General features: G+C 47.3%; 10 protein-coding genes across 10 annotated transcripts; 4 read left to right on the top strand and 6 right to left on the bottom strand.

Moving 5' to 3' along the window:
* Positions 1-1,765: 1,765 nt before the first annotated feature.
* PtA15_15A174 (uncharacterized protein) lies at positions 1,766-2,142 on the top strand (the record flags this gene model as incomplete). The annotated part of the gene is made up of 2 exons (XM_053163353.1): positions 1,766-2,016; positions 2,133-2,142. The coding sequence occupies 2 exons, from the start codon at positions 1,766-1,768 to the stop codon at positions 2,140-2,142; spliced, it is 261 nt and encodes an 86-aa protein (XP_053027337.1).
* A 211-nt stretch (positions 2,143-2,353) lies between these two features.
* On the bottom strand, positions 2,354-2,994 carry PtA15_15A173 (uncharacterized protein; the record flags this gene model as incomplete). The annotated part of the gene is made up of 3 exons (XM_053163352.1): positions 2,354-2,446; positions 2,546-2,797; positions 2,881-2,994. 3 exons carry the CDS (start codon positions 2,992-2,994, stop codon positions 2,354-2,356), a joined length of 459 nt encoding a protein of 152 aa, XP_053027336.1.
* A 5,898-nt stretch (positions 2,995-8,892) lies between these two features.
* PtA15_15A172 (actin) lies at positions 8,893-10,874 on the bottom strand (the record flags this gene model as incomplete). The annotated part of the gene is made up of 8 exons (XM_053163351.1): positions 8,893-8,928; positions 9,013-9,094; positions 9,165-9,413; positions 9,493-9,898; positions 9,968-10,172; positions 10,247-10,334; positions 10,412-10,466; positions 10,868-10,874. The coding sequence occupies 8 exons, from the start codon at positions 10,872-10,874 to the stop codon at positions 8,893-8,895; spliced, it is 1,128 nt and encodes a 375-aa protein (XP_053027335.1).
* Positions 10,875-12,774: 1,900 nt separating this feature from the next.
* Positions 12,775-13,395, top strand: PtA15_15A171 (uncharacterized protein; the record flags this gene model as incomplete). Its single annotated transcript, XM_053163350.1, has 2 exons — positions 12,775-12,872; positions 12,942-13,395. The coding sequence occupies 2 exons, from the start codon at positions 12,775-12,777 to the stop codon at positions 13,393-13,395; spliced, it is 552 nt and encodes a 183-aa protein (XP_053027334.1).
* Positions 13,396-14,391: 996 nt separating this feature from the next.
* Positions 14,392-17,635, bottom strand: PtA15_15A170 (uncharacterized protein; the record flags this gene model as incomplete). The annotated part of the gene is made up of 20 exons (XM_053163349.1): positions 14,392-14,425; positions 14,499-14,604; positions 14,671-14,711; positions 14,776-14,818; positions 14,889-14,959; positions 15,020-15,091; positions 15,154-15,173; positions 15,266-15,439; positions 15,519-15,627; positions 15,710-15,729; positions 15,803-16,112; positions 16,179-16,249; positions 16,339-16,344; positions 16,415-16,467; positions 16,536-16,560; positions 16,631-16,801; positions 16,872-16,988; positions 17,078-17,132; positions 17,221-17,353; positions 17,440-17,635. 20 exons carry the CDS (start codon positions 17,633-17,635, stop codon positions 14,392-14,394), a joined length of 1,827 nt encoding a protein of 608 aa, XP_053027333.1.
* An 18,498-nt stretch (positions 17,636-36,133) lies between these two features.
* Positions 36,134-40,043, top strand: PtA15_15A169 (uncharacterized protein; the record flags this gene model as incomplete). Its single annotated transcript, XM_053163347.1, has 9 exons — positions 36,134-36,141; positions 38,171-38,294; positions 38,414-38,545; positions 38,637-38,687; positions 38,771-38,902; positions 39,023-39,151; positions 39,235-39,507; positions 39,592-39,869; positions 39,989-40,043. 9 exons carry the CDS (start codon positions 36,134-36,136, stop codon positions 40,041-40,043), a joined length of 1,182 nt encoding a protein of 393 aa, XP_053027332.1.
* A 1,987-nt stretch (positions 40,044-42,030) lies between these two features.
* Positions 42,031-43,812, bottom strand: PtA15_15A168 (uncharacterized protein; the record flags this gene model as incomplete). Its single annotated transcript, XM_053163346.1, has 4 exons — positions 42,031-42,940; positions 43,043-43,414; positions 43,483-43,660; positions 43,737-43,812. 4 exons carry the CDS (start codon positions 43,810-43,812, stop codon positions 42,031-42,033), a joined length of 1,536 nt encoding a protein of 511 aa, XP_053027331.1.
* Positions 43,813-45,046: 1,234 nt separating this feature from the next.
* PtA15_15A167 (uncharacterized protein) lies at positions 45,047-48,429 on the bottom strand (the record flags this gene model as incomplete). Its single annotated transcript, XM_053163345.1, has 17 exons — positions 45,047-45,077; positions 45,160-45,265; positions 45,365-45,405; positions 45,485-45,527; positions 45,596-45,666; positions 45,742-45,833; positions 46,157-46,265; positions 46,341-46,360; positions 46,436-46,745; positions 46,822-46,892; positions 46,958-46,963; positions 47,056-47,108; positions 47,174-47,198; positions 47,523-47,636; positions 47,724-47,778; positions 47,851-47,983; positions 48,204-48,429. 17 exons carry the CDS (start codon positions 48,427-48,429, stop codon positions 45,047-45,049), a joined length of 1,506 nt encoding a protein of 501 aa, XP_053027330.1.
* A 16,294-nt stretch (positions 48,430-64,723) lies between these two features.
* PtA15_15A166 (uncharacterized protein) lies at positions 64,724-105,691 on the bottom strand (the record flags this gene model as incomplete). Its single annotated transcript, XM_053163344.1, has 20 exons — positions 64,724-64,759; positions 64,837-64,925; positions 102,469-102,646; positions 102,744-102,829; positions 102,906-102,946; positions 103,011-103,053; positions 103,114-103,184; positions 103,251-103,342; positions 103,410-103,583; positions 103,653-103,761; positions 103,851-103,870; positions 103,938-104,247; positions 104,316-104,386; positions 104,444-104,449; positions 104,530-104,582; positions 104,658-104,682; positions 104,996-105,109; positions 105,175-105,229; positions 105,302-105,434; positions 105,493-105,691. The coding sequence occupies 20 exons, from the start codon at positions 105,689-105,691 to the stop codon at positions 64,724-64,726; spliced, it is 1,905 nt and encodes a 634-aa protein (XP_053027329.1).
* A 152-nt stretch (positions 105,692-105,843) lies between these two features.
* Positions 105,844-106,434, top strand: PtA15_15A165 (uncharacterized protein; the record flags this gene model as incomplete). The annotated part of the gene is made up of 2 exons (XM_053163343.1): positions 105,844-105,992; positions 106,026-106,434. 2 exons carry the CDS (start codon positions 105,844-105,846, stop codon positions 106,432-106,434), a joined length of 558 nt encoding a protein of 185 aa, XP_053027328.1.
* Positions 106,435-121,014: the final 14,580 nt, after the last annotated feature.

Here is a 121,014-nt window from a genome sequence, read left to right as displayed (position 1 = left end):
TAAACAAGGATATCACCTTCAAGACCATCGAAAATGTTTTGTATGTATGCGGTTGGAATTTTGATGAAGCTCAACTTCCAGAGCGGGCCAGATGTTGCTGCGGTTACTGCGTCGGCGTGAAGATGCGGAAGGCTGATGCCGGCCCGATGATGATGTCAGGCCATCCCGTGATCGGCGATGGCCTCTGAGGGTTTTCTCCCAGACCAACTTCTTGGATCGCCAGCTGACCGCTGGTCGTGTTCCTGGCTTTGATCCCTTCAGAGCTCAACGGGGACAACTTCTATCCGCCTATCAAAAGCAGCGATCGACTCGACGAACCAACGCAAACGAACTGGACTGACTTTGCTCACATCCTTATCCGGGTTCCGGGCCAAACACTGTACGCTATACGCCTCTCTCTTTTCTCCCTCCCTGCCTCAAGGAAAAATATATTCTTGTGCTTGATTCCAGTGAGGCTGATAGTCTGATCGGATCTTTTATCTTGGGAATCCAGAACCAACGAAGAATCCAGAACGAACTGACGAATAATGAGATAGACCAGTTCCTCTCATCTCGACCATGGAGGTCAGTCCCTCTTTACCAGTGCTACTCTTTTGATGTCAGTTACTGCCTAACCATAGATCCTATTGGTCATAGATCGGGAACCTACGTAGGATGGATCCCGGCATTGGGTCGACGTTCAATTTGATCATCTCTAGACCCTCGACGGCGTCTGAAGTGGCCGCTATCATCGATCTTTCGAGCCAGCAATCATCACCAACCCAACGAAGCTCTGCTCCTATCCTATATGTGCGACTTCAACGCACTGAGATCTTTTACCGATCGGCTCGCGCAACACGGCATTCGACCTCCCTCGGTCCTCAACGGTGCCACTCGATCTTTGTGGACAAGTTCTTGAAAGATATTCTGACGGAGGTCAGCTTGCATAACGTTCTGTTTTAATCAGAACGAGAATTTGAATGGCGATCAACGAGGGACCGACTCGCTCTCGGAAAATCTTTGCTCCGACTGGTTGATGAGCTTCTTCAACTGCTCTCTCCGACACCCTCATTCTTTCTGAATTCAACCTCAATCACCCTCAATCTTTCTAGTCATTCTCATCCCAGCCGTGAGACCTGATCCGATTGCCTTTGCATTCTTTCGATTGCAATGAGTAGTCAGATTATTATTCCGTCCCCGTTGCTTCCGTAGCCTGCGTGATGTGTATTTCTCTTTTCTTTTGTACTTGGGCTGGTATGAAGTTTGTATTGATTATGCCTGTGTCGCCAAACTTAGCGGTGACATGTAAGATTTGTATGTGCAACACCTCACCACAAATGACATTCTGTCAACGACAACATATCAGATGAAGGGCTTTTGAGAGATGTGAAAAACCTACAGCTAAAATATCAGGCAGGCTATAAAGAGAGAAAAAGAGAATGTTCAGCAGCCTAACTTCCCTCGACCTAGATTTTGGTGGCTGCAAGAATTTTTGGGGCCCTAGGTAAACGTTTCATGTGCTTATGGAAATATCAGGAATAAGCTCAAGTCACGACAGAGAATGTCTATTAGCCGCAGAACTCCGGACACCCCAAGTCCGATATCCCTAACACTGAGTCAACATCTCAACCCAAATCCGACTTCAACTTTCCCCCTCGGCTGGCCAGCACCATCGCTAGTAGAGAATCTGGATTGAAAGAAGATTTGGATAGTCTCAGAAGGGGACCCAGCACGAAACACTCTCGCGCGAGAGGAAGGATTGTCTGGCCTTTCTTCAGACCTGGGGATGACCGGCCCTGGAGAAACCGAGAAACAAAGAGGAAGCGTGGTGATGAGTCAAAACAACCGGTCGGGTAATATGCAGTACAGTAATGATACCGAAGAGCCATTGCTGGGCCAAGACCGTGCGAAGACGGGCGCATCATTGCTCGAAGATACGGGTGATTGCAACCACCTCCTGGATTCGGGCGCGGGAATGATGGCCGTGGTTGTGGACATACCCAACAGCATCCTAGGCGCCAGGATCATCGGGCTGTGGTACGCACTGATCAGAAACGCGGGTTTCTTAGGGACCAGGGTGCACTCCTGCATCCTCGAACAAGGCATTGCAATTTGTTATTTCTCTCAAGCGGTACATTTATTTTGACTCTCAGGGGGCCTTAACTCGCTCCAGGAAAACAGAGAATCATCTGAAGGAGTAATATATAACTTTCGTGCGTTGAAACCATTCTACAACTTTTTAATTCCAGGCTAATCATGAGAAACATCAATAAATAGATAGAGGACTTTGCGGTACATCTTGGATAACTGTACATAAGAGTCGTGACTGTTTTGGGGACCTATGGGAGTGAAAAGAGACAAATTCTAGAGGCAACTAGTTACCAGCTGTGCTGCCGGCGTTACCAGATGTAGCGTCGGGTTTGTCACCGCAGGCGAGCTGATTAACGGCATGGGGTGCTTTGTCAACCTGCAAATGGGTCATTCTGGTCAGTCTCGGCTTGGACAAGGGACATCGCGACATGCACGGCGATGCCTCGCCTGCTATTGGGGGATTAAGGAAGCTTACATTTGCACCCTCATCTGTACTTCGCTTGGTGGGCTGGGTCGGCGCCGGTGTACCATCGCAGGCGAGCTGAGTAACGGCACTTCGCTTGGTGGGCTGGGTCGGCGCCGGTGTACCATCGCAGGCGAGCTGAGTAACGGCACTTCGCTTGGTGGGCTGGGTCGGCGCCGGTGTACCATCGCAGGCGAGCTGATTCACGGCACTTCGCCTCCTGTGTTCCGCAGCTCCATGGTTGTTATCAGACGGAGCGGTGGTCTGCAGTGGCAGTCAGGAATCAGTGTATGTACCGCCCACTTCTTCAAGCCAGATGGTCGGGGACCGAGAAAAGAAAAGCTCACCGAGTCGGCGGCGCTGGCGCTCGCAAGAGCTAGGGAAGATGGGGCGGCCGCCGCATGTCCTGCAAGCGCTGAGACAACCAAGACGAAAGTAAACAAGGTCTTGCGGGCAGGCATGTCGATTTCGTTTGAGTTGGGTGATAGTAGGTGGGCACGTCGCAAAACTGGAGAGGCTGGCTGATTGTTCGTTGGATGTGATGCTGATGGTTGAGTGGATGAGGAATCGCCAATCGGCCACCGACGGCCTTGCTTTTATACCTTTTCGACTGCTCTGTTCGACACGGGTGCATGGCATTGGACGGTGAGCTCTTCTCCTGTTCTCAGAGGTCCTCAGCTAACGCTAGCGTGGTGATGGGTTGTTGATCGACATCTTCTGTTGATTTGGTACGGGAGAATGCTCACAAAACACTCGAAAGCCTCGACGACGGGCACTCACTACACAGATCCATGGCGTCATGATCACCAATGATATCATCGATCTACATATCGACCAGTAAAGATCAGTAAACACATCTGTTTCCCAACATCACAGTGCTCCTTCGAGCTCCCTCGAGTAGAAACTTGACTGAAATGATGCATATGGACTCTGAGGCCGGCTTGCCCGCAAGCGGTGATCTCGAGGGTTGTGATCGGCGACGATCGGCGGCACCTTTTTACATACAATGTGCACGCCTGAGCAGCCATGAAACCACAGCGCCTTTGGCTGGCGGCACCCGGCCTGTTTTTATGGATCTTTTTTCAGCTGACTTGAACTGAACTCTTCACAAGTGGGTGACTTTCCCGTTGAGATCTGCGGGCCCCCCAGAAGCTAACTTAACTAAGTCCCTCTCTATGTGGAGGGGGGACGCCCAAGGCACAGGGGTCTTGCAACCTCTTGGGACAAAATAACCTGTAGGGCTCCAAGTCATCCCCAGGGGGAGGTACCCATGTAACTTAGGCACATTTTGCAGTTTGAAGTTGTTTTTCCAAAAAAAAAAAAGGTGGGGGGGGGGGGGGGGGTGGAATGACCTTGTAAATGTTTTTGAAACCTTGTAAATTCAACTTGGGTAACCACTTTTATTGATTTTTACAAGTTGCTTTTGCAAGTTGTTTTACTATTTCAAGATTTCCCTTGTAAAATTCAAGATTTTGCTAAAAATGTGCAATTTTGAAAGGTCATTTTCTTACAAGGTCACCCCTTGCAAAAATATACCTTGTGAAATTACACATGGAAAATCTGAGGTGGAAGTTTACAAGGTCTTTTTTGCAAGGACTTCCATTACAAGGTCAAGATTTGGGCATCTCCTTGTAAAATTACACATCACGCCCCCCAATGTGTAATTTTACAAGGCCTTGTACCTTGTAAAACACACCTTGTAAAATTCAATACCCCCCTTCAAAACTTTGGTGGGGTTTGGGCGCCGCAGTGGGGAGATATGAATTTTTCTGAATTACAGGTGTTTTTTGTGAAATTAGGATTTCAATTCCCATTCTGGATAGTGGAATTAATTTTCCAACTCCCAAAATCTCCCCGGACCAATTTTGGGTCCTGGTGAACCAGTGTGGATGTTGAAATCTGGTATTCTGGATGTCCACAACATTTAGGAGTCAGAAAATTCTGCACAAACGCAGGACATCTATAACAGGCACCTTCCTTGGACCAAAGGATAGCACAGTGGTATTTGTCATTTTTTTGGGACCCTCAAATACTTATTTTTTGAATATTCAAGTATTTGGAGAAACCTGACAGAAAAACTTCCAAAATAAACTAAAACCACCAAAAAATGCATTTTTTGTGTTTTTGACTAGTTTTGGCCCATTTCTGGGCCATATATTGTTGATGGAATCATCTGTCAAAACTAAATTGGTGCCCAAGGGGGTTATAATATTGCCGGAGGCACTTCTCATAATGGTGGATGCACTATTCAATGTGCCAGAGTCACTTATCATGGTGGCAGACACACTATTCAGAGTGCCAGAGGCGATTTTCATATTGGTGCAAACACTCTTCATAGTGGCGGACACAATTTTCATAGTGGTGAATGCATTTTTCACAGTGGCCAACACACTTTTCATAGTGGCAGACGCACTTTTCATAGTGGCAAACTCACTTTTCAGAGTGCCAGAGGCACAGTTTTTTTTCTGCTGCGCCAAAGGGGCCAGTAGGCCTCTTTGAGCCATTATTCAAATTTATTTGAATATTGAAGCTTAAATTTGCGCAGGCATTATTCAACTCAAATCAAATACAAATAGGAATACTTGAATTGGTTTAATTTGATGTGCTATCCTTTGCCTTGGACCTTCACCCAGAAGAGTCTAAATGTCTGAATTGGTGCATTATTTCAGGACCCAGGAAAGCCCCTATGGAACACAGTAACGTAAATTCCAAGATTTTCAAAAAATTCATACATTTTCAGAGCTCATTCATACACGTTTTGTGCGTAGGTTCAGAGCTTGACCAAAAAATTCATACAAATTTTGTGTGTACGTTTTTTATTGCCGCGGGTGTGAAGAAATACTCCCAGAAATAATTTTTTGAGTAGCCATTTCTGCTACATACCTAGAGGAGCAGTGAAAAAGGTAAAAAAAAGGAAGAAGAACATATTTTAAATTTCATATTCAAGTAGAAAACTGCATTGACTATCATCATTACTCTTCATCTACATCTTTTTTGCTTTTTTTGAGAGCTTTCATCTTCAAAAATTGGTTCTGCCAGTGTTCTAGAAAAGCGGTTTGAGACATTTTAAGAAGAAGAGGATGTAATCTCTGGGGGATGGATACACAATTCCCACCAGCATCCGTAATATTTAAGCCTTCAGTGACTGGGAATAAATGGTGCAAATGTGCTACTTCAAGATGCACAAAGATCCCGGGACTCGGTGAGAAAGTGTAGAAACCGGCAGCAATTGTGATATGTGGTTGATACAGGAAGAGTTGGACCAATATATATGACAGTTTGTCCTGACTCGTAGCGCTAGCAATCCAACGGTGCTTTCCTGACACATGCTTGTAAGCCGCCAGAATCTTACCAATGTACATTTTCTGAATTAGAACAATTTGATTAGGAAGCGGGTAGAAGGCATGAGATGATCCGTCCAAAAACTCACCATATCCTTTATAATTACTGCGTACTTACCATATTTTAAATCATTTGTTTTTGAGATTTGACCACCTTCTATAAGCAATTGCGCAATGGGGGGAAACCATCTGGACACTGGACTGCTGCCGAGGGGGTGTGCAAAAAAAAAAAAGTCCTCAACACCGGACTGCTGCCGAGGGGGGAACCCTGGCATCATCCCCTCATTCTCATACATTTTTGGTTACTACCCCCCTTGCCCCCAAGAAAACTTCATACATTTGGGGTGAGTACCTTATTCGCCAAATTTCCCATTCATACATCTGGGGTGCGTACGTTTTTTGGTTTTTGACCAAAAATTCATACATTTTTGTTACTGTGTTCCATGGGGGCTTTCCAGGGTCCTATTATTTCATGATGTATGTTATTACCACAATTGATGTAAACCCCTTGCATCATGGTTTGGCAGCAAGTGTCTTGAACCTCTGATCAATAGCGCTTTGCCACACCCAGTTACAAAATGTGAATGTCTTGAGTTCACAATTTTCAAAAAAAAAACAAAAAAACATTGAACATTAATCATTGAGATGTTTGCTGACAAGTTAATTTCAATTCCTCCTTTGGTATTAATGTTCACTCATACAAATGAGAGCATATTTATTTAGTTACTTGTCTATCATTACTATGTTATACCCTTTTCCATCAGGAGGGAAATAGGTTACAAGTCTCTGGGAAGTGATCTCACCTGCCTGGAATATATCAGGGGAGTTTCTTTCCTCTATGGGAGACCTTTCCCCTATATTTGTGTCATACAATCCCATCAACCTTACTAGTATTGTGCTTCCATAAAATGGGGGGTTTCAAAGTTGGCCAGGTCCAACTTGAAGTTGCATGCACTTTTGCAAGTCATCCATGGTCAATTTTGAATCCCCCTAATAATTGCTGAGCTAGGAGCACTTGACATGCACAATACAATTGAAGCTATTAAATAAACCATGTTGCAAATCTATCTTATTCTCACTTCACAATTTCTGCAGTGATGTGTAATGTGCACATAAATTGTCCATTTATTAAAGCTAGGCTGAAATAAATTATGAGTAAATAAGTTTCATTCTATTTGGTGGATTTCAGCTGTAGTCTGGACTCTGCACCCAGTTGAGAATTTTTTTCAAAGTGTTACCTCCACTGCCAGAAACTTATGTAGTCAGTGGGTTTTTTTTTTGTATATAATCCAGACCTCTCAATACTATGTATTGCTACTCCTCTGGACTGTAATAATACTATGTATTTCTACTCCACTTGACTGTCATTACTGGAGGACTTCCTGTCAATCTGGAAATCCAGATCTGAGCTGACAGATTTCAGACTTTGCAGTGAAATCTTGGTCCCCAAAGCTCCCTGAAGTGATCCAGAGTTCCAGATTCCAGATTCCCCTGCGGAATCTGGTTTTCCAGATTTATTCAAAGTCAATGGGAAGTCCTCCACTAGTCTGAGGTTACTTTGATAAAACATTTAGATATCCCACTTAAACTGGTATACACTCCACCAATTTAAAATTGGGACATCTCAACCAATTGAAATATGTCCAGATACCCCCCTCCCCCCTTGGACTCATATTTTGTTTTTTGAGTGCATCCTAATTTAATTGGGATATTGGAGAACTTCCCGTTGATCTGGAAAGTCATATCTGAGCCAACAGATTTCAGATTTTGCAAGGAAATCTAGGTCCCTGAAGATCCCTAAAGTGATCCAGAGTTCCAAATTTCAGATTTCCCTGCAAAATCTGAAATTCCAGATTTATTCAGATTTGACAGGAAGTCCTCCATTGCAGGCTTGTTGTTGGTCTGGAACCCCAAATATTCTCAGATTATGCAAGGAAGTCTGGGCAGATCTAGGCTTCAGGATGATGAAGCACAGATTTGAAATTGGAGGACTTCCCGTCGCAATCTGGGAGCAATCTGAGAGCCTCCCAGAGTCTCAAAGCCTAAATTTCCCTGCAAAATTGGGCTCAGATCTGGGTCTGGAAGGGGTTCCCAGATTGACGGGAAGTCCTCCATTTCCCTGCAAAATCTGGAAAAATCTCAGTTCCCAGATTGACAGGAAGTCCTCCATTCTCAACCAAGCCAATCATGATGGCAGTGCATGGATAAATCTGTGAGGTGCATCTGGGTGATGATTCCAAGCTTTTGCAAGTCAATGACAAAATCAATCATCATCTCACTTCAAGTTCCTTGCCTGATGAATGGAATTTACTCCTTGCCAAATCATTCACTGCCAGCCACTCCCAGAATATCTGTAACCAAATTCAGCCACATCCCTTCCTGATCCTCTACAATTGATGACAGGATCTCCATATAACAATCAGAGCCTGAGAACAGACAGCCACTTGCACATCAACATGATGCAAGAAGAACTTGAGCACAAATCCTGGTAACAGTAATTATATAATCAAACAGACCCACAGTCATGATACACCAGCAAGCAGCATTTGTATGTGAGTATACATAAGGGGCGGCAGAGAACATTAGAAGTTCATCGCACATCATCCACTCTTTCATTCATCAAGTTTAAAAAATAAAACATAGAAAATTTTGTATAACGATAGAGAGAGGAAGGGAGATGAAGAAAGAGCATGAGATGATGGTTGATGATGATGGTTGATGAGACGATGTATGAAGTGATTGGGAGATAAAAGTTTCATTCACTTTTTCTCTCGTAATCTTCATCGGAGTCGGTCAAAAGGAAATGGACACACATAAGGAGTAGGGACGCGGTTTCTCACAAACAGGACAGGGAAAAGATAAATGGAACTTCATGCTCTAAGATTCACTTTTTTAAGGAAGAAGGAACATGGAATGACAGTAACAAACGTGAAGCGTCTTGAGAGAAGGGGGTCGTTCCGGTCTCATTGAAGTCTAATTGAAGCGCAGCGTGCCCAATAAATGATACGTTGAAGCACCTCAGAAACATTTACGATGAACGATTGAGGGACCGCTCTGTGTGACGGCAGAAAGGCAAGCATAATTCAAGTTTAGTCAAATGAAAATATCCACTCCGTTGAGTGTGCAAAATTAACTTACCTCATCGTACTCTTGCTTCGAGATCCACATCTGTTGGAAGGTGGATAAAGAAGCCAAGATAGAACCACCAATCCATACGGAGCTGAGAGTTCAAAGGATATTGATTAGATCTTGTTCAACCGCTAACGAGGAAAGATGTGAGATGGACTTACTATTTCCTCTCTGGTGGGGCGACAATCTTAACCTTCATGCTGCTAGGAGCAAGGGCGGTGATTTCCTTTTGCATTCGGTCGGAAATACCAGAGTACATAGTCGTACCACCGGACATGACGACGTTACCGTAGAGGTCCTTTCTGATATCAAGATCACACTTCATGATCGAGTTGTAGGTGGTCTCGTGGATACCGGAGGCTTCCAAACCAAGTAAGGAAGGTTGGAACAGAGCCTCGGGGCAACGGAAACTATTGAACGATACAACAAAATTGTTCTGTCAACCTGCCAAGAGGGAACTTGATTAGCGTGAAGACAAGAGTTGCTAACCGCTCATTTCCAATGGTGATGACCTGTCCATCAGGTAATTCGTAGCTCTTCTCAAGAGCGGAAGATTGACTGGCGGTTTGCATCTCTTGTTCAAAGTCCAAACCAACGTAACAAAGTTTTTCTTTGATGTCGCGAACGATTTCCCTTTCGGCCGTGGTGGTGAAGCTGTAACCTCGCTCCATCAAAATCTTGATCAAGTAGTCTGTCAAGTCCCGACCGGCAAGATCGAGCCTCAAAATCGCGTGGGGTAAGGCGTAACCCTCGTAGATGGGGACAGTGTGTGTCACACCGTCTCCAGAATCCAATACGATACCAGTGGTACGACCGGAGGCGTACAACGAAAGCACGGCCTGGATGGCGACGTAAAAGGCCGGAGCATTGAAAGTCTCAAACATGATTTGAGTCACTGGAAAACGTCATACAGTCAATGATTGATTGGCTTCGAGCCAGTCTTGATACACAATAGAAAACTTACTCTTTTCTCGGTTAACTTTAGGATTGAGAGGGGCTTCGGTCAACAGGACGGGGTGTTCTTCAGGAGCCACTCGAAGCTCGTTGTAGAAGGTGTGATGCCAGATCTTTTCCATGTCGTCCCAGTTCGTAACGATCCCGTGTTCAATAGGGTACTTCAAAGTCAAGATACCTCTCTTGGATTGAGCTTCGTCGCCCACGTAAGAATCCTGTAATATGGCAAGAGTGAATCAATCAGATCGTCCACGTGCTCGGGGTCACGAAGCTTAGCAAGATTGCTTACTTTTTGGCCCATTCCAACCATCACACCCTGGTGACGAGGACGACCGCAGATCGAAGGGAAAACAGCACGGGGTGCGTCATCACCGGCACTTGGATTCGGAATGAGGGGACGCGAATGATCAGCTCAAGAAAACACATCTGGTCTGATCAAGTTGATTGGACTTACAAACCGGCTTTGCACATACCCGAACCATTGTCGAGAACCAAGGCGGCAACTTCCTCTAAAATCAATCCGAAAAGACAAAATAATCAGGGCTATCAGTTCCGAAGCCGATCGACTTATATAAGAGGACGAATGTAGGATGATGTGAAGGTGCGATGGTTATGGCAGGGCAGAGACAGTGCGGAAAGTTCTACGGTCTCAGTCATTCTCGCTTCCGGAAGTCAAAAGACCGATCAAGGTAACCAAGAGCAACTGGGAGCATTAAATGTGGACATGTCACCAAAATGGGCTCAATCGATCGGCTCAACGGCTACAACACCGACGGGTCAAGAGCACAATGGAGCAGCTGCGATCGAGACTCCAGGTGGGTAGAGGGGACGAGGATGGTACGGGAGGGAGATAAGGCAAATAGAGCTCGGGATGTGGGGAAGAAGGAGATAGATGACGGCGGTGACGTACCTTCCATGACGATTGGTGATTAGGATTGAGTGATAAGGTACGAAGAGAAACAACGGGTTGTGTGAGATGGTTAGCAGCAGCTGGAGGTGCAGGCGACTGGAGACCGGTGACGGCTGGGTGGCTGTACAGGGAAGGAAGGGGCCTCGCAGTGCGATGATGACATCAGCATCGAAGCGTCGAGGGGCTTAGCCCAGAGTGAAAGCAGGTTTCGCTGCAGTCAGAAATCGGGCAGAAACATCAACAACAGATTAAACCGACTCGATCAAATCAAGCTTTTGGGTTTTTCAACCTGTTTCAATAACAAACAATAATGGATGGCTAACCTCCAAGCTGAACCCAACACCTCAACTCAATTCTTTATGAAGTTTCAGTGCCAGCAACTTGAAACTCAATCTTCATCCCTCATATTAACAATTGGATAAATGAATCAAATTTAATATCCCCAGCAATGGAAAAAAAATCTTCTCCACATTGACATACATAGTCATAAGTCCCATTTTCTACTCAAGTTAAATTTATACTTGGAAACTCAAAACTATATTAAAATCCTGCTTATTAGTGCTATGATAAAGCTGCCCTATTCTCTACTTTGGCAGTAATACATTGTGCTTGCAATAAAAAACTTTGAGTGATTTGCTTTTGTGATTCTATGGATTGTTTTTATTTTTTTCAATACGCTTCTGTCTCGGCTGGTCGTGTCCCCTCCTTTGTGGCGGAGGGGGGCTTCCAACTACCTCTGGAATTTGATGGCAGGGTCAACATTTATCTGCTCTGATTGCAAAAACGAACTTTGTTCTTGTTCTTTCCGAGTCATCCAATCAGACTGAGAATGTATATCTCATGATTCTTTTTGTTCTTGGTTTTTATGTGTTTGCCAGCTGTCAAGATAAATCTCACAGAAAAAATCAAAAACATTTGATTTGCCAAAATAAAGGAAAGCAAAAGCACTCCAAGCTTTTACTCATACACAACATTATCAGGCTCAATGATATACTGATTTGCCACAAAGTAACGCGAAATATTTTTTGCCATTTGTGTCAATGATTTTTGTATATTGTGCTGCTTGAATGGATTGAATTTTAGCCATCAGCCTGCACAGGAAAGGATCCCCCGTCCCCACGGGACGCTCTCCGCAAGAGAAGAGGGTGCCGGCGCTACCCAGGCGCTCGCCTAGCCCGAGCCGGTTAATACATACTTCTGAAACGATGGGGTTTCTGAATCAGACCGCTCGGGGTGTAGGACAGATGGCCGACCTAGAGGGCGGAAGAGGGTTCAAGGGCGAGCAGAGTAACCGAGGGCCCGAGACTGCAGGGACGAGCATCCTCTTCAACTTGGCAGAGCCTCCCCGACGCTATGTACGCTGCTTGACGATGACCGGGTCGGCTTCGCCGCGCGGGCTGGGCAGATGTTGACCGGCACTAGCGTGTTCGCGGGTGCCACGGCGGTGCTACATGGGCAGGTTGACATCCGTATCTCAGTTTGTTGACAGAATAAACGCTGGAAGTGCGGGTGGCGTTTCCTTGTCCAGCTTCAGAAGATACCTTGGCACTTTCAATTACTGGTTCCTTACCTTGTCCATGATTTTTGGGCTTGGCCTTGGTGCTCACTCCTCTCAGCATCAGAAAAGTCGACGCATCGAGGGTCTGGTCAGTACTTATTTAAAGTGCTAATTCCCCCTTCTATCTTCAAACGCATCAAACTTCCACCTATCCATCCTCGAGTATACTAGTATCGGTGTCTTCAACTCGAGCCTTCAATTTCTTTATTATATACTCCATCTGTTTTTTCTGAAGAAGTATAACAAAGCTGTGCTTTGATTTCATCGCTTCCACATTCGCCAGTGTTACTCGGACTCATCTTTCCAGGCATATTTCCATAGAAAATCTCCCAGATCACCCTCCGAAAAGATGGTTTCTAGCCGATTTATTTCACACGTCTGCCTCTTATCCGTATTGGTGCTTATCGCGATCGTCAACGGTGCAGCCATCCCATCCAACGAAATCAGGTTGGTCTTGATCTTTGATGATTCCATGGTCATTTGGAATTTCACTGATTTTCTTTCTTCACCTTCAAGTAGATCCGATGGTCCTGTCGGATGGGCCGACTGTTCTGAAGATATTTCGGACGATGATCAGGAAAGTGACTACGACGAGCCACAAGAGGACGCATCCGTCGTGGCAATTTCTGTCACCCGTATCGTCCATGTTGACGCTCTTCCGGCATCATTCCAACCCAATAACCCGGAGCAAGAACCCGCCCAGGGAAGCACTACAACAATTGTTCAGGTGTCAGTTATAGGATTGGCCGGGTCAGAAGAACAGGACGATTCAGAACCACTCGACTTCGAATCCGATGCAGATGCCGAGGTGGACGATGAAACCCGCCCCTTCTCTCGGTCAGTCGAAGTCGAAGTCGGTGCAGGGATCGACTGCGAGCACGACTACCAGCCACGCGAGTTCAACACGGCGTCGGATATTTTTCAAACACAGGAGGCTAGTCCTGACTCCATGTATCGAGTGGTAAATTGATAGACTTGCAGCGCCCAACTGGAGATAACCTTTATTTCCCGTCCCGAAAATAGTAATATTTATTCAACGATATATTTATTTAGATGGGTTGGCATCATAAGATTATATTATCCATATACCTTTGAAAACACTATGTGGTCTGTCTGTGCTGCGAATTTTCATGTAAATATTCATCTATTTCAATATGTAAACCCAAAGAAGTGAAGGAAAGACCAAAAAGCAAAACTGTAAACGATGAAGACGTGCCAGAGTAATTGTTTTTCAGAACCATGTTGTTTGCAAAGCACCATTTCCATGACGGTGTTTGTATGATTTGGAACATTTGTAACGCTGGCCTGCATGGTCTTGGTCTCAAATTTAGGATTCATCACGTAGGAGCGAAGAAGGTGACATCGAATGACCTTAGTTTTTTACAGCGCGAGAACAAGCCTGCGGATATATATTTAATACATCATCGGGGTAGATGAACTTGGGCGGTTGGAAACTGAGGTTCGTATGATTGGGTTCTGGCTCCGGTAGATAGCTCTAAGTGTCTGTGTCTGATAGCTGGATCAGAAATAGGAATCCTTTTAAGGAAAAACATTTACAGGCAATGTCATGGGATTTGGGACGTCAAAACTATCGTCTAGCTTCAACCGCAAATGCGGTATTGATTAAGAAGTGAAACTTAAGAGCAAATAACGAAATAGCTATACAACCAAAATTAGATGAACAACTGCTGTAGTGCTTACAGATTATTAGAGTGAGGTCGATGAGTGAGCAAGTCATATGTAGATAAGGCATTAAAGTTGCAAGCAGTCTGTAACTTCGGTAAGATCTTGCAAAAATCTAGCGAATTGTCAATATCAACGTTGAAGTTTTACTGTATTCTAGAACCGATTCAAGAAATTTGGAGACACTTTGCGAAGCTTGATCGTTGCCAGGGAAGTCTCACAAAGCGTGCCCCAACACGTTCACTTCCCAGTGGAAATGATTCGTCTAGTGATAAATTTTGTACTAGGAGGCAGAGAAGAGTTTATTCGTCTCGAAGCTGTAGAGTTAAAATGTCTCAATACGCAGAAGGGTCCCTCGAGGTTATTTTTCGGAATAATGATAGAACGTACATCGAAGGTAATGGCTCCACGTGTTGTCTCAAAATAAGTTTTCTCACATGGTAGATGAGGTTCTTGGCTTGGTAGGATGCATGCTTGGAAGTAGATACCGAGAACACTAGAATGTAAGGGATTGGTGATTTAGTAATAAGTCCGTTCGAAACCTTGGAATACAAAGACCAACCTGCATCCAGCTCTTCTAGAGTCAGAGCTTTGGTTTCAGGCCTACCACAATAAAAAAGTCAGCTACGCCATCTGTGGTCAGAGAGAATGTCAATTCCAAGCTTACAAGAAAAAGAAAACAAGCACAGTTCCAACGATGCACCATGCAGCTTTACAATTCGGTATAAATGGTTAGTATTTGAAACGGGACCATACACGATTTTTCTTTTCTTGGCTCACCATACCAGCTGAAAGCTCCCTGGGCTTTAAACGCGGTCAATAACAAGGGGAAGGTAATTGCCAAAATAAAGCTGGGAACATTTCGCAATGAGAACCAATCGAGTGCCACATGTTGGTAGAATTGAACTCACTTGAAAAACCAGCATACTGCCGTAGCAAAAGACATCCCGAAGTCACGAATGTAAAGAGGAAAAGCCTCCGCACTGAGGGAAAAACCTGTTTTAGCTCTATCGAAAAAGGTGCAGCTGCATCAAGTTCATCATACCTGTATGTGAATGGAACCGGCTGTCAAAATGCAAGTTCTGTTAGTCTTGGTTGACGCAAATCCCAGATATTTGTAAGTATGTTGCAGGACTGATCAGGAAATAGTAGCTCACACCCTCGCCAGGACTGTAAAATGCCATGAACAGATATATGGCACTAGCAACAACAGCAATTCTTCGAGTATCATTTTCGTCTCCTTGAGGTATGTAAAACGCCATTCCAGTGACGAGCAAACATACGGCCATGCATGGTAAGGTGACTAGTAAGAGATTACGTCTGCCAAATGTCTGTTGGTATATAATTGTAAACGGATGTCAGCTCTGACGGAAGGCCAAATCACTCAAGTTGTCATGAAACATAACTGACGTCGATAGTGTACATAGCGGGGATGGCAAACACCCAGTTGACCAGACCAGTTCCCATGGTGGTGAGTAGAGCAGCTTTCCGGCCGAAACCAGCATCGATGAAAATTTGGCTGTGTACAACGGAGTGGTATCAATCAAAAAGGTAATCTTCAGAGGCGAGGTAGATTTTTTTGATCGAGATTCGGGACTTACGAACTGTAATATGCAATGACCTGTGGTTGAAAGTGTAAGACATCCCTTTCAGACTAGAGGTTGACGCAAGACGACTGGAAGGGCTTGACGTACGTTTACTCCACAGAATTGTTGCATGAACATCACCAGCGCTGATGATTGGGCTGCTCGTCGAACCCGGGGTACACGCCAGAGGTCTGTGAAAAGGTTGCGGCCAGCCGTAGTTTCCTGCTCGACTGAGAGTAGTTTTGCCATGTAGAAAATATCTCGGCTGGCCTGGAGATCACAAAATCGTAGGCGACACATCGATTTATAAGCATCTGCGATTCGACCACGGGACATGTACCATCTCGGAGATTCTGGAGCAGGAAATATCATCAAGCAAACGAGGATTGGAGCGACAGCAGTTGAGCCAAGCATCAAGCTGTCCATGTTTGACAAGTTGTGAGTAAGTTGCCAAAGTTGATAGCCAAGCCAATTTGAAACTTACCGCCAAGCTAGATCTGGGGACGTATCAACAAATATGACAGAGACAATATCTCCCAAAGCAATTCCGAAGGCCTATAATGAGCGGAGTTGTGATGAATAAGGGACAACTGAATGCAAATAGGTCACATAAAAATGTGAATGAGCGATATAAAAATACTGACCGTCCACTGGGAAAGGAATCATAAATTAGCTCTGAAGCCAGTCTAGTCATGAGGGATTAAGTGAACGAGTGCTTACAACTTGCCACTGCATCACGAGGGCACCCCGTATAGAAGCTGGCGCACATTCAGCTGCGATAGGAAAATTAAGGTAAGCCTCAAGTTCGACTGGCTGGTGTTTTACACAAATTCATACACACCAGTGTAGATTGGAGCTGTGGCAGACTACGAAGGGGGTGGAAAAACTCAATAAAATTTGTTCAAGCAGACTGGGTTAGCAATTCGGACAGCTTACCATAGGTCCAATGCCGAAGCCAAGGAATAACCGAGCAGCGAATAGTTGAGGCCATGAATAGGTGAATGCTTGCCAGAAGGAGGCGAGAACAGTCACTACACAACAAAGAAAAATGACTCCACGCCGACCCAGTCGACGATTCAATGGATCTGTCAACCAGCAAGAAAAGGTCTTTGGGATGATCGACTATCAGCACAAATATTTGAGCGCCTGTTTCATGCGTTAAGTGGGCCGTACTTACACAGCACAAGTAGGGAGCACTGTTAACAAGCCCTTGAATTACGGCTCTTTGGTTTGTGCCGTTGCTCGGTATTCCAAAACGTTCATAGTAGAAGATTTGGGCACCATTCACCACAGCCTAGAACGAAATATGAGGATGTGTTAGACTTTTGTATCAGGTTTCGAATGCGTCTGCATGCTCTTGGAAAAGGAAAGCGATAATCTTACCTCATCCATGCCCTGGACTATTGCAGCCATGGAAGATATGACAGCAATATAAAACCTAGCGGTTATAGCCCAAAATCACAAAATAGATAGAGGAGAATTCACGATCAGTTTAAATCTCTACCTTGAGTCTGCATTTAACGAACATTGTCATGGGTTGCTTCCATTTTCGAGTAGTCTCAAACGAAATCCATTGTTTTTCGTCATCTGTGATCTCCGGTAACCTATCGAGGTGTGAAGGGCCGGCCGCTAAAATTGCACCTCGACGAAAAGTATGGACTGGAAAGGCCCATCAAGAAAATTGTTTGCAACTTTTGCGTTAGTTTGTCTTCAAGAGCTAAGGCGGTCACAAAAGAGGTACTTACCATGATCAAGTAAAGAATATTTGAGACAGAACTCTTCAGCTTCATCGATCAATTCTTGAGTTGTAAGTCCAGCCAAAGGATTTTCAAGTTTAGAAGAAATGCGAGCTATTTCTTCAACTTCTGGTGGAAGCACTGGGCGCTCAGACGGTTGCTCTTTCAAAGAGACAATGTTTTTCTCATCTGAATCTGAAGACATTTTGTGCTTGGGTTTGACTGGATTGTGTGGAGAAAGGTAGAACTGGAAGTAATGGGCGATTGAAGATGGCTGAGTTCTGAACGACAGAGCCGAGAGGGCTATTAAAGTACAGTTTCATCCTCAGAGCAGAACACCCACCTCATGCGAAAGCACCTGAGTATGGTGGCTGTGGGGTGCTCCGCGGGAATGAGGTTCGGGAGGATCTTGAACAGAACCGACAACATGGGCGCTAACATGTCGCCTGGAAATGAGGGGATCGAAAGGGTAAATCTTTCGAGGCTTCACCCACTTCAAAGATGGTTGGATTTCCCGCGCGGAATATCCAGTAGCGGTCACGTGATATCCGGTAAATACCCGGAATATCTGGTCGGATTCTCGGATTGGGCTCCCCACTCTCACGCCCATCGGGCCCTGTCTCGCACACATCTCAGATTGATGGCACGCGAGCAAGCTGGAACGCAGGAGGGTGCCAAAGTCCATGCGCAGGATTGGACGGGCGTGTTTTGTAGACCAATGATCCGCCCGGAGTAGAATAGACAGGGCTGAGCGTTGGTCAAGAAGATAGTCTTGAGTCGATAAAGAGTATCCTCCTCAGAGACCTCTTCCCCTCGCTCACCGCTCCCCGACCGTCCATCCTAGCTATTTCGTTTTAGACCCTTTTTTCACAACAACGTATCTAGGGGAAAAAGGTTTCAAACTCAATTTTTTTTTAACCACCCACCCACCCCATTTTGAGGGCAGGCAGGGTTTTTGCCCTCAAACTCTCTCTTGAAAAATTCTACAATCAACAAAAATATCTTTTCTAGTCTGATTGAGTACTAACCCTTTGATACGCCGGATGGCTAGGAAATCAAGGGTTTTTCTACTCTCAATCTTTTCCCACACTTGGGCTAGCTGAGGACTCAACATCCCTACTAGCCCTAGAGGATGGAAAATTTACACCTTTAAGGCGCATGGCTTCGACCGCGGCGCAGTAAACACAGGCATATGTTTTTACACTATCCTTGACAAGAGTACTAGAAATAAACGGCAGTGAATGCTAAATGGATCATAGATGCAAAGCTGCCAACTCTCTTGCATCCATCAGGCCCTGTCTTGCCCGCATCTCAGATTGTGAAACTACCATAAAACCCCCAGTTGTACGTGTGACTTGCACCCAGACAATGAAAATAAATGAAATAACAACAGGCCATGAACGGGTTAAGGGGCTTCTTTTTTTTTCTTTTTTTTTAAGTGCAGATTTGACTTAACATTGTGCACTATGCATATTCAACTAGCTTACAAATTTAACTACGTAGCAGAACCACACAGCCTTACAATTGAAAATAGAGGGGAGAACTTTCACGGGCTTTCTGGGAGTTTGCTTTTGAGAGTTTTTTTTTGCTATTTATTTATTTAGAAGAGAAGAAAGAAAAAGGAGGAAAAAGATGGGTGAAAAAGGGAAGAACCCGTGGGGAGAAGTTGGGTCCAAAGAGCTGGAAGGGGGATCTCAAAGGGTATCCCCGAATTCCCTTTCCCGTTGGAATTGAGGGAGTCTGGCCAAGAGTTTGATGAAGGATTTTTGTGGCCAGGAAGGCCAAGGGGTTGTGGAGGAGAGTTCTGGTTGTGACCGTGGTGATCCTCTTGTTGCAAAGGATTGTCCTGGCTACTGCCCTAGCCCCGGGGTACCTGGAACAAGAGACAAGGTAGTGATCCACTGTTTTGGGGACCCCAAACTCCAAGCAAATTGGGTATGGAGCTCGACTCAACGCTGTAAGTGATGCGATACGATGCAGTATCGCCTATTTATTGGCATCACATCGTTGAGCTGATGCATAACATTGCCCCTAATACATATCGTATAGCCAAATAGATGCATGGTGTCGGTGATACATAGTATCGTCAATACAGTCATGCAGTCACTCAAGCATTGCATCGTAGAATCAATGTGATGCCGATAAATATCGGGCGCATCGCCTATTTTGAGCAATGAGAAGATACAATGCGATACTGACCAATGACAATGTATATTGTATGCATCATGTGCATCACAGCTGTCTGTATTGCTTATTTTGCCGTATATATGTATGTGAGGCAGCTATCTAATCGTGTATTTATAGAGACAAAAATATGAGGAGCAGCTATCTAATAATCTCGTGTATGTGTATGAAGCAGGGGAAGGGAGGAGGGGGCATAGGTTATGAGGGGATATCAAAATGGGGAAATCTTAGGTCGCAACAACCTCAGAGTCATTACAATCCTCATCTGCGCCTGACGCTGAGGCATGCTTCTTTTTCTGTGCCTTATCAGCAATTGTTTTGTTGATGATCTCTTGAGCCGTCCTGAATTTGCCGTCGAGCTGGACTCCTTGGAGCAGCCATTGGTGAGAACTGACAGACCTCTTGATGGTGCGTGCTAACAAGCTACCACGATCGCGCCCGCATATGTCTGCCGCAGCGGAGAAACATCGCTCGACATTGGCAGAGGTGGCACAGCTGGCTAGATAGTCTCTGGCAAGCAGAGATAAAACTGGAAATTCGGCCGAGTGTTCCTGATAGGCATGGAACTAGGAATCAATATTGCAATGGTGAGTTCGATGGAAATAACCAAGAAAACTACGTACCTTCCACCATAATAAAGACTGGGAGGCTTGGCCACTTGGCCACTTATACTTACCTCCGAGGTAAATGGTTAACTCGTCCTCAGCTGTTGTATTGAGTGTTTCGGGAAAAAAATCGACCTCTTCAATGTCCTTGTCCCTGTGGGATTGCTTATTGCTACCGGTGGATGGCTTCTCTTTTGCTGGATGGATGGCATCGTATTCCGCCTTTCGCCTGTTGAATTGGTGTTGAATGAGATCGAGAGCATGGGTGTAGTGCTCAGGGAACCACACTTGGAAGATTGAGAGTTGGTAGCTGGGGTTTAAGATCGTCGCAAGCAAAATAACGTCGCATCGAAGGGCTTCAGTGAGATACTTCTGAGTTTTTTCGATCATCTTGTCAAACATGCTGTCGTACTCGACCTCGTTTGTCAAGTTCTTCTTCTTGGCCAGATAAGCCTTGATACATCTGTATTCGGCAATCATCATGCTACCCGAGGAAAAGTCGCCTTCCATATTCTTGGTGACGAAATGAAATTCACTAATAATCTCGTTGAGACGTCTGACTATCTCCCAGTCGTTGCAAGTGAGTTCAATGTCTTTGAAAAGGTTAGTCCGACTCCCACCCCCTTGTTCTTGACGGTCCCGTTCGTTTACGATCAACTTTTGGATGATTTTGCGAGCCTGGTAGCCCCAATCTCTGCTCTGGAATTTGATATTCCAGCGTATGCCGTGGCCCGCAATAAGCAAAGGTCCGGAGTATTCAAGCTTCTTTGCCCACGTGTCGAACTCTGATTGTTTGGCGGCCGACGAGGTGATTTTCTGAATCACAAAATCAACCCTCTTCAAAACGGTTGCAATCTTTGATCCACGTGGAGTCGCTGGTGCAGTCAACGTAAGTTCTTCACTGTCACTATCTTTGCCATCAACCATGGGAGTGATGAGATCCGGTTCAATCTGGCTACCTTCATAATCCTCGGGTACAGTATCAAGCCCAGGAATGAAGCCGAGTGTTGCCGCTTTGGTTTTAGTCAGCCCATTGGGGTCGACCGAGATTGCCGCGAGACCACTGTTGAGGATAAGTGCCAGTTTGTGGCAGAAACACTTTATGTGGTTCTTGGATAGGTTCAGATCAATCCCAGTATCTTCTTGGATCAATCGATCAACCTCAGCTGCCATGGTGCCATTGTTTGAACCCGAGTCGGTTGTCTGGGCCAAGATGTGTGATAGAAAAGAAATAAAATTAGAATTTGGCATACATGAGGGGAAAGAACAAGATAAATCGGATAGGATACTTATCTTGGAGTGAAGAGAAGACTTCGTAAGAATCTTAGCAAATGGAACTGCTTAGTACTTGCCTTTATGCGTCCACGCGATGTACTTCAAGCCAAGGTGAGTAATCTTGAACTCCCAATCGTTGGTCACATATGCAGCTGAGATCCCCATGAATGCTTGTCGGTTGCCTTTAGTTGTCCAGACATCGTGAATGAGGGTAATCTTTGACGGAAGATCCTGAAAAAAATGAGAACAAAAGATATCAGTTGCAATCTCAATTATTGAGATTGCTGTGGAAGCTTACCTTTAATGTCGATATAATCTTGGACTGCAAGTTGCAGTAAAGCTTGTGGGCTTCAGTGGAAGCCCACACCCAAGAATTGATCTTGATCCCCGTCCGAGCGTAGTTGAAAGCGACGTGGAGGATAGCATCTTCGATGCGAGACCAAGGCAAAGAGTGTCTCACAAGCCAGATGACAAGTAACTGGTTGAGAGTCCTTTGGTCGTACTTCACAGTTTGAACAAAGGCCATCATCTGACCTTTTTGTTGATCTTCCTTGTTCCTTGCGATTTCTTGAGCGGTCTGAGGAAGTTTAGCGCCCGCTTTGATTGCAGCGCGGCGTGCGGCACAAGGTTGTCGGGTGGAGTTGCCGTCACGGTGCAATACGAGGTTCCCACGGGTGCCTTCTCCTTTCTTGTAAGTGTTTCCGCACCATTTACACTTGTAATGCATGGGAGTTCCGGTTGTCTAAAATTTCATCAAACGCAGTAGCTCATGGATCAGAAAAACAGAAAAATAGAGAAAGCAAAAAATAAATAATCACTCACCGTTTCTCCCTCTCCAAAAACGGGAGCATGGAAGTATAACTCAACATCATCAAATTCGTTTTCATCTTTTGGTTGGCGGGACCGGGTCTTGCGCTTTTTTTGACCTTGGCATTTTCTTCATCCAAGTTCTGGCTTAGGTCCATCATAGGTTGACTTCCTGCATCCAAGTTAGGTTGCGAAGATCCAAAGGTTTCTGATGCTATTTCATCTCGGCGTCTTTTGTTGATTTTACGGTTTGCTGGGCCAGCTGCTGAGGTTCGAGATCCAGAAGGTTGAGAAGGTTTTTTCCGGACGGGATTGACTGCTGCCACGGAGCTTTCTGAGCCATCTTGATCTTGGTTTGATTCAACCTCGGCAGGTTCCGTGGTTCTGAGTGATTTGCGCAAGTCTTTATTTGGTCGAATGAAATTAGGATCGGTCCGAGTTGGAGTGATGATACGCAAGGATTGCCGCGATGCTGGCCGGGAAGGAGTACCATGAGTGGATGTAGGAACAGAGGACCGCGATTGGGTCATGTTGCTGGGAATCAAGAAGAATCCGAGTACAATTCTGGGGGATATCAGTGAGGCTGGGGATATTGGCGATGCTGGTGGATGTAGTGTTGCCGTATTACCGGGATGGTGATACAGCCAAATAAGAAGTATGTACCGTTACATGGTGGCTGCGGCAAAGTATTAGGTGCAGGCCGCGGCCACCTGTGCCAACATGCCGATGCACATCGATACATACCAATATGCATCGGTATCTATTGATTTTGTATTGGCAAACCCGATGCATACCCATCCTGGATGCTGTATTGCATTGAATAAGCGATGCACCTTAACCGATGCATGCCGCATTGACCGGCTCATCCGATTCGATGCGATGCAAAATATTGGGGTGTATCACCGATGCGATACATCCCTATACCAATGCATGCATCGCATCACTTACAGCGTTGCTCGACTGCACTTGAATTGGAAAGCATCAAATGGATGTGCCCTGAGCAAATTTGATGGAATGCCGCCTGAACAGGAAAGGTCATTTGCAGGGACCCTTTCCATAGTTTCTCCTTCCAGAGCAAATTGGTCTTCTTGGCTGACACGCTGCCCCTGATTGAGTCGTCGAGGAGGGAAGCTCCTCTGGCCTCTGCTGCTTTTCTGTTGGCCAGCTCGTTGCCCGGGCACCATTGGACCATAATCTGTGTTGAGATTGGGATAGAGTCAGCTGTATCCTGGATTTGAGAAAGAATGTATTGGCCTGATTTTGGAGCCCTTGGGTTCCTCAACCTGTCAATGGCCGCTTGGCTGTCCGTCAAGATGATTATTTGGGCCCTGGTTACCGGGAGCTTTGCCGTGATGCCTATCTCCAGTCCAAGCCAGATGCCTACCAATTCACACTCGAAGTTGGAGGTCGTGCCTGGCGGACCTAAGAATGCAAGTTCAGACAGACTTCCATCTATTGAGACCACCGCTGCTCCTAGCCCTTCCTCTGGGTGAGCAGAGCCGTCAGTGAAGATAACCAGGTCAGAAGCGGGGTTTATTGTTTCAAGGAACAATACCACTGATTGTTTTGCCTCCTGCTTGCTGGCCCTGTCAACGACAAGCTCCATATGTCTTTTGGGTCACCATGGGGGCCTGCTAACGTTGACAAAATTCACCACCTTGAGCCTTTTCTCCGCAAGGCCAGCCATGAGTACCTCCCGGTTGAGGGAGGCGTGGACCGGGCTAGGGAAAGTCCTGGGCATCCACAACAGTTCAGTTCAAATCTGCTGCTCTATTGCCGTAGCCTTGTGAGTCACCCTAGTCAGCTTAGTCAGGTAAAAGTTTGTAATCCGGTTTATAGCGGTTGTTTTGATGCATCTGAAGGGCCAATACTTGTTGAGGTATTTGACCGGCGTGGACTTCAGAGCCCCTAACGCGAAACGCGCCGCCAAGCGTTCTATGAGATCATGTTTGAAACTTGCTGCCTGTTCAGGGAGGTGAACCAGACCTGCGCCCCGTAAAGAACCCTGGGCACAATAACGGCCGAGATCAGAAGCCCGCGCTCCTGCTCCCGTATTCCCCACGCCAAGCTGCCAATCCTAAGGAGCTGGCCTAGAGTGTCATTGGCTTTTTTCCTAACCTGTGCGTGTTGCTTCCTGAATGTCTGTTTCTCATCAAGCCAAAGGCCCAGACATTTGACGTTGTGAGAATGAAAGCTGGTAAGTTGGTGGAAATGTCCGCTAACCGCCTCCTTCAAGAATATTAGTGTCCAGGCTGTGTGGTTGTCGGTAACTTGGCTCCGCACTGCTACTATCCGCTAGCCTTCAGCGCTCCTCTCTGAGCCTGATCTATAGCGTAATAATCCGCAGGTGAATAAAGCTCCGCACTCTGTAAGCACAGAATCCGCAAGTAATCCTGAAAGTAAAGATAAGGTCACAAATAATCTCCTAATAACTCCAGTACGTCCGTTTTTTGTGTAAGTACAATAATGAGTAATCCCCCGTAAAAATGATCTAGGATAATAGGATGATTCCCCCAGAAATCCCTCCGCCCCCTTTTCCCGTCCTTCCCTCCTCACACATCGCCGTTCCCACCTGATCCCGCACGTTTGACACTTTCCCGCACTAGTTCCCCCAGCTCCGCCCGCTATTCCGCACGTCACTTTCCCAGACTCCGCTCCTCTCCGACGCTTGATCTCTCACCGTCCTCTGTCTAGCCCCCGCCAGTTGGTCTCTTGTCACCGCCTCCACCCCGGTTCCACCCGCTGGTGGAACTCGCTTTGGCTGTTGTGGCTCACCCGCTGACACACCGCTGCTACCAGTCCACGTGTGTAATCCGCCGCAGTCCAGCCCTGTCTTTTCTGCTCCAATCCAAAATCCGTGCATTCTGGTCCGCGCATGACTTTCCGTAAGCTTTTCTTAGCGCGCTTTCCTGACATCATCCTCAGTGCTTATGTCACCGGAATGCACTCCGCCTGAGCCGCTCTGTGCATTCCCGCCCACGCTATCCCCGAGTGAACATTCTACCACGCTCGCCTATATAAATCACCACAACGTCCCGCTGCGGGGCCAATTCCTGGTCATTAAAGAGGAAAGGGGACTTAGCCGCTTTTGAATGTGGGAAGATCATGAATTGTGCCTTCCGGCTATCAAAGATAGCCCCATGGCTCCTGCCCCACAAGAGCGACTCCTCCCCTATCTGATTCAATCGCGCCCTGGCCTCTTCTACGGTCCTTCCCGCGGAGAGGTCAACCATATCATTGATCAAGCCTAAAGACACCTCATTCCTATCAAAGTCAAATTGCCTTAGCAACGGATCGGAGTTGTAGATGATTTACAGGATTACTGATAAGGGTGAGCCCTGCGGGAGCCCCTTTTCAACTTCAAACTCAGCTGATTTGTAATCCGCAAGGCAAAGTCTTGTGCGTCGACCTTCCAGGAAACAGCCTATGATCTTCCACAAATAGATGGGGCATCCCTTCCGACGGAGGGAATGAACCAGGCAGCAGGGGTTGACCAACGGGTAGGCCAACTTCCCATCTAAGAACAGAGCCGTGACTGTCATGCCTTCCCTCCATTTCTGCTTTACCCACATAGTTAGCGCCAGCAGAGCATCTTCGCACCCTTTACCTTGGTGTCCTCCTGAGTGTCCGTTGGGGATGATGTTCTGCGATTCTGCCCAGAAAGTAAGTCGGTCAGCAATGGTTGACTCAAAGACTTTGCTGATTGTGTTGAGCAGGGCTATTGGCTGGTAAACCCCTGGGTTTGTGTAATCTGGTTTTGCAAACTTCCTGATAATGACTGTGGTGGTGATGCGCCAGGCAGCGGGAAACCGGTCCTCGCGTTTGCATCTGTTGAAAAGGGTAGCAAGAGCGTCAGCCAGCTCTGCCGGGCATATGGAGAGGATTTCATTGGGAATGCAATCAGGCCCTGAGGCCTTCTTCTTTGCCAGTCTACTTAGCACTTCAGTTACCTACTCGCAGGTGACAAAGGGGTATACCACAAAAGAAGAGGCCTCCACCAGGGGGACATCCGACAAGTCGCAGCCACTCAATACCACTGATGTGCCTGCAAAAGGAGCTCAGCCTTGTTGGTACATGTAGATGACATGTACAGTGACCTTGACTACGTGGCCTGTCACATACTCTTGTAGATACTATTTAGAGTCATTCCATATGTATGTAATGAAATCATTGATTCCTTGAGCTCTACCTCCAACAGTTATGAGCCTCTTGCTAGAGCAGCTCGAATCATTCTAAAAATCTTTATCATACACCCGTAGCCGGCCTTGACGAGTATTCTGTTCCAACACCGTTAACCCCAGTAGTCAACCGGCAAGCCAATAACATCTCCACATTCCCCAGATATCAGTAGCCGGCATTCAGAAGAGTAACCTTTGACAAATAATACCAAACCATTGAACATAGTAGTCAGCCGGCAAGCTCTTCTCAGACTTACATACTCCTTTCCTTTTCCCGTAAACCCTGAAAGCCGTACACAACTGATCAACAAATGGAATTTCTTGTTATAGCTCCACTGAACCTCCAACATAAAGAAACAAAATCAAAATATAAATCATCAATCAACTAAATATAACAAAAGAAAAAAAAATCAAAAAAAAACTTTCCTTTTAACACCAGGAAAAAAAAATAGTCACTTGATGGCAAGTGACATGATGCAGCTTTGGTTTCTGCTCCAGAGCTACTCCAGCGCTGCTTCAAGTCTGCTCCACCAGCACTTGTAGAGCTTGCAGGACTGCACCAGAGCACTAAATGTGGCACAGTCAGCTGATCCTAATTTTTTCCCAGGAACACCTGATGCTCATCATAAGCTGAGCAGTAGGCATTGACTGAGCCTGGGCCAAAGCTGAGCATTGGCTGAGCCTGGGCCACAGCTGAGCATTGGATATTCCAAGCCTGATACGAATTCAAGTGTCAGCTGGACCAAGAATATTCCAAATCTGAGCATCAGCTTAGCCAACAATGGTCCAAAGCTGAGCATCATTTTGGGAAGGCTTGTGCAGAGCTTAGGATCAGCTGGGACAATACTGTTCCAAAGATTAACACCAGCTGTGCCAAAAATTTTCAAAAGCTGAGCATCAGCTGAGCCAATGCTGGTACAAAGCTGAGCATTGGCTGAGCCAAGGCTGTTCCAAAGCAGATTTTTTGAGACTATTCAAAAGATTAATATCACCTGAGCCAAGGCTGTTCCACAGCTGAGCATCAGCTGAGCCAAGGCTGGTCCACAGCTGAGCATCAGCTGAGCCAAGGCTGGTCCACAGCTGAGCATCAGCTGAGACAAGGCTGGTCCACAGCTGAGCATTGTCTTAGCCAAGGTTGGTCCACAGCTGAGCATCAGCTGAGCCAAGGCTGGTCCACAGATGAGCATAAGCTGTTACAGGAGTGGTCAGACTCAGAATCTGAGCATTGGCTGGGCCGAGATTTATCCAAAGCTGAAAATCAGCTGAGCCAATACTGGTCCAAAGCTGAGCATTGGCTGGGCCAATGATAGTCCTAGTTGTTGGAATATATGCTTCAAGCTCCATTTGAGGGGCCAAGCTATATGATCTAGTATCCAAAAATCACCAGTAAGACCAACTGTGTGTTTAGCTCAGTGTTATAAGAGCAGCTCTCATGAATGTTTTCAGCCTTAGAGTCATCACAGTTGACCTAAAAGCTGCCTGTTCTACCTTTGTTACATATAAATTACTTTATATCTTTTTCATCTTAAGAGATAACCTTGTTTTGACTTCATATTCTGTTTCCTCATGCAATTTTAACCCTAGTTACAACTTATCAATTCATTGTAACTATACTCCTTCCCTGAGTTATTGAGTTGTGGCGCGCTTGTGCAGTTGTGACGTGTCAGCGCTACCAGGCGCGCCAAACCACATGTACATATGTAAATTACATAAGCAAACTGTGAAAATTTTCGTAGTCAGGATTCCCGTTGCCTGAGGCGGATCTACAGACTCCAACACACCAGAACCACCACCCAGATAACTCCAGGATCACCACCAAAGAGCCTACTATACTCCCAGTATACCTACCGTCACAGGCGCCTAGGATATTGACAGTAAGTAACCTCTTTCACTGAACCTTGTTTATCCCAGAGGTACAACTCTGTGTCTTGCTTGATCTGCTCTTTCTTCTGGTTTTGCCTCCTTCTTGATCACAGGGCTGTCCCTCCAAATCCACAGGCCTTTGCCTCTATCTTGATCTCAGGGCTGTCCCTTATTATCAATTGGCCTTTGCCTCAAATCTAGGTTACAGGGCTGTCCCTCAGGTTTCCCTTTAAGAACCTTGACTATCCAGAAGGAAGCTAAAAAATTGTGGCTGGATTAAACTTATCTAATCCAGATACCCTCCTGAGAGGAAGCTGTAGCACTTCTAGCACAGATTAGCAGCACTCTTCTGAAGAGTAGCATTGCCAGTGGACGTGCATTCCCACTAGAATAACCTAGTACTTCTCTTTTTCCTTATCCTGCTTGGTTTCTCTCTCTCTTTCTCTTTTTCTCTTATAGTTGTAGTTTCTTTATCCCAAGAAATCCAACTATTGCCCCCCCATTTCTTGTGTCCTGTTGTCACTATAGAGACTCAGGCTCACAAATGTAGAAGGTCGTGGGTTCAAATCCCACAACACACAATTCTTTTCACCTGAGCAATTTCAACACTAGTATGAGTCTAAGATGAGCCATGAGTGGAATAAAGCTGAAACGCAGGTGGGCCAGGACTGGTTCTGATCTGGGCAACAAAGCTGAGCATGAGCTGGGCAACAAAGCTGAGCATAAGCTTGGAGCTAAAGCTGAGTATCAGCTGACCAGAAATGGGGATCAGTGGTGCCCAGTGAAAACTGAGGATCTCCTGTGGAAATTCTGAAAGTGGTTAGATGGTGGGTAGATGATGGGTAGATGGTGGGTAGCCCATTGGAGCTGGCATGATGTCACTTGTCATCAAGTGACTATTTTTTTTCCTGGTGTTTATCTTCCCAATTATCCAACCGAACTCAACCTATGGAAGAACAGTTCCAATATAAATCCTAGCCTTGTTCACTATCCCCACGGTTTAATTCTGAAAGTGTCACTCTCTAAGCAAGCTCGTGGTGAATATCCTGCAGATATTTGTGTTGGACTTATCACCCATAGCTGTGACGCCGCTGAAAGATAACATTCTAAGTTGAAAATTAGTGGGAGCGTCAACAAGACGAGACGGCTGAGTCTGCTAGCAACCCAAACACAATGCCCAGCCTCCGGATCAGGCTCTAACTTCTTTCCAACTGCCTTTTATCATCAACCCGCACCAATTGAGGGGATTGATTCTGAAATCAGTTGCTACTTGAAGGAGTATCCCAAACCGCAAGGCACTAAGATCCTCGCCTATTGGCCGGTAAAAACAAGACTTATCCTATCCTGTTGAAAATGGCTTGTAAATACCTGTTGATCCCGGCAACAAGCGCGGCTTCCAAGCGTGTATTCTCCAAAGGCCAAAAAATTGTCTCCTGGCAGCAATCTGCCCTCAAACCAAGGAACATTGAGCCCTGTTGTGTCTTGAGGGATGGTACCAGGCTTTCAATGGCCCCTTGTAACATCCTTTCATCTTTTATCAGTGCCTACACCCATTTCCTTGGGGTTATTGCTTGTGCTTATCAACTTGTTTCATTAAAATAAACCTGTACATACTACATATGGCCATTGTAATGTCAAAAAAAAAAAATCCAAAAAAAAAGACACCACCCCCAAAGAAATCCTCCTTCTGCAAAATAACACTATATGCCCCGGGGTTTGGGGCATTTTTAAAGCCCATCCCGATGCCTAGGGATGGTAATCGGGCGGGCTCGGGCCGCCCGCGGGCTGGCCCGACGCAGCCCGGGAACTTGATGGACGGGCCGGGCCGGGCCAGCCTCATTCAAATGATGTCCAAACCCGAACCCGTTTATGACTCGGGCTGCCCATGGACAGCCCGCGGGCCGCCGGCGGGCCCCGCCCAAAAACCATAAGGAGCCAGAAAAATAAAAATAAAAATAAGAATTTAGGATAAATAGCCTTCAAAATTGTTTCTACTTGATTCCCAGGGAGGAGCAGTGAAAAAACATTGGTGAAAAAATAATTTGCGTGTATAAATTTAGTAATGACGAGGGAAATAACATGAAAAATCACTGCAAGGCTGCCCGCTTGGCAGCCTTGATCCAGTCTTGAGAGCAGATCAATGCCTCGACAGAATCTTCATTCAGGCGCATTCGATCATCATCAAGAACTCGCCCGCCTGTAGAGAAAGCCGACTCAGAGGCTACTGATGTTGTTGGGACCATGAGCACTGTCCTGGCAATCTTCGATAGTGATGGGAATCAAGGTGAATTCATTTTCCACCAGCCAAGCAGGTCGAACTCGGAATCAGAATCGTCGGAGAGGATCACATTTCGTTCTTCGAGGTAAAGATCCAACTCAGCCGCAGGTGCATTCGGCGAAGCTTCAACGGTTCCAGCCATGTACTGATGGAAGGCAGTCAAGTCCTTGTTGATTGCCTTCGTTGGCCTCGTTTGATTTTGATTGGCGGTTGGCTCAGCGGCAGATGATGAAGCTGGAGCATACAGGTTCCATAGTTGAAAGACGGTCGATCGCACATTTCCGACAAATTCATTGATGTCCTGGTTGGGCGCGGTGTGCTGCTCGAGATGAAAGCGGAGGTATTGCATCTTAAAACGGGGGTCAAGAATAAGACCAACGGCCAGGAGTTCCTTTGATGGTTCCCAATACTTTTCAAATTTGGCCTTCATCGGCTTGATCATGTCTTTGAGGTTCACGAGATCGCTTGGATGGGCCGCATAATGGTTTAGTTGATGTTCAACGGCCGACATCGCTCGATATCCATAATTGATGGTTGGATATTGGGTGCCACTCAACAAAACCGTTGCTAAAACAAGACCGATATAAGTGACTCGGTCCAAAATGGTCCAATAAACAAAATTGAGAAGAAAAATAAACACCAACCTTGATAAAATGGCTCAAGGAAGTTTTCCATTGAAGCCAGTTCCTCCCATTGAGCCTCGGTCGGGCAGTAGTCATACTTATCGTCTTGGATCGCTAGTTCCTCAAAGGCTAGCTTGTAGGGTAAGGAAGACTCAATCATTAGGTAAGTGGAGTTCCACCGCGTCGGAACGTCCTTACAAGGTCGTTTCTTGTCGAGTTTGATGTCAACTGCAGTGAGCGCCTTTTCAAAGGAATCCATGCGGCTTGGTGATCCGTGGATGTAATGAACACTGTTGCGTAGTTGATCAACAGCTGAACCGGAGAATTTGAGCCCATCCTTGACGATGAGGTTGATGATGTGGGCTAAGCAGCGCACATGGAAATAACACAAGGTTGCACCGCCCGGAGTAGCAGAGCGATCATCCACATATCGTTGAAGTCTAACGAGGGCTGCTGTGTTTGAGGCTGCGTTGTCAACTGTGACAAAAGCTAGCTTGTTGATAAGCTTCCAATCACGTAGTACTTGACTGAGTCGGTCGGAAATAGCAGGGCCGGAGTGCGGAGGCGGAAGTGGTCGGAAACTGATGATTAACTTCTCAAGGCTCCATTGTGCGCTGATATAGTGGGCCGTGATCACCATATATCCAGTGAGATCGGAGGCCGTCCATAGATCGGTTGTGAGTGCAACATGGTCGGCGTCCTTTGCGATGAGAGCGATAAAGGTCGCTTTTTGTTCGTTGAACAATTTGATGCAATCGTTTCGCAGAGTCTGGCGTCCGGGCATCTTGAATTGAGGCTGAGTTTCTTTCATGAAATTGACAAAGCCTTCGTGCTCAGCCATTGCAAAGGGGTATTCATGTTGAATTACCATTTCTGCCATTCGTTTGCGAGATCGATCTTGATTGTATATCCAGACGGTGTGGCCGGCAGATTTGATCGACGAGCTAAAGTTCAAAAGACCTTGTTTCACCATGACACCGCCTTTCTCAACGAGACATTTCTTTGAGTGTCGATGGAGATGGTTGGTTCCAGCGGACGAGGCGCCTACAAGCTTCACTTCGCAGTAATTGCACTTGGCCTTCTCCTTGCCATCTGTGTCTAGAAAATGATGCCCATACCAAAGAAATTAAGAATGTTAGTATAATATTGGAATGGCTAGAGCAGGAAATATGGGAAGATTCAGGAAAGCAGAAAGATAATAACTCACCTATGAACTTGGAGAAGTGCTCCCACACACCACTCGTGAGTTTTCGCCTCTTCGATTGGCTGCCGCTGATCTCTTCTTGTGATTCTCTCTGGGTATCTGCTGGCAGTGGAGTCGGAGGCGGGTCATCACCAGATCGATTTGGTTGCATATTTGGTCCAGTGGAAGAGACTGGAATGTTGCTTTCCTCGCCAGTCGATTCAGCCATGTAGTCAAGGGTTGACGCCAAAAGTTGATAGCCGAGAGTCAATAGGTGTTCCGGTTTGTAGTTGGCAAGCGGATATCTGATAGATTTGGGGGTGGTGGTTGAACGGGTGGATTCGACGGCGGTGGTGGATGCGACGGCGGTGGGGGGAGTGGTGGGGTGTGTATTTTTTTGGTTCAGTCGTGCACTGTTGCAGTCGTGCACTGCTCTTTGGCTATGGGGGGCGGTGGGGAGGGGTGTGGGGCTGAGGAGGATGGCGGTGGGGGGGATTCGACGGTGGTGGATTCGACGGCGGTGGTGGCTGGATGGTAGTGGGTGGCAGGGGATCGGTGGCGCTAGCTGTATCATGTGAGACTCACAGTGCACACAATATCCGCTTGGGTCCCCGCCCCCGGCCTATTTGGGGGTGGCCCGGCGGGACCCGACGGGCCGCCCGCCCCGGCCCGGATACAGTGGCGGGTCTGCCGGGTCGGGCCGACATTGATTTTTTCTCGCAAGGCATCGCCCGAACCCGACCCGAACCCGGGGCGGGTTCGGGCCGCCCGCCCGATTATCATCCCTACCAATGCCCCGGACCCTGGGGCATGAGCCAAACCCTGCTTTTGGGGAAAAGCCTTATTGCTTGAGTCCCAAGGAGGTCGTCTTTGTGATTAGTGAAGGAAGAAAATATTGAAATGGGTAGCGTGAAGACTTTTGTTGATGAAGTCGGGCTCAAGGGGGGAAAACAAATCCCAATCTCCTACGGGGCTCGGGGGTCACAGTCATGCTCTGTTACCGGAAGTGTAGGTCTGTGCACATGAGGACATTGTAAAGTGGGTCTTGTAGCCTAGCCCCTGCGCACATGTGAGCTAGGCTAGAGGCCTCCCCCCGGCCTAGAATTGTGGATTGGTTATGGGGTCAAACTGGGCTTAACCAAGTTGAACTCCATAGCATGGTATGGAGTGGGCCAAACCAAAACTTTGGATTTTGTAACCAGGACGTGAGGTCTTCCAAGGACTATAATTTTCCTTGCCTCAAGGTCTATGCGAATGACCGCTAAAGGCAATCTGGCCATCAAATAAAGAGGTGGAACAGGCTAGGTAATTTAGCAATACTAGGTTGACCAATTGGGCAAAGAACTTCTGTGAATTGTATATCTAAAGAAGCTTAGAATCGGTTGTTCAAAGTCCCTCACCATATCAGAGTTTTAGCCCTGGGAACCTCCACGGTCAATAGCTGACCAGCTGGATCACAGGAGGACTTGGGATAACACTTTGATTACCTCTGGCGATGCTGACATGTATAATATTTCCTGGACCCCTTTGGGCCTAACTTAACTAAGTCCCCCCTCTGATGAGGGGATTAGTCAAGTTAGCCTTTGGGCCCCTCTGTGAATTCATGATTACCAGCGCGAAACGCTCAGTGCCATCAATCAAATCTACAAGAATGAATCTCTGACCTGATATAACAAATTTACAAGAATGAAGCTCTGAACATCATTTCTCCCAATCTGTCAAGTTGACATCCGTAATGACCCCAAGGAGTGGATGAATTCCCGTCGAGATCTGCGGGCCTCCCAGAAGTGATCTAGCTCTCAAAATGCTAGATTTCCCCGTGAAGATCTAGATTTTTTTGGGTCTAAACCAACATCTGCGGGTCCCAGATTGCATGGGAAGTCATCCACTGAGTTATCCAGTGGATGACTTACTGTTGACATCTGCGGGCCTCCCAGGAGTGATCTAGAGCCCAAAAAGCTAGATTTCCCTGCAAAAATCTAAACTTTTTGGGTCTAATCCAACATCTGTGGGGGTCCCAGAATGCACGGGAAGTCACGGGAAGTCCTCCTATGCTTGTTGATCTAGGTCCTGTTTGTTAGTGTGATACATATAGTGCAATATCAAAAACACAGCAAGTTATACATATTGGGGGGGGGGGGGGTTCACAATAGAATTTTAAAACAACTTTTGAGCCAATTTTAAGGCCTTCATGAACAACTTTAGAAAATTTTTAAGCCTTCCCCATTTGGGTGTTCCTTGGAAATCAGAAAAATTTCTAAATTCTGTACAAAGCTTTTCAAAGGCCTTTAAACGGGCCCTGAAGTTTTTTTAAAATTCCATTGTGAAATCCCCTATTGTGAAATCCCCTATTGTGCAATCCCCTATTGTGAAACATCTTTTTTAGGCAAAAACTTTTACTTGACAGCTTACTAGGCCTGGAATTTGTACCATGGGTTTCAATTTTGCAAAATTGCTACTTTTCTACAAGAGGTTCAACTGTTGAAATTCTTCACTTTTGGGCTCAAGGCTGCCTTTTGGTGATGTTAAATTTTTTGTTTTAAGAAATACTGAGAGATATAAATTTGGAAAAATTGATTTTTCATGCCCTATGATACAGGCCCTTACAAAAGATTAGCTTTTTTTTAAGTTTACACATTGCTGAGTGTCACAATCCAAGTCAATAGCCCTAAAATTTGGGGTTTCAGGGGGTGTGAAATAATGAATCTGTTGAGTCTGCTCAAAAGGACTCAGGGACAGAGCCATTGAAGGATTGAAGGTTCTGCTTGTGTGTAGTAAGATACTGTGAAGAGCATCTCCACCGCGGGTGCTAAACCGGGTTGCTAAACCAGGTTGCTAAACCAGATATAGCACCCCAAACACGCTTTAGCAACGCCACTGCGGGTGCCAAACACATATCAAATCTGTGAACTTGCCTCTTGGGAGCTATCCTGTTTAAAATTTGATACATTAGGGGGGTTCACAATATGATAAAAATAAAACTTTAGAGCTAATTTCAAGGCCTTTATAAACAATTTTTTCAAAAAATGAAGAACTTGCTCTCATTCTTGGGGACACCCAGTCCTGTACATCTTGCCAGATTTTCAAAAATTTGTTGATAAAGGCCTTGAAATTGACTCTAAAGTTTTTTTTTATCCTATTGTGAACCCCCCTATTAGGGGGATTCCCAATTGAATTTTGTAAAACTTTGGAGGCCAATTTAAGGCCTTTATGAACATAATTTCAAAATTTTTGGCAAGATGTCCAGAAAAAAGTGTGACTGATCAATCAGTGCAATTTATCAACTTTTTGAAAATATGTTCATAAACAGGTTAAAATGGGTCCTAAAGTTGTACAAATTTCAATTTTGAACCCCCCTATTGGACAAAGTGATTGGTATGGCCTGCTGCTGTACATTTTACCAAAATTTCAAAATTGTGTTTGTAAAGGCCTTAAATTTAGCTCAAAAGTTTAGTAAAATTCAATTGTGAACCCCCCCATTACAATCCATATTTTGGGTCAAAGGAAAACAGCCTTGAATTACATTACAGGGGCAGGAAATAGTTGACCATTACTGGTAGTGATCACATGGCCAGGTAGCAACTGACACTGTTAAATTACTGAGATAAGCTGCAATTCATAATGCAGGGCAATCTAATAATTACCCAGTTTTAGTTGAAAGGGGAAAAATACACAGTAATGGTCCAAACTTTTGTGTTTTTTTCTGGATGCCTTTGTCTGTAGAGCTGGGGTGTAAGCACCCTGCCGGCTGCGCGCCTCCTCGGGGTTGTCGGCGCCATGGGGCGAGGCGCGCCAAAGTGTGCGCTCCGCCCCTCCCCGTTGCGCACACCCAGGAACCCCAAATCTTGAAAATGGGGGTCGGCGCGCACCTGACCAAGAATCTCCAGCAGTGCCGCTATTACACAACCTGATTCCAACTTTGGTAGCCCGGACGGAATTTCTGGTCTCCAGTGGAGCCTCCAAAAGGGCTGGTGGATCAAAGCCGCCCTTGGCTGCTCCCTTTGGCAGCTTGAAATCCACCCCCACCCTCATCAACTGTCTGTAATATCAACTACTGTGACACATCATTGACAGCTTGAGATATCCGCTTTCAGACTACTCAAGGCAAGTCAATCCATCCCTGGACCATTGGAGATGCTACCCTATTTTTTGAGAGAAAATCAAATCTCAAAATTGAAGGATGATGACTCAACCTAAGCTTAAGTTCAACTCCCTGATGGTGATCATTTACTAGCATCCTGAAAAAAAGAAAATAAAAGAACCCCCAAGTCTACACTAGATTTTGTATCTGAAAAACTGAAGGTCACCATGCATTTCTCACTCCAACAAAATTGGAAATTTGCTGAAAGGAAGAAAACTTTTGCGGGTACTGTTATTGATTTTAATAAAACAGAAGATCCACTGCAACCATCTGATGAATTTATCAACCTTGCATCCAAGAAAAACATGCTGGTTCCCAGTGGGACCCAATAGATATTTGAGTTGGACCTCAATCTATTCCCCTTATTTTTTCTTGATTTTAATCAATTTTTGTCCGCGTAACATAGTGAACTCTGACGTGAATGACAATTATATACATACTGTGAGACTTAGCTTATCAAAGCCGCTCAAAGCTAAGCCAGGAGGGTCCGAGGAAAGGCCTGCGTGCAGCGCTCTCTGCTGTGGGAGGGAAGGCTTTGATGCCAGCAAGCCCCCCACCCCTGTGAAGTTAGCTTAAGTTCAACTTGCAAGTCAGCTGTGACACTGAAAAAACATAAAAACAGGCGGCGCCAAGCTCGCCGGGGCGCCGCCAGCCAAAGGCACCTTGCTTTGGCTACTCGGCAGGCGCCCTCAGGCGCCCCCAGACGCGCAGGCCCAGCTTGGCCCACCGCGGCGCCCCAAAGGGCCTAGCTTAACTAAGCCTCTCAAACGGAGGGTCCGGGGGACCCCGCCCGGAGGGCTCTCCGCAGGAGAGGCTTACGCCTAATGTCTGAAGTCTGGCAGGGAAAGGAAGGATATTCAACCCCAAGACCACTAAATATTTATTTAAAAATCAGCAAAATATGTACTAAAAAACTGAATAGACAGTTTCATTGGCAGTGCTGATGCGCACCCTCACCCAAAATTTTGAGCAAAAAGCTCCAAAACTGATTGAAGGAATTTGTTTTGAAGGTCAAAGGAACCCTGAAGGATATTACATTGCTCTGAAGATCCATTTTTGGATTTTCTGATAATATGCACAATTGAGTTTCCTATATGCAACAAAATGCAACACTACATGTGTAGGATCTGCGGGTTTGCGGATCCAGGATCCACCAGGCATGATGGTTGCGCATCCTTAGTTTACATTTCTTCATGTTTTTTTATTTTTAAACCATTAGTACAGTGCAAGTGGTTTGGATTGAGGAGATGAGACCTGTGCCAAATGAAAGCTGAGGTCCAGAAGTATCTTTTGGCTCTGGGGCAGGTCCACAGGACCTGAGGGGGAGGCTGGCTGAGGCTTAATATTTTCCCTCCAGCCATTTGTGATTTCTTTCCCAGCCAAAATTTTGACATTACGCGCAAGTCCCTCCCTGCGGGAGGGGCCGCTTCGCGGCCAGCCACAGCGAGCCTCCCACCAGGGGGGACTTGTGTCAAGTTAGCCAAAGGGCCGTACTTGAGCCCCCTTCGAGTCCGAGGCACCCGACGACCCACCCGTAGTGCACGTCGGGTTCCCCGCTCCCCATTGACTTGAACCAACTCATCGTTTCGCAGCCTTGAACCAGTACACCGAAAATCGAAAAGGACGCTGGAAGACTTCAAGAGTGGAACTTCCACCATCGACGATCAGGTTCGATGGATTCTTCAAAAATCGCGCAAAAAACTTTCGAGCTTGAAAACCATATTCAGGTACATACGACGTGTCTAGAACAAAGCGATGAACATGCACCCAGTCCAGTATGAGTAACCTCAAACAACGAAACAAACTGATTGATTCGTGGGTCACGCGTCCATTTTTGGGAACCCAGCCTTTGGAACAGGATAAGATATTCAAATACAACGCGGAGGAACAAAAGACGATCCAGAAAGAAGCGAAATGGAGGAAAGATCCTCACTACTTTAAGAAAGTGAAAGTCTCTGGTGTCGCTTTGATCAAGATGGTAAGGAGCTGAAATCAACTATAATAAGAACAAGAAGGGATTCTTGATAGAAATATCAGTCTCATCAATTTGCAACTCTTTTATCATTTAGGTTATGCATGCTCGATCAGGAGGGCAATACGAAATCATGGGGCTCATGCAGGTAAATGATCCTTTGACTTATCCTTTTCAATCGGGGTTTTCTTGAAGCAACTGTTAATTTATGTTGATTTCTGATGTTAACAGGGCAAGATCGATGGAGACACTTTCGTCGTAATGGACTCATTTGCTTTGCCTGTTCAAGGGACAGAGACTCGAGTCAATGCGGCTAGTGAAGCCAACGAGTACATGGTCGATTTCCTCGAAAGTTCAAAAAATGTGCGCTTGTTTGTAAAATTCTTGATTGACCTGTTTCAGTCGGCTAAAGAATCCATTTTCCAAATTGAACTCCTTAGGGAAACTAATCCGTCGTTTCATTGATTCATGTTGGTTCATTAGGTTGGCCGACTGGAGAATGTCGTGGGATGGTATCACTCTCACCCGGGTTATGGTTGTTGGCTATCGGGAATCGATGTCAGCACTCAGCTGACAAACCAAACTTACACAGACCCATTTGTCGCGATCGTCGTCAGTATAGCCCTCCTAAGCCTTTCACATTCACCCCAAGTTTGAGCCGCCGAGAAGTTAAGCTATCAGCAAACCTCCTGCAGATCGACCCCAATCGCACAATTTCAGCCGGGAGAGTCGACATTGGCGCCTTCCGCACCTTCCCTGAAGGATATACCCCTCCATCACTGGGAAAGAGCAAGGACGACGAATACCAATCGATTCCATTGTCGAAGATTGAAGACTTCGGCGCCCATGCCAACTCTTATTACGCCTTGGAAATCGAACACTTCAAATCTAGTTCAGACTCGAAAATATTGGACCTCTTGTGGGAGAAGTATTGGGTCATGACTCTGAGTCAAAACACATGGCTTTCAGTTAAGCATTTATTTATTTCAGGTTATTTCTAGTGGTTACCAGTGACACTCATATTTCTCTCCTTCTCTCTCTCCAAACATTAGAATCGAGTATACACGACAAGCCAAATTCAAGAAATGACCGACAAACTCACCAAATCAAGTAGCTCGCTAACAAACAGCAAGCGAAACACGCTAAAAACGTTGATACCCACTCACTTGCGAACTGCGATCGAGAATGAGAACGGTCATATCGGCAGTAACAACCATCCGGAAAACTCGACTCAAAATAACAATAACAATCAGCTGTTCCATGACGTCTTGAAAGATGTCGAGAAGTTAGAATGCGAGAACCTATGCGGCATGTTTGGTCAGATTATCAAGTTGAGTTTTCTATCTAAAACCACGTGCACCTGCCTCTCTCTCATCGTCTTTTAGCTAACTACTTTCTCTTCTACTTTCAACACTTGAACTACTTCCAAAACAAATTGCACCCATCAAGAAATGTCTTGTTTAATAACAATTCTCATAACTGCCAACTTGAGTTCCCCATGTAATCAAAATATCTGTTACCATTTGTTTTTCATGTAGTGAACAAAAAGAGTGAGAGGAACCCCCAACACTGTGTTCGAATCCTTGGCCAAGAGCTCTACCCAGCTCTTAAGACCATGGAGTGTTTCACCTGACTTTGTTGTCGCAGTATCTTGAGCAAAAGGTGTCAAAGCTGAAGCGGTTTTTAAATAATTTCTCCCGGCTTATTTTCAAGCCAATTTCAAAATTGTAAATTGATTTCTTACACTTTCAAGGGCTTAGAATTCAATTTGTAACAGCTATTTTCAATAAAAGCTTCCCATTTAAACTTGAGTTTTGAGCTCACCTGGTTTTTATATTGAATCATTGTGGCCTGTTCCCAGTGGTTACTGGGACTTTTGAAGATGGTTTCCTACATAAAAAAAGGGCTTAGAATTCTATGTTAATCATTTGTTTTATTTCAACAACCAGTTCTTTATTTTGGCCTGAGCTGCAGTTTATAAGGATGTTCTCAAGGTCATCATACATAAATCAAATTAAGGAGTGTGATTCCAAAAATTTTCAAAATGCACAGTTTCATGACCCATGTAACATCTGGGCACACCATGTGAGATTTGCACACACCCTGTAACATGTGCGCACATCATGCATCATGTACCCACACCATGTAGCATGTGAGTGCACCACAAAACTTGTGTGCAAACCCTGTACATAACATGTGCGTGTATCATTTATCATGTTCCCATAGCATGTAACATGTGCATGCAACATCATACAACATGTGCACACATGTACACGCACCATATTGTAACATGTAGGCACAATTGGTAACATGTGCGTACATCATGGATCATTTACTGGCACCAAATTGTGACATGTGTGTGCAACATCATGCAACATGTGCACACCCTGTAACATGTGTGCGCATCATGGTTCATGTACCCACACCACATAACATGTGCGTGCAACATCATGTAACAAGGGTGTGCATCCTGATGGTGGCGCTGAAGATGAGGGAAACCAAATAGTTTTGATGTGATTTTTGGTTGAGAAAAGGCTGAGGTATGGTCGCTTGAAGTTTGGATAAAAACACTTTTTTCTAGTAAGCCCCTTGAAGAAAGAATGAAGAATGAAGTTTATTTTTTTGTGCAGGTGCATTGGCATTGTGAAGATTTCACTGTGTCTGATTTTGGGAAAAAGGAAAAAGTTAAGAAACATTGTATTTTCTGACATAAAGATAAGGGTGTCAAATTTCAGGTGTATGTTGTAGCGGAGAATATCGGTGCCAGAAGCCTCCAAAGTTTGGGAAAAAATCCAAAGGACTATGTCAAGTTTGAGCTTTTCCAAGCTGTGGGGTGTTTGAGGGCAATCAGAATTCATGCCTTACCATGAGTTCTGAAATAGAATTTCTCCCACTTGATTTTACAACCCGGCTGTAGAAATTTTCAACACTCAGGCTGATACGTTTGTAAATGGTTTCGACATTCAAGATAATCTTATTTTTCCATGGAATGAAAACAAAATGCTTGATGGTGAAATATATCGTCTTGGCTATATTTCCTCTTTCAAGCATTTGAATTCCTCATTGTCCTAACGTACCACATACATAGAATACCAATAATGAAGGTTCATAATTCCAAATGCTGGTAGGAGGAAAGAGAAAAGGGTGAGCATTTAATAACGAACGAATATTTCTAAACGAAGTACAATAACAGCTACTTGAGGAGAGAGGAAGGGAGAGATGAAAATATTAATTTGGTATCTCAGTTACACTAGCCTTCATGTGTGCGCATCGGATGAGGAAAAAATCAAAGGGGAGATTAAATACTGGGTCAAAACAGCAAGAAAGTGCATCCAGTTCGCAAGTGAGTAAAAGTTGAAAGTAAAGTATCTACGTTTTCTTTTTTCTCAAAAAAAAGATTTCCGCCGTTCGAAGGGGCGAATCAGTCCGAGATGTTCAAAGCGAGATATAAATCAAACACGTTTCCAATCATTTTTATCAATTTAGAATCTTCAAAATTCCGAAGCTGGACACGTTGAGTTGAAGTTGAAAGGATATATTAGACCGGAGGCTTCACTGGCGATTGGGCTTGAAGCGGATGAGTAGGGAGACGAAGTGCTGGGACTGTAGCGACTTAATTTCGCGCACTTTATTCTAGCACCTGCTAAACTGATATCCTTGGAGTTGATCATTTCGATTGCTTGGTGATACTCCTTCATGGAGTCGAACGTTAAAGTACCATGACCTAGGCTCATCCCGCTGTGGCTGCTTACATTCAAGTGCGCGGATTTCAAGCTTTTCAATCCCTGTCGAACAAAGAATCTGAATAGATCATCAGAGTCGATGCAAGCCACTGGTGAGACATTGGAAACGAGGAGGGTCCATTGTGAATAGGCCTTTCCGGAAACCAAAGGTGCGCTAAAGCACAAATGTTTGGGCAGTGATGTCTCGAAAAGGACCGAGGGACTGATTTCTGGGGATTCTGCGCCAGAATCGTAGGAGGACGATGGAGTGAAAGGGAAGACACTCTCCATATCGCTTTCAGGAGACCTGGACGAATCCAACGGCGAAACCACCTGGACTGGCGGATTGAGCTCCAGGAGGGTGTTCGGATTGATCTTGGAGACTTTGACGGTTTTGCCACTGCGCGAGGCCGGGAAAACTGGTGACTTCTTGGCAGGATAATATTTGTCTCGCTCTTCCGATTTACGGCAAACCGATGGCCTAGTGCTCGCATCATGGTGCAATGGGCGTGCTGCTTTTGCTGCCGAGTTGCCATCAAAAGGCACAGTAGGCCCACCACTTCGTTGGATGAACGCGTAGCTGATGTGTAGCTCATATCCCTCAACGCGTTTTCCATGGAAGTTTTCGACGACGCGACATGCCTCGTCTGGCGTGGCCATATCGACGAATGCCCGACGTCTTGAAAAGCAATGGCACAACTTTTTGTCAGACTTCTTCAAACAGGTTTGTATAGGGTTAGGTTATTTTAAAATGAACCAAAATAAAAACGGAAATACAAACCTGCCGGCATTATCCAAGGTAGCAAGGACACAGACATGCTTCACCTCACCACTTCCCTGGATGATTGCTTTCAAGCTTTCGTTGGTCATGTCTAAGCTGAGATTGAGGACATAAAGATTGCAGTTCTTGCGGGAGCTGGCTGCCGCCAATTCCGCCTTCGAGATTTCACGAGTTTTATCTTGAGACGAGTTAGGGGCTACTTGCTTGTGAGAGTGACATCCATTGCTTCCGTCGGGTCTACTTGCGGAACGACCACTGAAAAATTTCTCGTTCTCATCACGTTGGGTCCCAACCCCGAGAGGGCGCCAGTTGAACGAATGCGGCGGCGACGTGAAGTTGTTGTTCGTACTTGAGACTGATGGTTGCAGCTTACTGAAAATTCGCAACAAAGTCTCACATAAGTTTCCAGAAGCATGATAACGCTGTTAAGAGTTACACACATCTTGCATCCGCCAAGCGATAGACCATCCATTGATGTCAAAGCACAGCGTGCCGTCTCAGCTTGTTGGAAAGAGATCATAAATTGCTGGTGCTCGCCTGGACAGCCAGGCTTCAGCTGTTGAACTTCTGTTACCTCCCCAGCCGCAGAGAAAAACGTGTACAGCGCCTCTCGAGAAACTGCAACCAGAGAACAAAAGGAAGTCGTTAATAAGCTGCTTCTGAGGATAGAAGGGATATGAGATCGGGTGCTAACCACTATTAGGTACATTGTTCACTTTGATACGGGTTCCACATCCATCAGACTGAAACTGCTGAATTTTGTCCAGCATTGTCGAAACAGTTTTGCTCTTTGTGACGCGGGTCGATTGAGAGTTTACCGAACAGATGGTAACTAGATCAAGGACAATTTTTGACGAAGTAGATAACGGTTTATCCTAAGGATACTGTTCTCGAGTAGAAAATGCAGTGTATAGAAATATTGAGAGTAAAGTGTGTATGTAGTAAAGTGGGGGAAGTATCGATCGACAAGATTCCAGGGGGATCGAGTAACGAGTTCCCCATGGTCCATGGAGGTGGCTAAGTGGGACAGGCACCTGAGTGAGCCGACATGGGACCGAGCGTAAACTCATGCATCATGCCCAAGTTGCCCAACGCAAGCACGGCTCAGCCTCACGGATTCATATGTACAAGAATCGAAGTCAGAGTGAGAGTCTCAAGCTCATCGGTGCAGACTTCCTCCTCTGTGATCACCAGAGTCCTGCCCACACGGGAGGGTCGCTTCGCAATGGGGGTCAAACCAGCCAACGGTGTTGGATTGCTTGCTCAGGCAAGCCTTTGTCAGCTGTGACTGGGGCTTGACAGAGTCAATCCGGCAAACCCAATTATACTGTTGGGCCGCTCACCAGGGCTGAATGGGGTTGGCTGGGGAAGCCATGACATTTGATTGAACCAAGTGTCATGCTAAGATATTGTGTTACGGTGGCGCTGGCTTGAAATTTGGGTTGGATGGGTAAGACCAATGTACTTCTAACCCATCAGGAGGGTGTTCTAGATGTAGATACATACCTGCCCGTAATTTGCAGGTCATTGTGGAATTTGTTTGCTCGTTAGAAGCCGAGCTACAGAAGGGAGGGACAAAGAGAGCGATTCCGATCATTGGTTCTTTGACAGAGAAACCTATCGCCGATTGCCGCGGCAGAGCCACCACAAACAAAATGTCGCAAAGGGACGCAAAACCTTGCACACCGATCGGTCCACTTTTCAAGCTATAACCGGAACTCAGTTTTCTCTGGTGGTAGTGCATTTTTTCAAACAAAATAAAAAATGATAAGAAAAAAACTATGTACTCATACAAACGACGATTTATTTTCCCCTGTAGTACTAGTATTATGTTTCAAGAAAAGAAGGGTGACAAAGATCAAGATTGTATTATTTAAGTGAGAACTTGCTCAAGCGCGTCGATTGGGTGATCAAATGTGCTTGTCATGTGCGAGAGAATGTAGGAGGAATTGAATAAAATACAGGAAGAGAAAAAACTACCTCGCTATGCTTTTGCTTCTTCTTTCAGTTCTTGACGCTCAAGTTGAGTTGATATCTACATAGGAGCCAAGGTGGACGAAGGGATGAGTGAAGTGGGGAGCAGGAAGAAAAATGGAGGAGAAGGATGCAAGACTGACAAAGGAGGTAAAGGCTTGACCGGTTGCCTCAGGACGTATTTGCGGAAACACCACATGAAGTTCTTGACCTGGTAGGACGCGTGTTTAGCGGTTGGGACGGAGAAGACTACATAACCAATTCCCAATTGCACACATGTCAGAGGTGTTGTTGCGGACGAGGGACATGGAGAGAGTGGAGCAAGGTAGAAGGAGAAGCGGGACGGACCGTAGTCTAATTCTTCGAGAGTGAGCGCCTTAGTCTCCGGCCTAACATAGCCCCCAAAAAAAGAAAAACGGTCTGTGGTCAGAAAAATGATCGGAAGAGGGAAGACCTGTTCAGACTCACAGGATGAAGAAGACAGCCACCCAGCCGATGAGACACCACGCGGCTACAGATGGATAAATCACCATCAGCACGACCGGATGCCATAGACTGCAATGCATCGGCTCGGCTTACCATACCAGCCAAACGCGCCCTGGGGCTTAAACGCGTTCAACATGAGGGGGAAGGTGATAGCGAGGATGAAGCTTTAAAAAAGAAATTTGCGAGGCGTCAGTGCATGAGACACTTGCCACGACGGACGAAGAGGAGGAATGCTCAACTTGAAGAACCAGCAGACTGCGGTAGCGTACGACATCCCGAAGTCACGGATGTAGAGCGGGAAAGCCTCGGCGCTATAGGTGAATGGCACGGGCTACTCAAAAGAACGGCTCTTCAGCGAGCTAGTGGTGAGCAAGAGAAGAAGGGGCAGCTTCTACTTACGCCTTCGCCGGGACTGTAGAAGGCCATGTAAAGGTAGATCGCCGCCGCCACCACACCTACTCGACGGTGGTCCTCAGGTCCGTCGACTGGGATGAAGAAGGCCATGCCCGTCACAAATAAACAAGCCGACATCGCCGGGAACGTCGCCAGGAGCAGGTTCCGTCGCCCAAAGGTCTGTTCTCTCCCACCCCCACTCAGCACCTCTGCGCACTCTAAAACTGATGCCTGTTATGCAAAGAGATCCCGTGTACTTACATCAATCGTGTACAGCGCCGGAATGGCAAATACCCAGTTCACCAGTCCCGTGCCCATCGTCGTTAACAGGGCGTCTTTTCTTGTGAAGCCAGCTTCGATGAACACTTGCCTGGCAAGATTTGTTTTGAGAGAGAAAACAGAATCAGTAAATGAAGAAGTGTAAAGCTGCAAAATATATTCTCACGAGCTATAGTACGCAATGACCTATATAAAACAAAAAGACAGGAAAGACAGGGTGAGTGGCAGAAGGAGAAGAGGATGAGAGAGTAGGGGACTGACATTAACACCGCAGAACTGTTGCATGAACATGACGAGCCCGGAGGCCTGAGCAGCGCGGCGGACTCTGGGGACGCGCCACATATCGGTGAGCAGGTTGCGGCCCTGGAGGGATCGGTTCTCGATCTCGAGCAGCTTGGCGATATAGAACAGGTCCCTACTGGCCTGGAGTTCACAAAACCGCAGCTTGCGCATCGCGTGGTACGCATCCGCTACTCGGCCCTTCGACATGTACCATCGTGGAGACTCCGGCGCGCAGTATATCATGCAACATACTAGCACTGGCGCGACTACCGTCGAGCCTAGTATCAATCTAAATACATCCAAAGAATAACCTTGCTTCGTCAATCGATCTCCCTTGTCTTGGAAGAAGTTTACTGCCGCTTTACCTCCATGCCACATCGGGGTCAATGTCCATAAAGATCACACTGACGATGTCTCCAAGCGCGATTCCAAAAGCCTAAAAGTAACCACGGATTGGAGTGAGTGGTGCGCGCAACAAAGGGATCTGATGAAGATACTCACGGTCCACTACACAATGGACGGCCGAAGAAAGGGAGCCGGTTCGAGAAGATCAGTCAGGTGGTGTTTGGAGTGTACCTCAAGTGGGGAGAAGGGCGTACCATTTGCCATTGCATGACCAAGGCGCCTCGGATGGGCGCCGGCGAGCATTCGGCTAGAAAGGGAAACAGAGGCACTTAGGACGAGGTTAAAAAACAGAAGACATGAACGGCTGCTCACCAGTGTAAATGGGTGCCGTAGCTGACTAGACATTGGGAAGTGCGGGGAAAAAGTTAGTGGGCACTAGACAAACGGAGACGGAGGAGAAGGCAACGTACCTTGGGGCCGATACCGAGGCCCAGCAGAAGCCGGGCGGCAAACAGTTGTTGCCAAGAGTATGTAAACGCCTCCCAGATGGAGGCAACGCCGGCGATGAAGCAGGACCAGAAGATGACCCCTCTGCGGCCAAGAATTCGGTTAGCGGGGTCGGTGATCCAGCAGGCAAATACGGCCTGAGTGTTTTTGCCGGGGCTCACTTTCAGCCATGTGCTCTTTTTGTTGGGGGATTTTCTGAGGACGAAAAACTCACGCAACACAGATAGGGCGCACTGTTCACCAGCCCTTGGATCATGGCTGTCCTTCTAGAGCTATCCGAGATTCCGAAGCGGTCGTAGTAAAAGATCTGGGCCCCATTGACGACGGCCTTTGGAGAGGAGGAAAAAAGTGGTCGATATTTGCATGCAAATATGTTTTCGCAGATACAGATATATGCGTCTCGTATGCCACTCACCTCGTCCATGCCTTGGACAATGGCTGCCATCGATGACAGGACAGCGATAAAGTACCTGCGAACCGGTCCTAAGACTGGTCAACTTCATATATCTGGGCATGACGGTTCAGGGTGGGGAGAGACTGACATCATCAATGGTTGCTTCCATCGGCGGGTAGTTTCCCAATCGATGAACTGTCTTTCCTCCGCAGTGATCCCGGGGATTCTGTCGAGATCTTGCGGGTTGGCTGCCAGGATGGCACCTCTCTTGAAGTTTTCGACTACACAGAACACGGCCAAACAGCATTAGTTTGTGTGGGGAGTGAAAAGAGAAAGAAAAAAAAAACAGAATGTGATTTCATGCGGGGCTGTTTAGTTGTCACGGTGGCGCGCGTTGAGTGAAGCTAATCAAAGCTGAAGGGGGGGCAGTTGATTCCCGGATGGCAGACAAACATAAAAAAAAGAGAGAGATGAAGAGAGGGGATAAATGTGTAGACTAACGTTGGTCATTCAAGCCATTAGCCTGACAGAACTCTTCGGCCTGCTGGACGAGTTCCTGAGTGGAGAAGCCCGAGAGCGGGTTCTCCAGCTTGGCCGAGAGCTCGGCGATCCGCTGAAGCTCGGGGTCGAAGGCCGGCGGGGGTAGCTTGGGAGCTGGGTCGAACTTTTCGCTGTGCAGATCGCCCGACAGGGACTGCTTCTCTACCGTCGGCGTTAGCTCGGCCATCCTTGCTTTCGCGTCTTCGCTCTCCTGTTAGTATCCTGTGCCGCTTGAAACAAAAGTTATACTCCTCGGGGTTGATCGGCGTGATGTGGATTCAGGGGAGAAGGAAAATTCAAAACCTGAAAGACACAAGAACAAGGACGTCAAGACTCAATGGATGGGTTTGAAAGCTTTGGGCGGGTGGATATGGGTGAACAGATGAGCAGTGGCATGTTGGGGCAGCCCAAGTTGATAACTCAGCCGATCTCGGCATGAGGAGGAAAGCCACTCCTCCGGCTAGAGGGGCTGGTTCTGTGAATATGTACAGCTTGAGTCTTGTCGAGACTCGTACGGATGGTCCATCTACTCCTAGGACAAGCAGAGAAGAGGAAGTTGAGCTTACCAGTTCAGGGAAGTCAAGGGTGAGGAAAGAAGCGAAGAGTGAGTCGAAAGGCAAGGATTAAATGAAGGCCCAATCCTTGTGTCCGGCACAAAAAATGTAGGCTTGGTAACAACTATCAATGATCCGTGGGACCTTCTGTTTCGTAGAGGGCCATCCTTTTATATCTTAACAGAGTTTGTACCGACTTGTGGTCCGCACGTCTAATACTTCTCAAGTTCTCAACGGCCATCGAAGGCTCCCCAGCTAGCTCGGGGAAAATCTATGTGTTCTTGCATGAGAGTGGGTATATTATTTACATACATAAATGCTCTTTTCAAGGCATCTGCAGGCTTCTTGTAGAATTTCGGTGATCAGCTGAGCAGTGATGGAGGACGGCACGCAGAAGGCGTCGGCCGTCGCTGGATTGGAATCTGGCAACATGTATCCACCAATAAATGCATGCTGAAGGTGAAATCCCAACGTATCTACTACGCCCGTGTGATGCTATCGGTATTGAGCACAACATAGATTTCCTCGGCGGGAAGGCACAACGTCCATCGAACTTGAAGTCCCTCGAGACCTAACTTGACTAAGTCCCTGTCTATGTGGAGGGGGGACGCCGTCCCGCAGGGGCCCTCCGAAGGAGGGACTTATGTATGCGCTATGTCAACCTTGTGGCCTGAGAGAATTTCAAAAATGCTGTTTTTTGATGTTTTGTAGCAGCACCTATTAGGGGGTATCAAATATGACAAAATCCACCATTATGTAATTGACGGGTTTGAAAAACCCACCATTTTTAAAACATGCTGGTCCTTCTTCTACTCCATTTTGGGAACCACTGGTGACAAATTTCATTTTTGGCTAATTGACTGGTTTCTAATTGTGGATTTCTCATATTTGATACCCCCTATTAGCACTGTTCACGTAAGAAATCTATGACCATGGTGAGAGATATACATCAGCATACTTTCCCAGCCAAATTGGCTGGCACAATGAGATACACTTTATTTCAATCTTGCTGATGTTTAGCTTACGTGAAGAGTGCTATTCTCATTGGGTGATTGGGTGTTGGGGGAACAAAAGATGCAGAAGACCATGAAGAATCTTCCTACATATTTTTCAAATTTTTTGAAGCCTTGAGTGGTACTCAAATCTTTTTTATGACCACCATCATGTCTACTTCATCCTTCATTACACATCCTGCACTGTACAGGATCCAAAACTAATGATATTACAAAGGGTATAGCAGACCAAGGAAAAGGGATGGGGGGAGATGAAAATAGTACATAGATGGGGATAGCTTGGATGGTCCCAGAAATGAAAACTAGAAGGAATTTGGTCCAGAGTGAAGAGCAAAGATATCAGGATACGGCGAGATGAGATGGAAAAACTCCTCCAAGGGAAGAATAAGATCGCACCACAAATAGAGTATATATACAAGGCTGATTATGTAATTGGGTTGATGAGAAGAAACATCTAAAACCATGATGAAACTATGTAGTTATGGTGTTCAAAGTTGGTTGCACAATTTTATGCATGCATAGATCATAAAATCATAAAAATATTTTGGTGAGGAAATTTTGTATTACATAATCAGACAGTCATATCCCCTGCAAAAAAGATTTTATGATTTTATGATTTATGCATGCATAAAATTATGCAAACCAACTTTGAACACCATAAGTAAAGTATGTGATGATGTAATAAAAATATGTAAAACTGTGATAATAGTATGATACCTAAAGTGACATGTCATAACACTCCCCCCCTCAACAACCCCAAAGATAAGAGAACAAGGAGAACAAAACAAAAGAAAACAAAACAATAAGAAACAAAACATAAGATCTTGAGAAAAAATAGGCAATGCTGACAAAGAGAACAATAGAAAAAGAGAGAAAAGGAGAAATTGAAATGTGAACCAGAAATGGGAAAGGTGAGACAAAGAATCCATGAAACAAAACCAGGAAGAAGAGAAATCAACAACCAGAAAGGACCCTTGAGAGCGCTGGAAAGAAAGGAATAAAACATTGTTGGTTAACCTCCATTGAACCAATCACCGCAAGAGTCCTGAGGGCCTGGAGAGAGACGGACAGATGCGGGGGGTGCATGTTCCTTGCAGCTAGCGCATGCTGTCCCCCCTGTACTTGCCATAGTTTGAGACGGGCATTGCAGGCCTGTTTGAGTGGCAAACTCAATAACCTTCTTCCAACCCAAGGCCTTGGTGAAGATATTGGAAAGTTGGTTGTTGGTCAAAATCCAGTCAAGTCAAACCTTCTTCTGATAGAGTAGCTTGTTGATGGTATGGAATTCTTGATCAATGTGTCAATGTTCCTCACAAGTCCCACAGTCCTTGGAGATGTAAACCGTGGCTTTGTTGTCGGAAAGGATGAGCGGAGGAGCAATTGGAAAGAATTTTGAAATGAGAGAGAAGACATAGCAGGCGTCCTTGGACGCAAAGGACAAGGCCATGTATTCGGCCTGACAAGTCGAGCGTGCACAACAAGTCTGCCTTTTAGAATTCCAGGAAACTGGTGCGCCCCAGACTGTAGAGATAAGACCATGAACTGAACAAGATCCCTTGCCTCCCCAATTTGCATCAACAAAAGTCTTGACAGCATCAGATTCATTGCCTCCCGCAATGATGGACAGAGACGCCGCCGCTGTGAAACAAATATACCCGACCAGATGATCCAGAGCAGACCAGTGAGAACCGTCAGGCGCCATTGAAAACCAAGCCAAAAAGTTGACGGCAAAGGTAATGTCCGGCCTTGATCCCTGAGACAAGTAGAGAAGGCAACCAATGACACAAAGATATTGTTTGTTCATTTCTTTGGATGGATTAGAAAGTAAATCGGAAGAAATAATTGGGGTTTGGGTCTTGATGTTTGATGGAATTAAATTAATGATTTTGTTGACCAAAAGAGGTTGATCAATGTGGAAACCTCCCGGGACTTCGCGCACTCGGAGACCAACAATGCTTGACAACTGAGAATCCCATTTCAGATCAAGAACTGAGTCCAGATTGGACTTGAGACGCTCTAGAAGAGATTTAGAGCTGGCAGTAAAGATACCATCGTCCACATGTACCCAGAGAAAAGCCATATCTGAGCCATCTCAATAAGAGTAAGTTGATTGATCCTCTAGATTAGGAAAGAAACCAATTGAGGAAAGCCGGGTCTTCAGGTGTAACCACCAGCAACGGCTTGCTTGGCGAGTTCCATATAGAGCCTTGCAAAGTTTAAGGACACATCTGGGAGAGACCCTTACTCCAGGTGGCGGATGAATATAGACATCATGATTGATGTTGCTGTGGAGAAATGCCAATTTGACATCAAAAGATGCAACCGGCCAGGAGAAACAAGACACAATTGACAGTAAGACCCGTAGCGACGTGAAGGTTGGAGTGGGCGCAAATGTTTCTCCCACGTTGACTCCATGTATCTGACGGAACCCCTGAGCAACAATTTGCGCCTTGAAACGAGTTATTTTGCCTTCTTGACTCCGCTTTAGCGCAAAAACCCACCGGCAATTGATGACGTCAAAGTGGGTCAACATTGGAACCTCATCCCACACATGGAGTGAGATCATCATGCCAACTTCATTGTTGCACGCGCGCATCCAATGAGTGCTGGATTTGGACTCGATTGCTTGACGATACGTGTCCGGCGCGTCAGAGAGGAAAGGCGCCACAGAAACTGCAGAATCCAGGCATGCATCTTGGATATCAAACTCCCTCATCAACAAAAAATCACCAAGACGTTGCACAGTGATGGAGTTCAATACAGAAGTCAATTTGCTGGGGTTACTTAACATATAAGGCAAATCATTTTCATGAAAGGCAACGGACGCTCCACGCTCCAGCTTGTTGGCAACCAGATCCCAAAGAATCCAACCGTGCACAATGTTGGAAATCCCAACATGAATGAGCTCCTTCGCACGGGGGACAAACTGTTTTGGATATTTGAGATCATGCAAGTAAGCTTGGCATCCAAAAACACGCAGCATGTTGAGGGAAGGTTTAGCATTGATACAGAGTTCATATGGGGTCTTGTTCGCACCGCTGTGTACAACACAATTGAAAACAAAGGTTGCTTGCTTCAGGGCCTCAAACCAAAGGTGAGCCGGAAGCCGTGAGTGAACAAGAAATGTTTGCGCCATGTCCAATAAGGTTTGATTGGTGCGCTCCACATTCCTGTTCTGATGATGTTTGTAGGGAATTGACATCTCATGGCGGATTTGATTGTCTTTCAAGAAGTCGTTGAATTTGTTGGATATGAATTCTCCGCCATTATCAGACCAAATGCAGAGAAGTTTATGGCCTGTGTGCTTGGCGAAATTCAGAGCCCAATCAATGACAGAGTTACAAGTGTCAGCCTTTTGCTTCAGTCCAAAGGTAGACGTCATCCTAGAAAACAGATCGTGGATAACAAGACCATAAACACTACCGTCAACTGCTTCAGGAAAGGGGCCGACCAAGTCTACCAAGACGACGGCTCCTGGCTTGGTGACTATGTCACGAGAGGGGGACAATACGGGAATATGCCTGCTTTTTGCCAGGGAACATGAGTTGCATTTCTTCACAGAAGAATTAAAGCGGCGCGCCGGAAGACCATAGACGGAATCATGTAATATTGCATGATTGAGTGTACGGACTGCCAAATGACCCAACCAAAGATGCCAGACACGAGAGGAAACACTGAATAGCGAGGTAACAGTAGATGGAGAAGAGAGGAAAGAGGGAACAGATTCTGAAGGTGAAATAAACCATTGATAGTTATTGGAGTATGAATGAAATGTGGAACCATGTTGATGAAATAAAAATTGGCCGTTGCTGAATGAAACTGAACCATCCCAGCAATCAAAGAAACCAACTGACAGGACCGTACCACGGACCCAAGAGCAAAGAAGGACATTGCAGAGTTGAAGATTGCCTCTGAGACCTTTGATGATGACATCGCCAACGCCTTCTACGGGAAGGCATTCTTCCAACGCCAGACAAAGCCGAATATTAGTAGTTTTTAGAGAGACAAAGATATCACGTTGCGCCGTTACATGATTTGTGGCACCTGTGTCAACCAAAATGTCTTCAGATTTTTCTGGAGCCGCCGAGATCAATGCCAAGGAGTTGTTGAGAATTTTCAACCTGTTGGACAAGACGGAAGATTTCTTAGGCCTTCAGGCAGGATTGGTTTGTTGAGGGTCGTCCAGTGGTGGAAGACCATTTTTTGTGCAAGGACAGTCCAGAGCCCAGTGTCCCCAGTCCCAACAAGAGCTACACGGAGACTCAGGAGTCATGTGAGATTGACCCCAGGAGTCAGCAGCAAGATGGCCTGAATTCAAAGCACCAGGTTGGCCAGAGCAACCTGTTGTCCTCATCCAGAGCAACGGCCCCAAAAATGAGAACCACAGCCTTGTTGATTCAACATCGCCATGACTGTTGGTCGAGAACTTGAAGAAGACAAGCTTGCATTCACGCGGGTTGCCACATTGAGGATGTTGGTGGCAGTGATGGACAGGCTTGGCGAAATAGCCAGGCGAGCATCCATAGCGTTGGCAAAATCCAAACCATGACGTCAAAGAGCAGAATGAAAAGTCAACGCCAACAAGTTGTCAGTTGTCCAGCCACCCAAACAAGTCTCTAAATCAATTAAATCACGCTTGAAAGTCTCAAAAGTTGCAGCAACCAAATCAGATGCATCATCCGCTGACCTTGCAATATTGGACCACCAAGTTGCCAGAACCGACCAGGAAGCCCCAGCAAAACAAGCAACAAGAGAAGTCCACGCTCCATGGCCCGTCATGCCGTTGAGAGATGGTCGAAGAGCCGGATTGATGGAGTGCTTGATGATTGTTAGAACACCGAGCGCAGTATCTGGATCATCCTTGAACATGTCCCGATCAAAGTAATCCTCCATGCGGGTGACGGTCGCAACAAGCTCCTTCAAAGACACCGACCAGAGAGGAAAATTAGAACCATTGAGTTGAAGGGATGGTTGCATTTTTTCACCAGCTTTTTGCCAGTGAAGGTGGCTTGAAACCAAGGAAGAAGACACGTTGTTAGTCTTGGGAGTGTTGCTGAGGGCTTTCACAAGCAGAACCTTCAAAACTTCCTTGTTGAGGCCATCAAAACCATTCGGACCCATGACTTGACGGAGAAGTCCTTCGCCGGAAAGCTGAGTCAAATTGTTGAGGTTGTGTAGTGTTTGTTTTCTTCTCTCTTCTGTTTCTGCTTCAAACCTGTTTTCTGCATATCACAGTCTGTGACATTTCACCATTGTAGTCACCTGGAGCAGCAGACGTGGAAGGCTCTCTTTCCTCATCCTTCCACGACCATCATCATTCTCTTCTGCTGTTCCAGGTGAGTGTTTTCCTGTTTTTCTTTCTCTCTCTCTTTCAGTCTTCTTCTCTTTGTTTTTCCTCTCTGACACCAGGAAAAAACAATTATCACTTGTCAACAAGTGACATAGCAAAGTACAAAGGCCCCTTTGTACTTTTTTATGTCACTTGCAAACAAGTGATCATTGTTTTTTCCTGGTGTGATGCAATGATAATCCTTCCACGACCATCATCATTCTCTTCTGCTGTTCCAGGTTCATCACTGCAACAGGTTATGAGCACCATTTGCCGCTAAAGCCGCAGCATCTCTATCAGCGTGGAGGATCCGTACGCTTCTCAATAAAGCTTCCGGTTCATGACACCATCACCACCAAAATCTGAACCCAAACCACTGACAAACCCGTCCACAAATTGACCCATCTCAACCATGTCTTCTAAACCCGACCCGGAGACCTGGACCCATCCAGCCCTCAAGACCACCACCATTGAGCGACTCAAGCCCCCCGGACCAGGATCCAACTACAACAAGTGGACCTGGTTTATGCGGGCTCATCTCAACACAACCGATGTCATGTATGTTATTGATGACAATATAGCAAAGGCTAGAGCGAATCCAAATTGGGCTCGCAATAACAAAGCAGCTTTCGGAGCCATCTCCAGCACGATCCACGCAGTGCATGTACAAAAAGTTCGTCACATCACAACGGACGCTCGAGTGCTCTGGACAGCCCTCAAGGAAGCCCATCAAGACTCATCTGCTGGGGGCATTACCTACTTCCTTCGCAAGCTCACGACCGCCCAAATGACGGGCGATGATCTGACCGCTCACCTGGACGATATGGCTAAAACGTTCGAAAGCCTCTCAGCTCTCATCACCGCTGATGCTCTGCTCACTCTGGACGACATCTACTCGTCGTCCATTCTCACTTCTCTGCCATCTGACTGGCTGGCATGCGTCTCCGCAATGATGAACAACCCCAGAGTTCCCCCTGTCAAGATCCTGGATGCCCTAAAGGCGGAGCACCTTTGTAGAAAGACCAGGAACAAGGAGCAATCAATGGTTGAATCGGTTGCACGCACTTCGCTCTCTCATCAACCCCCTCCCAGGTCCTCCCAACCGCCTCTCAACCATTCCTTGTACTGCACATTCTGCAAGCGGTCCGGACACAACCTGGAGGTCTGCGAAAACGCAGCCAGAATCCTAGCTGAGTACAATCGCCGGAGCTCCACTGCTCCTCGTCGTCCTGACAATGGTGGTAGATCAACAAAGCCGCCTGGAAACCATTATTGCTCAAAAACCCAGGCTAAAGCAGGCCAAACGACCGTCGTTGATCTCGGTGGCGATGAAGACCAAGAGGATTCTGATTACTCTGGTTCAAACAACGACACCCCTGTCAGTCATCCAGCCAGGGCAGAAAATGCTGTCGCACTCACCGATCAGGCTGCCAACGCCGCTTTGACTCCACTTTGGGATGCCAACCTTGATTTGGGATGCTCAAACTGTATGACTCCCTATTCGGCTGGTGTCTCAAACATCAAACCGGACAGCACGCCCGTCCGACTCGCCAATCACTTGGTCGTTGGAGCTTCTCACCGTGGTATCGCCACCCTCCCCCTCAGCACCCCAGTCTCCGTTCCTACCTTGGTTGTTCCTGATTTACACGAACCGTTGTTATCCATTGCAGCAATGTGTGATGCCGGCCTCACATGCGTCTTCCACAAGCAACGCTGTGACATTTTCAAAGCAGACTCTGTGAAAGTCGAAGGCAAGGCCGTTGGACAAGGATACCGCAAAGGTGGCCTCTATTATCTACCGTCCAACGAGGTAAAGTCACATTCTGCCTCTGCCCTCAAACTGTCCTCCGTTGACAGCTCTCTTCTGGGCTTTCATCGTTGTCTCTCCCACATAGGCCTACGGCCTCTCAAAAAACTCCTGAAGACACTGAAAATCAAGCCAACGATCATCAACAAAGTTGATGTTCAACGCTGCACAGTATGTGTACAGTCAAAAATGCACCGCTCTCCTCTCAAATCCCAATCAGCGCACAGGTCCGATACGCCCGGCAAGCTAATACACTCCGATGTAGGCTTGTTTGAGGTGTTATCAAGGGAGGGGTACAAATACTTTGTCACTTTTGTCAACAACTATTCCAAATCTGTTTCCCTTTTCCCGATGAAATCCAAGTCAAACGTTTTTTCCTGCTTTAAGATCTTTTGTGCCCATTTTGAACGAGATGGGTCCCACAAAATCCTGAGTCTACGCTCCGATAACGGCGGGGAGTATATGTCGAATGAATTTTCCCCCTATCTGGATCTTGCCGGTATCACTCATGAGCCAGGACCTTCCCACTCTCCTGAACTCAATGGAGTCGCAGAACGGACAAACCACACGCTGGGAAATCTGATTCGCTGCTCACTTCAAAGCGCCGGTCTTCCAAAACCCTTCTGGGCGGATGCACTATGGCATATCTCTTTCACGCTGAACTCTTTCCCCTGTTACACCCCCGCAGGCTTCAAGGCGCCAAACAACATCCTTGGCAAACCGCTCGTCCATCTTCCCTCTCTCCACCCGTTTGGCTGCCTTGTGTGGTACAAGGTACCCGAAGCAAACAGGCAGAAGCTTGATGCAAAAGGCCGTCCCTCCCTACTTCTGTACTATCTTGGCAACGGCAACGGTTACAGACTCTGGGATTTGGAAAGGAGGTCCGTAATCAAATCCCGTGACGTCCTTTTCGACGATGAATCCTTTCCCTACGGCTCTGAACTAAAAAGGGAACCACCTCCACTATTTGTCGAGCTTCCTTGGCCACCACACATGCTGGAGCCTTCTGCTCCAGATGGACAAACATCCCTGCCGACTCCAGATTCCCGCCCATCAATCCTGGAACCTCCCCCTCTCGACATACCCCTACAACCTCGGTTCGATTGTTGCCTCACGGCCTCGATTCATGCTCCTGTATCTACCCCGCCTCCTTCCCCTCAGCCCCTTCCTGTTCCCCCCCCTTCCCCCTCTTCTCCGCTCAAGTGCCCTGCTAACTCCCCGCCCTCATCCCACTCTCCTCCATCTTCTCATGCCCCTATCCCTTCTCTGACCCCTGCTTCGCCTGCTTCGCCTTCTTCTCCTGACTCTCCACCTCAAGAGCCGGTGCCGTCTCCTCCTAAGTCTCCACCACCACCAGCCAGACGTTCCAGCCGTCAACGACGGGCTCCAAATCGATACGGAACGTGGTCCAAATTGGCCTCCACGGCCGACGAGGTAGACACTCCAAAAACCTGGAAGCAACTCCTCCGCTTACCGCATAAAACTCGCTGGCTCAAGTCCGCAAACGACGAATTCCTATCCCTTCTTGGCATGCAGACATGGAATCTCGTCCCTTGACCCCTCAAGCGCAAGATCATCAAGTCGAAATGGGTATTCAAGGTCAAGCGTCGACCCAACAACACCATTCAAAAACTCAAAGCAAGACTTGTTGCCATGGGCTACACTCAGGTTCAAGGAGTTGACTACGAGGAAGTTTTTGCCCCGACTCTTAGACTTGAGACTCTGCAACTGATCCTAAGTCTTTTGGCTATCAAGAAGTGGAAAGGTAGGCAGGTAGATTTCAAGACTGCTTTTATTAATGGTTGTCTTGAAGAGCCTGTCTATATGGAACAGCCTCCCGGGTTCGTTGATCCTGCCCACCCCAACTGGGTTTGCGAGGTCCATCGGTCAATCTACGGACTCAAGCAATCACCGCGTGAGTGGAACCTTGAGCTACACAACGGAATCATCCAAGCGGGTCTCACGCAGTCAAAGTATGACCCGACTCTGTACTTCACAATCAAGGACGGCAATCTTGTTGGCGCGGTGACCGTTCACGTCGATGACCTCGCTATTGTGGGTGAACCGTCTTTTGTTGACCCGCTAATCAAAAATCTGGGCTCCCGCTTCAAGATTGGTGCAGATGAGGATCTCCATCATTTCTTGTCCATGAAGATTGACAGGGATTTGGATAGCCACCTCGTCTATCTATCTCAAGCTCACTATATCGCCGATCTACAACACCGCTTCCTTTCCGGTACAAGTGTATCTGTCAGCACTCCGACAGACTCCGCCTTCAAGAACCTGGTGCCACAAAAGCCAGAGGAACCGACATCTTCAGGTCCTTACCCGCAGCTCATCGGGGCCCTCCTCTGGGCATCTCAATGCACTCGACCGGATATAGCTTTTGCAGTGAACCAGTTGTCCCAATTTCTCCGGGATCCCTCAGAAGCGCACTGGCAAGCGGCCCTTCGAATTCTCAATTACCTTCTCTCCACCCAACATCTCCGCTTGCGACTAGGTGGTGAGCTGACCTGCGCCGGCTACTCCGATTCTGACTGGGCTGAGGATCAACATGACCAAAGATCCACATCTGCGTACACGTACACCGCCCCAAAAAGCAAGGCAATGTGTGCACATTGCCATGCTTCAAAGCTTGCTATTACACAAAAATTACCCATACAAAAGCCATGAGTTGTGACCATTTAACCACCTCTCAATTTTGATGTTACTTTGAGAGTAATTTTCCCTTACAAGCCACAAATATGGGGTTTTATTCAATGCAAGTTCTTTTTGGGTATATGAGAGATGGAGGCTGTTGGTCTTGATTTCTGGCCCTCGCCATAGATTGAAGTTAAGTTCAGTCAACAAATCAGTGTATCCCCAAAATTAGATACACATTGGTTTTTCTTATTTGTATTTCTTTACTCCATTTTGAAAATTCCAAGAGAAGGCATGATGAAAGAGTTAAAAGACATCTTTTGCTCAGAAGTACTTGATGATGAAATTCTTGTCAGGATTACAACACAAGGGTCCTGACTCAGATGATGTGAACACAAGAGTGGAGGGAATTCTGTCTCCAAAGTTGCAGTTGCAGAAAATAGAGGAAAAAAGTAACCTTTCGATAACTGACATTCAGGGAGGATGTGGATGGATAATAACCTATTATGTATGTAGATCGGTTTCTTAAGGGGATTCACAGTATGTAACATGTTGTGGTCACGAATGTGTATGAATGCTGCCCATGAACTTTGAAGCACTACGCTGATAGGAGCTGATGTGGAGGACTGGTCAGCAAATCATCAGCAAAAAAGCTCTGCGTCAACCCTCAAGCTTTGGGCCTTTTGGTATGTACTAGGTCGTTAGTGCCCACAGTGTGATGCCACTTGCCAAACAGCAGATCCGATATGGCCGGCTTACCATTCGTCTGCTCTGTTTTCCTCTCCTCCTGTTATCTATCACAAACAATATATGCTGCTATAGCTTTCTATGTACGGTATACCAAGAAATTGAGTTGCTTTTCATGAAAATGAATCCGGAGCAAGATACCCAACAGGAACGCCAAAAAAACCTCGAATGCCTTGGGACGATATCGAGTAGTTGCACCATAGTTGATCGTCTTCAAGGATCAATCAAATATGTAAGCCGAACACGAGCACTTCTTCAGAAAGGACGAGAAACCATCAACGTTTTTACCTGGCCAGGGGAGCAAGCCGGTCACGTCGCCGAACCGCTATCAAGTGTTTTGAAAAAGTTGCTTATAGGCCCTATTGGAACGGTGTCAACAGAGCTGAATACATATTTAAATCGAACGGCAGATGAAAACACCTTCCTTGAGACATCGTACCCGATCGTCCTTATTGAGGCTACCCTTGTTGCTTCTCCAACCCCAATGCCAAGTCTGACGTTAATATTAATACTGTTCTCACCGTCCGATCACTCTGCCGAGGTACTCAGAATACTTGAAGAAAGTAATCTTGAAACAGAAAAGGTTGAAGGCTACTGTCCCGAAAAATGCCACGGGATTCCTCATTCGTCTCGTATTGGGATTCAGCAACGTTTGGCCGCTGCAGCATCAATTTCTGGCTGCAAAACACCTCTCTTACCACACCAACAACGAGCCCTCGAGTTCATTCTACAGTTAGAATCACCAGAATCAAACATACTGTCCGCATTCTGGAACTCACCAACCTGCGAGTGGCTCAAGTATTGCTTAAATAAACTGGCCGACTCAGGACAAACTAGGGCGGATATTAATCATCAAAATCAAGGCTCCATATTGGCCGACGACATGGGTCTGGGAAAAACTTTAACTTCCCTAGCCTTAATTGCAAGAACCAAAAATGATGCTGCGTTTTTTGCTAGTAAGGACACACGGAATGCGAAGGCGACTTTGGTGATATGCCCCTTATTGACCCTGACCAATTGGGAGGCGGAGATCCTCAAACACCTCAACACAAGTCTCATCACGTATGCCGTGTACCACGGGGAAGAGCGGAAAAAGTGGAGCGGACAAGAGATTTGGGCCAACGATATTGTCCTTGTCACGTACGACACGGTGGCAAATCATCACGAGTCTCGGTGTGAAGTTTTGTTTGGAGTAACCTGGTTTCGCACAATATTGGATGAAGCCCAGTGAGATAGTTATCTCTGAAGGATTTCACCACCTGGGGAAATTGTTGCTGATTACTGGTTTTTTATTAGTTTGATTCGTGATCCATCAACAAAGCGAAGCAGGGCCATTCTGGCATTGGAGAGTCAAAGAAAACTATGCTTAACCGGAACGCCGTTGCAGAATCACCTGAGTGACCTATACACCTTACTTCGATTTGTCCGAGTCGACCCGTGGGCGAGGGAAGAAGTGTGGCAGTTATTTATCAAACCAAACATCCGACGCAAATCAGTGAAGGCCATCAATTTGCTTCAACAGTTGCTGACCACGGTTTCTTTAAGACGGTTGAAAACAGAGGTGCTCCAGTTGCCACCTAAAGTGGAAGAACAAGTAGCGGTACAGCTGGTGGAACCTTGGCGGGAAGACTACCGGAACCGTTATTACGAGTTCGCCGAAATGTTTGGAGTCGAACGAGAGAGTGAAACCTGGGATGCGGCAGAGTTTTTTCAACAACTAACAATGCTGCGGCTATACTGTGATCATCCGGGATTGGTTGATATGAGCAAGTGGAGTCTACCAAAAACGGAAACAACATGGTCCGACAGTCCGAAAATTGTCCACTTGATAACCGATCTGAAGAAGCATTTGACATTGGAGCAGGGGGGAAAAGTAGCAAAAGCAGTGGTTTTTTCTCAGTGGACGAACTACCTGCAGATGTGAGTGCCGCTTTTCTTTTAAGTATTAATTTGATTAGAAATGAATTTGTCCACTAAGGTGGTTTTTTTCCAGTGTGGGTGTGGCACTCGCCGAAGCGGGGATTCATTTTGAACAGCTCAATGGCGGGTGCTCACTCCAACAGAGGGGGAGGAGCTTAGAGACACTTAGGCAGGACCCCAACGTTCGAGTACTTCTGGCAACCGTTGGAGCAGGTGGAGTGGGGATCGACCTGACATGCACGCAAAAAGTTTACTTGATGGTGAGTCAGCCTGATGACATATAGGGAGAGCGCCTGGGGACCCATAGTAACGGAAAACACCATCAGGAGCCATGTTGGAACCCAAGCGTTGAAAGCCAGGCAACCGATCGCGCCTATCGCCTGGGCCAACAGTGCACTACTCACATAATTCGTTACTTTGTAGAAGGTAGCATTGAAGTAAATATCATGGAGGTACGCTTGATAATTCTCCAGATCGTGAATGTTAATTCAGCTGATGACAAGAGACGTATGTAAACATACAAATTTGTAGATACAAAAAAGGAAGCAGGAGCTGGCCCAGTAAGCATTTTCTATTTACATATATTTTGGGGACGGTCACGTGCCAATGAGAGTGATTCTACAGCTTAGCGTTTGATCAAACGAGTGATAACACCAGGGAGGTGATCCGGCTTATGATAGAATCCATTAATCAACAACGCCAGCAAGATAATCGGAGATAATCAGATTGAAGGAAATTCTAACGGTTCCTGAGTATTCAATACTTCCTGGGCAACTTCGGGTCTCGATTGGAGGAAGACGGGATTGTAGCAGTTGCGGGGCAAGCCGATGGGGACTCGCGGAGCTTGAGATGTGTTGATAGCGGGACGTCGGCGTAGTTCAAGCAATTTAGTCTTTTGTATGTATCGAGCTCCTTTTTCCCTGCGCAAACGATCGATGGTCGCATTGTCCAAATTGTGAGCAAATTGGGTAAATTCTTGCGAGCGCCATGGCACATTTATGCGATAGAGGTTTCCTAGATCGTCCTCTTCCGTGTCAGAGGTGCAATCTGCGTCCATGAAGATGCGCGTCAAATTGGCAGGAAGTGACAAAGCCACACAAGTATCTACACGATGATCGCTTAACTGCAGAAACGCGAGACACAGAGTGGAAGTCAGATTATGATGGATGTTTTTATTGCAAAAGACGTTGGAGACAAACCTGTTTCCTCCTTTTGCTCCTTTTTTCGCGGGAAGACTTGAGCTCACGCCAGTTGGGGGTGCGAGATGATTGTCGAAGATCGCACTGGCGACCATGAATCCAACGGAATAAGACCTTCTGGGCGTTTGAATATGTATCTTCGGCAGGAGAGATCGCGTATTTGTGTAGGAGACCATTGTTTTTAGCAAACATCCAGTGCTTCCAAATCATGCTGCCGAACCATTCGTTGTAAGGGGAACCTGGGGATTCGTGCCAGGCAAAAGTGACGTGATGGATATTCGCCTTGGCCAGATCTTCAATAAAAAAATCCCGACATACTACCGGGATACTCTTGCTTCTCCCTCCAACAGCGAGCTGGGAAATGTTGTGTTCGGAGAGGTATGAACGGAAGCTAGTGAGGGTAGCAGTGTTGGTGTATGCCTCGTTTGATTTTGTCTGAAAGCTTGTAAGTTGAGATGGGGGCGGCGAAGGGGGAAGGTCGCTCTTTGTTGCTTCAATACCCAGCAGGATCCGAGTGAAGTCATGCATGGAGCGGGAAAATGCTGAATTACCGTCGGGAATTCCGCTTGCAGTGAGGTGTGACTGCAGGTGTGTGATACTGGTGGGCATGGTGCCGTTCGTCAGGCTGGTGAGATGGGTCTTCATTGAGGTCAGTATGGACAAGTTGTGGGGTAAGAGAAATGGTGAAAAGCGGCGGGAAAGATGGGAGTGTCACTGTGGGGGGTGGGTACGTTGATTCTTTGCTGCAACAGCCCGTACAGTGGGTATCTTTGAAAGGGGGTGAGATAAACACCCCCTTTGGTGGGTGATCACCTTGAGAACAATGAGGAAGATAGATAATAGGAAAATGAAGATACCAATGTATGTTGCAACATTGGTAACTTGGACGATCGTCCATTTTGCCTTGATCATTTTTTGAATACATCCATTTGTATTCGTACATTTGGATGGCTAGGCTGATGATGGGTGGAGCAGCAAGGGAAATGATCCATCAACTTGGCTTGGAAGTCTAAGTGCAGCTTTGGACGATCGTCCAAGTTGATCATAGGTTTCCTGAGCCTCCTACAGGAATTCTCCAACAGACCATCGGATGATGGTGCAAGGTGAACTTGGACGATCGTCCAAGTTCTGACGATTGCACAAAGGGCTCCACTAATAAGGATCCCTTATCTTCTGTACAGGTTAGGGGGACTTTATCACGTCGCTTTTCACATGGATGCTGGCCTGGGCACTTTGGAGAAATCATGTCTCATCAGCGCGGGGGATCATTTTTCACGCCTCTTTGCCATCGTGGGGGCCACTAGAATGCTAGATTTTACATATGGAAGCTGGAATGCTAGATGTAAACAGGACCGCATATGTAAATGTGTTCCGGCTGTGCTGACTTGAGGGAACCTCTCGAATGCATCAAAAGTGTAGGTCGAATTGTCAAGCTTCGAAACCCATGCCTGCCTGAATAGGACGTGTTCATCGCCTGCAAACATCAATTCCACAACCCGCAAGTGAACACTTATTGATTCGGAAGGTTTAAAAGCACCAATCACACTCCGTAAGTACATAGCTCTCCAGACTGTCCTCCTCTCACCTCTCCTCACTGAAAATACTGGGTTACAGTGACTGATATTCCCATTGGGTGGGCAAATACATATTCATCAGTCAATGCGCATCTGTAACTGCAATGAATTTGGGTGTTCAGGAAAGGTTTACCGCGACGACACTGGAATGGAACGAATGGGTGTTCCGGTAACAGATGTGACGTTTCGAAAGCACCAAAGGCTCGCTGAACTGAACACCTTACTTGGACCACGACCTGGGCGTCTTGAAGTTGGAGGTTCTTTACCACATCGGCAGTCTCAATCGATTCCATCCGAGATGAATGCTAGTGGATCATCAGGCGCACAACCCAATCCCCGGCAAGACGACCTCGGAGCCCCCAATCCTAACTCCGCTGGTAGAGCCCAACTCAGATTGCAATCAGACGCTCAGGCCCCCACCCTTCAGGACAACCTCGCGCACAACGCTCAACCGATAGGCCAAAACAACTTTCCTGAACAAGAATATCGGTTCATCGATGAACATGCGCTACATGTTTTGCGGCAAGTTTCTCGGCTGCACTTTGAGAATTATATGAGTGAAGACGCATGTGAGAGGTTCCTGGCTGATGAGAAGGCAAAGCTAACTCGCTTGGGAGACCAATTTGGTTTCCAAACATCTCACATCTTGAAAAACATCCCGGCATCAATAAGTACGGTTACAAGGCGACTCGGGTTAGACTGTAGTTTTCAAGAACAGGCTGCTTGCCCGAAATGTTGGACGCTTTATGAAGCCATTCCGGATTCTGAAAGTTGGGCTAAACAAAAAATGCACGCTACCTTGACGACTCGTTGTACGGCCAAATTCTTCACATCCGCCAGGAGCCTCTCAACGTCAAATGAGCAGGGGACAAGAACCTGCGACGAGCCAGTTTTCAAAGAGTTTACGGCCTCTGGGAAACAAGCATGGAGACCGATCAAGAGTTTCTGCTACCAGAAACTGAAGGAATGGCTGCAGAGGAAGCTCCGAAGTGACCAGTTTGAGGAACTCGTCGACACCCCTTTGCACTACACACGTCAAGATGGTGTCCTGCGCGATATATGGGACGGCACCGTATGGAACACGTTCAAGTTCCCCAGCACAGCGGCTGAACCATACACAAGTACGTCTGGCAACCTTGTTTTCAGCCTCTACGTCGACTGGTTCAACCCTCATGGCAATAAGATAGGAGGTAAGTGTTTGGAGGCGGGGGCTATAACTTTGGTTTGTCTGAACTTGCCTCCGGGAGAACGCTATCTAGAGAAAAATATCTTCCTGTTTGGGATCACGCCGGGCCAGCCGTCAGCAGATCACATATTCAAAGTGCTTCAACCGCTTGTGACCGAGTTCTTGGAATTTTCGAATGGGGTCGTATTCGAAGAAACATCACGCTTTCCATCAGGACGAACCATCCGCGCAATCATGCTACCTTTGATTGCCGATCTCCCAGCACTGCGAAAGGTGGCCGGATTTGCTTCCCATTCAGCCACTCTTTTCTGTTCTTTCTGTAAGCTCTCTCGACCTCAGATCAATGTGGTTGATCCGGCGCAATTTCCTCCGCGAACGCATGACGATCACATCGAATGGGCGGAAAAATGGCTGAATAGCCCTGACAGCACGCGCAGGAACGCCATAGTCAAAGAAAAAGGAGTGCGATATAGCCCGTTGAACGAACTACCTTATTGGAGGCCCTTAGAATACTCCAGTATCGATGTTATGCATGCTTTAATGCTTGGCGTGCTCAAAGATCATTCTCTCTCGTACTTTGGGTTGGCGGCGACTGGCAAGAAACTAGAGGCCGATCTGAAGAAATTGCGAAAAATGCAACCAAGCACACAAGCCAGTGTGTTTGAGGTGTTAATTCAAAGGAAAATTCAAAGCAAGAAACGGCCCGCGGAAGATGACGAGCATCCGGCAAAGCGCCGATTAACAACAGAAAATGTGCTAGCTTTGGCCTCAACGAGTTCAGACAAGCTTCCAGCAACACGACAAGATGCCAATTCTTCGCGAGGATCGCGAGCGTCTGGCGCCACAGTACATCAGTACAGCCTCCGAGCGCGCCTCACCAACCGACCGGCTAGTGTTTCAAGCCAAGCAACCATCAATCCGCGGAAGGAATCTAGCCGAGCATCACGACAATCTCTTGGGGGAAGCTTGGCAAGCGAAGTGGACACTCACAACGAGGAGGACAGCACTCCGGAGAGGCAGTTGGATGATCAGATGCCGCATCTGCTACCTGAAGAACTTGAGTGCGTCCGGCGGGCAATTGAGCAAACCTGCTTACCCTCATGGGTTGACCGCCTGCCTCTCAAATTAGGCGCCGCAAGTGCAGGGTCCCTGAAGGCAGCTGAATGGGGAATCTTGTACACGGTATTTTACCCGCTTGTTTTATTCCCTTTATGGAACTTGTGCGATGCAAACAATCACCGAAAAATCTTGGCCGAAAACTTGGTAAAATTAGTTCGCATCATCCATTTGTTGAACCATCGGGTGATCACCAGCAGAAATTTAACATCGATCCGCAAGACGATCCAGGAGTACAGGGAGCACACTCTTTCCAACTGGCCCAAAGTGAACTCCAAACCGAATATCCATATCCTGCAACATTTCCCAGAAGTAATTGAACGGTTTGGTCCACCGGCTTCCTTTGCGGCATGGGCTCAGGAACGTTTGAATGGGCTGCTTGGGAAAGCCAAAACCAACAATCACCCCGGTGAGCTCTTTGAATTCGCGATGTCAATGTGTACTATGCACATTGAAGACATCAACTGACTCTCGCCCGCCTCCAGGGGTTTTGAGCAAGACTTTGTTTCGCCGGTGGATCCAGCGAGCTACCTTGAAACGATTGAGTGATGTGGCTGATAGACAACTTGACGGAGGCGACACGCGTGCAACTGCAAGGGTTTCTCCTGCGGTGATTGATGGCGAATTATATACCAAGTGGTTAGATCACCTCAACCAACACCCCCCTTATTCTTCCGCAAAATGGGAACATAACGTATCGGGAAGTAATTCAAGCAATTCCACGATTTTAAACCCTATGGTGGTCATGCAGCCAAGTTTTAAGGATGCACAAAAGAAACATTACACTGTCGAAACAGGGCATGCAGGAAACTCATACGTGCACGTTCGGCTCGGAGAGAAGGACTTATTCGGAAGTATACAGACGATTTTTGCTACCAATCAGATACCTAACGCTACATTTGTTCAAGTCGCACTGTTCGGAGACCTTGAACAAGAGGAGCCTCGATGGAACCCTTACAATGAATTGTCCGGCCTTCACTACAAATTGCTCTGTAGACCAAACACCCCTAAAACAATTGTGTTATGCATCAAACATGTCATAGGTCATGTGGCGGTGTTGAGGAATCCTTCAGGCGTCTTTGGCATTGATAACGAAACTGTCTCCGTGGCTATAGTCCATCATTTGGTGAGTGAACTCCCGCCTTTCCGGCCGTTCCCTCAGTGGCCTTTCCCCCCGGTGGCAACTGATGAAAAAGTTACATTCTCAGGGTTTCAAAGAGGATTGAAGAGTTTGCCAGATTCCCATGCTGCATGCATGTCGGATACCATAAATTCTCAAGCGGCCCTTGCGACTCCAAAGAACCATGCTTTCGGCCCTCCTGCCCCCACGGACGATTCTCCAAGTTTCAACTCCTTCCTACTTGGACGATCGTCCAAGTCCCCAACCTTTCCGACTCGGACGATCGTCCAAGTCACAAATCCCTCCTGTATCCCCCGACGGCACCTCACCGCACTGCAATCCCACTTTGGACGATCGTCCAAATCCCCATCCAATCCCCCCCCCCGGCACACGAGTCAAGTTACGCTCCACCTTCTTGTTGCCCCATCCAACCAAAGCATATTTTTTTTTCTCACAGCTCATCCGCCCTTCCACCGCTTCTGCTTCCTGCGTCATACCCACACACCTGACCCAATAATCTGAAACCTGCCGGCACATGTGTTTCCCCCCCTGAATTTCTTACTTTCTGCATGTCTACCTATTTGCCGCTCTCAAACCATGTTAGAATTTGCAAAACATACCATCACCATTGACCCCTCCCCCCATTTCTCATCATGATTTGCCCGCGGCAAACCTCTGGACAGCCCCTGCTCACTTTGAGGCACTTCTCCACATGTTTCACGTGATCTGGGCCACCAGATCGGGTCCTCATCGACATCATTGCCACCTGCCAGCTACCTGGCCTTCTGAAATAAATAAGCACTCACCCATCCATGATTTGTGTGTCTTGTCCCCGCCCCCAGTCAAATCCATTGCCATTTTTTCCCCCCTCAAAGCTGCCAAAAATTCTCCATGTGCAAGTTTAACCACCCAGAGTGTTCCACACAAACAGGTGTCGGCTCCATCCCCAACCACCTAACCCATGCCCAGAAACAATGGTTGCGCGGCGTCATCGCATCCATGAACTACAAGATAAATACCCAGTTTGAACCAGACAACGACACTAGGACCCCCCTCCAAAAGGCCCTGGACGACGATCACTTCCTGAGGCACATTAACACTTACTACAATGGGGCACGACAGGAGGCCCTATCCATGGAGTTGACTGAGGATCAAATACCCAACCTTTACGCCCTTTGGGTGGCCCGCCGGGCCAAGCTAGGCAGAGGTCAGTCATTCTCCTGCACGAATACCCAGGACACACTTCTGAAGATTTTTCCCCCTCAGGAATCCCGGTAAACAAGGAAAGAAATATAGTATATTGTCTGGCTGTTCACAGAGGTGAAATCTCCCCGGATTCCAATATGATTTGACACAAGGCATATTTTTGCCTGCAATATAACTTTTTCTCACTTCGAAAGTCACCCGCTCCACACCTCATCAATCACACACACGTACACACACCCCTTACCCGCCGGGGTAGCTAGTGGAACTAAACATGCACATGTATTTCACAGGGAAAATATTTACATTGGTTTCCCAAACCTCTACCTCTGATTGGCCATCGATTGTCACAGATATTTGTATAAAGATCAAAGAAATCATTTTACAACTCATACTATATCCTCTCCCCTGCCCTCTAAGCTAGTTTATTTTCTTCTTTTTTTCGATTGTTGTAAAGGTTGAGCAAACTAGCCATTCAAGCACCCCGCTGGGGGTCCGGATCTCGACTCCTTCCGGTATCCCAATCCAAATGTTTGATCCCCGCTAGATGACACTAAAGCAAGCCCAAAGTTCCAAAATATGTCAGTGTAGATCTTAAAATATCAGGTCTAAATCGACACATACCAGTTACCCAGACATTTGAACTTCAGGACCTGAGGGCCCCGCCTGGTTGCTGGCCGCCGGATTAAGCGCCGTCGAATTATCTTTTCCCTGCACCTGTGGGCGACAATATCCTTCACCAAATGATTTACGTATCATCTCCTTTGCCAGGTTGTCGAGTCCCATTCTTTCGCTCGTCATATGTTCTGCTTGGAATTGGCCTACTTATTGTAGATAAGAGGACCTATACGCGTCAGCGGGGAAGCGGTTTGGGACAGTTTGATCGATCCGTTCTTGCAACGTAGGCACTCGGGTGTCTTTCCGGTCCAAGAGCCCTTTCACAGACATCTTCTTCTGAGTGGTTTTTGCACGCTGCAATGCAGCATGGTCGATACAGCGAATGATGTCTTCCATTTCGGTGCTGCGCCAGTGTGCCGCAATTCTCCGGGGCAATGTCTCGGGATTTTCTTCTTCAAAGTCAGAGACCGCATCTGGGTCGCGAAGTAAATGTCCTAGAATCTTCTTCTCGGGGTAGAGGCCCAGAAAGGTGTCACCGCGGAGATTAGCAATCTAATATATGTTAAAAAGAAACATCTGTCAATCTATGGTTGAGAAACCAATCTCCAGGAAACACATTGGATGTCCAGATTCTTACCTTTCTCTTCGTAGTTCTAACATACTGCATGCGTTTTCTTTGTGCGGCAAGTTGAGGTGGGGTGAGTTGAGCCTTTGCTCGAGTTACTCCTTGATTGGAAATCCATTCGAGAAAGCGCGCTTTGATCCCTGGGAGTGCCGACTGGTTGACATCGATGTTGATGCGCTTTGCCCACGGAAGCCAGTGGCGAATTGTTATGTCGACTGTTACCGCATTCCATAAGCTATTGTTAACAAGTTTCGCATTCCAGTCAAAAGTGTATCTGTGGAATCCAGCCTTTGCTAAGTCGGCTTCCATGTCCCTCTTCACGTGCAAGGAGATTGATAACGTAGCAGAAAACGCAGAACCTCGGAACGTAACAGGTACAAGACGGCTTTTGAGCTGATCCGTGACTTCTTTCTGAATGAGTTTGATTTCCTGTTCGTTGGCCTTTGGGTTTTTCTTTATCGCTTCCTTCAATCGGTCGTTGAAGGCTTCCTTGCGGCGCTCCCTCCAGGTGTCCCAGTTAGATAGCTCTTCGGAGGTTACAGAATCCGGAAGATCTTGTGGTTTAGCATTGCTTGGCAGCCCCATCATTGCCCGGGCAAAAGTCTGAAGACTACGTAAGACTTTCTCACGATGGTGTGGCTTGTCATCGGCTGCCCGGGTTATCATTCTAGACAGATTTTCATTGGTCTGCCGTTCCTGAGTACGGCTTTTGGCGGTCCTGCGGCGACGGCTGCTGCCATCAGCTAGCTTTTCGAGCGGGACCTCTGACCACGTCATAAAATTCCCCAAATCAATCATGTGTCAGTTGGTCATCATTTGCAAAAATCAAGATTTGCAGGCAGGAGAATACGGATAATCACCTCCGGCTGGTCTTTCTTCACCAAGGCCTTCGTCAGCGTCCTCTTGAAAGAAAATCTCTTCGACATCCATGATCAATTTTCACCGGGGGTCCAAATGAAACCAAGGGCTGTAGTCACAAACGGATTGGAATTGAGACGGAGTTGACCGGGTGAATTGATGTGGAGTGGAGGGGGAAACTGAGGATGAACAAACCACAGATACTGATAGGCAAAAATCGTACTCACCAGGCGGATTGATCTGTCTTCCTTCTGGCCGCCCACCTGAAGCCTTCAAACAACACACTTCCCCACGATCCTTGCTGAAAGGGTGGCCCATCCTTCCCAATCAATTGCCGATGAAAACAAAGGCGCGGAACATCCCTCTTCGCCAAACTCAAACACGGTTTGTGTACATAAATATGTAAGTTCTTGCACATGAACTTACCCAAACATTCCACCTCTCACCAAATTTACTGCACAAGTGCGCAATGCAGTGTGTCCATCTGCCCGCCCACCCGTGACTTCAAAAATCAAAACGATACCCAGTGTACATTTTCCTCTTCACCTATATATGGAGGAATCACAAGCAAACCATGCCATGATTGTGATTTTTTGCCTCCAAACTTCACACCGGCAACAGCTCCCCTGTAATAAATAAGGTGTGATCAGGCGTGATAGGGGAAAGTAGGGGATACAAACAAACAAGTATGTAATACATACACATCCGCATAAGGAAACCATGAGAGCGGTGGATTGTAAAGTGGAAAGAGCAAGAGGCGAGTGTGATATGTACATCTTCATTGATGGCCAGAAATACAATCAGTGTCAACGGGCAAGTTGGATGAATTACCGACCCCATTACCCGTAAGAAAGCATCCCCAAATTTTCAAATAACTCATCCGCAGGAGATGTTCAACCACAAATTGCTCACCCGGCCTACCGTTCACTTTGGACGATCGTCCAAACCAACGGTAAACCCCAAACCTCATACTCCTCTGCGTCCCATGTGTTAATTCATACTCCCTCAAATTCTACCGTACTTGGTTTAGTGCCATTCATCTGACAAGTTTGGGTGGCGCATTTCCCCTTTAAACACTTCGGACAAGTGCCTTAGATCATGGGAAATCCTTGGCCGGACACTCATGGTGATCCTGCAATTCACAAACACCCAAGTTTCTGCGTATGGACCATGTCCAAAAGTTCAAGTACAGGTAATGGCTTTAGCTTATGTGGGGCGTCACGAGTATCATCAACTTGGACGATCGTCCAAGTTAATGATACTCGTGACACCCCACTTTTTTCCTCTTACTTCCAGCGAACACGCCGCCTGGACGCCATGTGTTGTGCAAGATTACAATCCATACGGCAAGATGGTTCCGAAGGTAAAATTCAGAGCTGCATTTGCATTCAGCCTCTCTCTTATGTACATAAAATACCCCCAGACATGTTATGTAAACACATACATATTTAGATCTTACAAGAAATGGCGCGCCAAGACCTTTTACAAACCGGGAAAATAACTACATGCTTCGAGAACATGCATGGATTCATCAGCGCCTGGTTTTTGTGTATTCATGTAAGCTTAGACCTGCCTCACAATCGGCACAGTTCCCACCTTCACCCCCGGTATGTGCATACTGCTCTACCCATCTTCACAGCTACCGTTATCCCACATTCATCCTCACAGCCCTTTGAGTTGATGTGATCATCAAGATAAAGGTCTTATGTCGGAAAGGCGGCTGCGCGGCAAGGTTTCTTTCATCTACAAGTGATGACCGCATCAATGCTCATTGGATTTTCCTTTTCTAAGCAGGAACTCTGTATGTAAGCATCATCTCCTTTCAACCTTTCAACTTCATCGCCATATACTCTACAACTTTCCGCCCAACTGATTTCCTTAGCTTGCTTTTCTTTGCTGACGGCACGCAATTGGCAGCTAGTGAATTCTTTGATCAGCAACTCGCTGGCTTATGTTCTTCATTAGTCTTGGCCTCCCTTTGACTTCAACCCCTCACACACCCCAATCATGAAGTTTCGGCACCATCGGTCATTGTCTGTCTGTAGATCCTTTCTCTCTCACTTGCTAATCTATCCGTTGATGATTTCTGAGCATTCGTTTGCAGGTTCATCAATCTTTCTCCCCGTGTCATTGGCCTTTTCCCCCACATTTCTCGCCTCCTCCATCATCCTCACCTCATCTTGTTCGACTTTGACTTTCACAATAACTGATCTAAAACCAGTATCCTTGTCTTTTGATCATCTGTCCCAGTCGGCGGCCAAATCTCAAATCTCAATGGATTCACCTCCGAACAACCACCTCCCAGCCAGCAAACTCCTCCCACTGAGTGGTACTGCCCCGGATGGCCAGCTCGACTCTGGGAGTGTCAACTCAACTGCAGGTCTGTGTAATGTTACTGGATTCACATCGGCTTATTGTTGCTGAATACCACTCTGAAATCTGTAGCTTTAGATACCCTCAAAGGACCGGCACCGTCGCTTGAGGCCTATGCAAACTACAAGACAAGTCTTCCACCGACCCTCCTCCGTAGTGAGCGAAAGCAAGCTGGAAAAAAAGAGTATGTCACCAGTTGCTCAAAGCTGGAGGAAATTATACAGCAAGCTTTGGGTCTGTCGGAGTCAATTCCGGTCACCCCGGCTACTATCATCTCTGGGCTCCGAAACATTCATGACCAGTGCCGAAAGAGAAAGCAAGGTGATCAAGTTTCTATTCCATTCCCCATGCGTATTGTAAAGTCCTGACTCCCCAGATTCTTCCAGATGTGCGCGAAGGGAAGCCAATCCCACCGGAGGATCTTATTGACTTGACAAATGAGTCCGACGAGGACGAGGACAGAGACCAAGCCTCTCAAAGGCACTCCCCGTCAAAACCACCTGCCAAACGTCTCTGCATTGAGGACACAGATTCATCGTCGGGAATCAACTGTCCCCATCCGGAGCTCCCCTCCAAAGTCTCCAATGTTTCCCCGTCGACCAGCCAAGACAATCCAAATCCCCTCGGTGCTGTCGAAGACATCGACGATGCCCAGTCACCCGCGCAACATATGGGTAAGCTTTGCATGCCGACTCACTCTTATTCATGTTCCCCATGTTCTTAAGTTCGAATGTTTTTTTTTTTTGAAATCCTCTTCAAAAGCACCTTCAACCTCTCAAGATTTCCCTGGCCACCAACCCAAACCTACCAGCTCCTCAACCTCCGCTGCAGCGACCACTGAACCAGGGCTCGCTACCACCCAGTTGTCATCCGGGTCAAATTCAAATCTGTCCATAACAACCTCAACCGGGGCTGTAATTAACCCCGCTCCGGCCTTACCATCCTCGACTGGGGCCAAAAGTCCGTCGGATCTTGGTTTAATCCTTCACATGTCGGGACCGTCCATCCCTCCACCGGCCAATATCACCGATGCCCCTCTGCTTCAACCTCCACCGGCCCCCATGATCACCCTCCGAGCAGCTCCAACTGGAGGCCCAACTCCTGCGCCCACTGCACCTTCAGCTCAAACCGCAGCTCCTTCGACATCTACACCTCAGCCCAGTTCCATCACTTTTATCCAAAAGGAATCGCTCAGGTTTGAGGTGCATTCCATTCTGAAGACTTTCCAAGGCCATCTCAACCGTCAAAAATTTTTGTCCGCGCATAATTCCGTCAATTCATTCATCGACTGCCGAGCCAAATCCATGCACAAGAGAACCCCACCACCCGAATTACCTCAGTTCAGCTTGTTTCAGTCCGAATCTAAACACAAAGTATGGCTAAAAGAAATCCAAACATATTGTGAGTTTAACTTGTTTTTATCTCCTTTTCAGTTCACCCAGCTAAAGTTTTTGTGGTTCGGCGGTAGTGGACGTCATATTATTACCGGCCAATGATGAGCCATGGTATGCACCTAGCTTGATCAATATTCCACAGCTCAAGTCGGCAAAACTACCCGAGTTGAAGGCAAGCAAGCATGTCGAATATCCCCTGGTCCTCTTACTTCGCGAAATCCAAAAACCATCAAAGGTCAATTTGTCTCGATGGGCGAACTGCATTGCATCTTCTATCCAGTTGACTGCACAGGAATTCGCCGTCAAACCACCTCCGATCAACAACTTGGACAACACGAACCTTGGCTCCCATTTGCGCATTATTGAGTATCTCAACAGCTGTAAGGCTTCTACACCCGAAATGAATGCAGAAGACGGAAAGATACGCAACGAGATGTCGCTCAAACCCCTGATTCAGTTCCATGACTTGATACTCGACATATTCATCACTTACTCAATCATAAGAGGGTCTGCGCTCGCCGACGCTGAACCGGACACACCTTCTGCTGAAAGTCAAGCCTTAGTTCTCCAAAAGAAGGAACTCGACCAACATCGCTCACGACACAATTATACCCCGTTCTGCCTCTACCTTGTGGCCGGCGTTCGTGGCCTTATTTTGGCTCCTAACGATCGTCAGTTTGCCTCCGGTGCATCAGCTTTGGGATTCTTGGGCGCCATCGAACACATCTTCAAAAACAGTATTCCTCAACGCGAGGGTTTGGAACCTGTTTGGAAAAGGACAGGCGCGTATATTGATAGTGTTTTCATCGATGCTTTCCTAACCCCCAACTGCCTTTTCAATTTCCACCGGCTGCAAATAACACAACTTGCCCAAGCAATTACCTCCGACTTCCTTGTTTGTCTCCAAAACCAATTCCCGGCAAAACAATTTCAAGTCCCTCGAGCTGTCGCTGCAAAATAAGCAGTTTTTTGTTGCTTTCCAAAACAGTATTCCTGTCTAAAATACTGTAACTTGATCATATTACTTTCCCCAAATAAATACTTACTGTTACTCTATGTTAAACTTCTCACTTGTACCTACTGGCTTCTGTCTGAAATGTTGGCTGGCTTGAATTTTTCTATCTGGGTAGTATTTTCAATTTTCTGTTTCTTGCTTTTGAATTGAAAGTGAATATGTAATGGCAGATAAATGCCTAGGTCATAATGGTTCAGAAATTTCTGTGGCCACTGCCTGGTTTGTTGCTTTTTTGCCTATTTTCATATAAGTTAATTTCAGTAATGAGAGCCTGTCTAAAAACTTGGGAATACTTCTGCCTGAAACTACAAAAAAGGTTAATTAACTCAATTCATTGACAGCTAGTGCTGTGTTTGGATAAATTTCAACTGGAAATCAGGTGACCTGCCATAGGAGGGGAAATTGGATTGATTCATTCTCACAATGACACAGAAAAGAAGAAATTTTCAAATGAACTCCAAGCTTTTGAGATTTTTTTTGGAGGTAGATGTCACAAATGTCAACATAAGATGTTTGTAGGGGCAAGTTTGGGAAGGGATAAGAAGCAAATAAAAAACATATACACCACAGGTTTCACTTCTATTTGTGGTACATACAAGTGGGTTTACATAAATGTTTGAGCATGGCAATGTGCACACATTGCCTTGCTTTTTGGGGCGGTGGTATTGCCTTGGGGACGGGGCTATCTCATGGAAATCCCGCAAACAAGCAACAGTCTCACTCTCTAGCGCCGAGGCGGAATACAAAGCCCTCTCCGACTCCTGCAAAGAGGGGCTTTGGCTTAGGTACATTCTCACTGAGCTTAAACTCTGACCTAAGACGGCAATCCCTCTGCACATTGATAACGCTGGCGCCAAGGCTCTTGCGAAAAACCCTGAGCACCATGCGCGCACAAAACATATTGACGCGCGGTATCATTTCTCTCGGGAATGCGTCAAGCAGCGGAAAATCTTGGTTCTACACGTCTCAACCAAGGACATGCTTGCTGATATGCTCACCAAACCTCTTGGCCGGACTCTCTTGGTGGATCACCGTACTCGTTTTGGGGTTGTCTAATTTTTTTTTTTTCTCTCTCTTCTTTTGTTTCTTCCAGTTTATCTCTTTGTTACTTGTTTTCTTTTCTTTTGTGGTTTTCAGCAAGGGGGGGTGTTGAGGTTGTGTAGTGTTTGTTTTCTTCTCTCTTCTGTTTCTGCTTCAAACCTGTTTTCTGCATATCACAGTCTGTGACATTTCACCATTGTAGTCACCTGGAGCAGCAGACGTGGAAGGCTCTCTTTCCTCATCCTTCCACGACCATCATCATTCTCTTCTGCTGTTCCAGGTGAGTGTTTTCCTGTTTTTCTTTCTCTCTCTCTTTCAGTCTTCTTCTCTTTGTTTTTCCTCTCTGATGCAATGATAATCCTTCCACAACCATCATCATTCTCTTCTGCTGTTCCAGGTTCATCACTGCAACACAAATCAGCTTTGTCTGGAGAGGGTGGAGCCGTCGGTGGAGAAATCTTGGGAACATCACGAGTTTTGCCTTTGTTTGACGGCCCGGGATTCGCCTCCGACTCGGTTGACAAGGGTTCATTTGGTGGAGGGGGATTGAGAGTTCAAGGGGTGGAAGAGCGAACAGACGGACAAAAGCTGGACCGCATGTTTGAATTGACTGGAGCAGAGGAGATAGGGCGGGGAGTGAGTGTGTTGAGTTGTCTGTTAGTCTGCTACCATGATGTATCACCACAGTATGGAGGGCTGTTGGATCGACCCATGAGCACTACCAACCAACCACCCAGCTGGCAGCCACAAGCGTCTGTAGCCTATTTGGTAAAGGCAGCACTCTAGTATGTGTCTCAGCATAGCTGAGGTCGTGAGTTCCACTCTCACCAGACACATCTTCATTTTACAGTCTCTACAGAGTGTTAACGGAAAAGAACCAGGAACAAAAGAAGCAGAACTCTCTTCGTCATTGGACATAGACAATTGTTCATCAACTGAGTGGAATGATGAAATTGATGACGCAGGCAAATGAGCTGCAGATACTGGAGGCGTGACTTGAGTGGAGAAGTTGGGGATGATAACTTCAGGATTCCGCAAGCGCGTCTGAACCATAAAAGATAATGTGAGAAGTAGCTATGCCATGTGGTGATACAAAGCTAATTCCGAAGTAGATAAAAAAATGTGGGGTAGAGTATATAACAATCCCGCTGGTGACAGCGCGGGCTCATAACCTGAAGAGCAAAGATATCAGGATACGGCGAGATGAGATGGAAAAACTCCCCCAAGGGAAGAATAAGATTGCACCACAAATAGAGTATATATACAAGGTTGATTATGTAATTGGGTTGATGAGAAGAAACTTCTAAAACCATGATGAAACTATGTAGTAAAGTATGTGATGATGTAATAAAAATATGTAAAACTGTGATAATAGTATGATACCTAAAGTGACATGTCATAACACAGAGACCCATGTGCTATGTTGATTATAAAAAAGTGCCAACCAAAAGGTGAAATTCTCTCAGGCCGCGGGGTAGACATAACACGTAAGTCCCTCCTTTAAAGGTTGCTTTGCTCCCCCAAGGAGGGAAATTAGCAAGTTAGCTCAAGACTAAGAGCAACTCCACCGCAGGCCGTAAATTGGGTCTCTAGTTGGAATTTACCGACTCAACCCAACCCACCGCGGGCGCTATTAATTTTACAGCTGTCCCCAAATTTCATGCCCAAGTTCGTACATGTAGGGACTCCTAGAGACTCTCTCCAAAGACCCAAAAGACACTGTCACATAACAACAACATTGTGAAACTCCATTGGTCACACCCCCAATATCCACATCTCTATCCAGTTGCATATCAATATCGTCAAGACCCAGCCAAATCAAAATGGATTTTCTCAATCCTGCGCTTGAAGCACTGACACCAAGCATCAACAACAGTGAGATTCTCTTGAATCTGCTTGCTGAATATTTTTCTATACAGTTTCTGATCTCTTGCTGGCTTCTTATCAGATCCAACGGAAATTGAAATCTCTACCGCTCCCCAGAAAGCTTGTCAGCCTTAGAGTCAACTCAGCTGACCTAAAGTCTGCCTTTTTTTACTTTTACATATGAATTACTTCATATCTTTTTCATCTTATGAAATAACCTTGTTTTGACTTCATATTCTGTTTCCTTATGCAATTTTAACCCTAGTTACAACTTACCAATTCTTTGTAACTACATTCCTTCCCTGAGTTATTGAGTTGTGGCGCGCATGCTCAGTCGTGACGTGTCAGCGCTACCAAGCGCGCCAAACCACATGTACATATGTAAATTACATAAGCAAACTGTGAAAATTTTCGTAGTATGGATCCCCCTTGCCTGAGGCGGACACACAGACTTCAGCACACCAGAACCACACCCCAGATAACCCCAGGATCACCACCAAAGAGTTTACAACACTCCCAGTATACCTACCGTCACTGGCGCCTAGGATATTGACAGTAAGTAACCTCTTTCACTGAACCTTGTTTATCTCAGAGGTACAACTCTGTGTCTTGCTTGATCTGCTCTTTTCTGCTGGCCTTTGCCTCTTCTTGATCACAGGGCTGTTCCTCCATATCTGCTGGCCTTTACCTCTTCTTGATCACAGGGCTGTCCCTTCATATCTTCATTCTTTTTTCTGTGGGTTTTGCAAGAAACAAACCACATAGGTTTCCCTTTAAAGAACCTTGAATATCCAGAAGGAAGCTAAAAAATTGTGGCTGGATTAAACTTATCTAATCCAGGATCCCTCCACGTTTCTTTGGTGAGAGGAGGCTGTAGCACTCTTTAGCACAGCTTGGCAGCACTCTTCTGAAGAGTTAGCATTGCCAGTGGACGTGCATTCCCACCAGAATAACCTTGAAAATCTGCTTATCTTGATCCTGCTCAGTTTCTCTCTCTTTATATTTGTATTTTCTTTATCCAAAGAAATCCAAATATTGCCCCCCCCCATTTTCTTGTGTCCTGTAGTCACTATAGAGACTCAGGCTCACAAATCTTCTTGAAAAAGAATTATATCTGCAGAAGACGGTCAGTAGTGGATCTTGACTCTTGCCCACAATTTGATTTGTTGATATTTTGCTTCAGATTCAACTTCTACCAGTGTTCCCAAGCCAAAGACTAAAAAGAACGCAAATCCAAGACCAAGAAAAAAGGCTGCCAAGAAACCGATTCAGGAAGCTTCAAAAGCTTTAAAAGCTCCGAAAGGGACCAAGGATGAATCAGCTTCTGATGGAGATAATGAAGATGAAGACAGGGCAGACAGCAAATTGGAGGATGCAAAGAAAGTACGCACAGCCAACTATCTCGAGCATGAGGACCTCCAGATCTGTACCTCTTGGCTTGAGATGACTGAGGACAGGCGGAAAGGTACGGAACAAACTGGGACCGCTTTCTGGGACACGGTCACAAACCACTATTGATCAAAGATCTCCAAGCCCTTTTGATCCATGAAAAGCATCAAGAATCGTTGGGGCCTCATACAGCAGTCTCTCAACAAATTTAATGGCTGTGTCAACCAAATCAACCACCGGAATCTGAGCGGTACGACAGCAACTAACCGGATCAGCATGGCCCTCACTTTGTACACAAAGCTCCATGACAAAAGTTTTGGATTCATGTGTTGCTACGATCTTTTCCCCAAGGCACTGAAGTGGCATAATTACATTGCTTCTCTGGCCAAGAAAAAAAAAGCTAAAGTTGAACGTGATGGAGCCCCCAATCCATCTAGCCCATCATTGAGCTTGCTACCTAGCTTGACCAGGGACGGTACAACAAACTCAACTTCAGATACATCTGGCAACAAAACTGCTTGTGGCGGGCCGACTCGTCCAATTGGTCGCAAGAAGGCTAAGGTGGCTTATCAGGAGGAGAAACTTGACGCGTCCAACCACAAACACCTCAAGAAGATGACTACTGCTCATCTTGAAATTGCTGATGTTGTCAAGAAGCAACAAATGTCCTTTGAAAGCGCAATGGCTGCTCAACAAAAAGCCCTCAATTGCATTGCAGAAAAAGAAGTCATGAATAAAGATCTTACCGGGGTTGATGAAGAAGTCAAGAGATACTATAATCTTGAAAGGAAAAGAATACTAGCCAAGCTTGAAACACAAATGGCGGCTTCAGCTTTGGCTTTGTCTTTATCTTTGGCTACGGCTCCAGCTCCGTCTTTGGCTCCAACATCAACTCATTTGGCCCCTGCGCTAAACAACTCTCGCACTAGTGGGCCTTAAAGACTAGAAGCTTCCCTTGTTCTTTTTTGGCCCTCCCAAATTTGTTTTTTTTTCTCTCTCCAAATTTTGTTTTGATTACTTTTTCTTGCACAAAAAATCAAATCACAAGTTTATGGAATAATTAAAATTAAAATTCTATGTTGTCCAAATCCCCTTCTTTGCCTTTGCAAGCCCACAAGTGGGCAATCAGATTGTTCCGTAGAGCAAAGTGCAAATCCGAGTTTTGGACTCTCTGCATGTTTTGAACAAACGAGGAGAAATAGGCTTGTTGTTGTGAAACAGGCTCAATGTTATCGATGGGTTCGCGCTGTCCTCTGGCTATGTTGGGGTCATAGATGTGATCAATGTTTACATGCCTCTCATCCTCCACAATCATATTGCAGAGGATAATGCAGGTCTTCATAACTAGATGTAGCTTTTTGACGTTCCATGTCATTGCTGGTCGAGCTACTATTGCAAATCGTGCCTGAAGTACGCCAAACACGCGTTCAACATCCTTTTGTGCTGCCTCCTGCATCTTCGCATAATGCTGAAGGTAATCAATCAGTCAATTTGATGTACACCTGATCATGAGTCTGATGACTTACCTTCCGTTCTAGACCTTGCGGATGTGAAATAGTCTTGATAAGAGTTGAGTAGTCCGGGTAGATACCATCAGCGAGGTAGTATCCTTGGTGATAGGTCGTGCCGTTAACTGTGTATTGGCACAGAGGGGCGACTCCGTTTAGAGATCGCCAAGTGGACCCGGGTACCCGCCGCGTGTCCGGGTACCCGCGGTGTTTTTTGTGATATTCAGACACCCGTACCCGTACACGGCACCCGCGGGCGGGCACCGGCGGTACTTTTTGCGGGTACCGCGGGTACTTGTACTTTTTTTTATCCAACACCCTCACTCGATGACAGCTACACTAGACTGTTCATCGGGAGTGATGGTTCCTCTTGATGACCGGGCTCTGTCCCAGTCATTGGGAGGGTTGTTTCCTCTCAATGACCGGGACAGATCCTGGTCATCGGCAGGAAACAGCCCTCTCAATGACCGGCATAGACCCCGCTCATCGAGAGGCTTGTTTCCTCTTGATGATCGGGGTCTGTACCAGTCATTGAGAGGAAAAAACCCTCTCAATGAGCGGGTTCTATCCCGGTCATTGAGAGGGCTGTTTCCTCACGATGACCGGGTTCTGTCACGGTCATTGAGAGGGTTGTTTCCTCTCGATGACCGGGTCCTGTCCCGGTCATCAAGAGTGTTGTTTTCTCTCGATGACTGGGTTCTGTCTCGGTCATCAAGAGGGTTGTTTCCTCTCGATGACCAGGATCTGTCCCGGTCATCGAGAGAAAACAACCCTCCCAATGACCAGGACAAATCCCGGTCATCGGGAGGGCTGATTCTTCTTGATGACCAGGACAGATCCCAGTCATCGAGAGGGCTGTATTCCTCTTTATGACCGGGGTCCGTCCCGGTCATCGAGAGGGCTGATTCCCCTTGATGACCAGGATCTTTCCCGGTCATCTTGAGGAAACAACCCCCTCAGTGACCGTAACAGCGGGTACCCGGGTACCTGGAAGACCCGCCTGCCGCGGGTATTTTTGGCGGGTATCCGGGTACCTGGTGCTTTTTTGCCCAAAATCCCGCACCTGGATCCGTACACGGCACCCGCGCGCGGGTACCCGACGCCATGTGGCGGGTACCCGCCCGCGGGTCCACTTGGCGATCTCTAACTCCGTTCATTAGATTTGAGAAAACCGGCGATGAATCCAAGATTTTGATGTCGTTGTGGGACCCTGGCATGCCAAAAAAGGCGGGCCAAATCCATAAATCATATGAGGCAACAGCCTCCAAGACAATTGTTGGAACCTTGATCATAAGAAGGAGGCAAAATCAGCAGGTGTACGTAAGAAGGTGTGAGGAAGAGAAATAAAACAAACTTTTACTTCCCTTGATACTGTCCATGCCACCCGGTGGGACAGTTCTTCCATTCCCAGTGCATACAATCAAGTGAGCCAAGCATGCCCGGAAATCCACGTGCCTTCCCAACCGCCAACAAGCGTTTGATATTGTTTTTGTTTGGGGATCAAAGATACTCAGCGCTGTACAAGTCAATAACAGCTTGACAAAATCTATAGAGGCTTTTTGATGGGTTGATTCTCCAATATGGATATACTTGTTGGTTGCGTCATGTGCCCCACCATACGCCAAGATTTGGAGAGATGCCGTGATTTTTTGAATGCCTCTCAAGCCAAGATTACCCAATGTGTCGTGCAGGTGAGTGAAGTATATGTTGTGCTGCTTGACATCCTTAACTATCTTCAAAAAAAGTCCTTTTTGCATCCTGAATCGTCGACGAAATTTGTATTTGGTGTAGACGGGCGAATCCAAAAAGTAATTGTTAAACAACCGCTGGTAGCCTCCTTCAAATTCTTGCCGGAGATTGGGTGCTCGTCCTTTTCTTGATCCGCCTTGTTTGGGTGGGACTCTTTTTCTTCTGTTTTCTTCATTTCGGAGGATCTCTTGAATTGCTGCAGCACCGCCTTGAAGAACCATGGATACTTGTTGAGTTGTCTGAATGGCGCCTGAAATGAGTGTACCTTGAGTGTTCACAAAATTTTGAATAATCACCAGACAATCCATTGTTGCTGGCAAGATGTGGGTAAGTCAACGGGAGGACCAGGTAAAACCAGGGGGTGTTGGGTCACGGGGAGCTGCCTTTTGCGGAATTTTACAGACTCCTTTGTCTCTTGCGGTGTATGCCGCAGCTGTTTGCGTCTCTAAATGCTGCTGCGCAGTTCCAAAGATCAGATTTTAGCAACCCAAAAATACAGCCCGCGGTGGAGTTGCTCTAAGACTGTGACGGGGCATGAGGGTCATCCGGAACCCCAGACCCCGCATATGCCCCTGGGAACCCTGAAGCCCTGGGTCATGACAATTTTTTTTCTTGCCAGTAAAATGATGTGGGTATCATCCCCAACAGAAGAGTTATCCCATCCTGTTGCAAATGACACGCAAATTCCTCTTGGTCGCTGCTTCCAATCGTGTATGTATTCTCAAAAGGCCAACAAATTCTCTCCTGGCAGCAATCCGCGCTCAAACCAAAAAGCGTTGAGCATCTCTTGTTTCTCAAGGGGTGGTAGTGTACCAAGATTTTGATGGCCCCTTCCAATCCCCTTCCCTTTGTTGTTAACTTCTACACCCATTTCCTGGGGGTTCTAGCTCGCGCGTCTCAGCTCTATTTTTCTCTCAGTCCACCCGTTCAATTGGGGTTCTTGCTTGCGCTCAACTGGTCTCTCTTGCTTGGCAACTCATTTTTTCCCTCAAGCTCTAACTAAAACCAACTTTTACATACATATCATGGCCACTGGAATGACAAGAAAAACATAAAATCCCAAAAAAAGACATCACATCCCCCCAGGTAATCCCCCCTTTGCAAAAAAAAACATATGCCCCGGGGTTCGAGGCATTTTCAAAGCCAATCCCAATGCCCCGGACCCCGGGGCATGAGCCCTGGGTCATGCCCCAAACCCCGGGGCATGCCCCAAACCCCGGGGCATGCCCCAAACCCCGGGGCATGCCCCAAACCCCGCTTTTGGTCACAGCCTTACTCAAGACTTCAGGGGTGAACTGGAGGACTTCCCGCCAATCTGGAAACCCAGATTTTCCCAGATTTTGCAGGGAAATCTAGGCAGATCTAGGATTTGGGAAAATTGAGCCCAGATTTCCCCGCAAAATTGAGCCAAGATTTCCCTGCAAAATCTGGAAAAATCTGGGTTCCCAGATTGACAGGAAGTCCCCCACTTGCAAAGCAAGCTCTGTCAGGAGGGACTTATGCACGTACCTCTGTGTCCTCTCAATGACCTGAATGCCAGTCATTGAGAGGGATGTATCCTCTTGATCACTGGTCTATTCCGGTCATTGAGGGGATTGTTTCCTCTGGATGGCTGGAGTGTCTCAACCCGGCCACCTGTCACAGCACGGCACCCCCGTGTGCGGACAGATTTTTGGGGGGAGCTGGTGGCGCGCACGGAGGGGGTCCCAACGTCACGTGACTTCAAGTCAACGGAAATTCCTGTGCGCAACAAGTTTCCCTCTGTGCACAAAGTAAATCCGTAAAAAAACAATTGTGACCACCTGGGTGGTTTTGGATCTGGGGTTTGGGACAAAAACCCGGGTGCCAGCCTCAACATTAGGGGGTTTCAAACCACCTCAGCTTGAGTCATCTTGATGACCAGTACAAACACTGGTCATTGAGCAGCTTGATTCCTTGAGATGACCAGTCAGACCGGTCATTGAGTGGGTTATTTTGAGTCCTCTAAATGACCGTGCGGTGGGAAGATGGCAAGAAAAGAACTCCCGGGGGTTCAGTTCTGTTGGGGGCAAGGTAAAATATGTTTTTTTCTTTGTTTTGGACTGTTTTTTCCTGATTTCCTGGACCTCCTGGAGAGTCTTGCCGGTCACAGGTCTGCAGGAGACGTTCCAGGAGGTGTTTTTTTCCTGGAAAGTGCGACCTGGACAACTTCCTGGAGGTGGTTTGAAACCTCCTATTGTCATTGGAACATGCTGCAGAAAAACATACAAATTTTTATATCTCCCATGATCCACTCTATGTTCTGGTGGAGAGTGAACTGTGGAAGCTGAGCTGGTGAGCACAGACCCTCTCTGTGCAAAATCCTTTTTTTTGTGTACCCCTTTTTCTGGGGTACATACTAAGGAATAACTTTTTTTTACATGTCCAAGCCGCAAAAGAATTTCAGGGTACTTATAACTGTAATATTCTGCATTCCCTGAAATTTTTAGGATTTTCAGGGAGTGCACGGTGGGCTTAGTAGGAAAATTCTTGCCAGCTGAATAACTTTTTTGTTACATTTTAAAGAGTCTAAAAATTTCAGGAATCATTAAACTCTGTATTTTCTCTGTGCCCTGAAATTTTGAGCAATGGGGTGGCATAAAACAATGAGATATAAGGGGTGTGTGGCAGTCTTCATAGGAAAAATTTGTCTAATTGGATAGGTTTTTTGTTACATGTCACAGCAGTCTAAAAACTTCAGGGAAGTTTCAAAAAAACATACTACCCGTGCCCTTAAATCTTTAGCTTTTTTTTGGCATCAGAACATGAGTTCTACAGGGTGTGCACTAGTAGGTATTATGACTACCGCACATCCCTTAAATCTCAGGTTCTGAAGCCAGAAAATTGCTAAAAATTTCAGGGTACGTATAATCAGGGCATAGCACGGCGGTATTTGACGCGATTTTGGGCCCCTCAAATACTGATTTGTCAAATATTTGAGTATTTGGAGATATTTGACAGAAAAACTTCCAAAATACATTAAAAACACCAAAAAATTACATTTTTTGTGTTTTTGACTTATTTTGGCCCATTTCTGGGCCATATGATTTTGAGAGGGTCATCCGTCAAAAATATCATGGTGCCAAAGTCACTTATAATATTGCCAGAGGCATATCTCATAATGGCCAACACACTATTCAGAGTGCTGGACGCACTTTTCATAGTGGCAGACGCACTTTTCATACTTCCGGATGCACTTTTGATAGTGGCAGACTCACTATTCAGAGTGCTGGACGCACTTTTGATAGTGCTGGAAGCACTTTTGATAGTGCTGGATGCACTTTTCATAGTGGTGTACGCACTTTTCATAGTGCCAGACACACTTTTCATAGTGCCAGGCGCAATTTTGATAGTGGCGGACTCACTTTTCATAGTGGCAGACACACTTTTCATAGTGGCAGAAACACTTTTCAAAGTGGCGGATGCACTTTCCATAGTGGCAGACACACTTTTTGTAGTGGCGGATGCACTTTTCAAAGTGCCAGAGGCAGATTTTTTTTGTTTTGCACCAAAGGGGCTGGTATAGGGCCTGTGCAAGCTCATCTGGGGCCTTTGGGCCCCAGAGCAACTTTCATTGGCCCTCTACGCGCCCCTTTCAGCCATTATTCAAATTTTTTTGAATATTTGAGCTTAAATTTGCCCAGGCATTATTTGACTTGAATCAAATTCAAATACAAATACTTGAATTGATTCAATTCAATGTGCTATGCCCTGCGTATAATATGCATATGTGAAAGTTCACTTAAGTTTTCAGGCTGCTGTGACATGTAACAAAAAAAACTATCCAATTAGACAGATTTTTCCTATTAAGACTGCTGCACACCCCTTATATGTCATCTTCTTATGCCACCCTATTGCTCAAATTTTCAGGGCACAGAGAAAATAAAAAGTTTAAATATACCTGATATTTTTAGCCTTCTTGAAAATGTAATGAAAAAGTTATCCAGCTAGCAAGAATTTTCCTACTAAGCCCGCTGCGCACTCCCTGAAAATCCTAAAAATTTCAGGCAATGCAGAATAATCAAAATTATAAGTGCCCTGATATTTTTGTGCATCTGGGACATGTAAACAAAAGTTATTCCATTAGCATGTACCCCAGAAGAGCGGGTACGCAAAAAAGGGGTACATTAATTAATCAATTGAAAATTGAGTTTTCTGCAATTCTGATTGCATGATAATTATTTTCATAATTTTAGATGAATTGTGATATCATTTGTGTTGCGTAAAAATGAGCGGAAAAAAACCAGGCACTTACACGGAAAAGGGGGTGCAGTACAAAAACCGGGTACGTTTAGTGAGATTACCGGGTATGTTTAGTGAGATTACCGGGTGCGTTTAGTGAGATTACCGGGTACTTTTAGTGAGATTACCGGGTACGTTTAGTGAGATTACCGGGTACGTTTGTTAACAACCTATTTTGAGTGTTTTTAAAAGTTTTTTTTTTGGAGTGCAAGGAATGTTGTGAATTTACCCAAATTCTCTAGGTTGGAAAGGCACAAGCTAGTCTTCAACCTAAGCAATTTCATTGCAAATAAATTTAAGAAATCAAGGAATTATAGAGGTTTAAAATAGAGCTGGGAAAACAAACCCGCTATGGCTAGCGGGTAAGGGTGTCTGAGATTCTGGGTAAAATTGTGCTGGTACCCCGGTATTTAAAGCCACACCTTCTCAAACCCGCCCAAGGATGTAAGCATTAAGGCTTGGTTGGCCACAGCTGTGTACCTTAGGATTTCTGACCATTGAGGAGTTTCACCAGCCCCCTTACTCATTCCCCCCTCCACTGTCTGCCCGATCCCTCAAAAAAACACCACTGCACTGTCTGTATCCTCCAAATCCCGAGCAATGGCTCAACCAAGCAAGAGGCTCCAGTGTGGGCCAGCACAACAGGACAAAACCCAAGATCCCCCCAAACATTCAAATGACCAACACAAACAGGACAATGCTGAATATGGGGCGGTAGCTAAAGGGACCAATGCACAGCACCTAGGTAATTTCCTCAGGTTTATTTATATCACCTTATCATCAGGAAAAAAAATATTGTCACTTGATGGCAAGTGACATGATGCAGCTTTGGTTTCTGCTTCAGAGCTTCTCCAGCGCTGCTCCAAGTCTGCTCCACCAGCACTTATAGAGCTTGCAGGACTGCACCAGAGCACTCAATGTGGCACAGTCAGCTCAAGCTGATCCTAGATTTTTCCCAGGAACAGCTGATCCTCATCAAAAGCTGGGCAGTAGGCATTGAATGAGCCTGGGCCAAAGCTGAGCATTAGGTGAGCCTGGGCCACAGCTGAGAATCGGCTATTTCAAGCCTGATACAAAGCCAAGTGTCAGCTGGACCAAGAATATTCCAAATCTGTGCATCAGCTTAGCCAAAAATGGTCCAAAGCTGAGTATCATCTCTGAAAAGGCTTGTGCAAAGCTGAGGATCAGCTGGGACAACACTCTTCCAAAGATTAACACCAGCTGTGCCAAGAATTTTCAAAAGCTGAGAATCAGCTGAGCCAATACTGGTCCAAAGCTGAGCATTGGTCAAAAGCTGAGCATTGGTCAAAAGCTGAGCATTGGTCAAAAGCTGAGCATTGGTCAAAAGCTGAGCATTGGTCAAAAGCTGAGCATTGGTCAAAAGCTGAGCATTGGTCAAAAGCTGAGCATTGGTCAAAAGCTGAGAATCAGGTGTTTTGAGACTACTCATAAGATGAGTATCACCTGATCCAAGGCTGTTCCATAGCTGAGCATCAGCTGAGCCAAGGCTGGTCCACAGCTGAGCCAAGGCTGTTCCACAGCTGAGCCAAGGCTGTTCCACAGCTGAGCCAAGGCTGTTCCACAGCTGAGCCAAGGCTGTTCCACAGCTGAGCCAAGGCTGTTCCACAGCTGAGCCAAGGCTGTTCCACAGCTGAGCCAAGGCTGTTCCACAGCTGAGCCAAGGCTGTTCCACAGCTGAGCCAAGGCTGTTCCACAGCTGAGCCAAGGCTGTTCCACAGCTGAGCCAAGGCTGTTCCACAGCTGAGCCAAGGCTGTTCCACAGCTGAGCCAAGGCTGTTCCACAGCTGAGCCAAGGCTGTTCCACAGCTGAGCCAAGGCTGTTCCATAGCTGAGCCAAGGCTGTTCCACAGCTGAGCCAAGGCTGTTCCACAGCTGAGCCAAGGCTGTTCCACAGCTGAGCCAAGGCTGTTCCACAGCTGAGCCAAGGCTGGTCCACAGCTGAGCATTGTCTGATCCTAGGCTTTTTTTTCCACAGCTGAGCCAAGGCTGGTCCATAGCTCAGAATCAGCTGGGCCAAGGCTGGCCCACAGATGAGCATCAGCTGGGCCAAGGCTGGCCCACAGATGAGCATCAGCTGGGCCAAGGCTGGCCCACAGATGAGCATCAGCTGTAGAGAATGTCAAAACAGACCCAGGTATAATTTACACCACTGGTACCTGCGTTTTTTTTTTTAAAAACGGGCACCTGGCACTGCCTGGCAGGTACCAGCGGTCTTTTTGGCAGGTACCAGCGGTATCCGCTGGGTTTTTTTCTTCTTTTCTTTTTTCTTCATCAAAACTCACTCCCAAGCCCCTCTCTTGATGGACGTCAAAGACCGGTCATCAAGAGGAAATTCACACAGTCCCTTGATGGCCAGTCAGTGCCGGGTATCAAGAGCAGTGTATGCTTGGATAGCCAGTAAGACTGCCGGCTCCTCTCAATGACTGGTGTGACCGGTTGTCAAGGGGGCCATCAGAGGAGTGTCCTCTTGATGACCAGCTAGAGAGGAGCACATAGATGCTCCTCAAGAGGAACATGTAATCTTCTCAACAACCAGCTATAGAGGAGTATACATGTACTCCTCTCAACAACCAGCTAGAGGGGAGTCCATTCTTCCTCTCTAGCTGTTCATTGGGAGGAGTACACAGTTCCTCTTGGCAAACAGCTAGAGAGGAGCATGTACTCTCTAGCAGCTGGTCATTGAGAGGAGTTAGTCCTCTTGATGACAGGCTTTGACTGGTCATTGAGAGAAGTATATACAACTCTTGCAATGGCCTGCTGTATCAGTGGCCATCCAAGCTGCTCTCAATGGCCAAATGACCGGCCATTGAGATACTTTTTTGGTTCTGAACACACTTTTGATGGCCGGCCAAAGGTGGCCCTGGGCCAGGCTACCCAGTACCCTGACCGGGGATGGGTGGTACCCAGGTACCACACCCTGCACCGCATCCGGCACCGCCTGGCAGGTGTGGGGCGGGTGTGGCAGGTACCCGCTCACGGGTTCCAGGTACCAGTCAACATTCTCTAATCAGCTTGTCAGCCTTAGAGATACACCAAGTGTCCAAAAGACTGCAATAACTTAGTAAATAATAATAATTAGTGAATTATTGTTGCAGATTCAGATTCCTCATCATAAATTGAGGGGTGTCACCCACTTAAAGTAACCCCTTATTCCTATTCCTTCATGTACTAATTGTATAATTAAGAATTGACCCCAGAAAGCGCTGTGGTGGCCAAACCCGTAGCGCTGGGGGCGCATTCAATTTTCAGTCATGGTGGCAGCAAGATCAAGATTCCTTCAATTGGGTCCCGTAACTCAATGAATTTAGATTGGGTCCCACGACTCAATGAATTTCAATTAGGTCCTGCGACTCAATGAATTTTGATTGGGTCCCACGACTCAATGAATTTTGATTGCATCCCGCGACTCAATGGATTTTGATTGAGTTGCGGGACCCAATAAAAATTCATTGAGTTGTGGTTACATACAAAAAATTAGTAAAATAAACAAAGTACATACAATTAAACTACAGTACATGAAAGGGTAATATTAATCATGTAAAAATACCCCGTGAAAACATTATGTAGTCTTCTACTGAAGCTCTTCCACATTACAATTGGTTATAAACATGTCATGTGACAGAGTCAGGGAAATTAGTCTATTATAATACAAATAAATTGCCCAGAGCCAAGCCTTGTTCACGTCTACACCCCAGGATACTCCCATAGGGAGAAAAGGACTTAGTGGTTGCGCCCACTGAAGTCCCCTCTATAGATAGAGGCCTATTTGGCCCTCAGGGAAAGATCCCCCAGACCATTCACCGCCCAGAAACTGTAAGTTTGCTGTGCATATTCTCCTCTGCTACTACTGTAGCCCCTTTTCCCTTTAAACCATCCCCAGTACACAAAATCCACTGGATCAAACCCTTTAAATTATCAAAAATCCCTTATTAGCATATTTAAAGCTTTATCCTCGCAAGTAGTTGCCATAAGACCACCGCCTCTGTCAAGCAGCCAATCAGTTTAAGCGCTTACACCACCCCCAAAAGGAAGGCAATGTGCACACATTGCCATGTTCAATACATTGTTAATACCAAGGCATTTCACATGGCTAACCTAGTTATTACAGATTATTAACCTTGTTGTTCCAGAAGTTTTTTACAGAAGTTTAACCCTCTTACAAAAGCTTAATTCAGTTGTCACAGAAGTTGAAACCATGTAATAAAAAAATCAAGAAGAAATTTTAACTGATTATTATGATGAAAATATTTTTTGGTGTGGTTTAAAACTCATGCCCTGGAGTACACTGTCATTGGTTTAAAATCCTTGGAAAGTGCATTAGCCCCATATGTAGGAACCTATCTTCAGGGTTTATCATTCTGAAATCCCCATTTAGTTGTTGTATTTTATCCAAATGGAGGTACCATAAAAGATTTGATAACACACTTCATATATATATATATATATATATATATAATACTCTTCTTGTATTGAAAATAAAATTGTTGATAATGTGTTTTCTCAAATCAGTTTTACTGCTTAGTTGTTGTTTTTCTATCATAAATTCATTTCCTCTTTGAAATTAGATAAATGCTTTTGTGTAAAAAATGGCTGAAACAGGCCAGGTGACTTTGGAAACTCATCCAAGTAAGATCCTTTGGGTGGAGGTTGCAGCGCTGTAACCCCTACCTGATCCCAGCGGGTATTACCCTGTCCGGTCCAGGAGGGTCCAGGAGGTTATGGGGTGCCGGACGCCTTGTTTACACTTCCGGGCGCGCTGTAACCCTGGAACATGGACCAGGGCTTCACAGGTATATCATGTCCATTCCCGCTGGGTTTGGGTCACGGGACAACCCTAAAACGGCCGGGTACCCCGCGAGTTCTAGCCTAGGTGCACCTCTATGCTAAAAGCGACTTTGGACGATCGTCCAAATTCACTCGGCCTTTATTTGGCCTCGCTGATGAAGTGCAAACTCCATTTTGATTCAAAAAGAGGTATGACCTCCATTTGGACCTCCATCAAATGGAGGTTGTACCCCCATCAGATAGAGGCTGTACCCTCATCAAATGGAGGTTGTACACCCATTGGTTGGAAGTACAACCTCTGTTCATCGGATGTTGCACTCACATTCAAGTTTTTACTACGCGCACGCCATAAAGGGCGTAGACAAGTGTGTACGCCATCATGTTTGGCGGGCAGAGACACGTACGCCAAGAAACCCGGTCCTCAGTCCCGTAAGCCTGCATAATTGGCGTACGGGACTGGGGACACCAATTCCCCAAACTTCAGCTCGCCGAGAGGAATACATACCTCTCGGCGAGATGGACTTCGACCAGCTCGCCAAGAGGAATACATACCTCTTGGAGAGATGGAATTTGACTGGCTCGCCGAGAGGAATACAAAACGCTCGGCAAGATGGATTTGTACCATCTTACCAAGAAGAATACATTGCTCTTGGCGAGCTGGGCTTTGGCAAGCTCGCCGGGAAGAATACCCTTGGCAAGCTGGTTTACAAATTCACCTCGCCGGGAGGTATGTATTCCTCCCAGAGAGCTGGTACAAATTCATCTCACATAGAGATATAAATTTCTCTTGGCGAGCTGGAATTTTACCAGCTTGCCGGGGTGTCTTGGCGTACTTTTCCCTGCACGCCAAAACCCAATGGCATACACACCTGTGTATGGCTTTTTGGCGCGCACGTAGGAAAAATTTGGTGTGCATTTAGCATGACCCAAAAGAAAAAAGAAAAGAGAAAAAGAGAGTTAGAACTCTATTCCAACTTCCCTTCCAAGAGGGGGATTGTATTTCTGACTCACAAGAAGCTGCAAGACCCACATTCAAAATGGCCAAGGTGGTGTAAGCAACCTCCTGGGAGCCAGAATCCTAATTCAACTGAGTTTTTAATTTAGGTCCATAAATAATTACATATCTTATTAGAAACTGCACACCTTTGGGATTCTTCAAGGTAGAAGGTAGAAAAAAGCATATATGATCTTTTTAGGTTCAAAGTTGAGAATATATAAGAAAAATATACAACAAAAGTTTCAGAAGGATTTGCTGTGTTTACAAATGTTGTTATATATATATTTCAGCATGGCAATGTGCACTCATTGCCTTCTTTTTTTGGGTGGTGTTACCACCTACTTTTACGCCAAATTTATTCCCTGTAATTAATAATTATACATTATTAATTACATAATAAATCCTCCTCTTTTGAAGAGTGTTTAAAACCCTTGTAGTGGCCGTATTTACCATGTAGCAAGTTTAGTAATTTACATTACTAGTGTTTAAATCAGCACAGTTGTAGTGCTAGGGCCCGAAACCCTTATTTTGAAGAGTTTTTTGCCCTAAGCTTCATAAACAGAGCTGTCACAGCTGTGACAGGAGTGGTCAGAAGCTGAGCAATGGCTGGGCCAAGATTGATCCAAAGCTGAAGATCAGCTGAGCCAATACTGGTCCAAACCTGAGCATTGGCTGGGCCAATGATAGCCCTAATATGAGGCTAATCTGAGCCATGACTGGACTAAAGCTGAGAATAAGCTGGGCCAGGACTGGTTCAAAGCTGAGAATGAGCTGGACACTAAAGCTGAGCATGAGCTGGGCACCAAAGCTGAGCATGAGCTGGGAGCCAAAGCTGAGTATCAGCTGACCAGAAATGAGGATTAGTGGTGCCCAGTCAAAACTGAGGATCTCCTGTGGAAATTCTGAAAGGTATCAAGTGACTATTTTTTTTCCTGGTGTATCTTCAGCTGATTTATGATATCTTTAATTATTAGAACATGCAAAGAAACTCGCGCACAATCAAGTCAGTTCTGCCTATGCATCTTACAAGTCACCCACATTGTTGGATCAGCTCAATAAATTCAACCACCCAATGAATGCAATGGAAATGTAAAAGGTATGTATATCTCTGTCAGATTTGAAAATGTAATAAAAAATAGCTAACAAGTTTAAATTCTTGCTAGATGTGGTAAAAATATCAATTGAACTGCATATGACTTATCTTGCAGCAATCTTCTCATACACGCGGGAAAATGCTTGAGGAACCATCAAAAACCATCAAATCACAAGTCTCTTTCTTTGCTTGGTGTATTTGGAACAGGTGAAATAGACCCACAAGAGGTGAAGATGATCAGGAATCTGTTTGCACCTTTTTTCTCAGCTTACTGGTATTCTCCCTCTAGGTTTTGCAACAGTGTGCTGCTTGGTGTGCCAAGGGAGCCAAACCCTTCTTGGCCTTTGCAAAAAATATCATCAAGAGGATTTTGCATCTCCCCAATCAAAAATGGGTTTGACAGCAATTCACAGGCTCTATTTGTGTGTTCAGGAGAAACTGTGCAAGGGATTGAGATTAAGTTGGCTATGATTTTATTTATACATATCAACTTCAAAGAATGGTTTAATTTTGACTGTTGAAAAAACTGGCTTGAGTGCTTCAGGTCCACCAGGGGGCACTTTACTTGGGTGTGGAAACGTGGCAGATACCAAATGGATATGACATCATTGGGGCTGTGATCTACCAACTGTTAGATAGCAGTACTGCTATCAAGATGGATTCAATGCTACTTGACTTTGTTCTGCTTCAAGAAAGGCATACTGGTGATTACTTGGCACGCATGGTCCAATACATAGTCAAGAAGTTTGAATTGCAAAATTGGGTACACTCACTTTTTCTTTATTGTTTTCATTTTCTGAATGCCTCTAACGGCCCATTACTCTCACAAGATCTGCAGCATTGTTTCCAAAAACACCGGAAACAATGGGTCAATGATTGCTGAGGAAGCGGTTCCAAGGTGAGCCGCAGTGGATGAGGTGCTTGACACATATCCTTAACCTCATTGTCAAGGCAATCCTTTGACCATTTGGACGTATCAAAAACAGAGACACTAAAGCGACTGAGGTGGATGAATCTGATGAAGAATATGAGACCTCCAATCTTATTGAAAGGTTGGATTTGGAGGCAGACAATAGTGAAGATGAAGATGAAGAGGAGATCACCAATATTCATGAATTACCCAGGACCAAAGGCAATTTGCCAGACAATGATGATTTCACTCTTGCTGATCTCATTGATCTTGAAGAAGAGAATGATGATGATGCTTATACTTTGGACTTGTGTTGTTGATCCCTTGAAAAGGTTGTTTAATCACTTTCCTCCTCCTTTAACCATCCCAGATTCAATGCTCTCTTATTTTATTTTATCCAGTTCCGCGCTATTGCAACCCAATTTAGGAAGTCGCCAAACTCAAAGGCTAAATTTTATCCACTTTGTCAAGAAATTAATTTCCAAAAGCCTCATAACATTGAGCGGGACGTCCGGACTTGGTGAAACTCCACATAGCTGCAGCTTTCAAGCATTGTCAGATGCAAGAATGCTATGTAAGTCTATTTATAAACGCTGCAGGGATTGACCCAACTGAAATATTATATATGCCAGTATTATGTGGCAGTGTGATAATTTTTTTGCCTTAGCTTGCAACAACCATGTGAACCAGCAAGAATTTGACTTGGCGGCAGGCCTGGTGCAGGTTCTGAAACCCTTCTACAAAATGACACTTCAAGTATCAACAGAGGGCTCAGCTTGAGTGGCCAAAGTGGTCATCTTCATCAATCAAATCACCGCTGGCCTTTTGACTGTAATTGCAAATGAGGATTGAGTTTACCCTCCTGCATTAAGAAATCCATGTTGTTCTGGGCTTTGGATTACAAGCAAGTACTGACCAGAGGGATCCCTCTGGTCAAGCAGGTGTACATACCTCTTTGACCAGAGGAATAACTGCGGTCAAGGTGTACATACCTCTGACCACATTAATCAATCCCTCCTGTTGGATTTATGTAAAACTCTTCCACCAGAGGAATCACTGTGGTTGAGGAGGTTTATAACACACCTCTGACTGGAGGAATCAATCCCTTATGTTGGATTTGTGTACACCTTGTTGATCAGAGGAATGCCTTCCATCAAATAGGCAAGTCCACTCAGGGAGCTGGATATGTGACCATCTTGCTGGGAGGACCTCCCTTGCCAAGCTGGATAAGCTTGCCAAGACAAGGGACTGCTCCTAACAAGCCCTCTCAGCCAAGCAGGCCAGGAGGATGCCTCTTGGGGAGCTGACATACCAGTCTGCCGCTGGGATGACTCCTCCCAGTGAGCTGGATACATATGAATCCAGCTTTCCAAGATGCCTTGCCCAATGCATATGTATCCAGCTTGGTGAGTGAGGTCCTCCCCACGAGCTGGAGACCTCCATTGCCAATCTGGATATATATATATATATACCCAGATCGCCAAGAGGACTGCTCCCAGAGAGCTGGATTCTTATGTATACAGCTCGCCAGGGGGGGTCCTCCCAGCAAGCTGGATACTTATGTATCCAGCTTGCTGTTAGGATTCCTCTTGGCAAGCTGGATATATTTATATACATATGTCCAGATTGGCAAGGAATGTTGTTGCCCATGTCCACCTTCAGGCTTGGGCAAACCTGAGGGTGGAAATGTGAAGCACGGACCCTTGTGACATTGCACACCTATGTCACAGGTGTAAATGGTTCATCTCCGGGAGACTCCCTTCAATGGCTGGTACAGCCAGGCCATTGGAGGGATTCTGCCTCTGATGGCCAAGCCATACCAGCCATTGTGAGGAGTTTAGACTCCCTTTGATGGCTGAGTAGTACCGGCCACCAATGGTAGTACACACCCTTCAATGGTTGGCACAATCTGGCAATTGAAGGGAGTCAGAATTCCTTGCAATGGCTGGTACGACTTGGCCATCAGAGGCAGAATCCCTCCAATGGCCGGGCTGTACCAGCCAGCAAGGGGAGTACTGTTTGATGGCTGGTGGAACTTGGCCATCAGAGGGCTTCAATGGCCAAGTTGCACCATCCATTGAACAGTGTGTGTACTCCCTTCAATGGCCGGTACTAGAGATTGTCATTTGGCACCTGTTGGGGGGTACCTGTCACACTTGAAACCATGCTATCCACACAACCAGGCACCAGCAATGCAGGCAGAGGGTGCAGTAATCCTCAAGGTTAAGTCCTGGACCCTTCACCTGCTTGGCTGGTGGCAAAAAGTATGCAGCACTTGTTCTGAAGTGTGGCAGTTTGAGGTACCCCCCAACAGGTGCCAAATGACAATCTCTAGCCGGTACAGCCCAACGTCAAAGGGAGTCTGCCTCTGATGGCCAAGTTTTACCAGCCATTGCAAGGAGTTCAGACTCCCTTTGATGTCTGAGTAGTACCGGCCATTGAAGGGAGTACACATTCCCTTCAATGGTTGGCACATCTTGGCCATCAAAGGGAGCCTCCCTCCAACAGCCGGATGGTACCGGCCATTGAGGAAAATGTTTACTCACTTTGATGGCCAGCAAAACTTGGCTATCAAGGGGGTACACCCCATTTGTGATTGGTCTAACCCAGCCATCAAAGGGAACACAAATCCCCTTTGATGGCCAAGTTGTACCAGCCATTGGAGGGGATGTTTACTCCCTATGATGGCGGGGTTAGACCGACCATCTAAGGGGGTACACACTCCCTTGGACGATTGGCACAACTTTTCCATTGAAGTGAGTCTCCCTTTGACGGCCGAGTTGTACCAGCCATCTAGAGGAGTTCGCACTCCCATTGATGGCTGTCTTGTACCAGCCATCAAACAGAGTACCCACCCCCTTCAATGGCTGGTATGACTCGACTATCAAAAGGAGTGTGCACTCCTTTTGATGGCAGGATTGCACCAGCAATTGAGGAGACACACTCCCTTCAATGGCCGGTGCAACCTGGCTGTTGGAGGAGTTTCTCTGTGATAGCAAGTCGGGTGATGAGGCTATACATCCTTGTTGCCCTACCACTTACTTCTACCCTCTGGAGTCTGGGGCAGCTGTCATCTGGTCCACAAGGTTTGGCCAAAAATTACGGCGGAAAAGGGCGCAGGTTGGTCCTTACTTTTGAGCATTGATCAAGGCACACCCCTTTCTGGGGGCACACCCACACCCTTCAAAAAAAGGCAACTGGCCTGCCTGAAAGGAATCCCTTCAGAGGGGCAATTCACCCTTCAATCTCCAGACTTTTACGTCTGGTTTCCTGCCCACCTTTCCCTCCCTCATGAACTTGGAGTTATAACAGGGAGCACATCCGGCCAAAATCCCAACTTCAATATTAGGCTGTTTTGTGGTCAACAAAAGGTTTTACTTCACAATAATTGACAGAAGGTCTCTGTTGCAAGCAGTAGGTTTCCCATGAACTAGTGATGGCATTTGCTACCCAGGTACCCCCCGTTATTTTGGATAAAACAGATACCTGCACTACTAAACAATGGTGAGTGGTTGAGTGGCGGCGGATTGGCTCTGATTCACCGGTGGTGTCTCAAAGGAATCCGCCCCTTGTGGCTGGTTGTGGTGGATGATGGTGGTAGGCTGACGTGGCGCGCGTTTGGTGGATGAGCGCAGGGAGCTATATCCAGCTTCAGCAGTGGTAGTGGGCAGCAAAATGTGCTGCTGACCAGTGACCGGAGGTCAGAGGCCCCCGGGTACATGGCAGGTTGTGAGCTTGAGAGATGATAATTGTTGAAATTGCAAACACTTTAAAACCAGTAGCAGTAACAAACTGAGAATCAAGAGCTTAAGATCAACATCAAAGAAACAATATGGATAGAAAAAAAATAAGATTGATTTTTTACCTGATGAGAGTGATGAACAAGTGTGATGGCAGACAGACAAATATACGATGAAAAAATGTAGACAGAACTATAATGAAGAAACAATAAAAACAAATAGACACACACTCAAATATAAGTAACAACAAACAAGTTTGATCAGAGTGAATAACAAAAAATACCTAAGTTCCTCCCCCTGAAAGTATCCTCTTGGTCAAATGACTGACTGGCTTTGAAGTCTAGTGGATCTGAGAACTCCGATTGTTTGGTTTCTTGAGCGAGCTTTCTTTGGTTTCTTGATCTTCAGTTGGTTGTTGTACGAGTTCAGTGTGTATCTTGCGCCAGACTTTTACTTGTTGCATTCGAGTTCCCAGAAAGTCATCGAATATTCCACAACATCACAAGTCATTACACACCTGTGACATTTCCATCCAACACAGGTACCGCTGAGGGTACCCGGGTACCCCCCTCCCCCCCCCCCCCCCCCCCCTCTTGGCCTGAAAAACAGAGACCTGGCACCGCCTGGCGGGTGTCTAGCTGGTGTGAGCAGTACCCGCCCGCAGGTGCCTGGTCCCAAATGCCATCTCTACCATGACCTCAAATCTGGCAGGTGCGTGCAACATCCACAATTGGTCTGAATGAGGAAGGCCCCATCAGGTGCGAATCTGGCTCTGAGAAGATGTGACTACAAGATGGCAAACTGAATGGTGTTTCTTCCAGACCGTTTGCCATGTGCCGATAATGGGACTTGGCTATGATTTTGGGTAAAATGTGAAGAGCACTTTTGTTTCCAATGAATTGCATGGCACTCAACACAACGCGGCTAATCAGATGATGAATATAATCATGTGGGTGTCAGAGCGTGGTAGAGTCTTGCTGGAGCGTGGCTTGGAATCACTTCCACACCACAGTCCCCCAAAAACATCAGGAACTGAAGAAACGTAGATTGGCATTTGATTTGATTGGGCAAGAGGGATGGCCTGGTAGCATGTCTATGGCTTGCTTGGCCCCAGGCTCATCTATGGTCCCATTGAGATTGATCGGACCTCCTGCAAATGCAAGGATGATGGACTGAGGGCAAAACTCACATCAGGAGGAGTCACTCATGGGTTCAGACTGGGATACAAATAAATTCAGCAAGCTTCTCCCGCAGAACTCAGGATGACTTGGGCATGGGATAAGCATGAGGTGCAGGTGAAATCGGTGCTGGAATTGGACTGACATCAGACAACTCCAACGGCCAGATTGCTGTCTGGCACTCTCTGGAGAGTGCAACCATTCCCCCCCCTGGGGAGAAAGGCCTGCACGTGACAACGTCCCTCGAGACTTTGGGGGGGAACTCGCAAAGCAAGCCTCCGTCAGGAGGCCCCAACCTTGCACACCAAGAATGGACTTACAGTTTGTTTCATTTTTCTGGAGCTGATCACCCCCCACATCTGCTCCTGTATCGTCAGCTCACTGTCACCACAACATGCGAGCGAAAACAGCGCCCTGTTCTTCGTTGCCACGGATCCCCTCGACGGTCTGGGGGAGAGCCCGCGGTGGACACAGGGCGGGTGCGCACAGCCCCGCGGTGTGCGAAACGCATATTTGGATTGGCCGTGTTTGTGTGGGGTCGAAGGCGTGCGTTCAGAGGGCTCGGGTCCTGGGGGTCCGCCAGGCCCAAGCCAGTCGCCAACCTCGAGAAGCACGCAAGGAATCATGCACATCTGGACATCCCTTCGGCCCAAGTTTAGAATCTAGCCCGCAAGTCCAAACCGAACGAAGCCCCTCTGCTGCGGGCGCCCGTCTTGCAAAGCAGGCCCCCGGAGGCCCTTGGGCGCCGTCGCCCCTTTAAGAATCTGAGGCCGGCGCGGGGGGGCTGTTCAACCGCCTCCAATCCGTGCCACGCATCTTGGGGACGGGATTGCGGAGGCCGACGACGAGGAAGTGTCAGGCCGCCACAGTTCGAGCATGCACAAAGCTCCGTCCGCGCCGGAACGCATCCGAACCACCCCGGAACACGGGGTTTCGCACTGGGACGGTGCCCATCAGCGCAGTTTTCGGAGTCCTCTCTGGTGCTGGATGCCGTTTGAGCCGCAGAGAATGCTGCTGTGTTCTGCTGCATTTCCGTCTTCCAACCAGCTGATAATCACACAGAGGGTTGCAGGAGATGACCAGCAAAACGGATGTACATGGTGCATCGAAAGCCCAATCTTAGTTTGGGGGTCTAAGTCCCTGCTGACGGAGGCTCGCTGCGCGAGTCCCCGGAGTCTCGAGGGACTTATGCGAAAGTCCCTCCTGCCGAGGGCTGTCGGCGGCTCGCGCCGCGAGTCACGCGCCCGCAGCAGCGCGGCATCCAGCCGGGCCCGCGCCTCCTCCGGCCCCGCGCTCTCTGCATGGCACAAAACACAGGCCGGCGGGCGGCGCATGCATGCATTTCCCAGGCTCCAGACACGAGGCGAACCAAAGAGAGAAGCGAAGAACTAGACATACAAACGACGAGGGCGGGGCCCCGGGATGGGGCAGGGATGATGGCGCCGGGCGGGCGGCCGGATGGGCGTGTGTTGGGTGCGAGTATACGGAAGCGGATACGATATGGAGAGAGGAAGAGAGACCCGGGCTGAGGTCGGGCAGCGTTTTTTAATTCTTGACGCTCAAGTTGAGCTGATATCTGAGGGGAGACCAACGGAAGGGGTGAGTGGCTGGCGGACGCAGAGAGAGAGGAGGGGAGGGGGGGGGGGGACTGACAAGGGAGGCAAGGGCTTGACGGGCTGGCGGAGGACGTATTTGCGGAAACACCACATGAAGTTCTTGACCTGGTAGGAGGCGTGTTTGGCGGTCGGGACGGAGAAGACTGGGGGCCCGGATGCACATGGGTCAGAGGTGCTGTTGGGGACGGGGGGGGCACAGAGCTAAAGGGAGGGACGGACCGTAGTCTAGCTCTTCGAGCGTGAGCGCCTTCGTCTCCGGCCTACACCACACACGAAAAGAGGGTTGGTCAGAGGGGCCCCCGAGGCCGGGGGAAAGGGACTCACAGGGTGAAGAAGACGGCGACCCAGCCGATGAGGCACCACGCGGCTGGCGACAGACGAGGCGCTGTGAGCACGCGCGGAGGGGGGAGAGGGGGGCGGGGCTTACCGTACCAGCCGAAGGCGCCCTGCGGCTTGAAGGCCGTCAGCATGAGCGGGAAGGTGATGGCGAGGACGAAGCTTTTTGGAGCGGGCGTCAGCGGCTCTGCGGGGCTGGACGAGGGCGGAGGGGGGGGGGGGCTCAACTTGAAGAACCAGCACACGGCGGTCGCGTACGACATCCCGAAGTCGCGGATGTACAGCGGGAAGGCCTCGGCGCTGTATGTGAACGGCACGGGCTGACGCAACACGCGGGGGGTCAGCGAGTGGAGGGCGCGAGAGAGGGGAGAGAGCCGGCGGACTCACGCCTTCGCCCGGGCTGTAGAAGGCCATGTAGAGGTAGATCGCGGCGGCCACGACGCCCACGCGCCGGTGGTCGTCCGGCCCGTCGACCGGGATGAAGAAGGCCATCCCCGTCACAAACAGACACGCCGACATCGCCGGGAACGTCGCCAGCAGCAGGTTCCGTCGCCCGAAGGTCTGTTCTCTCTCGCCCCCACTCAGCCCCTCTGCGCACTATAACACTTCGGTCTGATGCCGTGTGCTTACATCAATCGTGTACAGCGCCGGGATCGCAAACACCCAGTTCACCAGCCCCGTGCCCATCGTCGTCAGGAGCGCATCTTTGCGCGAAAAGCCCGCCTCGATGAACACTTGCCTGTCACGAGCGTGTGTGTTTTTTCGTGAGGGAGAGAAGGAGATCAGCGGATGTGGATGCAGCATATAGTGCAGAGCATCTGTGCGCACGAGCTGTAGTAAGCAATGACCTATAAACACACACACACACGGGTCAGTGCTGGGAGACGGGGAAGGAGGCGAGAGGAGGGGACGGACGTTGACGCCGCAGAACTGTTGCATGAACATGACGAGGCCGGAGGCCTGGGCGGCGCGGCGGACGCGGGGGACGCGCCACATGTCGGTGAGCAGGTTGCGGCCCTCGAGGGACAGGTTCTCGATCTCGAGCAGCTTGGCGATGTAGAACAGGTCCCTGCTGGCCTGCAGGTCGCAGAAGCGCAGCTTGCGCATCGCGTGGTACGCCTCGGCCACCCGCCCCTTCGACATGTACCAGCGCGGGGACTCCGGCGCACAGTATATCATGCAGCACACCAGCACCGGCGCCACGACCGTCGAGCCCAGGATCAATCTGCGGCTCTCAAGCCTCAGTCAGTCGTGTGTCGGCTCTTCGCGGGAGCGGGCGGCGAGAGACGTTACCTCCAGGCCACGTCCGGCTCGATGTCCATGAAGACCACGCTGACGATGTCGCCCAGCGCGATCCCGAAGGCCTATACCAACCGGTCAGTAAACGGCGCTGCCCAAGGAGATTCGAGCGGGATACTCACGGTCCACTGTCCGGGAGACGGGCGGGGAGTGGGCGTCAGCCGGCGTGCGGGAGGACGGGGTGCGGAGAGAGAGAGAGAGGACGGACCATTTGCCATTGCATGACCAAGGCGCCCCGGATAGGCGCCGGCGCGCATTCGGCTGCGGGAAGAGAAGCCGTCGATGAGCGTGGGGACGGACGGGGGGTGGGGGGGGAGGAAGCGGGGCGACGCTCACCGGTGTAGATCGGAGCGGTCGCCGACTGCAGGGCAAGTATGTGAGTGTGGGCTGGCAGAGAGAGGGAGGGAGGGGGAGGAGGACGCGCCTTGGGGCCGATGCCCAGGCCCAGCAGCAGCCGGGCCGCAAACAGCTGCGGCCACGAGTACGTGAACGCCTCCCAGATCGAGGCGGCGCCGGCGATGAAGCAGGACCAGAAGATGACCCCGCGACGGCCGAGGATCCGGTTGGCCGGGTCGGTGATCCAGCATGCGAACACGGCCTGCACGGGACTCTCCAGCGCTTCAGACCATGCTTTTTTCTCTCTCTCTCTCTTGGGGGATGGGAAAGAGACGCACGCAGCAGAGGTAGGGCGCGCTGTTCACGAGCCCTTGGATCATCGCCGTCCGCCGCGACGAGTCGGAGATCCCGAAGCGGTCGTAGTAGAAGATCTGGGCGCCGTTGACGACGGCCTGTGGAGAGAGAGCGGGCGGGTGAGCGGGCCGATGGAGCACGGAGGCACGGGGGGTGCTCTCACCTCGTCCATGCCCTGGACGATCGCGGCCATCGAGGACAGCACGGCGATGAAGTACCTGCAGCGCACGCCCCGCGTGTGAGCTTGGGTGGGGGGAGGAGGAGGGGGGGGGGGGGGGGCAGGGACGGACATCATTCGCGGCTGCTTCCAGCGCCGGCTGCTCTCCCAGTCGATGAACTGGCGCTCCTCCGCCGTGATCGCCGGGATCCGGTCCAGGTCGTGGGGGTTGGCAGCCAGGATGGCGCCTCGCTTGAAGTTTTCGACTGCAAGCACCCATGGCGTCAGTTTTGAGGGACGGATGGGGGGGAGAGAGAGACGGACGCTGGTCGGTCAAGCCGTGGGCCTGGCAGAACTCCTCGGCCTGGAGGACGAGCTCGTGGGTGGAGAAGCCCGAGAGCGGGTTCTCGAGCTTGGCCGACAGCTGGGCGATCCGCTGCAGCTCGGGGTCGAGGGCGGGCTTGTCGGCGTGCAGGTCGCCCGAGAGCGACTGCTTCTCGGCCGTCGTCGATAGCTCGGCCATCGTCGTGCGGGTGTGTGTGTGGTGGTGCGAGTTGTGTGTGGGGGCGGCGTTAGGTGGTCTCCCCGGCGGTTGATCGGGGTGTATGCGCTGCTTGGAGGGCAATGCAGGGGGACTGCTATATGTATGTGTGGGGGTGGAGGATGAGGATGAGGATGGAGAGGCTGCTGAGCGGTGGCGATGGCAGGGAGGATCCCTCGCAGCAGTCCCTCGCTCGTTCTGGCGCCGCAAAGCATGTCGATTGGAGACTGTATTCGGCTGTACAGCGCCAGCTGGTGGCTGCCCAGGCGCGCCGGCGCCGGGCGTAAGGAGGGCATCGACACTCTCCCATTCCCAGGCACTTACTTCGCCCAGCCGGCGCCGCCATCTCGCGTTTGCAGGCAGCGGGGCGCGCCCGGGCTGGCGGAGGCACGCTGCGTGTCCATGGCGGCTGGCCGGTGCTCGCGATCCGCGGAGCTGAGCAGCCTGCCCCTTCAGCCGCCACCCCGAGCTCGGCGTCGGCCAGCTGCAGCCCAGCACACAGCACATCCCAAACACGTCCCAGCGGAGAAGAGGGGGAAGAGCGTCTCAGCGGAGGATCTGCACAGACCAGCTCGCAGCCCCGCCAACGGAACAGCGGGAACCCCGCGACTGGGCCTTCTTCGTCCCTCGGCCGGAGCTCACGGCCCGGCCGGCGGAGACTGTGCTTGTGGCAAACATGCTATGCAATTGCGGGAAAGACTGCCCGGGTTTCCCGTGATGCATAATACATAGAGCGAGGAACACAGCCAAGCCGCCGCTTCCCCGCAGATATCGGCATCTTCATATCTTGGATCCATGGGAAGTGGGGGGAAGTGGACGGGATGGGGACCGCCGGCAGAAGAGCGGCACAAGACGGCCACAGACCGGCCCTTGGAAGAGAGAACAGCCCGTGCCTCCATGCAATTACATATCAACGGTTATTGAGACTTCAAGACAATCCAAACTTTGTCTATCTAATTCTTCTCAGATTTCTTTTCAGAAAAACCTCAAATGACCTTGCAAATTGGTTGTAACGAGCACATCATCCAAGCCCCGAACTTAACAAAGTCCCTCGCTGCTGCGGGCTTGGGACTCGCGAAGCGAGCCTCCGACAGCCCTCGGCAGGAGGGACTTATACCGTACCTCCCCATCCTGGCGCACGGAGAATGGGATTTTCACCCCTCTTTTTACTTTCCCCTTTGTACATCTCTCATACCACAACCTTTTTTTGTTTTTTTTGCTCCAGGTCTGCCCAACATGCTACGGCTGAGACCTATATTTTTTTCCCTTTATGTACTGATACCAGCATGTCCTGAAAAATTAAACAAGACAAAAAAACCTCAAGCCTGTTACCGAGTCTGCAACCCAGAATTGCAGAAATTAATCACAGAATGAGAGCACGGACTCTCTGTTTAATACATAGCGTGTTTCACACGCAGCTAGCTTGAGGATGACCGGAATCGACCGGTCATCGAGGGGACTCGACCCTCTCAATGACCAGTATGTTCCGGTCATCGAGAGGATAAAGCCCTCTCGATGAACGGCACAGTACCGGTCATCGAGAGGGTCGAGTCCTTCCGATGACCGGTCGATCCCGGTCATTGGGAGTGTCAAGTCCCCTCAATGACCGGCACAGACCTAAGGATGGCAAAGAGGTACGCGTTGGGCGGTACCCGGGACCCGCGGGCGGGTACCGCTCATACCACCCTAATACCCGCGGGGCGGTGCCGGGTATCTGATTTTCGCCAAAAAAATGGTGGCACCCGGGTACCGCCCAGACATACCCGCTATCCCCGTCGGGATCCCCCGGCCCCCGTTGGGGGGCGGATATCTGGATGGGAAGTCACTGTGTCCCGTCCGACTCGGACGGGACATCGGATCCCCCGCCCCCCGTTGGCAGGATATCTGGACATGAAGTCCGAGGTCGGAATTCATATCCCGCATCAACATCCATCCACCAACCAAACCACGATGGCCACCCGCAAGCAAAAAAAAACCAACCGATCCCGCGAATCAACCGCCTCACCCCCTCCAAACGACCAAGCGAAGGCAACCAACAAAACACCTGCCCGAGAAGAGCTCGATATCACTCCATCTAGCAGCCAGCCACCGCCGTCTGGAGCACGCCCTCTCACTGATGAGGAAGAGTTACGTGAGTTACAATGTCTATTTCCTATTCTATTATAGTTTGACAGTGGTTTCTGACTATGTCATTTCTTATCCAGAAAAGGCTCAGAAAGTCGCGACAAACGGCATCAGTCTCAGCTACAAATCATATGCGTTACCCGTTCTGTCCGACCAGCTTGATAAGTATGGCCGGCGGATGATAGCTTATCCTTGCCGAATGTAAGTTCATAAGAGGGGACCTTGAATAAGTGGAAGGAAGGAATCAAGGTTGGGAGGAAGGTAAAGGCAAAAGAGAAGGGGAAAAACAAAATCATATTAGTAGACTAGATAAACTATCAAGAACTGAATGCTAAGAAATTATATGTGTTGAATTATGAGGGCGGGTACCGCCGGTATACCCGCAGATACCCGCACGGCGGTACCAGAGGCGGTGCCGGGTGTCAGGTTTCAGCTAAAAATTGACCCGGTACCCGGACCCGCCGCAGGTACCCGGGTCCCAATTGCCATCCTTACACAGACCGGTCATTGAGAGGGTTGTATACTCTCGATGGCCGGTCTGTACTGGCCATTGAGAGTGTCGAGTCCCCTCAATGACCGGCACAGACCGGTCATTGAGAGGTTCTACATATCCATTCAATGACCGGTCTGTACCGGTCATCCAGGGCGTTGTATATATCCCTCTCGATGACCGGTCTTTACCGGTCATCCAGAGGGCTATGCGGTCTTGATGGCGGGTCTGTGCCGGCGATCAAGGGCTCAGAGGCTTGACTGTAAGTCAAAAAAAAAAGTATATTTATAAGTATGTGAGCACGGATCTTCTCTGTTACTCGACTTCAGTAAACTTCAAGGTTTGGTTGACTTTGATAATTTTTTTAACCTTGAAGAAGGGGTGTAACTTAGCTTAGATTGTGTGGGATGATGCGCAAGATGCAAGGCTTTGTGCCAAGCCAATTTTTAAGTTCTAATGTTGTGAGTGCAAGAAACTGTGTTGGTTTGAATAAACCACCCAGCCAAACTGGGATTCTAGGCTCTGCGAAAGGGGGTGATAGCGCGCAAGTCCCTCCTGCCGAGGGCTATCGGAGGCTTGCTTCGCAAGACCAGACGCCCGCAGCAGCGAGGGACTTGGGTTAAGTTCGCATCCAGGCCCACGCAACAATCACCGTCCAGACCCCGGATACCGCAGCTCCGAGAACGCTTGCAGCGGCCTAGTGGTACAGCCTGGGCTGGCCCGAAGCACGACCTCCCAAACTTGTCCCAAGGGGGCCCGAAGGGCCTGAACGCAGCGCAGGAGGGACCTATGTACACCTAAGCGCTGAAAGTTGGCATGGCAGGGAACAAATTTGGGGCTTGATGAAGGGGTTTTTTTTTGCATCATCCAATCTGCTGGCCCGTGATGGGCGCTTGGGTCAGTGGGCCGCGGAAAACTCCTTGGCCCTCTTGTTGTTTTACTTGTTCACCAATGGAGGACTTCCTAGTACTTCCTGTCAATCTGGAATTTCAGATCTGACCCCCCAGATTTCAGATTTTTGGTAGGTCCACGGGAGAACCCAAGCTCTGGAAATATTCAAAGGTCTTTAAGCATCCTAGATCTCCTGCCAGCCATTTCCGCATCAAGTGGAGGACTTCCTGTGCGATCTGGGACTCTTGCAGATGTCAATATAGACCCGAAAATTCTAGATTTTCACAGGGAAATCTAGCGTTCTTGGGGTCCAGATCACTTCTGAGAGACCCAAAGATTCCGACGGGAAGTCCTCCAGCAAACACCAATCAATGGCACAAAATAGCACGGCAAGAACTCAAACTCAAGTGGACCCACCCAAAGTTCAAACAACTAACCCAAGGAATGCTTCTTGGTTTTGACGAGCAGCTTGTAGCTGCTGGAAATGATGCTGAATGAGACGTTCTTGGTGCTGTCAATGGCGTATTAAGGATGAGTGTTGGTTGGAATCAGAGGTGTCCATTGATAAGCACACATTGATTGAGGAGGCTGTGGAGCCGAGATGTTGGGGTGAGTTGATTGGAGTGAGGGCTTGGCCTCTGGTGATGCGCCAAGGCTAGATATATTGCAGTGACTTGTAAATCTGAGGAGTGCGAGTGACAGAAAAAACAATCTGGCACAATCTGGAAATCCAGATCTGACTCTGGAAGGCCTTCCAGATCAACGGGAAGTCCTCCAATATTGTAAATTCTATTCTTAGTATACCTTACACAGCAAAATCAACCTCAAGAAATGCGCAAGACCACCCCGTGAGGACCATGGATCCCAGGGCATAGCACATTGAATCGAATCTGTTTGAGTACAGCTAATCCGAAAAAGCTTGGCTTCCTTGGGAGGAATTTCCACCCAAACTATGTATTGGATTTGCCAATAATTGCTGTCAAGGTTGGACATATGTATATTCATGCCCACCTCATTCTTATATGCAGGTTGCATATACATCAGCCAAGTAAATCCAATAAGCCACTTCCTTTTATTTTTTCTCCATTTTGATTTCAGAATTGAGTGATTCAGCTGATTTTACTCCGGATGCCCCTCCTCCGCCGGTTGCGAGGTTGGACAGTGCCGGTCCCAGTGGCCGGCGTGTGTTTTTTTTTGCTACCAAACAGCTTGGTTCGTGGCATCCTGCAAGCGACTGCGCTTGCAGGTCTGAATATCATGTGTCCAACCTTGATGTTGGATGCACATAGGTTGGCAAATCCAAAAGGAATTTCCGCTGGAAATTCCTTTCAAGGAAACCAAGCTTTTTCGGATTGGCTGTATTTGTATTTTGAATTTGATTTGAGTTGAATAATAGGGGGTTTCAAAGTTGGCAGATCCCGCTTCCAGGAGCGGATCCAGAACTCAAAATCAGGAAAAAAAAAGTTCCTGATTTGGCTTCTGATGACCTGATCTCCTTCCTCGATCTAGCAGTCAGGAAAGGTCCTTTCTGCCACAGAAGACCAGGAGATTATGTCTTAAACCGGCAAAAATTTCACATCCATCTCATCCCCCGGGGCCCGAACACTCATCCAACATCCCAATTCCGTATGTATCCCTTCACATTATCACTCCACTGATCCAGCATTCCCACTTGGCCAAGTCCCACCATCACTCAACCACTCCACCAACTCCACTTTCCCGCTCCCATCATCACACCTGGGTGCAATCATATACATATGTATACTTCTTTTAATAAAAGCTTGCCTTCTTGCTCTCTTGGCCCCACCACTCGCTCAATAATTTCAACACCGCACTTTTTCATCACATCACCCTATAAAATATTCTATCCAACTCTTTCATATCCACGAAACCAAACTCAATGGCTCCTACTCTACCAAATCCCACCAACTCCCAAAAAGGATCCACCCAACCGGCCAGGAAACAAAAATCAGCCGCTGAGAAACACTCACAATTGACACCGAACACCACCAACTCTGCTGCTGAAAAACGCCAAAAGCCTGTCAGTTGGGAAAAGGATGGTGAAGATGGGATCTCAAGTATACAAATCTTGCTCGATTGGCTTGCTGTTGATGGCAACTACCAGCGCAGGAGAGGTGATACGAGAAACGGCTTGACCAAATCGGCTTTAGCCTCGGAGATCTTGCTGATTATGGAAGGTGCTGGAATAACGCACCGTGATAACAAAGGAATTCAGGAGAAGATGCAAGAGCTTCAGGGAGCGTTTAGCAAGGCAAGTGATTGGCTTCGTAACACTGGAGCTGGAGTTCTTGAGGAAGACATTTTAAATGGCACATCAACTGTTCCTGGTTAGTCTTAGTTTACCTCCCTCTCCGTCTGATTCTCAGATTGTTCATCAACAGCTGAATATTTTGCCTTTGATATTAATTAACTAGCTGCGTTAGTTAAGAGATGTAAATATTGGGACAAATTAAATCCCATAATGGGTACACAAAGCTGTGCGAACCCTGAAGTCACGGTGGAATTGACCAACAGTGGTGTTCCAGACTTGCTGAATTGTGAAGTAGACGACAACGAGCATGATTCTCAGAGCACTAATGAGATTAATAGAATAGATGATAACCAAAACTCTCCCCCGAACTCTTCAACTCCGGTGGCCACAGAAAATCCGATTGGAGCTCAATCTGGCGCTGCAAAACGCAGGCCTAGTAAAGGTATGTTATTTTTTGACTCGCATTGTGCTTAAACTTATTTCAACGAAGTGACCAACATTATTCTTACTTATTTATGTCTTAGGTCGCGAGCCTCTGCCTCTTGAAAAAGCTATTGAAGAGACCAAAATTTACCGCGCTCAATGTATTGCATCCAAAGAACGGCGTGATCGGTTGAAGATTGAAGCAGAAAATGTTCGGGCTAAGATGGTCGACTCTCGAGAGAAAAGAAAGCTTTGATTGGAGGAGCAACAAATGAATGTGCTTGAGATGGATGCCAACTTGCGAGTACGGAAAGCGGAGATGGAGGAGGTACTAACTTAACACAAGTCCCCCCTGGTGGGAGCGCTGTGGCTGGCGGCGAAGCCGCCCCTCCCGCAGGGAGGGACTTGTGCATTATCCCAAATTTTACGCGGGAGCAGAAAGTTCATTTGGCTGAGAGGTTTTTAAAATTTTTATAGCTCCTCCCCCAGCCTCTCCACCAATATGCCCTATCTGTACCCTATGCTACTTTTCTTTCTCTACATTTTGGTCTACTCAGATTTTTTCTATCTCAATCTGTTGACCTTTTCAAAAGATCAAAAATGCACAAGTCTTCCAAATGAGGCTCCACTTGTTTGGGACTCCAGGAGTTGTTTTTCTGGCTACAAGATAGATAAGTGGCTCAAATTGATTGCAAGAACAGAACCTACAGCTCTGTGTATTCAGTTTTTCCATATTGGTTGGGATTTTTAGTGTAGCAGATCCTTTCTGCTCCTGCTTAAATCAAGACATAACTCATAAGCCTCTCCTGCGGAGAGCCCTCCGGGCGGGGTCCCCCGGACCCTCCATTCAAGAGGCTTAGTTAAGCTAGGAGGAGGTACAAGCCCGGTTTCAATTTATGCAAGATTTGAAGGCCCAGGGCTATGACCAAGCCACCATCGAACAATTCCTCAACAAGCATTTCCAGAAGGGCGAAGGTAGCAGCAACATCCGCAAAGAGGCAGATGACTCGGATGACTCAGATTCCGAATAATTGTAACTTTGAATAGGCTATTTGCAGGTGTTTTCCTCTCGATCGTGCCTTTAGTTTCATTTGATATCTCCTCTCACCATGTGTTGGTTTTCCCTTGGATTCTGTCAAGCTTTCGTGATATGCTCTGCCTCACTGAACTTCATCAAATCATCACATACATGCTTTGCTGTCTTGCTTGTTCAATGTTGGAAAAAATCTTTGTAAAATATCAGAAAAAAGATCAATCTGGAATTCAAAAACTTTGAGCCTGAACACAAGAAGATTTAGGAGTGATTTGCAATATTAAATCAGGAGCTATTGGTTGATGCAGAATCCGATCCATCTTCTATGATATCTTGGCTCAACACAGGTGTCAAGACATCCCAGTAGCGGCATAACCTTCGAGTGCGAGCTGAAGATCAAAATGATGATTGGGTCAAATTAGGTTCGCCATCACTTCATGTCTGAAAAAAATAATATTCACCCATAACCACTTCGTTGCCATGCTGGTTATTAGCCATCTCTGCACGAATCATGAATTGATAAGCAAACCTGTAGGATTCTATCAGATTATTGACTTGTGTGTGTACTCCTAAGGAAAGCAAGCTACTTTAGAAATATTTATAAACATAAAACAATTATCATATGTTATAGAAACATACCTCTTAAATCACGGTGATTTATGCCTTGTTCATTCAGAAGATTCATTATTTCCAAGCAGAGCATTTGTCTAGTCATCCCATCTGGATCGAGACCCTGCCACCGATCATAGTTGTTTGGCATGGCAAGCCAGCGGACAATGATTTGAATGCTTGAGCTTCTACCATCAACTCCATCTCGGTCCCATGGTATCCGTATTCTTCTTTCAGATTCGATCCTTTGGGTGGAGGTTGTTTGATTGGTTGCCATTGGCTGCTAAAGTAGTTGGAGTTCGATTGTTTAGTTGGTAGAATTTCCAATGGAAAGTTTAGAGCAAAGTCATAAGTTGAGCAATTTTTACCCACACTTAAAGTGGCTGAAAAGCGTGGCTTTTTCAAATATCCCTCCACGTCGTATTGCTTTCAAAGATTCCGAATTCTCCAAAGTAAAGATGCCCAAAAAGTCCTTTGATATCCTCGCCAAACTCAAGTGCAAATTCAACTTCAAGATACCGGTTCAAAAGCAGTCCAAAGGCAAAGGCCGAAAAAAGATCTCATCTCTAGCAAAATCAGAAAAAATTGAGCCGGAAACTGCTGGTGGATCTCGTGCGCTACCCAAATCTGTGGAACCGCACAGTGAATTGGAATGTTATACGACTGCAACCTCCTCAAGCACTCGCTCAAACCGTTTACAGAAGCCAACAGCAGGCACACAGGTTCCAGATCTTCGGGGGGATATTGAGAGGATTCTGGCTGAGCAAGGCCTACCGCTACATAATTTTGGTGCTAATGCGCCGAAAGAGGGGAGTGATCGGATTCAAGCCACAATTGATCCAGCTCTTCTATCCGACAATGACTTGCCCGCTGACTGGAGGAATGAACCAATTTTTGACGACCCAAGTATGTTTTTACCTACTTACTTCCATTGTAATATGAAAAGATACTAAAGTTTGCGCTGAACAGATAAGCTATGTTGCTTTTGTGACGAGGAGCTTCCACAGGCGCCTTCAGAAAAGCTCACAAAGCTCGGCAACTATCTCAAGAACTTACCAGAAGTTCGAAGTAGGATCGAACTCAGTAACCCGCTGGCGTTACATCTACCCGTGAGTGACAACACACTTTTTTTTGATGGATTGGTGTTACTGTTATTTAATAAACAGTGGACCTCAATATATCTTATATCTTAGTTTCCTAGGACTGCTGGGTACTGCCAGCTTCATCGGGCCGAGGCCACTGTTATTCCGGAAGGAATTGAAAGAGGATGGCCCAGTAGAATTGACTTTGACGCTCTCAACAAGTTGGGTGGATATTTGTAGTTTTTTGATCATTTTAAATAATTCTAACACTTTTTCTCATCAAAGGCGGGTCAAATCTTATGAAATTTATTTTCGAAAGGTCTTTGCTAGAGAGATTCCATCATCTTTCATGGATGCCGCTTTGAAAGGCTGGAACGATCTTGGACCTACCAAAGTTCGAATTATCTTCAGTGAGATGGGGACATTGGAGCTTGAGCAGCCAGGATAGTTGAGTCAATGATCTAATCCAACCCCAATACAATTGAAACTGATTTTTTATTTAAATTTTTGAAGCTATGGTGTCCAAGGTTATCAAGAAATTTATCGGGCACTCCATTCAATGTTCTTAGATACCACTCATCTTGCCCCAATTACTGCATTGGTCCACCCAGTATCACCCGATTATCTTGTGCGCAAGGCAATGTTACCGGAGGCTGCGATGTGTCTGATTGCCAAAGACCTACAAACTTGTACTACAGACCCACTTGTTATGAGGACATTGGAAGAAAGCCGCGCCTTCGGAACTGCCATGTTTCCTGATAATGATTAAATTACGTTGGAGAAAAATGTGTCCCCAGTCTTACAAGCGCACCCTTTCAGTATTAAAATTAAAGGGTTGTGCAAAAAAGGCAACAAAACATGTTTCTTTCGAGTAGAAATCAATTTTCAAACATTAATCATTGAGAAAAGATAAAACACGAGTCATTACATCTTTTTGTTTGTTTATCCCAGCAAGAGTTGGACGGAGAGCAATTGAATCTGAATCTGTTTGTGGATTTTCTTGTGGTTGTAATTCTAGCTCAGATGAATCTGGATCAAGAACACTGGGATCAAAGCTGTCGGTCTGATTCAGATAGTTGTGAAGCACCGCACATGCCTGTTCCAATTGATATTAGCGAACAGGAATTAAGACCAGCAGATTATCAAAGTGGCAGGGAGGAGGCTTACCATTATCCAGGAAGTCACTCGCACCAAATCCTTCTTCCCCATTATCCGCATGCGCAGGCCTTTGAGGCTTTGAAATCGTCCCTTCAAAAGTCCGATGCAGTTTTCAATAAGGACGCGGACTGTTGACAGGTAGTGATTGAACTTGTGCTGATCGTCAGTAAGTTGGATTCCGCGTTGGCGCCTGAAAGCAGGGACAATGTTTGGTGTGGGTGCGAAAGCGGAGTCTGCCAAGATGTACTCGCCGTCTGAGAAGAAATTGTTTGGAGTTTTTGTCAGTCCAGAGTTACTGGTCATGCGTTGATCGTGGGAGCAGCCTGGCCATCCCGTATACACATAAGTGATGTTCTTTTCTTGATCGCATGCAATGAGAGTGGCGATGGCGTAGAATCCCTTGCGAGAATAGTAATCGGATCCATCTTCCTGCGGACACTCATGCAAGACCACCAAGGTGCCATCAATAAGCCCAATGCATCCGTCAAATCCAAGATTGCAGTACTGATCCTTCAGAGATTTCCGCTTTTATTCATTTGGCCAGTTGAGAAGCTGATTTTGAAGCCGTAAGATGGCCATGATGCAACGATCGGTGTAGAGCTCAACAGTACCTTCTGCAAGTCGAAAGAACCTAGCCATCATGCCCACAGAAGCCGCATTTCCAAAGCATCCAAGACGTTTTAAAGCCACCATCATTTGCTCACAGACAGGCCTCTGTGGGTTTTGAGAGTTATTATGGTAGACCGGATCGTTAGAGACTTGGTCGCATAGCTTTAAGAAGGCGCTGCGAGACATGCAAAACTCTTGTTTAAATCGCTTTTCATCTAGATCATGCATGAGATATTCGTGGATGAATGGTGGTTTGGCGACTGGGTTACGATGTGCAAGGTAACGAGACGAAAGAAGAGCCGCAAGAGTAGTTTGTAAATCATAGATTTGATTGATTTCAAAGTCTTTGTCTGAGTCGTCTGAGCTATCAGTGCTGCTGTCGGATGAATCTCCCTCATCAAGACCGAGTAATCCTAAAACAGCAACCTGCATCTGTGTGTCTTCAATGGCACTCTCCAACTGACAAATCATCGATTTCCGTGTTGAGGTGCGAACCATCTGTGTAAGTACAAGCTGTGGAACGGGGCAGGGAATTTAGATCAACTGATCAAAAACAAGTGTCTTGGAATGAAGAATGGAAAAAATGACTTACAGAGAAAGTTTAAGCTGACCGTTGACAACAGCAAGATTTGAAGAGGATGGAGACTGAGGGCCTGTACCATAGCCCGCGGATTCCAAGGATCTCGCCCGGGATTCGCAACTTTCTGTGAAATCCGAGCGACCCAGAATCCGGAGTACCATAGCGCCTAATTGGCGTCCTCATAATCCGAGGAAAATGGTCTGTTTTCCTCAGTTTGGAAAAATAGGTCGGACCTATTTTTTTCACCTCGGATTATGTACGCCTTCCCCAGCCACCCGCACCATCAGATACACAGCACATCCTCGTATCGCCTCCCCTACCCATGGAGTGAGTACCGGCCATCGAGAGCAGCTCACTACACCCTCGATGGCCGGCCGAAGCCAGTCATCAAGCGGAGTGCATACACCCTCCACCGATGGCTGGTCAGTAGGTTCTGCACTCTCAATGGCCGGTGGAGACCGGTTATTGATAGGAGTCCACACCTCCGTTGATGCCCGGTCTGTACCGGCCATCAATAGTCACTCGCCACATTCTTGATGACCGGTTTGTTCCGGTCATCGAGAAGAAGATGTACTTCTCGAGATGACCGGTTCGTTCCGGTCATCGAGAGGAGTATGTACTCCCCAAGATCCGGAACAAACCGGTCATCGAGAGAAAGATGTCCTCCTCAAAACGACCGGAACGAACCGGTCATCTTGAGGAGTAGATAGATGACCGGTTCGTTCCGATCATTGAGGGGGTATGCACTCCTCCCGATGACCGGTTCATTCCGGCCATCTAGAGGAGTACATACTCCTCCCGATGACCGGTTTGTTCCGGTCATCTTAAGGAGTACATACTCCTCTCGATGACCGGTTTGTTCCGGTCATCTTGAGGAGTGTATAATGTATACTTATCTCGATGGCCACTAAGAGGACAGCCCATTGAAGGGAGCCCTCAATGACTGAACGGACCTGCCATCGAGGGGAATATGTTCCCGATGGCCGGTGTGTACCGCTCTGGCTGACCGTTCAGTACCGGTGACCAAGGAGTTGTTGATGAATCCGCGGTCCCATGGTACGCCTTTTGGAGCAGGTCGGATTTTGAGCTCGGGGAAACCGTGCAGGGAAAATAATCCTGACGAACCGGTATTTTTGGCGGCTCGGAATCCGAGGTGTGAATCCACGGAAAGCTATGGTACAGGCCCTTACACAAGTATCAGGTTGTATTTGGCGGGGGAATTTTTTCCCTGCTCCTGGGACCTGATTCCGGTCCTGGACGCGGGATCTGCCAACTTTGAAACCCCCTAATGCCTGGGCAAATTTAAGCTCAAATATTCAGAAAAATTCAAATAATGGCTCAAAGGGGCGCATAGAGGCCAGGGCCAATGCAAGCTTCTCTAGGGCCCAAAGGCCCCAGATGAGTTTGCACAGGCCCTATACCAGCCCCTTTGGTGCAACACAAAAAAATCTGCCTCTGGCACTTTGAAAAGTGTGTCCAGTACCACTACAAAAAGTGCATCTGCCACTATGAAAAGTGCGTCCGCCACTTTGAAAAGTGTGTCCGCCACCATCAAAAGTGTGTCTGGCACTCTGAAAAGTGAGTCCGCCACTATCAAAAGTGTGTCTGTCACTATGAAAAGTGTGTCTGCCACTATGAAGAGTGCGTCCAGCACTATCAAAAGTGCGTCTGGCACTATCAAAAGTGCATCTGGCACTATCAAAAGTGCTTCCGGCACTCTGAATAGTCAGTCTGCCACTATCAAAAGTGCTTCCGCCACTATGAAAAGTGCGGCTGGCGCTATCAAAAGTGCGGCAAGCACTCTGAATAGTGCGTCCACCACTCTGAATAGTGCGTCCGCCATTATGAGATATGCCTCCGGCAATATTATAAGCACCTTTGGCACCATGATCTTTTTGACAGATGACCCCCTCAAAATTATATGGCCCAGGAATGGGCCAAAAGAAGTCAAAAACACAAAAAATGTAATTTTTCTGGTGTTTTTAATGTATTTTGGAAGTTTTTCCGTTGGATATCTCCGAATACTCGAATATTTGACAAATCAGTATTTGAGGGGCCCAAAAAACGCGTTGAATACCACCGTGCTATGCCCTGATGGATCCCCACTTGATCCGGGTGGGGGAAAAACCTTAAAATATGTGGCTTGAGAGCCCTTTATATACCTGATTTGGAGCTTGCCTCCAGCTCGTGACTTTTGTCTCAAGCATTGGGCGGTATCAGCATACATTGCGCTTGTGCTTGCCACTTTTGGTTACCAGACTCCTGCTATTTGTAAATTTCATCAGCCCTGTGGCCACTGCTTTGGCTATCCACCTCAGTCCTGTGGGGTTAGTGTTATGATCAATCTATGGGAGAGAAGGACTGAGTCCTGATGAAGACCTAGAATGAATTAGATTGCTAGATGGGGAAACTGTAATGATCTCCCCCCGGCGCCTCTAAGTAGCAGAGGCGCGTGACATGTATGTACAATTGGGTGACATGTCCTCCTGGGGCAGCGCACAGCGCGTGAACGCAGCTCATAACACTACCCCGCCCTTAACGCCCAAGCCCCCGGCTCTGCTCTCTCGCCCCCAGGCAGAATTAAAAAAACCCTTTGGGTAAAAAAGCTTAGCCTTCACTTGAATCTCCTTGACCTTCGGTGCCGTGCCGCCGCTGTTGGATATTTTGAGTTGAAATCCAATAACAGTTCTTGCGCATTTGTCAGGTGGTTTTCCGGTTCCCACGAGTTGTCCTCCAGTCCACATCCCTTCCAACTGATAAGATACTCGTTTTGCTTTCCCTTTTTCCTGCAGTCCAAAATCTGATCCACCTCCCATTCCTCCTGTCCTTCGACCACGACTGGTTCCGGTTGATCCGCTGTCCGTCCTGGGATTGTGTCCATCGCGCGTTTCCTGAGTTTTGACACGTGAAACACTGGATGTACTCCACGCATGGAAATTGGGAGAGTCAGCCTATATACAGATGGGGATATTTTGCATGAGATAGCAAATGGTCCTAGCCATCTATGCCCCAATTTGGCGTTTGGCCTTGTTGTTGAAATATGGCGGCTGTCAAGCCAAACCGCGTCTCCAACTTTCCAATCTGGGGTCTCCCTGACGCTGCGGTCAAATTGCCGTTTCATTGATTCTTGCGCCTCTTCGAGCCCTGCCGTCAGCTCCTCCTGTGCCTTTGCTAAGTTCCGCATGCGAGCCTCCACCATTGGTAGGCATTGGTCCGAAGACGGCACGTCCGCGAACGTTGGGTCAAATCTGTAGTTGGCCCGGAATGGTGACATTCCTATGGACTGGTGTTCACTGTTGTTGTATGCGAATTCGGCTGTTGCGAGCAGTGGCTTCCAATCATCCTGTCAATAGCCGATGAAATGCCGCAGGTATTGTTTAATGGATTTATTGACGATTTCTGACTGGCCATCTGTTTGAGGGTGGTAAGCTGTCGACGGGCATAACCGTATCCCCAACCGTCTGCTCAGTTCTCTCGTGATTTGAGATATAAACACGCTACCTCTGTCCAAAATTATCGTTTTAGGCGTTCCGTGTAACTTCCACACGTGGCGGATCATCAAATCCGCCAACCCTTTGGCTGTAGTGGACTTCCTGCATGCGATGAAGTGAGACATTTTAGTCAGTCTGTCTACAACTGTTAGGATGCAGTCGGCGCCGTTGGACTCAGGTAAATTGGTAATGAGATTGTAGGAAATGTCAGTCCACGGGCCTGCAGGTATTGGAAGGGGTTCCAAAGTCCCGAAAGGCTTTTGAAGCGACGGCTTTACGCGCTGGCAAGAATCACAGGCGTCGACGTATTGGTTGACAAAATTTTTCATTGATGGCCATGAGAAACAGCGCCGCACAAGCACCAAAGTTCTGGCTCTTCCGGGGTGTCCCGCTAGCCGGCTATCGTGACAGCTCTTGAGAATTGCAGTCTTGATGTCATTGTTGGCCGGTACCTCAATCCGGCCTTGTCAATAGACCAACCCGTCGTGCAGTGTGTACTCCTGCGGATCCCGCCGTCCCGCCTTCTCCGCACAATTTTCCATC

The sequence above is a fragment of the Puccinia triticina genome, chromosome 15A (genome assembly GCF_026914185.1).
Source record: "Puccinia triticina chromosome 15A, complete sequence".
In the NCBI taxonomy this organism is placed as follows: domain Eukaryota; kingdom Fungi; phylum Basidiomycota; class Pucciniomycetes; order Pucciniales; family Pucciniaceae; genus Puccinia; species Puccinia triticina.
Note: the sequence above shows the minus strand (reverse complement) of the source record. Positions and strands in the feature narration are given on the sequence as shown.